Here is a 140,442-nt window from a genome sequence, read left to right as displayed (position 1 = left end):
CCGTCTCTTCCTCGCTCACATACACACCTTTGTTCAACTACGTTTATTGTAAATGTTACACACCAACATGAAAATAACAGAAATTTACAAGTCATTTATACTGTCATTTATACTGTACAAGCTAAAAAAACAAAAATACAATATGAACGAAAAAGCCGCATAATACCGGGCAAAGAGCCCCATGCCACCCGTCCGTCATCGTCCCAGACTGCTAATTGTGGTCGAATTGACGAATGGTGTGCCCATGCGGCTCCAGACCTGGTATATGCGCTGATCAGCTGCGTAGACTTTGCGTTGTGGTGTCTTCTTCAAGTGGCAGCAGCAAGCGAGATGCCACAGTATTTCACGCCTTTCAAAGACCATGGTGACGATTGTTTGGCTGAAGGGAATCCTGGCTAGTCGCGTTTCAAGTACGCCGTAGAGCAGTGGTTCCCAACCTTTTTTGCTGCTCGTACCCCTTTGTCAGGTCAGAGCATTCTTCGTACCCCCAAAAAAATTCTGATGGAATTTTTCATATATATGTTGAAAAGTTTCATCATTTTCATATATATATTGCTCTGTGGCTCAAGGATCTTCGTACCCCTTGATGTTCAATCTCGTACCCCCAGTTGGGAACCGCTGCCGTAGAGCAAAGTGAATTTGGTTTTCACCTAATTCCTGTTTTTGCTCCGTGCCCAGATTGAAAAGTTTGCTAAGTAGGTTGGGGATGAAATTTAACGAAGTGAATATTTCACCGTTTTTAGGTCATGCAGCTTGTTAAAGATACGCGTTTAGGTTAGGAGAAAAGGTATGCAAAAAATATAGCCTATTTAAGGTTTTATTGGTGTTAGCTTTAGGTAAAAAGGTAGATTTAGGTTAGGTTTAGGTTACCATGTTGTAACATTTAAGTTAGGTTACGAAGATATTGTGAAAACTGAAATAGTGGCAGCCAAGAGTTAATTGGGCATATAGGCTAGCGGCTTTTGTTTTATCTGTTTGCGCCGGGGATTTATCACCCAAAAACTGTAAACTTTTCAATATGGCTTCTTGTCACGTCAAAGACAAATCGAATTTACGCTGTTTGACTGTAACCCGCCCCGAATTAACATGGAATGTACCCTGGCTACCGATCCTTGAAAAGGTTTGCCCCTTTTACTGCTGTTATAGGCTACATGCTAGGCCTATGTTAAAATACAGCAAAAAAATTTTGAATTTACTTTGATGAAAGACATATCCTGTCTGAAATTAGTAATTTTTTTGCAGCAAATATATGTTTTAATCTAAGTTTAGTAGTCTACACATGGTGTTTAATCTTTGTTTTTATAATTGCAGCTATGTGTACTTTGAATGATTGCAGGTGCAATAGTTAATGCATCTATGGATACATTCAAACGTTTGATTGTTTGTCATTACAAATGTTTGTTGATTTTTTTTTATTGCCATTTTTTGCAGAAACAGCTGTACTATGTAAAACGTGGGAGTGTAATAACTTACTAATCTTCCTTACATAATGAATATCATATTAAGCACTGTGGGCTATTTCATTCATGCCTTCACTGGACTTAATGTTGCAGAAGATCAGGTGTTTATTTTTTATTTTTTGAACATCTTCAAATTATGAAGGTTTGATTGGATCACAAAAACCGCTGATTTTTTAGACCATGAGAACTAGGGATGTGCTACTATGGACAGAAAGTTGAATGTATTAGCAAATTGGCGGTATTCCTGTTCATACGGATAATGTGCACTATTTGTCTACAAATATGATGTATGAGTACAGTAATTATAACATTGCTTCTCCATCAAAAGAAGGTTTCATGTGAAACTAGTAAGCTTAAATCGCGTTAACGATACATAGTTTTTTTGCTTAACACTAGAAGGACGTGGCGCGTCAAATTGACGCAGTGTTACTTCACAGTACAAAAACCAGTTCTCACAACAGAGAGCATTGTTTTCTCTCTGCTGATAATTACAGGTTTATCGAATTAGGTCACAGCTGCCAGCACAGAGGTGTGAGATAGCATAAAAGATGAAGGAGCAAGGAGCCCCCACGTGAGTGTGCCCACCGACGTTGTACTGAAACTCATGGCTCCGCTTTTTCAAGGAGGTTACAATGTCACTTGCGATAATTTTTTCACCTCACTTGACCTGGCGTTGCGACTTGCGGAAAAGAAGTGCAGCCTCGTAGGGACAATGCGCCAGAACAGGAGAGAAGTTCCGGAATAGTGCAAGAAGAAAAAGGAGTTGCGTGAAACAGAAGTGTTTAGGCATGACGGCCAAACAGCAATTACACTCACATCATACCAGAGCAAAGCAGCAAAAAACGTGGCAATTTTGAGCAGTCTACATCTGGACGTCCAGGTTTCAAGCGACGAAAATCCGAAAAAGAAGCCTGACTCTATACTCCACTATAATGAGACAAAAGTGGGAGTCGACGTTTTCGATCAAATGGCACGGTTGTACTCAGTCAAAGCAGCAAGCAGACGATGGCCGGTGCATGTATTTTACAATGTAGTTGATATGGCTCTTATCAACAGCTGGATTATCTACAAACACGTCTGCCAGAGCAAGATCAGCCGCAGAGAATATATACAAAAGATAGCAGAAGAGCTTACCGGAAGTGTGGAAGCAATTACTCGCAAACGTCCAGCAGAAGGCGGTTGCGTCCCCAGTACCACGATTACCAATCCAGTTGTCAAACAACGCGTTACCTGCGCTACATCAAAGTGCAGAAATCGTACCACCGAAAGTTGCCAAGACTGTAAGAAAGCGGTATGTGGGCGATGTGCTACCAGAAAATGCAAATCGTGTGTTTAGGAAAAGTAATTTTGAGTATGGACTTATAAGTGTTCACTGGTTTCAAGCGTTGTTTCAAACTGAGGCTTGTATTTTCAATGTGATTGCTTTTGTTAATTAAAATGCACAAAGCGGACATGCGATAGAAGTAGTTTTTTCGGAGCAACAGCACAGTTTTCTCAACAAAAAACGTTAGATTTGCGCCGTTTTGACCTTTTGCGTCAATTGACGCACTCCGTCCTTCTAGGTATGCGAAAATTGCCGTCCTTCTAGTGTTAATTATAAAATCGGAGAAAACTTTTCTTCATACCACACACATTCATCGTTGCAACCACATACACTTGCAGTGCAAACAGGTCATGAATTAACAAGTTTTTTGTCACATGAGGGCTAAATTTAATTCTGTTTGGTTGAGTCACAATACTGTTGCTATCGAAGATTTCATTTAGTTGCAACATAAACATTTATAACCTCTGTGGGTCAGGTGCAATTGTTGTTTGGGCTGCAGTAAAAGATAAAAAATTACGTTAAATTATTTCTTGAAACGATACCAAGTAATGTTTGGTCGTTTTAAATTCAACCATTTTTGCATCATTGAATAAACCTACTTCCATTCGCTCTAGTGCTGATACCAGAAAAGTGCCTAGTGTCTAGGCAAGACACACGACTATATTTAACTAAATAAAATGAGATAAAGCTGCTGTGTTACTATGATGTGATGTCGAAATGCTGCCTTGCATACTGTGGTTTTTCATTTCGGCAGTTTAACAATCTGGTCTTTTTTTTATGGACAAACTTCTTCAAAAACAATTGGAGCAGCATTAAGCGAGTTTATTGCTTTACTCATGACAATGTGGAGTATCAGACTTAATAGCCTAACTTTACGTCGGGTCTGACACAATAACTTGCAGTTATTTTTAAATTATTATTTGATCTGGGATGAATTATGAGATGTAATGGAATATTGGTTTAGAATAATGCTTGATATCATTAGCTAGGTTACTGGCAGACAAAAAGGATATCTATCAGAGATAAAAGTTATTACATTAATCTTAACAAATAAAGCTGGTGACGCACCCAGACGAAGAGGAAAAAGAAAATGAAAAATGCTTGCGATACCCAAATGGTTGCAAGATGTCTTATACTTCTTTCAAGAATTAAGTGTAGGTTGATTAAGTTATGAAAACAATGTTTGCAAAGACAAGCAGTAGAAGTAGAGCATATTGGCGTTAATGGCGTGTTCAACTGACATCTAGATTTAAGCCACTGCAAGTGGATACGAATAGATTCAGGTTGATCGGATACCGAAACCAGATGTTTGGATTTGTCGAATACTGAAACAAGTTATTCGGATATGCACAAACCCGAATAATTTTGATTTAGCACATCCCTAATGAGAACCACTTTAGAAAAAAGTTCAAGAGTAAAACAATCGAGATTTTTTGTTTATCTTTCCTAATCTAAATAGTCCAAGCAATACTTGTAATCGTAGAGGTGGTCCAAGTAAACCTGTATATTTTAGAGGGCTGCTTTTTATTTTCCATAGATGGTCAAACTTCCTCAATCGGACGCACACAGATTTGTCCCCAAAAATTGCCCACCGGTCATTATAAAAAACAAACACCTGAGTGTTCTTGAGACGACTCTTTGCGTTAATAAAGTTTTTTCCTTTTCTTCTTTGGTGTCTTTTAAAATGTAAACCTTTGTTTTACATGTTAAATATGTTTCATAAAGCAGTTTATTTCCGCCCATGTTCATTGCAAAAACCTAATAAAGTGAACTCACTAAACAAAATGTAATAGAATAAGTAGAATGGCAAAGCCTTGGATCCATTTAAGACATGAAAAGTGGATCTCTACTTTCGAATTGTAGATAAAAAGCTGCATTGTACTTATTGCTAAAGGAATTCTACTACCTGCCTTTCAAACTTGGGGACCAGTGCGGCTAATTTGATGTTTTTCTCCGCAATAAAATTGCAGTGCAAATTGCTAATTACACGAAAAATAGTTGCTGTTATTTAAAACTTTTATTATTACTAAATGTAGGTAGGTACCATCTTCCACCCAAGTGTGACTTATTGCAAGTTGATGCACAAGCAAACTTGTAATTGGAAAGTTTCCAAAAAAATGCGCCTAATTAGGACGTTTGACCATATTTGCATAACTTTGACTACTTTTAATAGTTTTGAGGTTTTCATTGTGTGTGTGATTATCTTATTACTTATTATGTATATATTTTTCTCAGCTTACTTTCTTGGTTGCATTGTACATTGCTCTTAGCACATCCTATATTTACAAGTGGTATATCCAGTTTTCTCATCTTCAAGTGAAATACAAACTTTCTTTTTTGGGTCTATCAGGAATATGGCTGTTATATTTCATCTGGGGATGGTAAGTTTGTACAGCATAGAATTATTGTATTTTTTTTAGAAAATTTATCGAAATATTTTTATCATAATCATCATAAGACCTACTTGAAATAAATCATTTATGTCGAACTTAGCTCACAGTGATTTTTTCTACAACTTATGATTTCATGCATACGCTTATTGCATAGTGTTACAGGTTTTGAAGGCTTGTATGTATGCAAGTCTACAGCTTAACTTAAAATACATGTTGACTATTGTTTTGAGGACTTGCACTCAATTTTCAGTGATATTAATTTACAACAATTACATTATTTTGTAAACTAACTATTGGACGTAACCAATTAATGCAATCATTGTGTTACAGAATTTGTTTGCCATACCCTTATTTACCACTGTCACGGTCCACTGAAAACCACCAAGCGTTGTTATATAAATCAGCTCGCATGTATTCTATTATAATAAAACTGGTCGATTAAAAGCATATACCAAAAGTCACCCTTGGCTTGTACACTAAAACAAATGGCCGGTGTCTGACTGGAGTAAATTTATAAAGGTTGATTTGAAATGATCGGTTGGTGATATTGTAGTGAAAACGCTATAAAGTTACTCATGGTCAAGGGTGTCGCAATTTGCCGTAAATGTGAAAAAGAGCTTAGAACAATAAAATTCTTGTTACAATTGTAGGGTATTTGATTTGTATGTAGGGATGCACAATACAGAATACCTGGCTATTCTAGAATATTCTAGAATACTTAATTTCGAATCCAGAATTTCGAATCTATTCTGAAATTACGCGGCAATTTTTTCTAGGCACTTTTTTCCAAATAATAACGAACAAAAAGCAAAAATATTTGTACATTATTTTGAATTGTATTAGTATCACATGACAAACAGTATAACATATGCTACATCAAGCATCACACGATTCATATTAAAGCATAGAGCCGTGTAGTTCTTGCCACCTGCACTACCAACAGTCTTAATACCATACTTTTCGGAGGTAACACATCGAATCATAGAATTAATCAAGAAGCTTCTTGTTGCAATGTAGGATATTCAGTGCTTGTAAGTGACTTTCGGTAATTCTTTTTTTTAAGTTCCAATACTCCAACACGTCTGTTTTATTGGAGTTATCTTTTAGGTAGGCTGAAACAATAGTGTCAATGTCAGCTCCCTCATCATCTGCATCTTCTTGGTTGCTTTGTTGCACCTCCATTCCTAAATTAAACTAATTTTCCATCATGGAAACAGAACTGGTGGTGCTGTCGCCAACAGGAATGGGATTACGGGGTGGTGCTACCACTGCTATGGTTGTGTCAGAAATCATTTCTGATTTTAAATGCAGGCGAACCCTTGTAGCATGATGCGGTTTAAAATACTTTTCTTTGTATGCTGGGGGAAGCCATGTTGCCATATCAAATAAAGATGGAAATGGAACATCATCAGATGCAACAGCAAAGTCAAATCCTCATTCTATATCAGATTTAATCTTTTGTCTAAATGCAGAAATATGCACACTAGCACTGCTTGTAGAGAAGGAGCTTGAGTAGTTACTCAACAGCCCTTTAATTAATGGTATAATGGCTGCAGTTGTCACATATTTATCTCCTTCAATAAAGTCACTGGCCACCTTTATAGGTAACAATTCTTCCACGAGTCCTTGGACTGTTGTAATTTCTACTGGTGTTGTTCCTACTTTCTACTGTTGTTATTTGTGCTTGCAGAGAGACTGCCTTCAATTCCGCTGATATTTAAGAACACATGCTTTTTCTTCAAGTGCTTCAACAATCAACAGACTGCCAGTACTGTTGCAATATGATAAAATTGCCTTGCAATGGCGACAAACCACGCTATTCTTTTCATCTGGCTTACAAAAATGTTCCCACACGCTGGAACTTTTTTTTCGCCCACGACCAGTCGACATGACGCAGTGATAATTAATAGATTACCTTGTTCCTCTACACTTACTGCTTACTTGTTTACGAATCTCAAGCGCGTGGTTGGTGAGTGAATCAATGCGCGCGCAACTGCACTGCACAGCACACGTAATGAATCATTCGCCCGCACACACATGCAGCGCGTTGGCGTTTTTCGTTACGGATGATTAAACTAAAATCTAGACAGGACAAATTATTTACTCGTACTGAAACGCACTGCGTGTCTGCAGTTCTGATAACTGCGTGAACCGTATGAAGAAAGACAATAGGCGCTTCGAACAAACAGTCTATGAAGAAAAAAGGCGGCGCGCAAGACGGAAAATATCAACTTTACATTTGTTTAACATCGCACACTGTTCATTTAATTTTAACAGATTTTATTTCGAATCCGCAAATAAGATTCGAATACATTGAGATTCGAATCTCTAAGATTCGATATTCTATATTGTGCATCCCTATTTGTATGCATGCAGTTATAATGATATTATATTTAACATTGGCTACTTGTTTTTTATTTTTACAGGAACTTCTTATTTGCATTAGTTGAAGTTACAGTCTGTTATGTTTTGATGATATACTTACCTTCACAATCATCGAAAAGGTTGGCATAATATATTTTCATGTTGGCTATGTAACTATGTTTTATTTTTCATTGGCCAGGCATTTAGAGAAAATATCTTGAAAAAAATGTGTACCCAGAAGTCCACTTGAACTAAAAAATCACAGATTGATAACATTTGCACTGAACTGCTTGTTGACTGAATAATCTTGGCTGAATCGGCCACATAACCCCAAGTTCTGTTCTAACTAATTGATTAAGTTATTTTCATGTCTCAACTAAATCCAAATCACTTTTTGAAATAAACACATATATATATGTTAGTATTCCCAATCAAATTTGGCACGGCGCCCTACTGTATATAAAGACTTGAAATTACAACAACAACATCTTAAAGAAAATCCTAAAAAAATAACATTAAATCAAAACAAGCCATAAGTAGAACTGAAGTTTTACAATGAATCTGATTGCAGTTTTACCTCTATGTGAAATAGTCACTAAATAACAAAAGCATTGTTACATACAACAATCCTGGCAATTGATTTCACTAAAGCCTGCCGCTAAATTATGTGCTTTTACAAAAAAACTTAAATTTAGGGACAAACTTTGCCATGCCCATGGCAACATGCTGCAGCACCCTAGTGCACATAGACACCTTAAATAGAAGGACTAGTAACTCGCACTCTCGGGTTACGGAACTTGGGTCCCAATCATAGATACTAGTGTGCCGCCACAGATTCTCAGGTGTGCCGCGAATCTTTTGAATTTTGGAAAAGAACTGTATAAATATTTAAAATAAGGCATGCAGACAAGCATATGTGACTTTAAAGCTTTCTAACTGCTTCAATAGCTGATAAATAAGCACATGTGACGATGAAACCAATTATAGGCTATGGCAATGCCGATAGAGTAGGGTAATTTTTTAAAGCAACTTTTCTTTTTTTCTATTGCATAATCGGAACAAAGTTTTTTCAGGGGTTTCTGTTAATAACACACAATGCCTAAGAAATGTAATGTATATGGTTGTCGAGGCAATTACAGGGAGGAACCATACTCCAAAGTGGTATCATTTCCAACTGATGAAGTAGAACGAAACCGCTGGATTGATGCCATGCCAAATGAGCGTTCTAGTTTGCTACAGCTTAAGCAGATCTATGCTTGTGCTAATCATTTTGACTGTGAATGGATTTCAGTTAAAGGTGGAAAAAGACCAAGCCAACCACCGTCCATTTTCCCTGGAGTTTTAAAGTCATGCTTAAAGCAGGTCTCCTCAGCACCCAGAACTAGGCCTAGAACTGCTTCAGCAGAGGCGAGAGCTGAAAAGGAACGATTCCGTACTGAAGGCCTGGATAAGATAGCTGACTTTTCTTCTTTTTGTAATGACATCAAGCAGCATTTCCCAAAGGATCATCTTTTTTTTTGTGATAGTGATGACATTTACATTTCTAAAACTGATGCAAAAGGACGTTCTGTTATTCAATTTCTTCATTTTCAACGCGTGCAATCGTCATTTGGATTTTTGCATCTTAAATGTGTTGAGAAAAATGGAAAGGACATACCTAAAACATATTTTTCCAAAGCTGGTTGTCTGCAAAAGAATAGCCTTCTCAGTAAATGGTCACAGTTAGACAAAATTCTGTCATGCATTACCGAGTATGAGTTCAAAGATACAGACTATCATGATACATGCTTATACATAGATACATACATACATACAGACATCAAAGATACATGCTTTGGTGATTGAAGTTGTCTGCCATTTTGGTGGCCCTAGATATATACTACGCATTTACCCTGTTGCAAAACTTAATTCAGATCAACTCAAGAAAATTCTGTTGGAAGCTCTAGTAGCGGTAAAAAATGCTGGTGGTAGTATAATTTCTTGTGTAGGTGATAATTGCAATACAAATGTTGCAGTTTATGGTAAATTACATGGCCCTGGTAAAGTCTTCATTGACGCTATAAATTCTTATGCTTTCCTTGTTTTTGACTATGTTCATTCTTTTAAAAATATAAGAAATAACTGGATAACGGTGCATGATAAGGAACTTTCTTTCACAAAAGATGGAAACACATATATTGCACGATGGAAGGACATAGAAGCACTGTACAATGAAGACCGGAAAAACAGCATCCGTCTTACCAAGATCACATACACAGCTGTGTACCCAAAATCTTTGCAGAGACAAAGCGTGCCTTTTGTATGCCAGATCTTCAATGACAAGACAGTTGCTGCTCTTTCAACTCTAAAGGATAAACTTGGCATTAACGAGGGCACCATCATTTTTGTCAAACTCATCACCGATTGGTTTCACATGATGAATGTGAAAGATCGATATTCCGGTATTAACATGCGTGATGAGTGTCGTCAACCATGGACCAAGAACTGCACTAGTTTCAAGAAACTTAATGAAACTTGTGACATTATATCCTCTTGTGCATGGTCAGGTGGTCGAGGTCGGACGCAGAAGCTTACTAATCAAATTTCAGAAGCATTTGTAGTGTCTACAAGAGCCAACATCAAAGCCGCAGAGTTGCTACTGACTCAGCACAACTTCATCTACGTTCTACCTGGTGTGTTTGCTGATGAGGCCCTTGAAAAGTTCTTTGGTCAAGCCAGACAACGCAGTGGAGGTAATTTCTATATTGACATTGTAGATATCAAGGCAGCTGCAAAAACCAAAAATCTCCATGCACTTTTAAAATATGAGTCAACTCCGTGCGAGTCTCATGATGTGCCTTGCACCTCTAACATTTGCATTGATGATGATCAATTTGACATCACCATTGCTGACACTGAAGACCTAGTGCAATCTAATGACAGTGTCAAGCATAAATGTATTTTTCTAGCTGGATATTTGGATCACAAATATCCAGCTAATATCTTGCGTATCGAAACTGAAAATGATGACGACCATCGGATTAATTCGGAGTTTCTCACAAACTTAAATAGAGGTGGACTAACTGTACCTCTACTCTCAACAGTACATTTTGTACACTCAGCCTATAAACTGTTTGGTAAGTGCAACTTGCATTGCTGCCGAGCTCATCTCAGCCATGCTTTGCGTCGTATCGATAGTCCAATGGTTGTAATTCAAGGAGCATGTCTTACTTTATCAAACATTCTTTTGAAAGCATTTGTGCTTGACAACAGTGACAAAGAAAGACAACTCGGCTGTTTGAGAAGAAAAGAAAAACTCTCTACTAAAACTGAACAAGTATCTTTAGTATGCCAACAAGTATTTTGATTACTCATTTCTACAAATTTCATTGTTGTTTGTTGTTGTTTTTCATTGTTGTTTCACAAATTTCATTGTTTGTGTTGAAATATTCAGGCTAAACTGTCCATGAATACATTTTAATTCAGTCACAGGGGAACATACTGTGTGTTTCAGTTGTTTAAGTGAGAAAATATGCAATATTTTGAGTGATTTTGGACTATTTTTTCGTGATTTGACCTTTAGATGACCTTGTAAAAGGTTAAAAGTATGAAAAAGTAATTCCTCACCCTTCAAAACCCCCCAAGAGACACCAGAATGAAGGTTTTACCATGTATTTGACACAAATTATGATGGGACCCAAGTTTCAACTTGGGACCCAAGTTCCAGATACCGAGCATAGAAGTTACCAGTCCTTCTATTTAAGGTGTCTATGCTAGTGCATCAAGACTGCTGCTTGGGAACTAGTAAATTTGTGTTTTCAAACAAAGACAGTATTTTCCCCATTTTCACTCCATTATCTTTGTTTTCATTTGTGTGTGAAGTCAATTGTTTGTGCTTGATAACAATAAATTTGCAAGTATAATACATTAACAATACAGACAGTTCCAAAACTGCAGATTTGGGCAAGCATCTGACGAGTCTTAATCAGATAACACTTATTTTTCTTAGTGGGTATTTATGACAGCTTTGATCGTGTAATAATTGATAGTTGCTTGAAGTTGGTGCTTCCTAACACTTTAAGGCGAAACTCAAATTTTAGGAATAGAAGTCTTTCACAATCCAACTTACAATGACAACTATTAATCAGTTGAATTTCACATTTCTAATGAAACTTATTCTTACATTTAAACATAACTACAAATTGCATAAAAATAAAAAAAACGTTTCATTTTCTTGTACAGAAACAAAATTCTTTTTGTGAAATCCAATTTTGAAACACTGTCTAGTGTTTAATCCCAAGCAAATTTCTAACCCCACATACCATCATCCCATCCAAATATGTGTTTGTTTAAAAATACTATGTTTGCCAGCAGGCATAATTTAAATAAAAAAACTGGTGATGGAATTCTTTATTGAAACCAATGTTTCGCAAACACATGCGATGAGCTTCCTCAGGGCACATTACAATAGTAGAGAATAAAAAATATCTTTGAAAACTACAAACATATAAAATAACCTAAATACGAGCAATAACTAAGAAACGATTATGATGTATGGTATTATGACATAAGAAACGCAAATTTACATAACAAAGCAAAGGTAAAAAACAAGCATGTAAAGGAAAACAAACGTATATATCATTTTTAGTTAAGTATTGCGACTATATAGGTGACAATAGTGTGTCGTTTTTATCATTTATTACATCCTGTTTCGAGTTAAAAATAAAAAACTCTTCCATAACTATTCTTTTCCAGTAGTCTGATTCAAAATTAGGTGGACATTCCCCCAATCTATCATGTGTTCTTTTTCCAAGACATGTTTGCTCAAAGAACTCTTTTCGTATCGAATTTTTTCCTAGCCAGATCGTTCTCGTAGCAAAGGATCGTTTTGTTTCACCTATAGAAGTACCATTACAGCTTTTACATGGAATTTCGTAGATGGCACCGTGTCTATTTTCCTCTGGTATAGGATCTTTGGGAGAGGAACGATGTCTCCAATCTTTAAAGCCGGTTTGAAAGCAGTCTTGATTTTGAGATCACCTAAGATTTGTTTTAGCTTTTCAGTGAGGAGGAGGACATACGGAAGAAGAACAAAACCTTGGAATGCTTTGGAATTATCTAAATTTAAGTTGAATTTTTGTTGACTTGTGTTTAGTATCCAATCCGGGTAACCATTTAATCGTAAGGCATCTTTTACTTCCTTTATTTCTTTGCTCGGTGTAAGAGAGTTCACACCACCAAGCGTTTGTTTAGTTCAAGTCAGATTACGTCAGATGTTAACCATTTCTATAATTGGCATTTTGGTATGTTTACCATTCAGTTTATAAACTGCAAGAAGACCTTGTTGATGTGGTATTAAGCTTATTACTATGTTTTGCAAAGGTATATAATTTTCAATTGCCAACCTCTTTGCATTTCATCACAAATATAATTGATTGGCAAGGTTGACAATGTCCCTTATTATGTAATAAGTATGCAATTAGAGAAATAAGATGATGTAAACACCACCGCTTTTTATCTTAACCTTGTATGGATTGTGTTTCAGCTAAATCACAATTGCTAAATATATTTCTAACTCATATAACATGATGTTTATATCTTATTTACTGTAACATATCAAAATCACTGAGTGACCTAGGTGCTTAAAACTATTGCGTATTCTTCGGAATTTTTAAATCTTCTGGTAAGAATTTTATAACATGTGATGTATATGCAGTGTTATCAATGCACTGGATCACAGGTCAAATCTTTATAAAAGACTTGTTGGCAACTCTTAATGTTAGGTGGCAAATCCAAGCACAAGTTGACCTTAAAATAAAACCAAACCTAGATCATGATCTAAGATTGTCCTATCATTTGATATGGTTGTCAAACAATTGATAATAAAACTTTTACCACTTATTCTGTACTTATAGCTGGTAGATTTAACCGCTGTTAACCTTCAATTTATACAATAGGTTATACTAGATCTATCCAGACTTAAAATTCTATTGTAAAAGTTTAATTAATCAATTAAATTTATTTTTAAAGGTATATATTTATGTTTGCTATGGGGACACTCTCCATAGCCCATGCCTATAATGTATATGAAAGGCTCATTTCAAACAATAAAGATATTGCTGCAGATTTTACAGGGTAACTTTTTTTTTAATTGTATGTGCATGTAATTACATTTTTTTAAATGTTTTGAAGCCATATTACATTAAACCATTTTCAATTTATGTATTGATTTTTCATTTTTCAGAAGAAGTCTTCCCAATTAATGGTCTATTTTTTACATGTTTCAGGCCAGTCATGATTATTACCCAAAGGGTTACTTCTTTAAGTTTTAGCTTAAGTGACGGTATGTAGACTTTATGTTTATTTGGTGACATACATATATTAAAATATACTACAGTAGTTTGAAGCAACCTATAAATTTTCAGCACCGTGAAATTTTGTGTACATATGTTGTCAATGTTATAGAAAAAGAGTAGGCCTAAAATGTTGTATTAAAAATGGTTAACTGGTTCAGATTAGGATTGGGTTGCCATTACTTCTAAAATGTTCCGTCTTTGCGATAAGCATTTAGTATGTCCTTGTATTAGTTAGTTATTAGGGGTGCAAACAAATTTTAATTCTTATTAACACTCTATTTCTAGCGTTCCAAGGCTGAGTGCAAATTTTTATTATTTGCAATATTGTTAGTTTTTTGTAAATGTAGCTTACCTTGTTTACAGTTTGTTCCCCTTCATCTTCTACGTTTAGGTGCAGTCAAAGAAGAGTTTCTTACAGAAAATCAGAAAAGATCTGCAATAAAGTAAGACTGCACAGTAGATTGATATACAGTTTATACCAGTGGTTCCCAAACTTTTTTGAAGGCGACCCAAGCCTCAAATGTATTTTAACATGAAAAAAATCATAATGATTGTATGGATGATTTTTTGCTGTAAGTTGCTAAGTTTGTTTTCAATGTCAGCGATCTACTCTTTTCTCAATTACGTATATGCCACATACAGACATGGACAATCAATGGTAGTGTGGTCCACTCACTATGAAACAATGTATTTTATTACAAACATAGGTTTGCATCACCTCAGCACGACCCATTTTTTTACCCTTCCTGACCCATACTTTGGGAAACACTGCTTCATACCATATTATTATTGTTATTATATTTTGCTCTAGCCTGACTGAACAGTTTTGTGTTGGAGAAATTTTTCTCAATTTTCTTAAGCAAAAAAACAACTATTGCAAAGATGTTTACACTATCCATAACAATTTTGTATGTTTCAAGTAATTTTATAGTGTGTAGACTATATAAATATAATTAACATGAATGCAAAGTCCTAAAATAACAATATATACTGTAATTGATCTTTAGCTCTTTTTGAATAAGAGATAGTAATTGATCTTTTTAATTACTGGTAACACGACGAGCACCACTTTTTTATGAAAACTTCTTATATGATTATGAAACTTCATGTGATTTTTAGAGGATGCACACCAAATATGTATCTGTAGCCCTATATGTGTAGGTGTTGAACTGATTTAACTTTTATTAACTACAATTTATGTTTGTTACCTTATAGTTATACAGATATAACCCCATAAAACAGCATTGTATTGCCCACTGTTATCTTATTTTGCTATACTAGGAAAACACCAACTTTTTATGAGTACTTTGCCTACATGTTCAGTGTGTTTGGCATCATGGCTGGTCCACTTGTGTTTTTCAATGATTTTATAAAGTGTACCCAGGAAGAGAGCAAATATTACAATGAAAAGGTTTGTTTGTTCTCTTTAAAGTAGTATTTTCTAGTTTTGTTTCTATGAAATGAATACTAAACTCTTGAAACACCTAATTAAAAGTCAGTTTCTTTTTACAGGATACAAAGAAATCAGCATCTCCGTCACCAAACGTTAGTTTCACAAGTTTATTTTTAAAATTTGTTTCTTCATATTTGCACTGTCTGCAATGATATGTTTTGGTATTAAACCATCAAAAATACACTTTAGAGAGCGGTTTTATCAAAGGTCATAACATCTATGATGATGATCGTAATTTACTGGCTTGGTAGTAAGACATGGCATTATCAAAAAAATGTAGGTGAGTAAATTTACAAACTTTGCATGTTAACAGTACTTTAAACAAGTTTAAGAATAATTGCTCGTCATACTATATCCTAAATTTATATTTTTAGATCCAACTTTCATTGAGTCCACACCAGTATGGCAACGCTTTCTGTATTTGTATGGTTCCCTGTTTGTTTCAAGAGCAAAATACTATGGTGTTTGGTTGTTTGGTAATATATTTGTTTTTTGTGTACTGTATATCCAACTTGTTTGAGTTTACGTTATTTTGTAACTAGTTACTAACCTAAATGTTAATAATTTTGCTCAACACCCTGTTGGCACCCAGTACCCATCATTGCTAACTGATGTACATATAATATATACTATCTTCATCTGTCATACACGAACAGCTGATGCTGTACATAATGTTGCCGGGATTGGATTTAGTGGTTATTGTGAGGATGGAAAACCCCAATGGGAGCTGATTTCAAACATCAATATACTAAATATTGAGGTTTTTTTGTTTATTATTGTTTGCTTTGCTTACTGAATTCTTCTGAATATTATGTTCACTAGATAATTTAATAAAATTTAAAATGATTTTGTTTTAAACACTTTTTCCCTTTTTTATATAGATGGCTACTGGATTGAAAACTTATATTGATAACTGGAACATCACAACTGTGAAGTGGATAAGGCTGTAAGTACAATTTTCTCCAGAAATAAGTTCGGGCTTGAAATATTTTGTGAGCTATTAAAATGTTGTTTTTTTTTCAGGTTTAATACAGTCTAATATTTATTTCAATGTTTATACACTCTTATGTTTCTGTTATGGCTACCGCGAAATGGCTTGGAACCTACCTCACTTTTTTCATAAAAATAATGGTTTGGTATACCAAAAACGGTTTTATTGTTCTAGTATTACACAAGGGAACACAATTTTTGTTGACTTCGATCTAACAATTGTTTTTGACTAACTTTTGGGCGCTGATTCCAAAAATGACATCAGTTTTTCTCTATCACGTCAAGTTTTTGAGCTAGGCACCCACCACTTTGTCTCATAACCCACAAAAAAGTACAAGAATTGAGACGTCTGCATTTATTGTAGAAAACGTTTTAAGAACTACAAGCAACCGAAAGAAACTAAATTGTTACAGTTCATAATTAGTTTAACCCAATACTATGCTGTGGGTTATTAAGGTATCATCTCAGATGCAAAAACAGTTTCTCCAGTAATAGTGGGCCATTTATTTAACCAATTTTAATCAGGGAATACGAAATTTAAAGTTATGTTTTTTGGTGAGCACAGTGTTTAGTGTATATTCTATCGTCTTGTACTCAACTGTGGCGTTTTAAGTTGTCAAAACCCAAGGCGCCAATTATGTGGTCCTAGGCAAATATTCTTTGATCTGATATAATTGATATATGTAGTATTTACTACCACATTTGTCTCATAAACAACTCAACAACAACTTTTCTCAACAATATATGCCTTAATCTGAAGCGTGAAGCAAATACCTGATATGTCTTACTGTCTTAATGATAGATTTTCAGCTTACATAATGATTTATTTATTTACGTAAACAGAAACGACTCAACATAACTTTTCTAAATTCACGTAATACATGGTAATAGAAGACATGTTTGTATCTTAACTAAGCCAATTCTCAAAATAAGCCGTAGACATTGTTTCAAGAACCCAAAGCTTTTGAGAAACGTTCCTAATTTTGGACAAAAATTGTGAACCTATGAAAACAATAATATCATTTGAAGTTTTACACCTCAGTTTTGTGGATTTGGCTTACTGGGTTAGGTCGTCATCTTTAGTTCATTTGTAAAGTACGTTCTAAGCCTTGTGTTATAACTCAACATTTATTTCTTACTTGGAAACTGACTTTTATATGATTAGTTACGGATTTAATTCCTTTAATGTTTGTTTAACAGTGTGGCGTATGATCGTTTGAGCACAAAATATCGCACCTGGGCTTGCTTCATGCTCTCTGCGTTTTGGCACGGATTTTTTCCGGGATATTACATGATGTTTCTAACCTGCCACGTGTATCTGCTGGTGCAACGCAAGGTAAGAATGTACCAATTAATTGCAAACAATAGCCAATATTAAGAATTATTCTTGCTTCCCGCATGTAACGCTTTGCTAGTTTCTAATGTCACTTTGTTCGCAACGTTTAAGAAGTCAAATAGAGGGCGCCCTAAAAGTCGTAACAGTCTTTGTTTTCATTTCATAATTCCTCTTTATCCTCACTGGGTATCAGTTGGGGTGAATTTAAGCCTTTGGTTTTCGAAGAATTGTACCTAAGAATCAACCTTTTTAAGTGATATTACTATGCAACAGTAAAAAGGGTTTTCAATTTCCACACAGCAAGTCATTATCACCAAGCTTTGAGGGCAAAGTCTTTGAATATTTTATCTTTGTGTAAGCTAATCTTTCTCCCTTTATCAATTTCCAACTTATGTAAGGCACAATAACATTCTTTAAAACTCGCGCTGTGCTGGAAAGCATAGTAAATTTTGTGTCGTGCATCATGAGTTACTTGCATAAACATTTCGTCTTTACAAATCACGCAGTGGAATGGCCATTATAAAGCTTTCAACAGCTGTTTTCTTCACATATTCGACAAATATCTATTCTAAAGGAATAGAAAAAGATTTACCCTGATTTTTGGCTCAGTTGATGATGGAAACAGAGCCATGTCTTATTTGTTATTTTTGCCCAAATTTCATAAATTAAGCTAAACTTCTTGTGCGTTGTTCTTTGAAGTAATCGTTGACTTCGTTTGTGCGATCATCATTTAAGTGAGTATATTTACTTGCTTCTGATTGCAATTACACTGTGCTCACTCATATCATCATTATTTCCTTGTTGTATTTATTGCAATTAATGCCAATACAATATCTCTATCTGTCCGACAGATAACTCCTAAAGGGAGGAAAGAAGTCATCGTTTTTTTTATTTATAGGCACGTCGTGTTATACGACCCAACTTTCAAACGTCTCGCAACCTCCGTATTCTCTATGAGGTTGTGACTCTATTTATCACTCAAATCACAATAGCTTATTCAGTCTTGCCTTTTGTTATTTTGGAGTGGACGGCATCAATTCGGTTCTATAAGTGAGTAACTGTTTTTTATAATAACGACGTTCTCTTGATATAATTAACCAATATAATTAACGAGTCATCACAGAACTTTCATTATATCATCTTTGAATTGATGGATGTATATAGGTCGGTTTGGTTTGTTGGACATGTAATTGGCCTAGTTCTACTTTTGGTCCTTCCCAGCGGCAAACCTCCGGTGAAGAGTCAAAATGGCCACAGAGATCACAGATATCAGTTAGTTGGAAAAGAAGTAATTGAATCTAAGACTGCTTTGGCAGCGGGTTTGTCTCAAAATGGTCACAATCACGTCCGACAACGATAAAATATTTGTGCCGAGTTGCGGTATCGTTTTTCATTTTGCAAGTTTGTCTTTTGTTCACTTTCTGTACACCATTAGTTCTCCCATATGCAAATCACCTATTTCGCATTATGTTGTCTTCGCTGAAAGTCATCCAACCAACTTAGTGTTCTTATATCGGTACACAGGTTAATCGTTGGCAGTAATATGTGGTTGCTAACAGACGTTAGCATATCTTAATTTTCTTTTGTTTTATACGTTGTATGCATTAAAACCTTACATGCCTATTTTATATTTGTATGTACAATTAGTATTTTCCTTTGAAAATTGGTGAGCCGGTAGATTTACACTGTACTACTGATCATAAATTTGTATTTTTTTGTATCTGTTTACCCTTTTTTCACCTATGTATTATGAATTACGTACCATGCACCATTAAGTACCATTCAAATGACACAAACATCTTAAGATGCGCAGTAAAGAAACCTAAAAGTCCTATGATATACTGTATTTTGTGTACAAATTATTGAAATCGTTAGGCACCTGTTAAGCAAAATTGTAACTGCAATCTGATCGTAAAATCAAACCTGCAGTGATTTCCTATTTGGCTGGTCGACAATTTTTTGCTCCAATTTTAATTTGGGAAAAGAGAAGGCCTATTTTTTATTGTGGTATTTACCAACCGAGTATTAGCACAACAGTTGAAAATTCAGTCTTTCATGTCTTAATTGTAATCGAGCAAAGGTGCAAGCGTCGTTTTAAGACATATTTTTCTCTAATGTTTTGCGTGCCTTTAAATGTCATATTTTGTTCAGGTTTTTCTACAATCTTGCGCTACGTTTACTGTATTTAAAGTTTTTGCTATCAATAATGTTGCAGTTTTTGCAAATTCTTCAATTGCTAATCATTGAACTGTGGTGAATTTATGATTCTTCCACTGATATTCACATACTGTAAATTGTATGAAAGAAAATTGCTTGACATATGTAAACCAATAATCCTGGTTACTATTAACACACGTCATTAAAAGCAATGTGCTCATTAAGTATCGATGCAAAAGTTTCATTCGTATGAGAGAATTTGTTGCATTTATTTTAAGTATGTACGTTACTTATTTCAATAGAAATTGCCAAGATATGTACTAGATAACAGTGTATTTGCAAGTTTTTTTATAAACCTATGCCTATGGCATGCATAAATTGCATATACGTGTAGTGAATTTTCTGTGCTTTGGTTGTATTTTGGCAAAACTGTTAGCCAATTAGTGCATTTGTTTTGTAACATTTCTATAGAACCAATAATTTTAGAGAGTAGAATTTTAATTGAGAAAGGAAGTTTTTTGTTGTTATTCCGTCCACTGTTTTGTTGACTGTCAACTTTTGTACATGGAAGAATTTTTTATTTCCCTCTTTGGGACTGCCTGCGGACATACAGTTTCTGTACACACCTTTATGTTTTCGTTACTGCTATATTTTCTCTAACAGGGAATCCATTTTCATTTTCACTTTTTTACATGAAATGTTTATTGTAAGAATAAGCTGTATTTTTGTTTAGCTGAGAATGTTGTAACTCATTGTACAATTTACTCCGCATTGCTTTCTATATGACGGCGTATATGCCTGATATTGAAGTATTTATCTTTTATTGTAATAGCTATTTTTATGCACAAGTAGTAATCCCGTAGCAATCGTAGTTAACCAAGTTTCGTGCTGTTTGTGGAGATTATCAATTACTCTCAGAACTTCGTGTGCGAGATTAATTTCACGTCATTGAAAAATTTTTAGTAATTACAAAATCACCTTAAATCGAGACTTTTGGATTCATTTAGGAGTGCATTTATTGCTGTAATGCGGTTGCTCAGTGCAGCAGTATTCCACGTGGATACAAAAACGAAGATATAGATAACAGCATTATCTACTTTCAGGTGGAATCTTATCTTGAGAAATTACAACTTACATTATTTTTCCTTTTCTTGGCTGGTTGTTTTTATGTGAGATTATTAGATTTGATATTATTTTGGCGCATTCGAACGGCGATCGATATTGTGCTCTTTTGAACAATAGGTGTAGTCTATATAGAGTCAGCAAAGAAAGAAATTTTGTGTGTGGCTGATTTTTCAACAGTCGGACTTATTATAACGGTAGCGTCTTCATATATTAGGCAAATATCGAGGGAAGTGTTCGATGAACGAAATTTGCATACTTCAATAGTTAGTGAAAAAAACAGGAAAGTAGGCGATAAACTGTTCTGCTCTTGTTACGTTTTATCTTTTGTATAGTGCAAGTTTGATTATGGATGTTTTAGGTATTAGTTGTGTAAGCGAAACCGGTTTATCGTTGAACAAGTTTCAAGACATGAACCTTAACGGATCCCGTTATGGAGAGCCAAATCTTCCTCCTCCTCCCGAGAAAAATCTTCTCAGTGTTTCAAGAAGAAATGCCCGGGAAAGACGAAGAATCAAGCACGTCAATTCTGCGTTTGATGATCTTCGGAAGCGAGTACCTTGCGGAAACCAGTACAAGAAGATAAGCAAGGCAAGAAGATTACTTCACTTTTTTGTTTAAGTTTTTCCAAAAATTAGAAGTGTGTACTTCTTATTCTGGTCAGCAAAACACAGTTTTTGTTGACTTGTTCCAAAAAAAAAAAGTTTCAAGCTCGTAAATAACTAACCTCATTTTAGCCTAATTACCTTCATAAGCTAATAGCATAGTTTGGAATTTTTAGCGGTAAATAGGTCATTAGCAAGATTTTTGTGTAAGTGTAATCAGACAAAGCAAGTTTATGTAAAACGCTATTCAAACTCACAGGTAGAAACACTGCGCTCAGCCATCGAATACATAAAGGCTCTCGAAGCTTTAGTAGAAACACCGAGAAAAAGCGGCTCCTGCATGAATAATGAGAATGCCTGCCAGATACCATCCTCTCAGGTGATAGCAGAGTCGTGGAATCAAGCTGTCTTAAATGCTGGCGTCAATGGGAACTCTATTTCAGAACTAGTTTTATCTAACACATTAGCTCAGACAGCTCGCTGTGATCTAGCGCGTCACGCAGCGACTTCCTGTGTGGACATTCCTCAAAAAATCGAAATGCATGAAACGGAAATGCAACCGACTAGGTCGGAGCATCAAATTTATACCACTACGTTTTCTGCAGTTTCGAACTTTATTCGATAATTAATTTATTGTTCAAAATGCTTTTGTTTTTACTGGTAATTTTGTTAATTTTTCACGGTTTTGCATGGCTAGAGCTATTGCTAAGTTTTGCCCAGCTCAACTGATTATGAGTGTATACTTTACGAAAGGACAAACCTTGTCGCCACGGAAATGCGGAAACTTGCATAAGCGTCAGTGACGGCCGGCTCTTTTTGACTGAGACAGAAAACATTTTAGCAAGGTCATTATCACCTTTCAACAAAACGCGTAAAAACACAATTTTGCGCAACAGCTACATAGAATTACATTGTCAACCAATAGTATAATTAATATATCGGCGTTTAGGAGATACCATTATTTGACGTTAAATTATATTCTGCTCTACACACTCAGCATGTTCTCAAAGTAAGTGACTTTCGCATCTTGTTGTTTTTCCTGTGAAAAGAGAACTTACAGGGCCAATTGACATTGAAAAAATTATTATCAATCATTTTGGTGTTCAAAGAGTTAGAAAAATAAGTTTTGTTTTTCCACCAATTGTATTTTCTTTCTTAAGGAGTAGATTATATTGGGCCATGCCCCATGTCACAAACCAATTGAGACCATAGGCGCTTTTACGTTTTTATTCCTTTTCGTATATCGCATTTTCTTGTTTGCGAATACTTCACGGCTATAACCCAGAAAATTTGTAATAAGTGGGTTGTACGGCATTTCAAAATTATACGCTATAAATTACTACAGCTATTGTGCGTATAGATACTCTATAAAAATACATTTCATTTCGAGGCGTTTTAATAAAGCATATTTTGGAGGGGGTATTTTTGCTTAAGCATGATGGTAAAACTTAGGCTACGCCACTGATAAGCATCCCTGATAAAATACGAGAAACTCAACGGTTTGACGAGGGAATATTCGTTGTTGTTTGTTAAAATCTTCGGTTCCCCAAGCTGGTGTTATGTTTTTCTTGCTCCTCGTCTGTTTTTATACCAAAGTTTTATTTCCGTTGCATATTAGATTGAGCTGACCGAACATGCACAATTGCACATGGAAACAAACGACACTTTAGCTGTTGGTTATACAATGTACAACATTAAGCCGAGTTTAATAAATAGCTGTTTTCTTAGTATTTTCTACTGTATTTCAAGCATAGCCCGGGACTTACCCTTAAACCCTTTTCTGTTTATTCATTTCCTTTATTCAAGGAGCATTTTTATGCGTAATATCTGAGTACACGCAAGTTATAAATTGCAGACATTAGTACTAATATGCACAGATATGTTTTGAAGCGTTTAATAACATTGGTTTGCGTCACACCTGAAAGTAAATTGCAATTTTCACGTTTTTAAACCATCGTCTTTTTCAATTACAAAAATAATAGAAAGGTTAAACAAGCGCTTGGCACCTGCCGTTCGATATATCATAGATTTTACAAACCACATATATAGGATCGTGGAAATCAGGCAATTGGATTAGTTTATATTGAACCATTGTTGTACCGTTTGCGATAAATTGCCTTTTATAAAAAGTAAAAAATATTGACGGATGAATATTTAAATGGATAACAGAATGAATGAAATGCTATAGCATGTCATGAAAGAATATTATGAACATGGGTTTTTGTACCATTATCGCTTGCCGGCATGGAAGATTGGCCATGACTATAACACGTGGAAAACGGTCCTTATACTGTATAGAATTTTGTAGTGTTCTGTCATAAAAATGACTAGATGTACCTTAACCACCTGATTTTCTCTTCATATATAATAAATGACAAAAAATAATACCGAGAACGATCCATTAATAATCGTAATTTTCGCATGCGATATTTTTCATTTTTGTTAAACTACTTCTGACATTTTGTTAGCGCAAGACTTAGTTTTGATCAGGCATTGTGCTTGCAAGGCCCAAAAGTCATGAAACCGTATTTAGTTGCTCGAAGTGGGCTCAGCAAACTCGGAAAATCATTACATGCCCCTTAAATATGATAACAAAACAAGTACTAAAAAAAAATACATGTGGTAGTCGTGCGGAATTTTGTTAGTCTAAGATCCGGGAGACCGATTCCTACCAATACAAGAAATCACGTGGTCTAAATGTGAAAAATCATGTTCACACATGATTGAAGCGCTCCTGTCATTTGGTAACAGTCCACTCTGCCGAAATAAGACAACAACAGTTGGTATGTCGAGGAATTGTTGGTAATCCACATCGTAGTTCATACATTAGGCCTAGTTTTAAGAAAATAAGCCAGAATTCTCAGAAAAAATATTCAACACCGCCCTGTGAAGCCCCCAGTCTAGCTTCTGATGAAATTTCTATCAACAATGTAAGCTATAATTTCGGAATCTTACCTTGTTTATTTAATACAATGCAAGTTTGATGTGGCAATACATGAAAGATCATTAACTCCGACTTAAATCGCACATTACATCATGAATTAACCCAAGTTCGAATAAACCATAAAATTTGAGTTAATAATCTCTAGTCTTTATTCATTTACTGTATTTGTATGTCGTTGAATGAATTTCATATATCCTTTGCGCAGCAAAACAAAAAGTTTTATACTTGTACTGGGCTTAGTTATACAATACTGCAACGAACCTAACGTTAGTTTGGCATGTCATGTTGTCCGCAAAGTCGGCCAATTAATCAGTAATTTTTTATAACGACCACGTGACTATGACAATGTACGACCGATGAGCCAAGTACACGCAACATTCCCTTTGAATCACAAAATTACTGACAAATGATCAAGGTAAATAAATTGCCAACACCATCGAGTTGGTGTTAGTGGTCCCAGCGAAAACCCACACCACAATCGTACTAAGTAGACTACAACCTTTCAGAAAACATGTAGGCCTAGATATTCGCTAACACTAAATTAAGTGTGGCTCATATCGCACTACAAGATGTTGCTGAAGGCTAAAGTCAATGCATTGATAAATAAAAGATACAGTTGGATAAAGATATATCGGTAATATGGCGCTGAATAGTCACGAACAAACGATAGACTCGTTTTATTGAAATAAATTGCAAATGACTTAAAAAATAAAACAGATTACAATCATTGCATAACTGTATGCGCCACAGACATGCATCAGGTCTACTGAAAGGCGCCTAGGTCTAAAAATAGCTCCTTGGATTTAATTTCAAAACTGCAAACAAATTTCACAGTCAAGTGATCATCACATGGCAACATAACATGTACTTAAATCTCAATAACTGGGTTATTAAAAAAATTAAATCTTACATAAATAATAATCGCTACAGTCAAAACGGTACTTCATTAGAACAATAACACTTGAACATTGCAAGCAACTATTAACTAGCTATTAGTCGAAAATAAAAACGCAACGTTGAAAATGAACGAAGACGCACATCAGTTTGAAATTGAGAAGTTTTTCACAAATAATATAATTTACCAGTTGTATTTCTAGCACTTATTAGTTGTAAATTTTGAGGTAATCGTATAAAGAGATAATTTAAAAAATCTGCAGCCATATTGTGCATTTTTCGTACCAAAAAACACAAAAATTTATAATGAATTATCTTCAGGCACCATATCGAATAGCGGCCAAGAACTGTTTCGCAAGGGAGGCGTGCATTTTACTTATGATTTATTTACTATCCAAAATAACGAAACCATGTAAGATAAGGAGACTGCACAATAATCAGCAATGCATAATTAACTAGAAACGTTATAATTCGTACACCACTCCTGCATATCTACTTTAATGCAAATTGGTTAACACCAAAAATTAGTATTAAGAACAACAGTTTAAACTAGTATACCAGGTCTTCCAAAAAGTATCTGACCTTATCTCAAACCCCCAAAGATAATGCCACGCCAGGGAAACTGTTTTGGTACATTGTGATATCGCTGTTAATATGCAATCATAAAAAGTTTCAAGCCTTGTAAGTGGTGTCGTTCTCGTTGTATGAAGCATTCAGTACAGTTTTATAATGCATGCTTGTTGTTTTTTACTCACAAGCAAAACGACAGAACGTCTCGAACGAAGTTATTGCATCAAGTTTTGCCAAAAGTTTGGTAATAATCAATCTGAAATGATGCAAAAGATTCAACAGACTTTCGGAGAGGAGGCCTTAAGCCAAACTAAAATCAACCAAACCAAACCAAGCTTCAGTCTTCACAATTGAAACATTCGGAATCACCAAGGCCCAAAAAAGCAAGACAATTTCACAGCAAAGTGAGAGTAATACTGATTTGTTTCTTCGATATTTGAGACATCGTGCATCACGAATACACACCAGAAGGCCAAAGAATCAACAAAGAGTATTACTTGAAAGTTATGCGGCACCTTCATGATGCCATAGGAAGAAAGCGACCAGACATGTGGAGAAGGAATAACTGATAGCTTTACCACGACAATGCTTCTGCTCAATCCATCCATGGAATGCAAAGATTTTTGGCAAAAAACAGCATCCTAACTCTCCTGATTTGGCACTATGCGACTTGTGGCTGTTTTCCAAGTTCAAAGCCAAACTAAAAGGAAGGTAATTTCAGATACGAGAAGACATCAAAGAAAAATTGACGTGGAGCTCAGGAGCATTCCAGAGGAGGAGTTCAAGAGGTGTTTTCAAAAGTGGAAGAGGTGTTGGGTGAAACGTGTGCTCTGGTACAGAGAATATTTTGAAAATGATAAAAACTTATTGTGATGTGTTTTTATGTTTTTAAGTTTTTAAGGTTGGATACTTTTTGGACAAACCTCGTATATGTTATACCAAACTTAGGGAAATAAAAAAGCCATAATGACAATAGTTGTAGCTACCACTAGAACAAGCTCACAATTCTTTTAGAAACATAAACAATTAATTATTCAGTGATTGAAGAAATCCCAGAAAGAGAAAATTAGCAACAATATACATATGACTTTACTCGAATAATCCAACAAGTGCAATCACCAGTTTTATTAGTACCACAGTCGAAAAACTTCTGATTTTCTTCACAATAAAATATTATATTGAAGAAGGAGGTGTTTTGTAAGCATAATTACAACAGGCAGTTTAACATCTCAGCACTTATTAAACTCCATAACTTGACTGACTAATTTCACATCCAGCCAAGCACACGTTCAACCTTACTTACAGGTGAAAGCTTAACCAGCTTAATCTTCCATTTCATAACTGTCTTCAGAGCAAGTTGAGATGAAAGACTCATCAGTTTTGTGGATTGAGTCCTCACCAAGAATCTTGCACAATTCATTTAGACGTGTTTGCATTTTCGGCATGCCAGAAAGCTGCACTTCAAGATGCTAGGAGATGTCATATAAAATATGTAAAAAATAACTAAGATAAATAAAATAAAAGTTTATAATAATGTTTTTAATATTATTATATTATAAGTTTATAATTTATATAAAATATATCAAATTTTCAATTTATCATAACCAATCCGTGTTATTGCTTTAGCAAAGAGTTTCCCAAAGTGGGTTCCATAAAAAATTTTAGGGGTTCCACAAAAGACGATTAAAAATCGTAATTTAGTACAGAAATGTCGTGCAATAGCCTACCCAAATTATTAAACAGCACTAATTTCACTCGGCGGAGGGAAGATTTTTGCTGTGGGCAACTGTCCTCACCCCATCCTTGAGTACGTCGTTGTCACTTAAGTTACGATAGCTAGTCATACCTATTGGCTAGACTGCATTTTTGGCCAATATTCCAGCCGCAAACGCACGCAACCAGACTGACATCTCAGCTGCGCAAACTAATGCTCGTTTTGGCTGTGCATATCGTATGTGCTGCCGTGGTTTTGTTTTGTTTAGTTTTTTCTGACGCTACTCAACTGGAACTTGAGGAAATACAGCAAAAAAGTTAGGTTACAAAGAAATATATATCAGAAGTAGACTAAGTCGCATCCGTGCAAATTTTTTCTGAAACTGATAAGGAAATTGGTCAACCGCGCATTACTAAAGTATGAAATTTATTTCTGCCGCCCATTATGAAAAGAATTCAGTCTGGCCTACGGGTTCAGTTTGAGTAAGCAATAGTTACAGTAGGCCTACTGGTTAGCCTAACACTTAGCCATCACAATAAAGTGAACAAATAGATATAGTAGTCCACTGGTAAGGTATTTAGTTGGAGACGAGTGAAAACACTACTGCATAATCTTTATATACTGTGCTTGCGTCAATCAGGCTTGGCTCTCTGTTAATATATACACTTACTTTAATAAGTTTACTTTATAAATATGATGGAACGATGGTTGAAATTAGGAAATTAGCACTTCATTGTGCCTAATTTTCTTCACTTTACGAAACATAAATAATGACAATTTATGTGAAAAAATGTTTATTTGATGTTTTTGGCGTATCAGGGGTTTCTTATCAACTTAAATAACCCTGTACGGTTCCACGAACAAAAAGTTTGGGAGAAGCTGCTCTAGCGCGAAGTATATCTTTCTACGATTAATCCAAGTACCTGTTTTTCTTCATTCAAGGTAAGTCGTGTGCTTGTATCAAGCTCACTGAAGGTCCATCCACCTTCTCCATCAAACTGAAGAATATGTGTGTGGAATTTCCTGAATATTTAATGTAATCCAAGTGTTAGTAGCAATTACTTTATCCGAGGTTTTATTTTTTTATGTTTTGAAGAAAATTTGACAATGATTTCAGTGTTTGATCAAAAACCAATTAACTGCTAACCATAAAGATGGTCTGTGTGATATTGACATCAAAACAATTCCTGCATCCTTTGCAGCTTGAAAAATTTTCCCTTCAACATCAATGCTTACAGCCGACGTACATTCATCAAGTAATGCATAAACTGGCCTAAACGTATTTAAGAAAGCAGTTAACAATGTACACAAAATAGTTATATTGAAATAGAGACTAACAAAACTACACAAAAAAATGGTTGTAAAAAATATACTTGTGATAAAATATTCTTGCCATTCCCATCCTTTGCTTTTCTCCACCAGACAAAACATCTTTCCAGTCAGCTTGTGCATCCCATCCTAGACAACAAGTTGTTTTGGTTTCATTGTGTACTTAATTTGCAATTTAGCGACATATTTTAACACATAATTAATCCAAGTAATTTTTCAATAAGTTATGGAACATAGCAGAATTTACCAAAGAACAATACACCATACCTCCTTCTCTTTTAACTACATGATAGAGATGCACAGTATGTAGAATTTCTTTCAAATTGTCATCAGTGATACCTTTTTGTTGCATGTCGTCTAAGGTGTCGGGATAAATAACCTGTTCTCTCAGTGTGCCAATTGTCATATAAGGCCTGTAAAAATTCACATGATTTAAAACTTGATCAAGAAATATTCTATTGACCTGTATCAGTGCCTTTATTATTGCAACATTTGTTACTGGTAATTCTATTGAAGTGGAAACGAACTAAAGCAGCACAGTATGAATACTATTCCTACAGCAAAGTAACAGAATAAATTTTTTTTCTACGATCGTATTCGTATGAACCACCTTATTTTCATAGATGATAGGTCATATTCCATTTTGATGAGCATTCAACATATGCAAACGTGTTCTTTTAAAAGATGCACTTTTTCAAATGTAACCACACAAATTTAAATCTTATTCTGGCTAAGTTAAGGGAATGCAAGCTTTTATTTATTTAGGTGTTTGGGTTATACCTCTGAGGAATATAAAACAAAGAAGACGGAGAAGGTTTTTTCAGTCGACCAGAATAAACAGGCCACAATCCACTGAAAATTCGAAACAAAGAACTCTTTCCACAACCATTTGGACCAGTAATAAGCAAGTGCATTCCTTCCGTTACCTGGAGGTAAAATAAAAATGAATAATTAGATGTTAACAGCAAACATTGGTCTGTGTTGGTACCATTAATTATTAACACACATGTTTGCACAAATTTTAACCAGGCAATCTCTTCAAATCACTGAAGTTATAAATTTGTGCAACTTCATACTGAAAATAAATTCAGTTTTCATACTTTGTGAAAACTAAAATTAGTACTCATTGATAAAACGGAAATTTTGCACATTTCTTAAATCCATATATGAAACAATTGCAATATTTGATAACCGAATAAGGCAATGTAAGATACTTCAATATGCTTACCTTCAAATCAAGTGTTTTCACAACCACATCCCCATTTGGTGTAATGACAGGAACATCTTCTACGATTATATCACGCTCAGTCTCTTCCACATCACCTGTTGCAAAATTTAAGAGATCAACAGAGCGTTATGCAGTTGTATGAAGCACCAGCAATTAGAGAATACAGGCCAGCAAAAAACGTCGCTTGGACGCAAATTTTAACCTTAACAAGGCTTGCTTAACATAATGGTTACAAATGTTTAACCTAATGCAGTCAAAAATTTAGTATAGTGAAAATAGCAAAAACCCCCAATTATTTAAATATGAATTAAATCTAACATGTCTCACACAAGTACATGCCTTTAATCTCCATGGTAACTCCTGTATATGATGCATCAGCACTATCAGTCCCTTTGACATAGTGTCCTTTGCTGACATCACTAAAAACTTCAAACATGTTCCATACTCGTGATGTGTACCCAGCAAGTTCAGTTATCTTATAATCAAAAAAATGACAACAGTGAACTTTATTACAGTACGAACTTCAAAAAACAAAGGACCTCCATAAAATGAAGTTAGCTATTAATACTTCTTTATATGAACTTATGATACGCTCCAATGCATCTGCTGAAGTCGTTAGCAGATTTCTTGCTGAGGTAAACGCTTCAGTGCGAATACTGATCATTTCATGTTCTGGTTTGTTTTCCCATTCCTCTATTTCTTCTTGGGATGCTAATGATACATTTGGCGGCTTGTTTAAAGCATTGTATTTATTTGTAACTCAATGGTGAATGATATCAACTTTATAACTTCTGAATATTTAATCTGATACTAGAGGTTAGGGTTGAATTTCAACTGAATATTCAAAGTTGTAAAGAAACCTTACAATCTTTTGAGTAGCCTGTTGCAGTCAAAATTGGTATGGCTATCATCATCATCCCTGAACTGCTCCAAACATACTTCATGAAAAATTGTTCCAGCATAATATACCACAAACGTTGTGCATAAATCAAATTGGTTTGTTTTACTAAAGATTTGTAGCATTTGTGAAGATGATTTAATTCCACCTAAGCAGATAACAAGCACAGATTTTGGCTATGTTTAGCAGGGTAGTAAAGTAGCGAAAACATTACCCAAAAACATTTTGCTGATTGTGCAATGTAAGGGTTTAATACTTTAATTGTACCTTTTCTCCACCATAAAACGCTATTTCTTCAGCATTCTGAATGATTCTGGAATGTATGTAACGGAGGTAGCCTTTTCTGGCTGCCCTCTCCGCGATCAACTGACCAAATTTTGGTGATAATTTTCGCAAAACATGTACAGTAACAAATGTTGTACAAAAGGAAATCATACCAGGCAGCCTGGAATCACAAAGCATTACTCATTCAAAAAAGTATACATCATTTTACGTAACCAAAACATATTTCTATTTAACAAAATCAAATTCTTGCCTACTGTTTGCTCCTCTTTCCTTTGATCTTTTTACCAATGTGTGAGTGATTAGCACAACATCCAAAATAGGTTTAGTTAGATGAGAATAAAGATGGGCAAGCAAGGATGTAAAATCGTGGATATCTTCAGTTAAACACTGATCTGCATTAGCTATGCGTCCATCCATGTTGCTCATCCTGATCAAACAACATGTATCATACATGACATAAGTTATGAAATAACACAAACCACATTTGCCCAAAAAGCAAACAACAGCTGTATCCCATGTTTAACATAAAAATGGCTGAAAAAGTTAGTTTTGAAATCTAATAACATAGTTCAAGCATTTTTGTACCTGTAGTAGGTTTGATTCTTGAAGTACATTTCATAGGCTTTTTTAACCAGCTTGGAACGGAAAGATAAGGCAAGCTTGCTTTCACAAAATCTTATGGCACTGTTGGTAAATGTAGCTGGTACTGCTAACCCCAGCCATCTCAGTAGGTCAAGAATAAATTCACGCATATCTTTTCTAACTAAACAGAGAAAGGACACCAATTTAGAAAAAGTGCAACGGACACTGAATTTTAGAAAAATATCAATATTGTGTCAATAATATGCATACCACTATACTAGTTGTTTAAAAGTCTAAAACAGCGTTTCTCAAATGTTTTTAGCCATAAAATACCAAGGCTTGATATTTCGCTTTATGAGACACCAAGAAACAAAGGCTTATTTAGAGGGTGGTCGGAGTAGGGATTCTACCCAAAAATATCTTGGATAAAGCCTTGCTACGATATATAGACGTAAATTTAACATGTATTTTTCAAATAACTAATGTTACTAAAGAAATGCATGTCAAAACAAAACAAAACAAAACAAAAAAAAATGAAATAAGAAGGTAAAATTAACAAAAAATTTAAGTACAGCGGCCGCCGCTTTATAAGCCCACCATAACGTGGTCCCAATTTACTCTATTTGCTCCTGTAGTAAAATATTCCACTTTATAAGCCACAGGCCCCGTTTTATAAGCGGATTTTCGAAAAAAATTAGTTCAAAGACTGGGTAATAAAGGTTTTTAGCACAGCATAATTCAAGTCAAATGAAATCAAACTAAGCATAATTTTTATCTACCCATTTTACATTTTTGTTAATGTCTCATTTCAGCTGTTGCGTTACTAGCTCAGCTACGTACGGGTTGATCCTTTTACAATAATTTTGTGCAGAAAAACAGAAAAATGTATTTCAATCAACGTTGCTCGTTAAAGAAAACAAACTTGCTTGCCATCTATACCAGGGTTGTCCAAACTTTTTTCATTGAGGGCCATGTGCTAAAAAGTTAACCTGTGTCCGGGCCACTCACTATGTGTGAAGATCATTGCTTGCCTACAACGCACTATATTGGCGGCAAAATTAATCTTCTAATTGAAAATGTTAAATAATAGGCCGAGAAAAATATTGTCCAAAGCAATAAAAAGTCACACAACTGTAGCAACTAGCTTGCCCCTACAACTCTAACAGGTACCACAAATGCAACGTTTACGCTGCCCAGCGCTATATAAAATAAAAAGCCATACAAGAATTAATGTAACGAAATGCAAAATAGGCGACTAAAGGATGGCAACATTTCAATGTTCTTCTTGAGAGCAGTAATGCGATGACGTCACATGTCATAAACGCTTGTCAGTCATTCTGGTTCTCATGATATTTTGATTTTGAGTTATATAACAATGAAGATCTTCGTTTTATGTACTTGCATTCGAAAAGTTCCTTTGGTTCTACCATGTTTGATGTAACACATAGTAGCACAGTGAACATGCACTGCAGGGTCTCGTTACAGGTGTGACCATAAGAAATTACAACATTGTAAATTTCTTGTGATACATAATTTTTAAATTTTTACGCAATATCTGCTCACTAATCAACCGCAATTTAGGTCACCTTACAATTAACAAATGAAAGTTAATAATTACCACTAAATGCTTCGAAAATTAATTTGCCCCTGAATAGTTTGAAGTTGAACAGTTTTATGTAACCATATTGAAATAAAGTTTGTTAGATTTAAACTTCCAATAAGTTCTTTTGTATTTCTTTATCTTCGGTACAAAGTTACATGTGAGCTCGTTGATGGCCAATAATAAACAGATGCCGGGCCGTAGTTCGGACACCCCTGATCTATACCCATTGGAGTAATGAAAATTTGCTTCCTGCTTTATGAAACCACTCACATATTAGGCCCAAAATCGCAAGATGGGCTTATAAAGTGGCAACCAAGGCATTTTCCCTAAATAAATTCAGTGAGAAGGATGAACCTGCAGAAAAGCAGAAAGATGTTTAACATCAGGTGCAATAGTTGACAACTGAATGTACATCTCCGCTTCAGTTGCCAACTCACTCCTGTACTTTGTCTTTGTGGACGATAACTAAAAAGCGAAAATACCTTCTAATGCAGAGGCGTGCAATGCACAGTACGTGGTGCCCATATACGTGGCCTACCCACCCTACCGACTTTCAGTATCAGCCAGCCGATTATTATTATCAAAAACACAGCAATTGTTAGATTGTAAGGTGTTGTTGTTTGTAAAATCATTATTGGTATTTTTTACTTTGCATTACGTTACACTGTAATTAGATTAATATAAGCGTGAGGACTCATAATAAGTCAATTTAATTGCTAGTATACATAGTAACTGTTATAATGGATTGCAAAAATGATTGTTTCACGGAACACTTTGAACAAAATTGGAAAACACAGTTTCAGAAACGCTGGTCTAGAATATTGAATTCTACTTTGCAAATATGAAAGTAGGAGTATGTTACCGATAGAGCGCACCATTCTTCCATCCAAGTCTGCGACATAAATGGATAGAAAGGTTCTTGTTACCAAGGCACATGAGTGGAGGATTAACCACAGAAATTCTTTGGACCATAAGTTTGGAATTAAAATTCGAATAAGATAAAATAATCTTTTGAAAAACATCCGGTTTACACGAATCTTCGTTTCCTATGAAATATATTGCAATTTTGCATTTAGTTTTGAAATAGACAATGCAGATAGATTTCTATTTAAGATGCATGCAAGGTGAGGAGAGAACAAAAACAATAAGCAAAAAAACAAGAAAGACTAAAACCTGCAAAAATAAACTTTAATTTTTGAAATAAATCCAGATATATGATATATATACAATATATCCAAACAACAAATTATACAGTATATGTAAATTTAGGGTCTATTGCTGAAGTGCACAACCGAATAATGTCACAGTTTGGGTAGCATGGGTCTACTATGCAAATTCATGTGCGCTTTTGCACTAGGCCCCTAATTTTACCATGCTGCAAATGGAACTTACTGTACGTTTATCTTGAGCTTGTGAAAGAACTTCCTTGATGGTTTTGTTTTCTGTTTCTTCATGTTTCCTTCGATTTTTGATTTTATAACTGTTTCAATTGTAATGTTGTTAATTGAAGCATAATATATCAGTAAAGTTGGAACAAGTGAGTCATCAGTTCAAGCTAGCCTACACTGGTGTACTTACGTGTATATCACTTGGGCACTTATTACCACTGCTGTTGCAGCTGCTGCTTTCTTGAGCGAAGGCTTGTGCTTTTCAATTAGATTTAAAATTTCACCTGCTTTTCGTAACATCAACAAATGTGTCATGTTCCAGTATTCACATTGAACTAACAACATGTATAGCCTATACCGGTACCCTTTTTACCGTCTTATAACTGTTGCCGGCACATACCAGTCGCCTAAACATTTATCTTAACACTGAACAATGTAAGTAAACATAACAAAGCAAAGTGATTATTTCATCACACACAGCTAGTAGAGTTTTTTAGGATGAACATGACTTAAGCAAACAGCGAATTAGCGATATAGCACTCTACACAATCTACTGCACTAACAAAGTGTCCTAATTCAACTCTAATTTCTACTTGACAAGTATAGTGCCAAACATCTGTCCCTACAAGTGACGCCACAAATTCAACTCAAATTACGATATGGTTTTGGCTCAACAGAAAAAGAGCATTACCTTGTAATGTTTGAATTATAATTACAGTAAGCATGGGAGATTATAAGCTCGACCCGCTACTGCTGGCGCGGTTGGGTTATTAACTTATTGTACAGTTCGTCTTTTATTTTTTTAAACTGAGAGGCAAGTCCTGAAACTAGTTGGCCTTAAATCAAAGACAAGTAGTCAGTACATATACTGGTGAAAGGATTTAAACTAATATGCAGTGGTTAAGCAATTATTACCATAAATAAGTGGCAAAAAACGCATATTCATCGCTTAATTATGACGAGATGGCGGCTCGTATTATGTCACAATAAAGATGACTCTCGTATTTCAATCAAGTATGAATGGGTTTGTAGAATGTTTTTCGTGGCAAACAAGTGAAGTGTAATAGGTATAATAATTATAGCGTACTTAACTGTATAACAGGAACATTTTGACACGTTAACAGCAGTTACTACCACACGCCACATACTAATGGGCTAGTGGCACGTGACGTCATAACAATTAATGCATTTGTCGCGTTACTCACAAAATTATAGCACGTGAAAATTATCACCCGATTCGTCTGTTTTCCGCCCATTAAAATGGGTGAAAATGCGGTAATATTTTCCCATTTGAATGGCAAGAAGTATGCCTTTCTTACCCTAGAGTAAGATATATGCATTTGGAATGGGGATATGTTTACTTCGGCAGAAATATGGTTTGTGTTAAACCCCATTGCTGAAAGCAGGTCCATTTTAATGGGCGGAAAAATAGACGAATGGGGTTCACAAACCATACTTGTGCCGAGGTAAAATTCTCCCCATTCCAAAGGCATATATCTTACTCTAGGGTAAGAAAGGCATACTTTCAACCATTGGAATGGGAAAAAATTCCCGTACTCTGGACCATTTTAATGGGCGGAAAGTAGACGAATGGGGTGAAATTATTTACCTTCTATAATGTTATATTTAGCAATGCTAAAGAAATATATGGTTTATTTTTAGCTAGATAAGTTGTATAGGCCTAACTTAACCGTAACTTTGTTGCAGCAAAATGAAACGGAAATATGCTCACATGATGATGACGTTTTAAGATATTGTTCAATATTTGTAATATTTAACCTAACAAGTAAAGCAAAGAAACCTTAAGCCTACGAAAACGTAGTGGGAATTAAAATGTTCATCAAAATCTATACGATATACTATCTAAATAGATTTTGGATATTTCTTGTATTCTAATCGTGAACACGCTAAAGTTGATTAATCCTGCCGAAACAAAATAAGTCAAGCACACATTTTGACGAATCCATAAAATAGTTGTCATGAGCAAAGTTGCCGAAATTTATTGTTCCTTCCCTTATTCATCATAGCATACATGTTCAGGTTATTGATCTCATTTTAACGTGTAGGTTGTTAATATTAGACTACGTGTAACTTGTTTATCACACGTATTGGCCAGACATGTTTTTTTATCAGCATAGCAAGCGTGATCTTGTGGGTATCAGTGCTACACAAATATCCCACACTTAAATTTATTCGTGTGTAGTGTTGAGCCCTGACATCAAGCCTGGATAGCTGAATAACATCTGGCGCACACCATGATGAGTTTTGGGGCTTGTGAGCCCAAGTCTTGCTATCATGCACTTAAGACCAGTAGCCTATGTTGTGCATAACTTCATTTTGGAGCAGGTGCATACCTGCTTCTGATCCTGTCTCTGCAGATTGTTAGGTAAACTATTGAGATGTGGTGGTGAAGGTGTGGATTGTTCTATGTTGGTTTAAAGCCAAAGGCTTCTAGTCTTTCTTTTAGAACTTCTAGTGTCTAGACTATTTTGTCTTTGATTCCGTTGCGTATGCTTTCTCTAATTGTTTCTTTCAGCCAGCACAACATTCATAAAGTCTAAATTGTTATATTCTCTGAAATATAGTCGTAGTCACATTAGAAACAATTTCATCACCATTTCACATCCGAATAGAGCATTCACTTCAATTGAATAATGGTAAGCCAGAAGGGCAAAACAGATAAAAACTGAAGAGAAGAGACTGAAGAAACTAGCCATACGATTTTAACCAAGCATAAGCTTTTGTAGCAATACACATCAACCAGTGAGCGAAAGACATGTTGCTTGCATTGCTACGTATAACATATGTAATATCTAACATTTTTCTATGTAACCGAAGCTTTTGACCATAAGTACCATCAAACTTCATACACACCAAACTGCGATGCTACTTGCAGCACTCCAACTCTAGGTCAGTAGGCCTATGTCGGTTTAGAACTCATTGTTTGAATAACGGATTAACCAAGAATAATTACACCTGTTTAAATATTCAATTGCATCTAACTGGAGAACGCACAATCGCTTATCAAAATGCCAATTGTATAACTTAATACAATTTATAATCACGACCGCCACAGAGAATAGGCCTGACCACTGTCGATTTGCCTAAATCTGTAAGGAATTTGTTTTCACTGTGCCTATAGCCTAAGGTTGTTACAGCATTAGTGGATCGCAAACTGACAAATGATATTAGCCTAGTTGAGCTGCCTAAAACTACGTTCATTCATACCATTTGTGATAGGCAAAGCAGCTAGCGCCTGGCCATTCTTCTACTTAATTTGATTTTCTTTATGGTTATTAGACCACTTACAGGCAGGTCTGTATTGTAGGCCAACCATTCATAATTATTGGCTTGTAATTTCATATAGTCAATAAAATTGTTTTTTTTTAACCTAATTGGCTTTGAATGAACCAGTACCGTTTCCGACTTTTTCTTCTTTGATTAATAACTTTGCATGTTGCATGAACCACGTCTAAACAGCTTTTTTAAAGCCCTATGTAAGACGTCCAACAAAATCATTGAGATCTTAGTTTTAAGTATTGAGTTCTCAGCAGTTTTGCCAGACAATACAAGAGTTGTAACTGGGTTTAAATACGGCTTGACTGCTGAGTGTAAACCCGAGCGCTTACACAGTAATTACAAAGACGTTATCCAAACTTTTTCATAATTCAATTGCCATAAAAAAAAAACAATCCTGTACTGTATAAGGAGTACGTATAGTTACCCTTTTTCTAATCGTGTGAAAAGCGTTTGAAGAGTCTGAGCATGTATTAATATAATTAATTTCCCAGAAATTTATATTGGAGTAAAACAAATAATCTTGCAAAAAAATACTGCGCCGGGCCACTAGAACTGTCATTATAGCGACCATGCGACATTACCACGATTATGATGTTGGATGCTGTTGACTTGTCAAAAGCAACTTATTTATTACACTTATCGCGAAGTGAAAATCTCTCTCACTATTTAAATCGAACCATGCATTATACCGTATGGCATTTTGTTGGTTACCTATAACTTGCAAAATAAGTTTGCATAATGCAAACGAAACATATCAGCTGAATCAAATCGTTATTTATTATGCATTGGAGTTGCAGTTAAATAGCATAACCACACGCGACAAATATACCTTGTCCATGAAATGTGTGTGAAACTCAACAGAAGAAAAACCATAATTTTGAACCACCTTCAGCTATATTGTCATCAAGAAACGGTGCCGATAGGCATTATAGTTGCGTATAGGCGTCTTACACATTCACTTAACATTTCTTGTAGCGACTGATCTTCTGGACAGGTTACAGACTTGATAAAGAAAACGTTTTTAAATAAGCACATAGTCTAAACTAGTGCTTCAAATAACTATAAAACGTTTATCTACTTTCCAATTTATTGCTTGAAATTATTACTTTCACTTAAAAACTCACTCTGGTTTTGCTGTTTATGTGTACTTCAACTCCATCAATATCAAGCAAAATTTCATCTTCAATTTGAGGTTCTCCGGGTATAGGGGGCTTGAAGGACTGCTCTCCAAACATGCTTTCAAGCATTACCTACAAAAATGTCATTGATGCAATAATTAAGTTATGCAGTTGATAATATGTTTAGTTTATTGATAAATAATTAGTTAATTACTAATCAGCCCATATTCTCTATATTAATAACAAAATGTATTTACAATTTTACATGCTTCAGACTGCTCTAATCTATGGCTGATTCCCCTCAGACATAAAAGATAACATGTAGCATTTCAAGTAAGTTATACTGTATTTCTTCAATAAAACTCGCAGCTTCTCTTCATGGGCGGTTTCTATTTTTTAATCAGATCAAAAGACGATTGGACTCTTTTATAGCGCTGCTAATCCTTGTTCATGATATAACAGTCCTATTTAGCTAATCCTGCTTTATTACAACAGCCTTTGTTTCGTTTCATTGTGTATTGATCGCAGAAGCCCATGTGTGTGAGCGACTTTCAATAGAGTAATATTTTAGCATCGTTCGGTCGAGGGTGGCAATTAATCAAGGAAGTACGGTATACAAAATAACTAGAATCAGTGCAATTACTGTACGATTAATTATTATAGTCTAAGCAATGCATTTCCAGAATCGACATAACCTTTGAAATTAAACTACTGTACATTACCTCCAGTCTATCTTTAAATTCCCTGTATAAATCAGGTTTGGTAATACGCTGAACTGGAACCTTTCGAGCTTGTGGATCTGTATCAACTCGCAAAATGATTGCAAGAACAGCATCCGCATACATATCATTTACTGGATTGGCTTGCCACTAAAATTGTTTGGAGAGAAATTATTAATGAATAATATTTCCTTCTTGCTACGTTCGTATTTTCTTTATTACGAAACGCGAGCATTAGAAGCTAAAAATAATGTTTAGCCCATTAAAAACTATACAATGTAAATAGTACGAATAGCTATACCACTTCCCATCACATACTACAGACATTCGATAAGCACGTCGAGCTTCTGAGACCATGTTATATACTGAAACACTGTAGGTATTAGTCAAATCTCCAAATCAATGGTATAGGCACGCTTTTGAGTGGATAAGTGAGACACTGTGATGTGTGATGTCTCACTGTGTTCAAATGTGATTGAACAATTAACAAAACCTAAGCCTTAACTTGTGTGACAGAAGGTGATGATGTAGGTATGTAACGTGACGTCATGCCACAGGTCCCACTCACGAAATTCGTGTAATACAGTCTTACTGACAAACCAATTTCATACTCACTTCAACAATCAGCATGTTAACATCTTTTACAATAGTTATCGAATCAAAGATCTTCAAGCCTTCTCTGTTGCTTGACACTTTAATAGACTCTACATCATCTGACAACTGATGCAAATAATACTTCAACAATGAAAGTGGCGCAGAAAATGAAATAGATTGTCTTTGAGTTAGGACAGACGTTGATAAATTCGTATGAGCTGCAACACACGAACTGAGCATTAATAACTCATAAATATTAAGGCATTAAAGCTACTGTATATGCAAGGAAACTGGTGCTTCTGAAACTTTTTCAGCTGGGAACCAAAATCAAAACAAGTGACGGCCAATGAGCCAAGGCATGTAATTCTAAAGCATTAATTACGTATTATTATCATCGAATGACGGCTCGGTGGCTGAGCGATTAATAGCCTGGCACGAGATTTGCGAGCCAGTTAAGATTCCCATTTGCGCTACCGTTGTCAAACATGGTATGAATCGCACTTGTTTCTGTTTAATGGTCCTAGTGAACAGCTACAAATTCGGGCCATATAACAAAAAACTGTATAACGATGTATATCCATCCGAACTTGCACAAAGGCTAGCTCGGTAACCGGGGCTCGAGCGGTGAGGAATCATCGCCGAGTATAAATCGTGCGACGACTTTCCTCAGTCCGCAGATAAAGATTGTGATATCACCATGTTCTTTACTTATCGATCTCTACTTTTTACAACGTAATGTTATACAATTTACCGCCTACAATTTGCATTGCAACATAAACGAGTTAGCGCAACCTGTTGTCTATGACGGCGTGATGCATCACTTGCTGCATGTTGCAGACGACACACTGGGAAATCATTTTAAGCATTGGATTCCCCGTTATGCTAAAGTGCTAAAAGCAGCTACAGTACAACCACGACCAAAATAAACTTTAAAGACGTGGCGTGACAAAAACAGCAACCCATTAAAACACTTTAGTTCGCAACCCAGGGATTGAAAAGCACTAACTTGTACAACAGTGTATTTCTAGTTACCTGATAAATCACTGGGTGCCAAAATATGATAATTAAAATTGCGTTTCACCAGGAGTCCTGACAGTTTCTCGCCATGCTTAGGTTTGTTAACGGCCAGCTCTGCCATCACTTTTGCCATTTTTTCACCTCTAAACATAATTCCCGCCATAAGATGACGTTCAAATCCTATTGAAACTTTTGAAAGATATTTAGTTACAATATTGGTGTAACCTAAAATGACTTCAAAACTTCATTCCAAGTTCATTCCAAGTTACATTTGTGTAAGTTATTTACTTGAAAAATAATTGAACCGATTCGGTATTTTTTGGATTATGTATGTTTATTGTAGTTTCTGAATCATCTTCATACTCGCGATTTAGAGCTGCTTTGAGCCTGCTCATCTCATTTGCTTCGCCATGAACAAGAACCTGATTTAACATAACTACAATGTAAAGCAGTTAAAGAGCTCTTATTTTGACAAACGTTGATCATAAATGTTACTAGCTAACTATCATCAAAGTTGCTTTAGCATATGAAGCTACAAACATCGGCTTTCTAAAATTTGTAAACGACTCACCACATGGGGAGGTTTCAAGGCTCTGACAAATTCTGAGCATTGGCGGTAATCAACATGGGCTGAAAATGAAATATAATCAACTGACATATTGAGAGGAAGTTTTTGACCGGACATTGATGCTACCTCCTCAGGCTCACTCAGAATATGCTGAATAAATATTTTGCTGTGAACATTTTCTTGTTATGAAACATCAAACTACAATTTATAATTAACAGTATGTACAGTACAGCTCTTGTATCTACATTCATTTGTTGCAAATTGAATTGTATTACTTTCCTAAAAGAACCAAGGAAGTTTAAATTGTTTTAAATGTTTAACCTTAGCCAATGTTCCTTCAACGCAGTAACCGGCAACAATGACACCATTTCTCCGATCGGTACACCAACTTTCAAACAATTCTCTTGATAATCCACTTTGCATCATACCAGGTGATGCCATTACTACAGACGGCCCAACATCATCAAAATGCTCCATCCCCTAAAATGAGAAGCAGAGTTTAAGAAACCTAGCAACAGCAAACAAAACAAAGAAAAATAATGAAAAGGATAAACCTTCAAATTAGATATGTGTTTGAACTGAAAAGGGTTGGAAATGTTTAACTGCTTCTGGATTTTCTGATTCATGGCATTGGAGTATGTTTGATATACCGCCATACACTTCTTTGCCAAACTTGATGCATAGTAAATTGGTATGTCGTGTAGTTCTGGATGGTTGGACCAGTAATCATCTAGAACAAATGTAGTTTTATTTCAGTAGGCATCTGTTGTAAGTGCATTACAAACAGTAATTTAATAACTGAATAGTACCACTACAATTTGTCCCTTATAAGTAGGTTATACACCATTTCGATAGAAAGAGTTTAGTTTTATTTTATTCATCACAAAATATAGTTTAATGTGCAAAGTAACTATACAAGAAAACACTCACATGTTAACGAACAAGAAAGTATGTTAATGACTGCAGTTCTTTCTTACCTAGTATCAGCAAAAGCTCTTGAGCACGACCTAAAGCAAATACTGGAATAAGACAGCGTCCTCCTCGATTGACAATATCTTGTACAGTGTTTGTAAACCTCGCTTCTCTCTCATCGCGCGGTTCATGAATATGTGTCCCATATGTTGCTTCCTACAACAAACCTATGTTCTAAATTTTGTCCCAGAAGTCAAATATTTCTTGAAATTCGAACATAATTAATGTCTAATTACATCAGCTTTGTTCAACTCATGGGCCATTGCCATAATGTGATCCAATGTAAGGTTACTCATGCATGTATTGCATGATATCAATAATACTTTTTAGTGATATTATACAGTGCAGTATATGGCAGGAGCTCATTAACTTGATTTCAGTTTAGTTTTGGTTAATTCAAAGCAACTTCCCTAGTCCTGATGAATCGCCTATAAAAATGCATGTAAAATACTATGGATAACTCAAACTGGAGTGTTTTTGTGGTCCCAAGACAAAAAATAGTCTATTGCCTCAAAATCTATCAAAACATCATTCATCTAACATAAACAACATGGTGATTTGTTTGTTAATGGGCTGTTATAAGCTAGAAACGGTAATTTTTAATTGTGTAACTCCAAGCCTCTTCACCTTAGAACTCTCAGTTGGTGCTCAAAATTTATTAACGGAAGTTGAGCATTCCACAAACCTCATTGAAAGGTTGAGGTTCAGGTAACAGTACAAAAATCAAGGGTAACATGAAACATTGAAGCAATTATTACTAAACGATATTAAAAAAAGCAATAAGATAAGTAAGGTAAACTGGAAAGGTTACTGTATTTTATGTAAACCTAGTAGACTAATTTCGGTGAGATTACTGGGTTTAAATGACTATAACAGTTGGACATTTTTGGCCCTATGTTTAATGCCATTACAGTATCACAACTTGTATTGTGGACCTTTCGATTTAACAAATTTTAACAATAATAAACAATATAAAGCACAATTTGGGGTTGCAAAAAATGTCTATTATCTCTCAGTTAAGTTTTCATGGTTATTTGTTGCCAAATAACTAACTTTAGATAATTCAAAGTAATCAAGCCAGTTTCTTCAACTTCGAGTTAACAAGCTTTCATTGGAAATACATATCGTCATTGAGACTATCCCTTGAACTGTTTACGGTATAACTGCATAACTAATAACTATACATACATACATAGTAGGGATGTGCCGCGAGGAAGATTATTCGGGTTTGTGCGAACCCGAATATCATGAAGGTCGACACGAACGAATCCCGAATCTATTCGTATTAGAACCAAACAATAAAATTTCATCCAAAAGTTGTCAAGTCTTGCTTGTAACATGACGTAATCGATAAACAAATCACTTTCTTTCAAAAAATAGTGTTTAAAAAACGATTGAAAACGCAAAATCGTTAGGAAAACAACCTTCATTGTAAGTACTGCTGACTCTAGTTTAGCTTTGTCGGGAAACTAGATCATGATTTTTAAGAAAAGTCAGTAAATTTATAAGTAATATTGTATTCGGATTCGCCATTGTTGGTACAGTATTCGTGTTCGCCTGAATCTACCATAAAAGCGATATTCGGCGAATCTATTCGGGTTTGGGTTCGTATCGGCACATCCCTGATACATAGATATATATATGTATATATATATACGTATGTAGAATAGCATAATGACAATTGGTATTAATTTTGATAACCAGGAAACAGTTGTCAGTAATTCACCTTACACTGGTACTTCAAAAGGTTATGGTAAACACTGCTGTAGAAGTCTAATTTTCCAGAACACAAATGACCTCCAGCAACAAACTTAAGTTACAGTGCTGTGCCAAGGTATAATATAATTCCCATTATTGCAACTTGGCTAAAGAGATGATGAAAGTTGTATGCACAAAAAGTTTTATAAAAAATTTGCCTTATTATCTGTAATCTGTTTAACAAAAAGTAAAAACAGTACAAAGATTGCATTGAGTAATCATGAGTTCTTACTGTAATCAATACATCCGGCCGCACAGCTGGAATTTCTGCAGCCATCAAATGCCGATCTTCCTCTCTAGAGTAGTCTCCAGTGTACAAAACACGCACACCTGCTATCTCAATCATGAACATAGCTGCACCTAATACATGGCCTGAAAAAATAAGACAATAATGAATATAAAATAATAGGTAATTTGTTATTTTAAAAAAATTTTGTAATCTAATTTTCTACAATTTTATACTTGATGACTGTTTAGTTTTAAAAAATAGTTGACGTGAGCTAGAAAAATACACCTAGTACATCATGCTCTGGTAACAGTTTTACCTGCGTGATAGCACCAAAACTTTATTCCACTTATGACCTTTTCCTCGTGGAAATTAATTGTTTCAATGCGAGACATAGACTCCTCCAGATCACTTTCAGTGTACAGTTGATCTTCAGTTGATATATTACTACATATTAAAATATGTATCCAAACTAATGGGAAATGAAAATTACATTAACAAATATTAAGTGCAACTGTCACAAAACAAATATATACTAATGAAGTTTGTCTGTCATTTTTCTGCATCAAGACAAATTTATCTGTGCATTATGTCCTCTGTTGGGAGGAGGGTTCAGATGGTGACTGATACTGACCTAACTTTTATGTAATCTGACAACAACCATCTGTAGATAGCTTTCGTGGCATGTGTCATAAAAACTCTACCCTGGAAAGGTGTTTTCTGCAAAAACCATGGTAATCCGCCAGCGTGATCTAAGTGAAAGCTGAAAGCAAAATTTACTCTATTTAGGCAAAACTAATTTTCGAAATTTCTAAAATAGACGAATTACAAAATTCTAAATTTTTTAAAGGTATTGATATAATGCATGTTAACCATGATATTCAACAGAACTTCAGAAATTATTTAACAACTAAAAATGCACTGTAATGAATAAAAGTATGTACACTATAAATTTTGGGATACAGCAAATTGCAACACAGTCATCCAAAAATTTAAAAATATTATGAAAAAACATATACATCAGTTTGTACAAGTATATATATTATATTTGTAATAATTTGTGGTAACTGGTAAATATTGATGGGAAAGTATAAAATAAACCTTCACAAAAATATTGCACACCAAAATAACTGTCAAATGTGTTTGTTGATAGTTAACCAACCAACAAAAACTTTCATTGGGCATTTCACTAAATGTGCCTTTTGATATTTAGATAAATTGTTTTTGTACCATCCTTTAACTTATTATTTCATGTGTTTCTAATGATTAGGATAATGATTTCAAATTTTGTTTTCTGTTCGCAATTATTTTCATGCAAATAACGAAACACATGACATCACTGTATCGCAACTGATTCAAATACAAATCACTTTTGTATGAAAACAAGAAAAAACGACTTACTGTGTAACCAAAAGCAAATCGATCTTTTCTGGGTCAGAAAAATCCAAGTATGGTAAACCTGCTAAACCACTTATGCCAGGGTGAATGCCACAATCCAACTGTCAATTACATATAATTTTGTTTCAAGACTGGCCAGAAACTATGCAAACATGCTAACACCTGACCTAAAAACTGACTAATATTCTAATTCACAATGTTTAGGATAATTATTTATTTAGGTCCTAAAGGATGAATTTTATGGTAATTCTATATTTCAAACATGAGCAATGAAAATTGTTTTCAAAAAAGTATCATTTCTTAGTAAATTAATTAACCTACATCACCCTAGCAATACAACAAAAATATATATATATATATATACCGGTACTCTAGATTGTCAATTCTCATTATTAATGACGCTATACCATAATTTTCTTTTCTTTGAATTCCAGAAGATGACATGATCTTCCTACTTCTTGACCTGCACCTCTGTAATTAAACAAAAAACATGCAGTTATGAATTGTATATATTACAAGATTACAAATTACAATATAAATGTATAGTATGATTGTATATATTAATGTGCAAAATATGATATTCATATTTGAATATTATAATTTCAAAAAATGTTTGCCCTAAATATGTTTTATAGTGAAAAAATTGATATTCTCAGACACAAGGCTTGCCAATGTGTCTGGTATAGATTTTTATGGTATGCTTTGAGAAAAACAAAAAAAATTTTTAATGTTAATATTTGTAAGAACCCGAGCTGAAGCCTAGGTAGAATATATTAAAATAAAATAAAAACAAAAAATTTTACAATTAAGAAAAAAGCCTTAAAAGGAATATAGTGAAGATGTGTATAACAGCATCCAGACCAAAATATACGATCTGTTTAAGTGGATGTATCAATTACTCCTCCATATCCATCATCAAACAGCATCCATACTAATCATTTACTCCTCCATAGACAACCCTAAGCTCATTTGGATAAGTGGAGTGTTGGAGCATAGGGTTAGCAGCCTAAACTTTTTGTTGCTACACAATCCAAAAGAAACTCAAATTCTTTCAAGCAAAGAAAAAGAAGTTCACCACTGGTATATACGACAAGGCCAACCTCAAGTCAGAAGGAAGCCTGTTCTCTGAATATACGTTCAAGTTTCAAAGTTAAAACTACTGCAAGGATAGGAACTTATAATGTATAAACAGATGGTTCAGCTGAATCTACAAATGAGTATGGAGGGACACTATTGGCACTCCGTGGTGTATGCAACCTCAGTGTCGGAAACACCTTTAAGCTAAAGAATATTGACAAAATAACATGGACATTATCAAATGGTTGTATCAAAAATGAACTTGACTACCGGTATATCTATATTAGTGGTAAATGGCGCTGATCATTTCAAGATGTATGCAGAAGTACAGATTTTAATTCTGATCATGATCTATTCACAGAAAATAACTTTAAAAGTCTGCACTTATAAGCACTGTGAACCATGCACATATTACTACCAGTAGTTTACTTTGATAATAATATATAATATGAACCTGAAAAAACAGTGATTTATAACCAATGAACAAAAAACATATGAGCTGTAAATGCCAGCAGTAAAACAACAAAGTTTTTTTCACTGCATTCATAATTTTTCATTGAAAACTGTCATATTTGAAAATTAAGTAATCGATTAAAAGTCACTTACTAAAAACTAAAAACTAAACTAAAAACTCTTACCACATCACCAAAACTTAATTTACATTCCATCTAACCACATTTTCATTTCAGTTGTTTTGCATATTATCTGTAGCAAAATTTAAACAGTGAAGAATAAACTTACAAAGGTGTTATCTTTAGCAAATCACTGTCAGAATGAGATACATTATCATCCAATTTATCCATACTATGATATTAAAACAATCTCTTCCTTAAAGCAGCAAACCTGAAAGAACCTACAAAGTTAACCAGTGTTAGGCACATCAACTTAGCATACTAGGAAATACGGACATCTGAAGACTCGGTGGATTGTGGAGATGCTTATAAAATGATTGCTTCTACATCGCTCACATATGGTTGGATTATACATAAGGTGTCAGGAGTTGTTGACATCTATTGGTATTGTGGTTCTGTGAAGACTGTGATCTTGTTCAAATACACATTACTGTTATTGTAACCATTAGGATATTATGATGAAAATGGTTTGGTACCAAGGTGGTCATTAAGCAGAGTCTATTGTATTAACAGTTGTTCCAGTCAAGGAAAATCCTCATAGTGAAATTAACATTATATCTATGGAGTTTGGACGTATAAACAACAAAATCGTGGCCTTGCTAATTATTCAATAAAAACCTTCACTTCCCCTCTGAAAAATTAGCAAATTTTAAACAGCACTATCAAAATGAAAAACTTACACAGCTTACAACAAAGTAGCCTACTTTGATGTTTTGTGTTTGAATTCAGTTATGGACTAAGACTCACTTCTCCTTAAAATTATAATTTTTTACAACTTCTATGTCTGTAATTATGCTTCCAGAATGAGATGAAACATGTGAATCGCGTTTAAGAAGTTGAGCAAATGCTTTCCTAAGATTTGAAATAAATATTTTAACGCAATGCCATGCTGTGTTTTCCACACAAGCCCAACGTTGTGGAGTCACTTTCCTTTTTCCATGCACTTTCGTTTTGTAATTCGTAATGTGGCGGTAATTTACCGCCACATTAGGTAGACGTCTTCCAAGTTAGTTTTCGTTTTGTCGCATAATAATTAAACATTCTTTTTCACAAGTTGGCTACCTTTTTATTACCGGTAAGCCTTGCGTTTGTTACAAATATTCATTATCATTACGTTTGCTCGATTTGTTTTCGGCTCTTACCACATTTGTTAATAAAGTTTATCAACTTCTACTATTCTGCCGGTCTGCCAGTTGAGTATGTAGAGATATTAAAAATCTACTTGCTCCTAAATAGCACGTTCGCTTATCAGGCGCTGTTTTCTTCATAAAAAAGTTAACTGGGAAATCATCAGTTGAGTAATTATTTGCAATAACATTTTTGGTGAAGTGTGGCGTCACGATGGTACATTTTGTGGCATTTTGGATTCTATACAGCTGACGTCTTGCATGACTGATTTTCTGGCTTGTAGCCATCATTCATTTCAAAACAACAACAAACGCTCTAGTCATGATTACCACTTCCAGGCTTTGTTCACAAGGAAGCTATGCGCCTAAACAAAGGGTAGAAGTAAATTTGTAGGTACCGTATCGTAGCTTAGTGTTGCATTTGCCAGGTAGACCTCATTTTTGTATATATGAATTGATTTTTTTTATCACTGATGTACAGCATTGAAGTAATTTTTAATCATCAGTTGCTTGAACACACCACCTGCTCGTCTGTTTAATTTTTCAACTTATGTTTTATGGATTTGTGACCGAGGTAGTCATTACCAGCGTTATTTTTCTTGAGCTCGTTTTATGCCTTTTCGGCTTTGTCACTTTTTCCTTGGCGCGAGTTAGTAACAACTGATTTAATTTTTCGTCCCCACCGCTTTTGACGAAAAAGAAATGAATAAATGAAATCACTGAATCCTTGCTTAGGCTATATACTGACCGCGACCGCCTGCTGCTATCATGCAAACATAGGGTAGGCTGGTCATATGGAATAGCATAGGTTATTGAAGCAATACAATATTTTCCTTGAAACATAATTTTTAAAGCTTTTAAGCTTTGTTTTGATTTGTTTTTGCTTTAATAACTGGGTATTCTTCTTTAATCAGTGATGTATAGCCTAGCCGGGTACATTTGATTTTGATCAGTTAGCAAATAGTATTTAACTTTTTATTTCAGCTTTAAAATTAAAAAAGTTGACAGGGAGTGGACCAGATATTCATGTTGTTATTGCATAAATACCCAGGCATTAGTATTTTTTTCGTTTCTGACACAATATTTAAAATTTAAGATGTTACTAACTAAGTATTGGATGCTATTTTGTGGTGAAAGCCTTGTTTTATTTGTAATAGGCCATTCAAATTTAAAATGATAAAGAGATTTATGAAAATCTTCGAATGGAGTGTGTTTGTAGCAATATTTTGTTTACGTAATACAACAGCAAGTTTAATGAATCAATTTGAGTTTGAATAAACCTGTTTGATATGATGTGTATTGCATTTATTTAAAGGCATTTCATATACTTTTGGAATGAAAACTGCTAAATCAGCTTTAATTTTACAATATATTGTCATAGTTAACATGTAAAGATGGCAAGTACAACAGAAAACCCAAATGAAGAGACAATTAAATGTGTGGTAGTAGGAGATAACAATGTCGGAAAAACAAGACTGATCTGTGCCAGGGCGTACAATGATTACGTTAGGTATGACAATTTGTCATTTTTCGGAAAATTTTTATACCATCAAGATAACAATTAATCCTCATGAAAAGTCAGGATTTACAGTCAACACCATTTTATTTGGACTAAAGTTCTGAGGTTGGAACAAAAGTTAACGTCAAACACATAGTCCTTTTGTTTATTCAGAAAACATTATTTTATGCAGACTATGATAAGCATGCATTTTTGGTGATTGTGGTATAACAACGAAATGATAATACTTTTGTATCATCGAAAACAAGACCAATTTCAAAAAAAAAAAAAAAAAAAAAAAAAAAACAATTCCTGCCCCGGTTTTGTTCTAACTTCTAAGCAAAGTTTTTTACCCATCATTCAGAAAGCGAATGAGAAAGTGCCTATGTCATGCCATGCTTGAATGATTATGAACTTCAGCAAGCAAAGCATTTCAGTGCTGTTACGTAACATTGAGAAGGAAACACTTTCTGCTTTGCGTTTAGAACAATAGGTTTTATTGTTTAATTAGGTTACTTTTTGTCGTTTCAGTCAGCGATGGCCGAAACATTTTTTACTGATAAAAGCTTGTTTTATTTAAATGTTTTTATTGCAAATAAATTATCCTTTGCTGAGCACCAAGGTTGCTATTGTGAACATTTTCATTGCCTTCTACAGCAATACACTTTTAATGTATAATAGTATTGATTTAAGCATATTATCCCCTTGAATCATATTTGTCTTTAATTTGAAAAAAATTAACCTCAACCAAAGTGGCTGGATAAAATGGAGTTGACTTTGAGTAGAATTATTCTAGATATTTAAAGAAATATTTCCTGCATTCAAGTAAAACACACCAGTACTAACAACATTGATGTGCTTTTTAGCCGGATTCTTGGTTGAAAAGGTTTTGATAACTTCTTATAATTAATTTTATTCAGAGGCTTTGCGTTTGGAACAAGTCATGTACCAACTGTATGGGCTATTGATCAATACAGGAACAACATGGAGGTACATTACAGTTATATTCGGATTATTTGTTTAATATTATAGCTAGATAGGTAATAGAGTAAAAACGTTTTAACTCTTTGTGATTATGTGAAAATGTTCACTTGAATAGGATGAATATTTCAGCAGTGACTGTTGAATTTTGGACATGAATGAACTGTTCAGTATATAAATACATCAATAAATCACTTCTCTCTGCAAACATGAACAAATGATACAACATGTTATATACTGTCATGTTTGTGTGTTAGTCTTAATCTAAATAAAAGCAGTAATTTATATACAACAGAAAGCACACATTATAGAAATACAGTAGAAGGAATGTCAAAATTACTTCATTAAACACAAACTTGTATGATCAGTTTTTGAATGAGAACGTCTTGTGTCGCAGATGTTAAGTCGTTCATTAGAGTAAGATATTTGCTTTAGGTTCTCAAGAATTCACGTTGCGTTATTGACGGAACAGCGGTGTCACTACGCTTGTGGGATACATTTGGAGACCATCATAAAAACAGGAAATTTGCATATGGAAAGTATGGCTAATACTTTTTACCATACCTTGTTCAGTTAAAGTTACAAAACATCTGTCATTTCCTAATATTATATACATGGAACGTCACAATGATTGAACACTGAACACAACACAAACAGTAATCAAAAACATCTTGTTTCAATACATACTGCTGATATTACTTCATCAGGATGTATTGCTGCTAAATCAGGTTTTACATTTTATGGCCATGGAAAGAAATTGATCTATTTATCTTTCTTGTAGTAACATACGTTTCTGTTTACCCGACAAACTATTAAATTACCAATTGTTTGTCTGTTTCTGCAAAATTGGTTTACAAATGTAGTTAATGTTTATTAACAGTCCAATATCAATGTTGTTAGTTGTTACATACACCTTTTAATTTTGTTTGATACAACTTTCATTGTCGGCAGTTACAATGAAATGCACATTTTTTTGAGGGTAACATTACTTCATTTAGCCTTAGTTTACAATATAATTACTTTTAATTTTTTGGATTGGATGTGAATAAAATCTGGAAAAATTATTTAGCTCAGTCCTAATCATGCCAAGTTGAAACCTAAACCTGTGTTATCTGTTACCACTAAGTTTCGATACATCTACTGCACCATGTCAAAGACAGGCTGAAAAGTGACATTATTTAACTTAGCTATCTAACCCAAAACACGGCCGAGAGGAAGGAACTGGCCAAACAGCTGTCATTACTACCAATTTCTTGTGGCAATGAGAACCTTAACTTCTCATCTCCCAAAGCTTGGAATCAAGAATGGGACCCACCTTTACCTTTTTTGTCTTACCCAACCCTTGGGCTGCATGGGTTTTCACTGTTAGGTATTCACAGTATAAGCTATTCAGGGGTGGCCAAACTGTGGCTCTCGAGCCGCATGCGGCTCTTTAAAGAATTAGCATTGTTGAATTAGACATGCATTTTCCCGGTCTAGACGAGTTGTTTCATCAGATTATGAAACAATGCGTTCTATCACACGTAGTAACCATGGACTCATTGTTAGTAATAATCAAATTACACTCCAAAACGTAGGCCTACATTATTGTACAGAAGTGTGCTAACTGGTACACTGTAGTTAAGTAAACTGTCAGATTGAAGCTGTACGTCAGGGCTGACCTAGTTTTAAGTCTTGGTTAAGGTTATACTAATATTTGCAAAAAGAGTTGGAGAAGCCCAGGCGGAGACTCATAGTATCACCACGCAGCACTAATGTTTATCAATAGCTACACTTCGTTGTGAGTGAATAAATTCGTGTTTTTTATTGTGTTTTTGTTGTGGCTCTTTTAAAACTGGAATTTGTTATATGCGGCTCGAGCATGAAGCAGGTCTGGCCACCCCTGAGCTATATTGACAAACTAGCGGTAATTTTGATAAGCATCTTATAGTTGTCAGGGAAAACTCAAACTTACTGAAGCAAACCAATTTCACCCTAAAAGGTGATGCTGACAAGCTTTGACTATCTTTTTACTGGTGACCACAAAGTACTATACAGTCAAAAAAGCTTGGATTTATTGATGCTTTTATGCATGAAAATTGCATTAAACTGAATTTTGTGTACTAATATATTTAATATCCGGCACTCAGTAAACTTTTGACATCAGTTTTGGCCCAGTTAGGCATTTGGGTTTCACATGGCTGATTTAAATGTGTAATTTTTGTTTTTATGTTGCAGAACGGACGTAGTGGTTATATGCTTTTCAGTATGTGATAAAAATTCTTTGCAACAAGTGGTCAAATTTTGGAGGCCAGAAGTGCAGAGTCATTGCAAAAATATCCCTGTTATTCTTGTTTCATGTAAAGTGGACTTACGATATACAGATCTTGGAAAGCTAAGCAGGCCAAGAGGCTATCTTTCAAGGTAAATAAAATTATAATTCCTATCTACTCTTCTACAGTACAATAAAATCGTCATGTCATGTAACTATTTTATTTGTAGACCAATAAAAGAAAACGATATCATATTTCCTGATCAGTGTCGAGCTGTTGCTGAGGAGCTAAACTGCCCCTATTATGAAACAAGTGTTCTAGCTGGTTATGGTGTAAATGAAGTGTTTCAAAATGCTTGTAGAGCAGCATTACTTCATAGGTAACTGTGGTATTATTAGAAGTGAAAGCACTTTTTTGTATAAAAATTGTCGTACTAAATACATTTATGCTTTGTCAATGAGTTAGGTAGAAACAAACATTGCAGTAATTATCCACAAACTTATGCTGTCTTTAAATAACATGTGATTCTTGTTACCAGTATAAAACGATCAACTTTGGAATAAATGCCTATTACTATTAATTATGTTAAAAGATTGTTTAATGATACAATTTGTCAAAGGAAAAGCTTATACTTTTGGGCATCGAGCCTTAAACACATTTCGAAGCCAAAACTTCAAGTTCCACTTAAACCACCTCAACCGCCACCACCTGTATTGGATTTCAGAGGAACATTTCCCCTGTTACACAACTTAATTGCTATACGTCAGCATAACAAGTTGTCAGATGTTGTAATCAAATGTGAGGTAATATAATCCAAAAAACTTAGAACAAATATTATTTCAGAATACCATGATATCGTATTATTTATTAATTTTACAGGAAAAAAGATTTTTGGCTCACAAAGTTATACTAGCAGCTGCTTCCAAGGTATTTTACGCACTATTTTGTGCAGAAATGGACCATAAAGCAGCTAAAAAGTGCAATATGCAATCGATCCCATTCATTGAACATCAACAATCAACCAGTGAAAATGTGGTTTCGGCATTAGCCACGGTCAATGATAATGAAGTAAATAGATCTACAGGGCTTGCTGCAGTTCTGAAAATCATGACATCATGTGGAAAGAGTGATGTTGGCATGGAATACTCGTTCAAAATTTCTGCCCTTGTTTTTCAAATTTTCGTAGATTTTTGTTACACTGGCACCATAGACCTGAAAACATATGGATTTAATAACACCATACCAATTTCCATTTTAACACAGTTGGTTGTGGTTAGTCGATTGTTTGTGGTGCCACAACTGATGTCGCTGCTTTCTTTTTTTCGTAATGATGAAGCTCCTGACCTAAGTGAAATACAGCAACAGTTTCTGTTGAAACGCTCAGATAGTTTTAAGACATTTTTAGCCAACGGAGAATTTGTTGATGTTGGATTTGAAATAGGCGATGAAATAATGTGTGCCCATAAATTATTATTAGCAAGTGGATGTGACATGATGAAGGCGATGTTTGTGGGATCATTTATTGAAAGTGAAAGAAAGGAGGTGAGACAAAATATTGTACCACCACTACCCCAATCAATGCAAACAGCATGGGAAAATGCACATAATTTTTCTGCAGGTTAAGTTTCCTGGCACAACAATAAGCAGCCTTAAAACTGTATTTGAGTATATTTACTGTAATCAGGCTTGCATTCTTGAGGATTACAATGATGTGGGAGATTTGATAAGTCTTGCCAATCGCTTATGCCTTCCAAACTTGGTTTCATGTATTGGTAAGTTAATATTTTCATCATGAAGTAAAATTAGAATTTGTTTATTTTTGAAAATGTGTCTGTGGTAGAACATGAGGTTGCCCGGATTTTTTCGCTAAGGGAAGCAAAGTATATAAGATCAGAAGAACTCCGAATCATTGCCGCGCTGTGTGAAGACTGCATTGCGATGCTTTTGATGTCACAAATGCACAATGCATCTAGGCTCACTGAGTGGTGCCTTCACTTCCTTTCTGTACACTACAATGAAGCTTGTCGATTTGCTTCCAAACACATCAAGGTATTGAAAATATGTTAACCATTAATTATAAAATGTAATCCCGATCATATTTAAGTGCAAAATTTACAGTTGATGAATTTTAAAGCTGTTGTTTGCATTTAAAATTTTCATCTGCTGCATTACACTAACTATATTTTCTTGTGATCATTTCAAAACTTAGAAATTTTTCTGTGAACTTGAATTCGATATGAATTGTTCCCAAATAAGGTTATTCTTATTTGTCAATGGTAAATATTTTGAAATGCTGACTGAAGTCTATGTTTTAGTGTGAATTGTATCTACATGACATAAAATAATTTTAGAATTTACCATCACAACTGCGTCACCACCTGGAAAAACGTAGATGGCCCCCGGTATGGTATATCAAGCAGAAAGATATTTATGATAAGGCCTGTGAACAGCGCAAAAAGCTTGATTGTTTAAAAAAAGCAAGATGAGGATTTTGTTCTTTTAAAGTTACTTGTGTATGCTGATAACTCTCATCACATTGCCTACTGTGCACTACCTTACTGCGTTTTATTTTTATGCGCAGGTGTGTAAAAAAGTTTCATGAAACACACTGCAGTTTTCCAATGCATGTATAATGTATACAAAAGTATTACTCTGTAGCGAATGTAATTCTGTACAGCTTTCTCTAACTCTTTAAATGCCTTAATTTATGTATGTTAAAATCGCCATGTTCTGTACAATTCTGTTTTTTTCAACATGAAATGAATGTGGTCAACTTGGCTATGGTAAATTAACAAATAGTAAGAATATACACTTCACATAATCTTCGGAGTTGTCAGGCAAAAAGCATCTTGCACTCTTCAGTCTAATAAATATAAGTTCAGAAATTTATATGTTTACTGTGCATCTTGGAGACCAAAATGGCACCAACACTTAAGTATTGTTTTGCTGCTGTATGCTTCACTTGTGCAATCTTTGTTATTGTTTTTCTTTTGTATTATATTTGCACCTCAATACCTCACGACAGTGTGTATTCACTCACTAGAGGAATGAAAAACAGACAGTATTGCTAATAAACCAATAGACATTCGCTCCTGTTGTACGATGTTTCATAAACTTTTTTGTCCCATGGCCAACTCTGATTTTCAAAAACATGTAGGTGCAGAATTTAGAATGGTGTATTTATTTTGCTTCATTTTCTTTTGAAGAAGACAAGCTTGTACGAAATACCTTTAGCTGAAGAGCATTTTGTACCAAGGCTTTCTTAAGAAGCAGTATACCGGATGACTTGCAGTTCCTAATTTTTCAGGAATAGCTACCAAATTGGTAACATTTTTACACTCCACAGAATCACAAAATCAAATGGGATCTGTGGGTACTGTATTTGTTTTTTCTGTAAATAATTTCATTTGAAGAGCCTATGACTTATCTCAACTTATGAGGGTGTCTTCACTTTAATATTGAGAAATTTGCTGTACACTTTCACAATATTACAAATAACCAAGACCATAAGTAATACTACTGCTTATAAGATGTCTAATGCATGAGTTGCAATCATCATGACTAGCCGAGACAGCTCGTCAGTTGATTTCGGTTATTCACGCAGTTAACGTTTTCAATCTCGATGATTCACTCGACTATCTCTCTGTTCTTGCTCGCTGGTAGAAGTGCGAGCTTATAAAACATGAAAGCGATGGAAGTTAAAGTGTTCAACAAGAAAAAACACCGAGTCGTAACAGGTTCAACGGGTAAAACAATATTTTACAATGTGAGATATATATATATAGCTAAAGCTCACACATTGAGACATAGAGAAATGATAACCAGTGTTAAAGTTAAGAAGCGGGCATTTCCAATAAAGACTTCTTCGCACGGATGCTGGAAAACAACCTGGGAACGTACTAAAAGGGGTGTTCACACGACTTTAATTAGAGCAAGTTTCCAAATATCAAACGACAGTTGCAGTGTTTGCCAAAAAACAAATTCATAAACTTCAATCAATAACTAGAAAAAAATTTCACAAGAAATGATGTAATGGTATTAGAAAATACCACCGAGGCCACTACAGATTCATCCATGTGTTATTTTGTATAGGGTAATTAATCGGTAATGTGAATATTTCAAAAAGAAAATTGTAGAAAACATTTGCTGAATTGATTATTGCATGGCGATGTAGGATGGGGGGCCCGGGGCATGCTCCCTCTGGAAAATTTTGAATATTACTTTCAACATGGCAAAAAATGCATTTAATCGTGATTTTTATTCGAAGATCAATTTGCCAGAGAACTAGAAACTGCTGAAATCTGCAACCTTTTCACACCAGTATCCAACATTTTTATTTTTTATTGGACTACAGTGTTACCCATTTAAGATATATAAGAAACAGCTAGAAGTTTTTGTTGTGCTATCATATTTTAGAGATGTTTTATGGTTTAAAAAGAGTGTTATAGAACGCTTTACTTATGATACTGCCATTTATATTCCTTGAGAATACATTGTATAAATCGTTGGCTATTTCTACCAAATTTCAAAATGAAAAGTTTTGATAAAGGTTACATTACCATCAAATCTTAATATACATGCCCCACCAACTTATGGAAACTCTGTCTTAGGACATTTCATAACTTAAGATTTAAAAAAATCTCCATCCCCAGACAACAGCAGGAAGCTTACTTGTTTCGTTATAGCTACTCCACCACAAAAATAGAATAGAAGTTAAAGTGAGACATTTAGAAGCAGACAACCAACAAGTGTAGGAAGTTTCAAAATTTGTATTAACATGTAATACATGTGCTTTCTAGTCCTTGCACTGCTAAATAAAATTACATTTAATATTAAAAATAAAATACCCAGTCTACTAGTTAACATAAAAACATAATAAAACAGCGACAAACAAAATATAAATACACAAATAACATTATTATCTAAAAACAGGGCTGATTGTGTAACTATTGTTCATATCATGATCTGATAGAACTTGAAATGTTGCAGATATAAGTAATGGAAATTCCAACTTTCTTGAGGAGTCTGAAATTTAAAGAAAAACATAATTCTTCAGTTTGTCAAAACTGCAAATATACAACTGTACACACATGCAAAAAATAAAAAGTATTGTATACATGAACAGTGAATACACAGCAAATATGTAGATTTATTATACTGTATAACTAACAGTTACAATACTGTAAGACGAACAGTGTGATACCAGTACCTTCATTATGTATGGTTAGTGCAACTCTTTCTTCATCTTTTTCCAGTGATAGAGATGAACACCCAGTTGAAAACATATTTAAAATTTGACCTTTACTGTTCAAGGAAAAAACCTTTATTTGAAAGTTTATCTTCCTTTGTGCTCCGAGGCCAACAGATCCAGCCTTTCGCTGGGACTGGAAATTTCGCTTTAACAGTAAAGCTTTGGGTTCCTAAGAAACACCATTACAATGAATAAAGATTTTAAGGAATTATAAATTCCAGTAGTATTTAATTTGTTTTTAAAGTAATTAGAGTTTTAGCGGAGTTGGTTTTTAGACGTGGAGGCATTTCAGATTCAACTTTTTGAGCTTGTTGTGGATCAGAGCAGTCCAATTCAAGGCCTGCGAGCCACTTTTGACTGACTAAGATATTGTAATGGCCTGTGATCATTTGCACGAGTTGCAGCAAAACTTAACATTAATAAATGTGTGTATAAAAATAAAGTATATATAAACAATATCTAATTTTGAAATGTTGTTTAGCATACTGAAATTCAAGTCACATAAAATAACACAGACATGCAGACCATTCAAAGTAATTACATGAGGTAACCTGAGGTAATTACAAGCTCCACAATATACGTTCTGTAAAAAAAACAACTGTTGTATTTGTTTTCTATTGCCAATGGCAGTCTAAGTGGCACCTGAATTTCACACGTACCTCAGCACTACAACTCTATATTCTATGCGAGTAGCTTTTGTCAGGTGTTGTTATTGGTAAAAGTAACCGCTATTTGTGTTAATAGGTAAATTGCTTCATGTTATTGTAGTTCCATTACTATTAGTTAAATAAAAATTGATGTTACCTCAACCACCAAAATAACAATTATATTACAAAGAAGTTATTAAAGTTACCTGAAGCACACGTAGCAACTATAACAACACTAATAGAGAATAACATATCCTATGTTTACCATGGCATCTAAGAGTATTAATATTGAGTACCATCAATAAATACCTGGGAACTATAAGTAACAAGAAGATCCAAACCAAAATTGTATCCATTCCACCTCCAACAATAATCCATATCTCTGTGTAAAATTCTTCCACATCTTAAACTTCTGTCATCAATTCCACTTGACTTATTTGGTCCACGATCAATACCTTGTTCAACCCTTAACATTGCCAACCAACACTCACGGAATAAGGGCAATATCCAAAAATCTGGAACTATTCCATCCTTTTCCAACTGCAAATTAGTTTCATTACATTAACAAGAATGCAAATTGTACACAATAATATGTAACAGAGTAATCTACAATGTGCAAAAAGGTTGATATTATTATAAACACTAGAACATGGTGTCTAATTTATTTCTTTGTCCAGAGCGAAATGCAATATAATTACTCAAGTAATTACCTCTAAACAGCATCCAAAATCTCTCATAATGTTACAAATATGTACACCTTGAAAAGCTTCCTTGAATGGTTCACCTTCTGATGAAATCAAAAAAATTTCACCTGTGTCTTTCTGTCTTTCCCGGAAATATTTTGTTGCAATGGTGTTAGCATTTTGGTCAGGCTTGGAAAGTTCATCAATATTTGAGGTTAGTTTCAAGTAAAGCCATTTCTTCAGCATAATATAAAGATCCATTTCAACTTGAAGTACAAAAATGTCTTTGGAGCTAACTATCCTAGACATGAGAACAGGATCAATTTCTTCCAGCAATTTGTAATTGTTGCTTTGAAGCATGAGGTTGTTCTCTAACCAACTAATGCAGGCCTTTTCAACATCCACTTGCCCATATAATCTGGCTTCATTATAAAAGTGGTAAACATTGTCACAGCAAATGGCACTAACCATTACCTGAGTACATATAAAAGACATTATGTAGTTCATTAACTTTTAATGTATAGGCCTATATATCATAAAACTGTAAATCGGGGCAAACATAATTCGTGATGGTTACTCAGCTTTTAGTATTAGTGTCTGCTTAAGTTTTATTAGTACAATGAGCATTTCTAAACTAGATGCATCCTTTCAACCACGGTCTAAAATTAAAAAACATTTTACCTCAGAACATTGTTGCATTAAACTTTCTAACTGAAGAAGAGATGCTGCAGCTAAGACTGATATTACTTGTCCTGGCAAAATGATCACTTCATCTGTGTACAACGAACCAAGTGTGATATGCAAAGCTTCTTTATCTATCTTTTCATCGGGAATTTGAAGATGAACTTCCTATTAATGCCACAATAAAAAATTAGGCTTATTAAATGAACTAAACAGAACTAAATAAACTCAGATCTATGCAACAAATTATCACCAAAATTGACAAACTTCTTACATTCATTGTAGATTCCTTCCAATCACCATTAAACATTCCACTGAAGTAGCCAGCTTGGCGTAAATAGACTTTATGTAAATTCCATTCATGATCAAATGCTTTTATCATCACGTCACTGCTTTCTCCATTCAGAAATAAAGCATTATAAATAAACTGAGATGTGGTTTTCAGCTTCTTCCTTTTAATATCAACAAAATGAGAAGATTCACTCTCTTCATCATCAACCTCCCATCCTCTTTTCTTATTTTTCTTGTTATGGAGATCTACGTAGAAATTTTGTTCAAAACCAAACTCATCATTGCTGGCTGAATTTGTATTGGTTCCACTTATCCAATTTCCCATTTCATAATCCTCAGTAATGGTTTAATCTATAACATATTTATACATAACAAGTTTACTTAAAAATATTCTATAAGTTTATGCATAAATTACGGCAACAGCAAGGCCACACAGTTTAAGCAAAATTTAAGTTCAAAAGTTTCCTTCACCGAAAAGAGCTCATGTCAAATTCCTGCACATATCACAAAACTTTTTTGTTTTCAACAAACCTTTCTTCTTGCTAGGTCAAATGATATCTGAGGTATGAAGAGGAATGCACATAATAGAATAACAAATTCTTAAAAATCGAATCCCACCAGATCCAAACCCAATTTTTCGGAATACTTGGAACTGGTTTTATTTTGTAGGCAAATGCTTTGTGGCAAAAGCAGCAAATTTTGTTGTTTTTACTATGGGTGATATGCAAAATTAAGCAGATATCAAGTAACTAAGCACTATCATGCAATTTTCGTTGTGAACCTAACCATATACATCATACCTGTAGACATAAAAGTTAAGCACTTTAGAGTTCCTTAAGGCATATTCAAGTATTTGACTTCACGCTAGAATTCTTTGGTATTAAAACTAGCCTATTTTCGAAAATGGTTTAAAATTGTGGATTCAAAAAACTTCTTAAAACCTTGCGGAGCAGGAAAGTAGGTTATAATGTACATATTTAAGTGCATCTATGAACAGCCCAGTAGTGGAAAGTGTGGCACCTGCACATGCAAGATTCATCAACATGCACGCCAAATTTTTTATCTTCACGCCTAATAATCATAAACAAATCAAGAAATGCTGGTTGTTTGAATGCCAATTTATAATAAATAAACAAAAAATTGAGGTTTCAGTGCAACCCGTCATGCCAAAATTTGCATTTATGAATGCCTGATTTCTCACAAGTTCATTAATGTAAAAATGACATCAGTAATGGTTTTAGTTCAAGTGCTTGGGTTTTATCAGTAAAACATCATAGTACCAGTGAATTCATTAAAAGTTGTAGATTTCACAATAAAAAGTCACAAAAACACAGGGATAGTGGGCCACTGACATTTTTACATTGCTTTATGGTCTCATGAAGCTGCTTATATTCACTGCGCTGTTTTCCACTGCTTCATTTTCCTAAAAATAGTTTGTATTGTTTTGTTTATTTGTGTATCGTAAATGCTTACATATATTCCTCATAGTTTTCTCTATCAAAGAAGATATCAAAATAAGGAATGTATTATATCACATGGTATTTGTAAAGAATAATTGATCTGAAGTAGTGGCAGTAGCAGTAGCGTACCCAAACTGATCTTATGCTTAAATTAGGATTGAGTGTTTAAGAACAGTGGTTCTCCACCTGAGTCAAGCTAGCGAAAAGTGTCTGGCGAAAACTCTATGCTAGCTTTACAAAACTAAAGTGGGCGAACAAAGATTGGCAAACACGAAAATTAGTGTTTGCCAGACATGGCTTGCTAGCTTGACTCAGGTGTTTTCAACCTGGGGTCTGTAAAGCGCTTCTTGGAGGTCAGCAGAAATTTTTTATTATAAGATCTTTTTACATATCATAAAAGGCTTTGTTTATATCTGACTTTAACAAAAAAGTAAGCAATAATATCAATAAGTGAAATTTATAGTTTGAAAGACAAAACAAAAATTTAGTCTTACCATTTCTACTAGGCTAAGCCTTACCGCACAGGACCGTACTGCACACAACTGACTCGCAAATTCCTTGCCAGAAAACAAGCAAAATTTGATCACAAACGTCATGATTCCGTGATCAATTCATTACAGCGAACAAATATCACGAATTTCTTAAAGTCAATCTCTGATCAACTGATCAGTGTTTCTGCAAGGCAATCAAATTTGATCTGCAATCGTGGATCAGCTGATTCGTAATCCAAGATCAAATTTGATCCGACTTTCTGCATATCACCCATAGTATTTAACAGTCACTGGCAATCAGGAAATATGCTTGGGATTTTTAGTTGTTACAGTACGTAAAAATGGCAGTAATGTACACTGATGTACAGCATTGAAGCAATTTTCAATCATCAGTGGCTTGAACACACCACCTGATTGTCTGTTTAACTTTTCGCTTTTTCAACTTATGTTTTATGGTTTTAACTAAGTATAGGTTTAGTGGCCGTGCTAGCCTAGTTGTTACCAGCAATTATTAACGTTATTTTTTTTGAACACGCTTTAAGTCTTTTCGGCTTTGTCACTTTTTTCTGTTCATTGGAGCGTGTTAGTAACAACTGGCTTGATTTTTCATACCCACCGACCTTTTGACGAAAAATAAATGAATGAAATAATAATAGCAATATCAATTAAACGTTGCTTTCAGTTCAGTTTCACTACTTCAACCTGAACTATTCAGATTTCAGCTAATTGGAATTGAAGGTATTGAGACATAAAAACTTTAAGCACCACTAGACCACTGCTTGGGCCCACACTTTCACAGGTTGGGAAGTACTAGACAAGTGTATCCCAACCGCTGGTAACCGTTATCTTTTTGTTCAGTGCGGTGCAGAATTTGTATTCTGATCCACCAGAAAAAGTTTGTCTGTTTGTTTATTCCTTGGCTATGGAGTTAATACATAGAGTCGTCAGAATAGTAAATCGCTGAAATGCAAAGTCAATTGTTATGTCATTTTTGTCATGCATGAATAATTCTTTCATAAGCATGTTTCTTGGGGTGCAAGATGGTAGGCTATTTTCTGCTACTATAGGCCTAGTCGGTTCGTCTTGGTAATATGCAGGATCTAAATCAAACATTCCAATACTTAGTGCTAATTGCCGCATAATTAGCCTTTATTCCTACGGAATTCTTGTGCAAATATGATCATATTATGATGTTATTATTGTTCTAGTTCGTTTGATTGCCAACAAACGCTGAGCTATATTTTGGTTTTGCTTTTCAGTACGCGTCCTATTTTCTATTATTTCCTGATTTTACCGGTACGTAAACCAATAAAACGGTACCACAGCGCGCAATGCGTTCTCTAGATGTTCAGTCTAGTTTTGTAATGATATTCAAAGCATCTCGTTCAATGAGTTCTGAAAACAGTAGTCGTTTCGCTGTGAATCAATAAATAATACAACTACACTTAGGAACACACTGTCAGTTTGGTAAACATGCTGTGATGCTCAACTAGTCTATCAGAAGTTAACTTCCGGTAGGCTAACACACATATCATCAGAGTCAGATTAAAGATTTATCAAACCACTAGTTGGCACACTGTCATGCCAGATCACAAAGTTTATTAGAGAGACAGAGTATTCAAGCACTAAAATAAATAACAGAGCAACAAAGTTTCGATAAGTTAATCCATGGATTACCCAAAATTTGTTCCAGATTCTCTCCAACATATACATTTTCGACTAATGGCTAATATCATAACTAGTCGCTAAGAGCTTTTAGGTTAGCCGCTAGTGGCTATTCAACCCTCATCGACTCACTTTCACATAACGTTGCTGTCGCTACAGTCTGGACAAAATGAAGAAGGTACTGTCGTCACGTGCGTATACTGTGTACATTAAAAACGGATGAAAAGTATGGTTCGTGAACGTATCACAGAAACACATAAATATGCGTATCCGTTTTCCGTACGTGAACGGATGACGGACACTGTGTACACTACAGCCACTTTTAGCCGGCCAAATTTTACCACTGTCATTCTAGCAGGATCCTTCCAAGATCATTGGCTAGAACACAAAATAATAAAAGAGCGGATGCGGCACAGCCGTGTACGAAGACGAAACAAACCAACATCCGTGATTAAAGTATCCAAACCAAACGGTCAAGCATGAACTATGGCTATGTAAGTAGGCTAATCTAAAATGTAAAGCAAATAATGTTAAACAAAGCAAAAAATTATAGTTTGTCCTTTGTTGGTATTGAAACAAATTTTGCAAACAAAGCAACTAGCGCAAGAAACGTAATTATTTACTTGCAATATTCGAGTATTAGCATATGTTTCGGAGGGTTGTAGGTCGATTCAACCCACGGACGATTCAACCCCGGACGATTAAACTCGCGGACGATTCAACCCAGTACCATTCAACCCACAAACGATTCAACCCACGGACGATTCAACCCGTTTACGAAAACGTCTACGCAGTTCGTTAACGTTGATTAAAAGTCAAACCTAAGAAACAACTGTTCGTTGATGAGTATGAAGACTGCCCGCAAAAACGTTTGAAGCTGGAGATCGAACGTTTTGAGAATAGTAGAAGCCGTCTGTCTCCAGTCAATTGATTATTTTGGAAATAAACGAATAACTTGTCCTACAGAATATAGAGGGATTCTGTGGGCTATAATTCTGCTTATTTCGTTATGGTTAGTTTGTACAAGCTAAGTTATGCTTTACTATGATCAACTCTGTAGCTTCGGCAAAACTTTTTAAAGAAAGTATTTTGAAGTTGGAAAAAATTGCCCGAAAAAAACTATAAAAACTAGCAGATAATTTTTGTAGTAATAGGCCTAAATGCAAAACGAGAGCTGTTTATAACTTACGGATCACAAAAACACTGTAAGCTATACGACTGCTATTGAAATTACGATTGCAAAGGTAATCGTATGTCTAAGAATTTTATTTTATTTTACTATATACTGGGTTAACACGGTTCAGACACCATCATATTTTTACGAAATAATTAAGCGTAGCAATATCTGGTCAATATGATCTGCAGTCGCTTTATTACCAAACATCCATATTCAAAACAACAAGCACTACAAAAATAAACATTTAAAACAAAATTGATACGAGTAAAATAGAAAATAATATAGGAAGTCCACTAAATAATTTATAATCGTAAACAAAAAGATTGTTCTTAAAGGGAAATGTTCCTTATGGGGCCCTTCACAGAAAAGCTGCCTAAAGATATCGACCCATGAGTAGGCCTACCTTGTTACGCCCCTGTCTTCACATACCCATATACCTAAAGCTTTTAAGATCCTTTGACGTGATTCGAACTTGACTTGTCGTCTACGAAATTTCTTTGGCGCAAATGTGATTTTGAAAGCGCGAGGAATCATGGAATACTCCACATCTAAGAGTGGAGACACAGTTCTGCTCTAAAAAGGCCATGAATATTTACAAAAACGGATGACACCAGACGGTGTAAGTGATTGGAGATGCCGACAATACTTCAAAAATTAGGCCTAATGTCCATCTACTGAACCGTCCATGGGTTGAACCGTCCATGGGTTGAATCGTCCGGGGTTGGATCGTCGGTGGGTTGAAAGATCCGTGAGTTGAACCGCCCATGGGTTGAATCGTCCGTGGGTTGAATTGTCATGGGTTGAATCGTCCTGGGTTGAATCGTCCGCGGGTTGAGTCGTGCAGGTTTGGATCATCCGTGGGTTAATTCGTCTCACCACCATTTCGGACATTAACGTATCAGAGTAGGAAAACGATGTAGCCTAAATGAATCAGTGTTGTGCAAATATGTTTAACGACTACTTACGAAAGTAACTGCAAAGAAAAAGGACACGAAATTCAGAGCTTAAAAACAAGACGATAATAGGATAACAAACGAACATAAATGATAATTAATAGATGCGAAGGCATTGTTCAAAATAACGGCCGGTGGTGATAGCAGACGTTACGTATGGCAAGGCGCGAAAAACCGCTTTGACTGTACCGGATAACAGAGGAAATAGTAAAGCACAAATATTTACAGGTATGGGATAGGCAGATTAATTATAAACTTCTAGGAATAAAGGATTTCCGTAGGCTTGTTTATGAAGGGTAGGATTCAATTGTTTAATAAAAAGTGCTTCGTGAACCTTGCATTCATAACAATCTGTTCTGCATTTGATTTGCGTAAAATTTTTGAAGTTTTTCTTATGATTTAAGTCTTTTATACTTACCCCCATTGCTTCTTCCACTGGAAGAATTTACGGTGTAATTAAAGTTCACAAACTAGACAACTCCTTGCGCCCTATAGTTAGTAAGGCAAATACTCCCGAATACAAATTAACCAAATACTCAGACTCCTACAATAAACCCAACACTTCGAACCTCGCCGAACCTTTCCGGAATAATTCTCCCAAGTGGTAATTGTGAGTATCAACTGTTCACTATAAAATAAGAACATTGAAGAGCCAGAAGCAAAAGGTCGACGAGCCAAAGTTTGCCCATCGTTGGCATAGGTGTTGATTTTAGCATCAAATACTCAGTTTTCAGCGTTAACGTTTATTCGACACTCTTGCCTGCATACGGTACTCCCTTATTAGGACTGAAATTGTTTTTGTAAGTGACATTTTTATTTACCATTTTATTTACAAGGAAATTTTTTAAAGAACAAAACACACTATTCAAGACACCAAAAAATGTTGAAAATACCATAAAGGTAGTAAAATAATTGCAATACAAAGTTGCAAGGTAGGCAGTTATTAAGTAAAAGTACATTTCAAATATGAAAGGCAGTGGTAAAAGTTCTCTGATAACTACCAAGAATGTTTTTGAAAGTACTGCAGCTGGTTTTAGTAAAACATATAATTCATCATGCAGACGACCTGTCAGTATCCACAGCTCGACGATCGGTTATTTTAAAATTTTGCAAACCAGTACGGCCAATTGAAGTTAAAAATTTGGGCAGAGGGCCATGCGTTAACCCAAGAAGTGTCAATTTTCGTAAACCTTCCAAAACATCGTTTCCGCTCAAACAAGTACAGCATTCAAGGTTAAAATCATCAGCAGTAGGAATAAAGCGTTTACCTCGAAATCTGGTGGTAGTCTGAAAAGCAATACAGTCAGTTTTTAAGCACATCATTAGTTGTTAGTTAAACTTCTAAATTACAGAAACAAATTTTGTGGAGACACAAACCATAACATTGACAAATGGAATTTTAGGTTGAAGTTTTTCAGTAAACTGTTGCTTGACAATTTTCTGTGTTTTGACCATGCGATTCATATGACATATTTCCAATCGAGTATCATCAAATCTGTGCAGTGCTGTATCTTCTGCAACAAAAGTGACAAAAATTGGCTAAACACACACTGATTGCAAACACATCATATTTAAGTATTCCCACCATGTCTCGGTAATGGTTTGTATGTTCCTTTATCATACGTATATGCTTCATTTGGGTTCTGAGTGTGTAGCAGAATCTGGGCAAGTGATTCAGGATGATTTGACACCAGCTCAATCGGCTCAAAATCACTATAGCCAACCACAAAACACAACGCCTAAAATAATATCAATAAAACTGATTATGGAATGTTAGAGATTAACAACAGAATTAACTACAAACTGGTAAACTCTACTAATATAGTGTGAGTGGTACTTACCTTCATAAACAACGATGTCAATTCAAGTGAACTGTTTGTAACCAAAACATATGGAGAATAAGGAAAATGCACAAAAAACAAACCATAAACAGAGTTTAAACGACTGATTCTGCCCCAAAGTGCACTTTTTTGTTCTTCAACCTGAACGTCCTGCAAAACAAAAAAGTCGGAGGTACTGCCAATATGATTTCAACACCATTGGAAGTGAATACAACTTTACTACAAAAGGATTAAAAAACTTACGCATGAAGTGGGAAATAACTTCTGTTTCAGGCATTTTTTGAATGCTGAAGCTTCAAAATTTTCATCATCTAAACTTAGACCAAGCGGTTTATTCATTTTAATAGCTCTCCAATTTTTCTTATTAGTATTTTCAATGACATCTAGAAATACAATCATTCATTAATTATAATAAAAGACTGCAATGGACTGTCTTGTATGACTGACTTACACACAGACAATCGAAAGTATGAACATAAAATAAAATAAAATAAAATTAAAAGCTAGTGGAATTTTTGTCATTTACAGCAACAACACCTAGTTATCAAGAAAACTGACATGACCACGTCAACTTTGACAAATTAGATGTGTTTAAAGAAAAATCTACGTAAATGTAAGGTAATTTTAACTTTCATAAATAAATTTCTGAACCCAAGTCAACCACCCATGTTTGCGAAAAAATGAAACTCTTATATTATACACTAAAATACTATACTATATAACAAACACTATACTACCATACAATAAAATACCAAGAATATAATGCAAAGTGTGGAACTATGTCTATGTGTTAGGGTATGCTACCACTATTCTTTCATCAAGCAATTTGGTGAAAATGGCAGGTAAATGTTCCTATTCAATGTGCAAGGCCCAATGCGATAACGGTGCTCTTGCAAAATATAGTTATGTAACTTATGTGGCAATTTTTTATAAAACACAGAACCTGTTCTTTATCTATGCATGAAACTTCCTTGAAAAACATGGATAACTAGCTTTTTTGTCTGACTGCACTTACTATGTAAACGCAATTGAAATGTGTGATATTCTCCACTCAGCTCTGGGCCACATTGTTGTTTTTCGAAATTGGGCACTAGAAGAAAACTGCGTATGTAGTGTGACGTAATAACCGATTTTACTAACTATTGCTACAACCAGAAATTGAGTATAGAAAGTATGTCAGTGACACTGCTGAACTGTAAAAATGAAATCATACTGTATGAAGCCCATGAAAAATCTCGCTTTCGCATTTCGTAAAAAACTAGGTCACGTACTATGTCGATAAAGGTACGATACGCAATTACATGGGAATATGTTTGTCAGAAAATAAATCCGAATCTGATTAATAATAACTATCCTTTACTTACATTTCAACTTGCCTTTTATATAAAACAAAAATAAATGGAAAAATGCCCTATCGGAACAGGTGATTTTTTGTGACTGTCGCCGAAAAGAAATACAAATTTTGCAAAATTGGAAATCAATATTAAGTCATTACTTAAGATGAAAACCTGATTTGACAGATAGAGTATTACCTGTACCATAAAGCAACGCATGCGGTAGTTAGGAAAAATTCTGTACTTAAATTTTGAGCTACAAGCAACACTAGTCCATCATATGGTAATCAATGCCTAATCGTTCAAGGCCAAGTATCCTTAGTCTTGCCTGCTATTTTATCATTAAGTTCAGTAACCATTCTGAGATATCATTAACCACCTTTATTTTGCTTAGTTTAGTTGCCACTGTATAGGTAGACTATACTACTGAGTACTGCGTATCAGAAACTATGTGCATCTCTATAATCTTTTGACAACGTCAGGACAGTTTAAACTTTTGTTCTCAAACATTATACACCGGAGTCCACAGGAAAGTTTTAGTGTTAAACGGCATAATGAAACAAAAATTAACAGTTGATATTTCTGGCCTATAACAACCCATTTAAGTAAGTAAACTAATCACTACAGAGTTTACACCACATTGAATAATTTTAAATTAATTTTGAAACAACAGGTATGATACTAGTTATGCTCTGGGGACTAACAAAAGCATAGTGGAGTTACGAAAATGTCAATGTACAGTATTTTAATACAAGATGCATCATTGCTCTGTTATTACTTAGCAACAAACCTAAAGAACAACACTGTACTCTGCCAAAAAATGAGGGACCACAAAAAAAGAGAGAAGGTGGAACAAAACCAAAGTATATGCAGATAATAATTGTATAACAATGCAATATGAGTATTTGCGCTAAGTTCGCAAAAGAATTTTTTAAGACAAACAAGACTACATATATATGGGCATACCGTGGAACCTCGATAAAAAAAACATCTCTGAGACTGACAAAAGTTTTGCTCAACCTATTCTAACCTTTAAATCGGCATATTATCAAAGGAGTATGATAACAAAACTTACATAACAGTTCCAGGTAAAAGACATCCTCCATTTTAAGATGACACTCCTGCAACAAAATTTAACTGTAAAAAGTTGATGGCTAGGCTACAACTGAATGAAATACGACAAATATTCAAAAAAATTATAACAAAAATTTTGACAGTGCTTACTTGAGCTGTTACACAAATTTGTTGAATTATTTCATATTTTGTCCTTGTGTAATCAATTTTCCAAACTGGCATCTTTCCCCATTTTGACAACAAATATTTGAATTCAATTTTGGAAAATCGTTTTAAAATACGCGTTAATCCTCTTTCCATAATGTAGTCTACAATACTTTGGAATGGAAAGGAGTTATAAGATAAAAGTAAAGAAATTTGACGTAATAATTTCTCAGAAAACGAGATCCTGACATAAGAGTGCAAACGTAAAGGAGAACCCAGCCTTCAAACCTCGTATATGCTGGTTAGTGTATTCCACAATTATCTACTATATTGTAATTTGACTTAAGAACAATTAGAACGTCGCAAATTCTGTCTAGAAATTTCTAAACTTCAGTTGAATAGATTATAAAATATCAAATACTTAGAATCTGATTAATCTCACTTTTAATGTTCTTCATTATTACTTCGGACAAACACGAGAAATGACAACAATATTGAGTCATTCCATGTATAATCAACCAGGCCCTGTAACCACTACTCTTCGATTTTGATAATTTCAATATATGTTATAGACCTTGGAAAAGGCCGAAGATTAAAAAAAAAAATTTGAAAATATCTTCAGGCGTTTTCGAGTTATTCAAATTTGAAATTTTCGCCACACGATGGCCTTTGGCTAGTGAGCACTGGTCACGCTTTATGATTTTCTTTAATATCTTTATTTCTGAGGGTAGAATAATGAAACAAATGTTGAATTTACCATTTTTGGGGTCAAGGAATTCATTTAAGCACATAAAAAAATCTATATCACACCTCCTTCATGGAGTAAATTAAGTTTTTTCATTGATGTCAAAGTTCAAGTTTACGATGCAATTACAAAAATAGCAATCGCATTGGAAACATAATTTTTGCACTTTTGTGTAGCATGGTTCATGTATTTTCATGTATCCAAAATTTGGAAACTTGTTTTTTGTTCTTTTGGAATAAAGTTGGTTTTAACAGCAAGCACGATTTTTAAGATTCTTATAAGATATAAAATGCAGATTTGAGCAGTATCGTATAACTGGTCATGCATATATGCAAGGTTGAAATTCCAAGGCACCAACTGCTAGTGTTTAAAGATTATTCACCAAAAACATTAATTACTGCCTGCTAAAGGTGCACTCTGAGAGAGGTTACAGTAAATTTGACTTCCTTTTTGAACTTTAATTTTGCCTACTCCTATTTTGATTCTTATTATTTTATTATTATTATTGTTATTATTATTTTGATTTCACCTATGTATGAAAATGATGAATTTACCCGTTTAATTCCTGGAATTAAAGATTATGTAAGTGTTTTTAAAAATGTTCATAAGCAAAAGAGGCTCATTTTGTGTAATTTGAAGGAATTATATGCCACATTTTGTGAAAAATATCCCGAGCTGAAGATTGGATTCTCAAAGTTTTGTTCCCTCCGTCCCAAATGGTGTGTCCCCGTATCGTCCAAAGGCAGTCATTCTGTCTGTGTGTGCATCCAACATCAAAATTCAATCCTTCTGGTTAATGCTACCAACAACAATGAAACATACAAAACATTGATTGACAAACTAGTGTGCAGCACGGAGAACAAAATGTGCATGTTGCATCGTTGTGAACAATGTCCTGGGTTTCAAGCACTAGAAGGCTTTTTGCTTGCACAGTATGAGGAACTTGATGATGAAGTCCAATGCCAACAATGGAAGTCTACAGACACGATGGATCTTATCACGGTGTTAATGATGAGATATGAATGGATTCAAGAAATTGTAAGAGTTTTGGATGATCTTACAAAGCATTTATTCATAACTAAATGCCAATCTAGATACTTAAACTCCAGAACGAGTTCTTTAATAGATGATACTTGTGTGATTTTGCTGGATTTCGCTGAGAATTACACTTTAACAATTCAAGATGAAGTACAAAGTGGAACCAGCAGCAATGTACAATCCACCCCGCTGTTGTGCAGCAGTCATTTTGCTTTGTTTCAGATGACTTAACACATGACACAGCTTTTGTGCATGGGCTTTTGTACAAACTCACTGCATTGATTCCAAGCTTGTCCAGCACCATTACTAAAGTTGAATATTTCTCGGACGGTTGCGCTGGACAGTATAAAAATATGCTGAATTTGTGCCATCACAAGTGTGATTTCAACCTGGAAGCGTGTTGGTCCTTTTTTCCGAGCAGTCACGGGAAATCTCCATGTGATGGTGTTGGAAGTACTGTTAAATGACTGGTTAAGAGTTAAGACAGCTAGCTTACAAAGACCTACATCTGACCAGATATGATCATGCATGTAATACACAACAGCGGGGTGGATTGTACATTGCTGCTGGTTCCAGTGATAGCTTTTTACTTCATCTTGAATTGTAAAAGTGTAATTCTCAGCGAAATCCAGCAAAATCACACAATTATCATCTGTTAAAGAACTCTTTCTGGAGTTTAAGTATCTAGATTGGCATTTAGTTATGAATGAATGCTTTGTAAGATCATCCAAAACTCTTACAATTTCTTGAATCCATTCATATCTCGTCATTAACACCGTGATAAGATCCATCGTGTCTGTAGACTTCCATTGTTGGCATTGGACTTCATCATCAAACTCCTCATCATACTGTGCAAGCAAAAAGCCTTCTAGTGCTTGAAACCCAGGACATTGTTCACAACGATGCAACATGCACATTTTGTTCTCCGTGCTGCACACTATTTTGTCAATCAATGTTTTGTATGTTTCATTGTTGTTGGTAGCATTAACCAGAAGGATTGAATTTTGATGTTGGATGCACACACAGACAGAATGACTGCCTTTGGACGATACGGGGACACACCATTTGGGACGGAGGGAACAAAACTTTGAGAATCCAATCTTCAGCTCGGGATATTTTTCACAAAATGTGGCATATAATTCCTTCAAATTACACAAAATGAGCCTCTTTTGCTTATGAACATTTTTAAAAACACTTACATAATCTTTAATTCCAGGAATTAAACGGGTAAATTCATCATTTTCATACATAGGTGAAATCAAAATAATAATAACAATAATAATAATAAAATAATAAGAATCAAAATAGGAGTAGGCAAAATTAAAGTTCAAAAAGGAAGTCAAATTTACTGTAACCTCTCTCAGAGTGCACCTTTAGCAGGCAGTAATTAATGTTTTTGGTGAATAATCTTTAAACACTAGCAGTTGGTGCCTTGGAATTTCAACCTTGCATATATGCATGACCAGTTATACGATACTGCTCAAATCTGCATTTTATATCTTATAAGAATCTTAAAAATCGTGCTTGCTGTTAAAACCAACTTTATTCCAAAAGAACAAAAAACAAGTTTCCAAATTTTGGATACATGAAAATACATGAACCATGCTACACAAAAGTGCAAAAATTATGTTTCCAATGCGATTGCTATTTTTGTAATTGCATCGTAAACTTGAACTTTGACATCAATGAAAAAACTTAATTTACTCCATGAAGGAGGTGTGATATAGATTTTTTTATGTGCTTAAATGAATTCCTTGACCCCAAAAATGGTAAATTCAACATTTGTTTCATTATTCTACCCTCAGAAATAAAGATATTAAAGAAAATCATAAAGCGTGACCAGTGCTCACTAGCCAAAGGCCATCGTGTGGCGAAAATTTCAAATTTGAATAACTCGAAAACGCCTGGAGATATTTTCAAAATTTTTTTTTAATCTTCGGTTTTTCCAAGGTCTATAACATATATTGAAATTATCAAAATCCAAGAGTAGTGGTTACAAATTATTAAAAAATTGGTTGATTATACATGGAATGACTCTATTACTGTTCATAGCAAACAGTATTTTAAGAACCCAATTGCAATCAAAGCGCATCTCTCTACGTTACACAATCTCTTAAGGAGATGGTACTCAGAGCTGTGACGATCTATCTCTTTCTCATTCATTGAAACTCTATCTCTACCCTAAAACTAAAATCAAAGCATGCAACGGTACATACATACACTGAAGGAAAGCATTAAAGAAACAGGATTCCAACTTGAAGCAGCATTGCGCTTCACAAAATAATTTTGTGAAAAGGAAATATTCTGGACTGGAATATTTATAGGTTAGGTTTTAATTTTAACAAGGGAATCTTTAACGAAAGAAAACAAAAGCGTAAATTAACACTGTCTGACAATGTGGTTATTACGGGATCAATTGTGCAGATAAACATGTTTAATAACAAAGTTGTCAATCACACAGGGACCATTTTGAATTCGGCGAGTTGATAATGTAATGAAGATAACATGTTTACAAAATAGGATGACAATTATATGCTTATCTTAGCGCAAGGTAGAAAACATAATGTATCATTAGCATTTTAAATACTTTGCTAATGCGGAGTCATTGTAACAAAAACTCTGTAAATAATAAGATTACAGTGCCTTAAATTGAACGTCTCAACATAATTCGGCATAAACAGTCTAAAGCTAACGTAAATTATGCTTATCGACTGGCAGCTGACCGGTATTTTATCACTAAACCTGTTATATGACTAAAAATTTGTTTTGCAAGTAGGGCACGACTTGCACTTCTTGAATAGCTTAACAGACCTATACTGTAAAGTTGTAAGTAAAAAATGACTTCCATATTACCTGAGTTTATCATTAGCAGCACAAAACGAAACACAAAACCGAATCTATGAAAGTTACCACTTGCCTTTATCTGCCATGATTACTAGGCCATTACGTTTTAGCAGTGGTTCTCAACCGCCGGTCCGCGGGTGCCAGCCCGCGTCAACTTTCCTGCCGGTCCGCCAAATATAGGCCTATTACAATTTTGGTGGTCGGACGATTCAACCCATGGACGATTCAACCTACGGACGATTCAACCTACGGACCTTTCAACCCACGGACGATTCAACCCCCGGACGATTCAACCCGGGGACGATTCAACCCGCGGACGATTCAACCCACGGACCTTTCAACCCACGGACCTTTCAACCCACGGACGATTCAAACCACGGACCTTTCACGTACTTATGGCTTAGTTATTAAACTTATTACCAAGTTACTTTGTAGCCAATTGTAAGCTTAATATTGGACAGAGCTAGATTAGACTCTAGAGCAGCGGTTCCCAAACTTTTCTAAAAATTTTGCCTGGTGGACCCTTTGCAATTATTTTGATATTTCGCGGCCCTATAAAAATCATAAAATACTATAGGAAAAATGCAAAATCCACACCAATGAAATAAAAAGCAAAAACTAACAAATACGGTAAGCATTTAATGGGATGGTTGCGCTTGTTTTGCTGCAACTAACTCACCAATGTTTGGTTTGGTTTTAGATAGCGCAACTCTCATGTCGTGTACCCTCTGAAACTGCTTTTAAGCTTTAAAGACTAATTCTCGTTGCGGACTCTCTGAAACTGCTTTACGGACCCCAGTTGGTCCGCGGACTCCAGTTTGGGAACCGCTGCTCTAGAGTTAGGCCTTCCTGAATAGGCCTGTACGTCGTGGTTAACGGTTAACGGTCCATAACATGTGACGAAGCAGAGGCATTACTTGACGCGGAAAGATGTCCAAAAGAGCGACCGTGTCCCACTTCGATTGAACGGTGAAATAGAGAAAAACACAATTACTTTTTCGGCAAATAAAAGCGGTGTCCTGGTGTTACCTAGCGGACAGGATGGCGAAAGCTATCCACGTCACCAACAGCACCCTGTCAGTCACTGAACTGCAAGCAAAAGCAGGGTGCGATCGGAAAACCGCAGGCTGCAACACTCGCTCTTTTGGTTACGACCCAACCTGCCATACCAAAATGTGTAAGTCTCTGGAACTCCGTCTCCTACCTATTTTATGGAATCGGGAAAAGACCGTAGGGATTCCGCCTTTTACCTGCCCAAGCTACAGTAACGCACTTTAGGAGAGTAATTTTTCACTTCGTGACTTTGAGACTTGAAAAGAACTTTTACGCACTCAACTTTTATTGATTTAGCTATTGAATTAGCCAATTTGTGTACATTACTACGTATTTGTGCACCTAAGAGCGCAATTATCTTTAAGTGCATCCAAACATTTTTGCGCACTCGATCGCATCGCTTACGCACGATCTTGGCTTCTTGTTGAAAATGGCCAAACGGTACTCTGCAGTCTGCAGAACGGGCTATACGTAGCCTTCATTTTTAGGCAACTTAGCTCGGTTGGGAAACGGTACAATATTATCGTACCATTACAATTACCATATCAGAAGAATACAATATATGCTAATTAAGATTTAAAGAGACTTAAAGGAGAATTTAAAGACTTTTGGCATAGGCTATGAGGGTATCTTTAAATAATTTACCTATTGAATTATCTTATTTTTGCGTGCGGTAAGAATACTCTAAGCCAGGGGTTCCCAATCGGTGGTACGCGTACCACTAGTGGTGCGCGGGAGCTTTTCAGGTGGTACGCGAGCAGCTCTTCGTTGCATGCGATATATAGTAGTATGCGTAGTATAGTAGTAGTATAGTTTTGATGCGTTCTGTGCTGTGTGGTTTGATGGACTCTGTGATGTTTTGTTGGTAATTTTGCTACTTTCGCTGACTTTACATCCAGATTCATCATCTTGCAAATAATTTAATATTGGATCAAATTAGTTGTTTTGAAAATAGTGGTACGTGTTGACAATCCGTGGTGGCTAAGTGGTACGAGAACATAAAAAGGTTGGGAACCCCTGCTCTAAGCAGTTAATAACACAATGGGCTGGGTTGCTGGTTACGAATGTCCAGATAATAATCCAACCATTACAATGGATATTAGTAGGGTAAGTAAATGAACTGGCTAAATGATGAGTTTCGAATTTTCCAGTCGTTAATGTCTTTTCACAGCCAGGTTCATCTACTGATGCAGAAATTAGCATATCAATTCAAATGATATTGAAATGTCAGCATCAACTTTCAATTGAGGCCTGGGTGCGTCTTATGATAAGATTCCTGACAGATCTCAGAAGCACTCTGATACTTTCCTTTCAATGGTTTTATTGATAGGCCTAAGTATTGCTTACAGAAGTCTTGATAACTAAGTTATAAACTTGATTACACTGCAAATAAGTAGACTGTTGGTGGATGAACACAGAAATTTATCGTAGAAGAATCTGAATGAATGAATTAGAAGAATGAACATACTGACAACATGTACCAGTATATATACACGTATTATAGCAATATATAATCGGTAAGCATTTCTCACACAGCGGAAGCTGGTCATAACAAATGGTCGATATATTTGGTACAAATTTTCCGAGAATAATCTGAGAAAATATACTAGAACCTGAGTAACCGGGTACTGAAACTTAGCAAAATTGTTCAAGTATGTCATTTTAATGCTATGTAAAGTATATATGATCTATAAATAAGACGTAAAACTGCAGAGGAAAGGGACCCTGGAAATAATTATATCGCACATAACTACACTGCTAGAGCTAACTTTAGATATAATACCGAACAGTAGCATGGCTGATGATCAAACTGCAAGCACATTGAACTGATGCGAAGAACAAAAATAGCCTATAAGTTACAGGAAAAATAAATTGATGATTGTCACATACATATGGTTGAGAACTACTGATATATAGACTTTGTTTGTCAAGATAATAACATAGAGAGTTAACAAAAATTGGATTTTAACACACTGAGAAACGTAATCTTATATATGCACTCAAACAAAAAGAATTATTCATGCTCTCACATTCATAAACGCCTATCGCCCACCGCTATCTCCTTTTTAAATAAGGGTGGCAGGGGTGTGGCTCACGTAACATATTTTCGCAGTTGTTAACCTTCATTTTTAAAGGTTGTATGTTTTCCTTGCAGGCTAATCCGATTAGGAAAGAACTCTGCCCACTCTGCTTAGGCTGCAGTTTTGCAGCCAATACCCGTTTTGTATTATGGTCTATATAATTATATATTATAGATTTTAAATGCACATCATAATTATTACATTTATGCATATAGTAATACCAAGAATACATGAATTTTAGCTTCAAATGAACACACTTTGAGGTATTATTAAACCTGACAAATTTGAGTTATTGCCACACAGAAAATTAGAGATTTTCTAATCTTCGGTTTGCAAATTAATCGCGGGAGCAAATTAGCACACACAAAACAGTTGTTTGTCACCCAAAAATAAAATAGGCTTTCTGGTCTTCAACCAAAGAAAAAAGTGATGACAATTAAGTTGAAGCAAGCTCAAGCAGAAATTAATGTGGTGTCAAAACACCAGTCCATGATGCTTATTTAACTTAGCTACAACTGGCACCGATTTTAGTGATCTTTGTTGCTTTTACAATGAGTAACTTGCTTTCTATAGCGCTCTATTAGAAGGTATATGGTGTAAAAAAGTTTCACCTAAAGGTACTATCTGAATAAAATACCTTCTTCTGCTGCCAGGAGATTCACCAAAAAATCCTGATGTTGTTTCATCACAGATTGACTAGCTCATCTAAAATCGATAGTTAATTATATTCTGGTAGCTTGGTACACATATGACAACTATAGTATATATAATATATGGTAGAAAAATAGAAATATAGGTAACTCACGACGAAGAAGACAAATCTGAATCGATGTCACGTAAATGTCGATGATGACATTTTGATTTTTCTGACTAAAAATGATATAGGGAAAGATAAATATCTATTAGTTTTGGTTTTAATATAGTTGGTATGTTCAAAGTTAATAAACATTTCATATTTCAATTTAATTCAAAAACTGGTATATCAATAAAACAAACCATATGGCAATATCACAACAAAAAGACTGTAAATTGACAACAACACAAATACCATAGGTAAATATGTTATTTAACTTTATGCAAATCAATTGTAGAACAAATTATTATTCTAAACTCACTGTTTACGAGATTTTTCTGAATCTGCATAACTGGAAATATCTCGTCGATGATGTCTTGATCTTTCCCAACTAAACATACACCAAATAATACAAGAAAAACAATTATATATAGAAAATAGGGAAATGTGTGAAACATGTAAACTCAACCTTGCTTAAATTGAAATTTTTAAACTCTAAACAACTTTATCAGTCTTGGCAAGTCAACTTCCAATGACATGCAAACAGTTCACTATAACTCAAAACTTTTTAACTCCAAATTTCAGTGGTATATACTAGAGCAAAATATGACAACTACAAATTTAAAGCTTTCTCAGTTCAATCATGGGCATTTTTTCGGAGGCAGGGCCACCGCCACAAAACTTTTTAGAAAATCTTTATAGTATGATTGTTTAGACTTAAAAAACGAGGATGATATGGCTTGACCCAATTTTACCTAAAACGCAATTTTTAAAAGCATAAAAAGGTAATTCCATTCATGCCATACAAGATTTTTTTAAATCTATACAACCATTTATCATACTTAAGTCCTTCTGTCCTATACTATGAAAATGAGATAGTATGATATAACTTATAATTTTCCTTTCTACCCCCAAACAAGCACTGTGTCTGAAGTTGACGATTATGGTAACATATGCAATAAAAACTTGGAAAACTAGTAGACATCATTGCTGTTAACTAATTAAAATAACTCACGGTTGGTTCCACGTATCAGACTTGAGGTGAATAAATTGCTTCGATTTTTGCTTTCCATTTCAAGCACACACCTGATGAGACTTGAAATAAAATTCAAGCATATAGGTTTATTTCTTTGCATTACGACAGTTCTCTATCCAAAACATTTTTCATTAAAAACTTAAATACTTATCATGGTTAAGTTTTAATTTTTTCTGTTGTAAAATTTACAATTTTTAGAAATACTTTCCAATCTATTCTCTGCTATAAGTTAATACGAAAGGAAGCTTCTATTCAAAATAACAGATATACACCAAGCATAAGTGGCGAAGAAATCTTACGAACTTGTGTTCGTTTATGCGACCTTTTATACAAACTTCTTATTAAATTCATTTTGTTACATCACAGAAGATTATTGGAATTTTTAGGCGTTTGTATTTCGAACAAAAGTATTCTTGAGAAAATCAAATTTTTACAATGGGGATTGCCTCCCACGAAAACCAGACTGACAAAATTTTTAAACTCCAAGCAAAAATTTTAATGATATCTTGATTCCTTGATATAAATACTGCTTAATAATATTCTCCAAGTTCCTTCTGTATTATATGGAAAAACTAATTGCTTTCATAATTTGTGTTTTCAGGCTTTCATTTTATAATTTTACGAAACTTAGAATACCACGAAACTTCAATCCTAGACATGACCATCATGTGGCCAATGAACTATAATGAGGAGACTATAAAGCAAGTGATAGTATTAAAATATTTTTCAAGGATAGCCCAAATACATTGAGAGATTTTTGTCTTGTGGGGTGTGAAAATGTAGCCTACATTTACCTGGAAATAAACAGAACGCATCCAGTCCCTTTCAATTTGCCTTACTATTTGTTATGGAACGTTTAAGAAGTGTTATTTTTAACAAAACTTTTCGCTGAAATTTATTTTTACATCGGGACTTGCCCTTCTTAAAAATTTGCCTTGTTAAATTTTTTATATAATCCTATAACAAGGGTGTAAAAATATCTTTTAAAACTATGTAAGTTATGCCTTGTACGCGCAGAATCCAATATTGTAAGGTCGTCGATACCTTTTGTAGCGGAACTATGTTTTCATATTATAAAAAAGGAAAGTTTTCACAATTGTTTTTGAAAAGTGTTCACTGTTGTTCATTTGTAGGTACAACCATGCATTGAATGTTGATTTAAAACGCGTCCGGTAAAAATATGTCCTGTCCATTACCGGTTTTATACATACATGTGTCTAACTCCAATGTTCGAAACTTTAGAAACGATTAAATAAGCAACTCTTAAAATTGTAATCGTTTCATGAATTTAAATCAGTTTAATATTGCCTTGAAACCACATAACTTGTTTGCCCAGTTGGTAAAGGTTACAAAGTAAGTCTATATGATAATCCAACTCTTTTTTGTCAAGATTCGATCTGTTTGAGTTTGGAAACGTGATCAACACCACTGAAGCCCACTTTTAGAATTGGAATCTATTTTCCTGGAATTCTGAACTAAACTGGATTAAAACAAAGATTCCTTTTCTAAAATCAAAGTATAACGAGATTTAAAAAGATGATATTTTATTAAAATTTTAAAAAACATTAAAACATTTATTAACAAAGTCAGATTATTATATAACTTATATGTTTATACATAAACAACATCAATAGATTCGCCAAACATTAAATAAAAGCAATAAGTAGGTTGTATATGATAAAATCAGAATTGTACAATCTGAAAATTTATTTTAAAAATCTATAAAATTTTAAATCTTATGTTTCTCTTGATAATTGTTCGTAGCTGACTAACGCAGATGGAAATAGATGTCTTCATACAAGGTCTGGGCATCTTTCCCCATGCTCTTTAGGCTTATGTTAGAGCCACGTTGAATGGCGTTGTACACCTTTTCCATTCGATCTTCATCAAACAACGTTCCAAGCACTGGAACCGTTATGGGTAGGTGAAGAAGCTCACTTAGGCTCATAGTCCTGTAGAATTTGGTCTAAAAATGGGTCAACCTAGAAAAAATTCTTATAAAGACGTATTATATACTGTTGGAAAGATAATTTTATCAGCTTTTCAATGATAGGTTTTGTCATTTTTTTTACCTTGGGGAAAAAAAGTTATGACCAAAAACGTGCCAAGGGGTAAAAATTGAAATTAGGGAAAAAAATTTAACATAAAAATATGAACAAAAGGCTAGAAACTAATGAATTATATCAACAGAAAAGCAGGATATAGATGCAAAAGGTATAAATGAAAATAAAAATAGAATTATATATCTGTTTCAGTAGAGTGAGCAAGACGGGGTGGGCACCAGTAGAGCTGTCGTTGTTCGTTATAACTTCATTATGTTATTGTTTACTTACTATGGTCAGTTTTATTTACCTTGCTTGTTTTTTTAGATAATCCTTAGTCAAAAAGAAACAGCAATTTGTGTTAAGTGTAGAAAAGGCTATCGGACTGGGGATTCACTGTGTCATGTTGGAGCTTATTTCTGCGAGAGTGATAGTACCACACACCCTTTGGACACTATAATTGGTCATGCTTTGAAACTGGATTGTGAAACGCTGGTCGCAACTTTGCAGAAAAATCAAGAAAATGGCCATATTACGTACATCCACACATCATGCCGTAATTTCTTGAGAAACCATGCGAGATCCAAGAAACGTCCAGCCTCAAGCACTAAACAATCCAGTAGCAAGAGAGTATCGTCCCGGTCAGATCAACAGTCATTCGACTTTAAAAAGCAGTGTTTTTACTGTGGATATAGTTGTATGTTTGATGAACGGCACCCTGATCGAAATAAATTTGAAGAGGTGCGGACAAAATCGTCAGGAATATATTACGTAACACTTGCTTTATGCCAAAGTAGAGACGATGAACTTGCTAAAACTGTTCAAGCACGACTGCTTAGTGCACACGACCTGGTGGCTGCTGAAGCCAGATACCATGTACCATGCAGAACAAGGTTTGAAAATCCTGCACAGTATTCAACACCTGGTCGTCCAACATCCACTGAAAAAATGACATTGTTTAATGCTGCGTGTAAAAAAATGGAAGATGATATGGACTTGTACACCGTTGCAGAGTTTCATTCCATGATGCAGGAACTTGGGGATGATGTATATTCATTGAAGATGACCCAAATAAAAATAAAAGAAAAGTATGGAAATTCATTGCGCTTCGTCGAAAGAAATGGCAAGAGTAAAATTATTCTCCTTGACAGAGTGAGTGGAATTATAGGTGAAAAATGGTATGAGGAAAGAGACAGCAATGTATCTCAGGAGACTGAGCGCATTGTTAAAACAGCAGCAAAACTCATAAAGGATGCCATAAAAAATCATGAACACGAAAGCAGTACGTATCCTTCAGTTGAAGATATTCTTGGCACAGAAAACCCCCATGTACCTGAATTGCTAAAAGTATTCATGAACGAATTGGTTATGGCCCCAGTTAAACAGGTAACATTATCACAAGCCTTATTTGCTGCAACCCGTACACGATCTTTAATGCCACTGCAATTTGGACTTGCTATAGCGACTGACAATCACCTCTCTTTAAAATGGTTGAACACTTTGCTGTCAAGGTTGGGATTTGCTGTGAGTTACGACGAGGTAAGTGTAGTTGACTTTCTTTCCCATGTCCATGTCAGGGTTCTCTAAACATGTATAATTCTCTTTTGTACAATGCTTTTACTTCATTTAGTATATTAGGTTACAATTTACTGTTTTTCCATTAGGTGATTCGATACAAGCAGAACGTTGTTAAGCATGATTCTGTGGAAGAGGTCATATGCCCAGATGGAACAGCATTTTTGCAGTTTGTTGCAGACAACACAGACCATGATATTTGTACTATAGATGGCAAGAATACTCATCATGGACTTGGGTCTATCGCAATTGCTAATGGTAATTTCACCATGCAACAAGTTGGAAGGAATAGGATTCCTCGGGAAAAGAAAGACAAGTAGTCTGAGGTCCAAGGTAATGTTGGGATCAATATTGTACAGTACTTCGCACCAAACGTACCTGCTTTAGCGAGAACAAGCCTTCGACCAATTGTGCGGGTAAAACCTTTTTTATTGTGTTCTTTTTCAAAAGGACCTAGCTGTTTGTTTTTTTGACCAGGTTTTTGTTGTGTTACTAGTCTTTTTGTTTGTCTCTGTTTAGAAGTAGGGTTAAGATACTGGTCAGTATAGGATTGGAATCATGATTTGATTACAAAATACCACACAAACCATATTGTTTTTCATATTTACTTTCAGGAGGACCTTCACAATCGCTTTATTGATCTTCTCTGGAGCGCATCCTACATCTTCAAGAAGTCACCCCCCAGTTGGTCTGGATACATGAGTGCTAAAACAACATCGCAATCTAATCCAAAATCTGTTGTTACCATGTTGCCGGTGATCGACTTACACGCCACAGATCTGCATATCACCACGGCCTCACCAGCTGAAAGTTTGGAGAACTTTAAGCAACTCAGATTTGAAACCCTTGTCATGGGGTTGGCAAAAGAAAGATGACATGTTTTCTCCAGTGATGACGGATGTAGCTGCTGCACCAGAAGATGTCTTGAAAATCATTCGATGTAGCTGCAAGGGATCATGTAACAGACGCTGCTCTTGTCGGAAAGCGGGCTTAACATGCACATCGTCATGCAAGGAATGTTGCGGAATGACATGCACAAATACTACAGTCGTGTTTGATGACGAATTGGGAGAAGAGAGACATTTTATGGATGCGTTTGCATGATTTTGATTGAAATGTGTTTATATTTTATTAGAACTTAAAACTGTAAATATCGTTTTTACATCTTTACAGTTGGTTTAACCCTAGCAAGACCGGGCTTTTTTGGCACTAACTGGACTGGGGGTGTACAGATTTTTGGTGTATTTTTGTAACAAAATACCCTATGAAATAGCATTTTAACTAAATACATCTTCAGTTCTTCACTATATTAGTTATCACTAGGGCAACCAGTTTTTTGACCTAAAAATTTTAAATTTTGACCTCATTTTGACCTAAAAAGTTTACATTTTGACCTTATTTTGATCTAAAAAGTTTACATTTTGACCTTATTTTGACCTAAAACGTTTAAATTTTGACCTCATTTTGAAAAACGCTATACTGATAGTCTCTACACTGTCTACAGCAACTTTCTAATCTAAAGCTGCATTTAAAAATGACAAAATGCTTTTCTAGTTTTGACTTTTTTTTCGTTTCTGCGTATTAAGATTGACAACTTGCAGTTTCAAATGCAATGCCGTCACATCGTGACGTCACCAAACGCGCTGAAAAGCCTTCCCTCTCTTTGTGTCTTTGGTTCTAAGTAAAATTTGCGGGACTGGAATTGTTTGCGGTACAAGAAAAGAGAAAAACGGAAGAATAATATTACAAAATGGTTACAAAATTACAAGTTTAATAGATTTTGACCTAAAAAAAAGACCTAACGAAACAATTTGACCGTATTTTGACCTAACGTAACATTTTGACTTTATCTGACCTAATAACTTCTATACCACACGTCGTACAAAGCTGAAATTTGTTTTGTGCTTGTTTCATAGCATTCTGAGCAGGTAAAAAAAATTGACCATATTGACTTTTGGTTGCCCTAGTTATCACTAGATAACTTTTATGTGTTGCTTACATGACCCTGCTTATAAAATTTTATTTCGGTGAAATCTCTCCTATTATCTCCGTCTCGGTCAACTTTTACCCCCTTGTGATAAATTCTTTACCCGTGTGATAAATACCTCTTAATAAAGTCATGTTTTATTTTTTTGCTGTCCTATTGTTAGTTTGCTTTGCTGATAGTAATATTCCAATTTATGGTGTTGTATTCTGTTACGAAGGTATCGTATTTTAGCTTATAATTGTATTATAATGTTAGGCAAAATAGTGTTTTAACCCCCTGGCACGTTTTTGGTCATAACTTTTTTCCCCCAAGGTAAAAAAAATGACAAAACCTATCTGGAAGCCGCCTTCGAATAGAAGCCTCACAAAACGCAATTTCCACTTTGGTCACCAAGTACACTAAATTTCAAAGCTTGGTTTGTTATGTAATAATACGTCATACGTCAAAATCAACAAAATGATCAATCACAATTTTTAGTATTGATGTACTTGGAAGTAGTTGGGAGCGAGACGCAGAATAGCAACGGCAACACACACAAGAACTTGACAATGCGCCAGCAAATTCCAGTCGGCATTGAATTGCAATCATGTTCATATTTGAAAGACGCAACAGCATCCTGTATCATTTGAGAGAGTTAATTCATTCTGGTTTATAATGAACGACTTCCGAAGAAGGGCAATCAAAATTAATAATAGCACTGCAGGATGAAAGATAGATTAGCGACACAAAAAAGTCCTTACACTACAAACCATGAGTAGAGGTTATATTAATCAGCTGTAGAACATGCTTTGTACCTCCATTCTGTTAATGTCTTTTTAATTGAAATTAGATGATAAATTTTTTGTGGCATCTTTCCCAGTACCAAATGTAGGTCAAGGTCTACTGGATGCCTTTTGCTTTCATCATATTTGCACAGTTTAGCAGACTTGCTTTCATCACAATCAACATCTGAAAGTTATCATCAATCAAGCAGTGCAAAAACGTGCATGCATAAGCAGGTCAGGTGCTAAGTTAAGTCCTTCCTCAGATAGGATTACTCGACCACTTCCATTAAGTTCTCCAACTATATCTAATTGACATCGCTCTCTTGCACAAATAGATCGGAGATCTGGGAGACTTTTACTGTCCATTAATATTGCATCAGACTCTTGATATTCAGCAGTCCACAGTTCTAATGCATCCAGAGTCTTATCACCAAGGGTAAAAGCTTTGGAATGAATCACTGCCCCAGAAGGTTTAATTATCTCTTTTAACACATTTCCTAAAAAACAAACAAAGCTACATCAATGCAAATAATAAATGGATAGCTAATTAAAACACTTCCTAAGAGCAAAATCAATTTAAACTAATTAAGATATGCTTGTACGTGAAGTAAACTAAAATATCTCTACCTGTCAGGAAAAAGCAAAAAGCAAAAAGCATTTACCGCTTCCACTTGCGCCTTGATCATGAACAGAGAGAATACAATTATCCTCCCCCAGCTCTGTGCATGCGCGTATCACACGATTCAACTTTTGTTGCATTTCAGCATCACCGCGTTGGACGGCATTCAAATCACGACTGGCATCATTCTCCCCATGCATGAGGGAAGAAGCACATCCACCTCCAACTCCTATTCTATACGCCGGGCCACCAATATTACCAACCAACAATCCACAGGTATCTTTGTCCAACATTATTTTTTTGACGTGTGAGTCTTCAATTGTACCAATTCCAGCACTAAACATTATTGGCTTCAACCATTTTCTTCTTTCACCACCTGGCAATTGCATCCCAAAAGATCGAAAGAAACCTGTAGCAAGATATTTTTATAACAGGAGTTCAATAACACAACTTCATTCCATCAAAAATTTTTGGTAACTTACAAAGTAACACCACCAGGCTTGCGAAAGAACTATGAAAACGTAACTAAAGTTAATTTGAAGCTTATTAAGTAACAATTTTGATTTAGTCAAAGTATTTCATCCACCTACGGGCAAAAATAGCACTTTTTATCCGGAAATTAGTCAAAAAGGCCTTACCGTTCTACCATGGCGTTTTGTTCTATTAACGAGTTGCAATAATCACCTAATACACCTAACTCCTATACACCTAATTTCAAATATTCAACTAGGGTTGTGTTGTAAGGTGGATAATGTTAGTACACGTGAATACAAATGTCACAAAGTCATGAATTGTTGTTTTTTTAAAGCACCTTTAAGTCATAATGATTGAATATTTTATGTGCAACACAATCTAAGTACGTAAAAGCATAGATATGATTAGCAGAATAGCAGTTGTTATAAGAATTTCTTCAATAGTCAATTATTTTGATGTGCCGTCACAAAATTAGCTTGCAAGCTTAAAAAGTTACGGCACCCCTGTCTGATCCGGTATTGTGCTATTTCTAGAGCAAATTTTTACCTTTCTATTAAAAAGAATCAACATCAAAACTGCTGGTTAAGTAACTGCTAAAATGCCAGGTAACAATAACATTTTCAATACTATTTGCAGCCAATTTTACCAATTTGGATGAATTAAACTTAGGATTAATTTTTGTTTGTATCTCTACTTTAAGTTGACATGCTTCCACCACAAATGCAGGAAATAGTTGTATATTTTACTGATAACACCACCTTGAAACGGAAAAATAAAAAACAAAACAAATACCAACCTGCAATGACAGGTTCTCCGAATTTGTTGCCATAGTCACTGGCACCATTGCTTGCATCAATGATGATTTTTGAAGCAGATGCTAAATTTTGAGTGAGCGGCCACTCTCCATTGTCCTCCCAAGGTAATTTATAAAAAGGAAGGTTAAGGTTACCAACACGATATCCTGCTGTTCCTGCCACTATTGCGGCTCCCCTTCCAATAGCATGTTGATCTCTCTGTCTGCCCCCGGTACCTGTAGCTGCCCAGGAAAAGGAGCTACACCAGTGGGAAAATTATGAGTTTCAGCAGTTAAGGTTAAATGTCTGAAAAACATAATAATTCAGTGTACACACAAAATATACACAACTGTTTATACAGTAGACAGCATTTGTTTGACTTGTTTATCAATAACATAAACTTATGAAAATAATATTTAAGCATAAAATATCTGTATAACTTGAAAATGTTTGCATACTTACGTTTAGTTAATAAACAAGCTTCTGATGCCTGTCCAGGATGTAAAATATTTATATCTTCCACTTTTTCTCCACGTATAGCACTGCCATTATCACTGAAAGCAATAACGTTGTTCCTGTTGCTGTTTTCAAGTGTGTCTGAAACCATTTCAAACAACGATTTTGGCTTTTCTATTCCATCCACAAACATTTTTGCTTTGAAGAACCAGCGCCGACTGTGTTCACTGAAACAAAATTGGGTCACAATTGGTCTGTTTTCAAATTCTGATGTATTAACCTATTTACACCAGAGGTGGGCAACTCACAGCCCACTTTAGGGTATTGTTTAGCTAACATGCATTTTCTGAAAGATTGACTTCATGCTAAACTTATTTTTGGAGACAAGTCAAAATTTTTACTCATTGGCTCAATTAAGAAAACACCGCTAAAATATCAACTAGAGTGAGACCTCGTTAATACGAACCCCGAACAACAGGAATCCCCGTTATCTGACACAAAACTGCCGGGAACGGAACGGATCTGAAAGTTATCATCAATCAAGCAGTGCAAAAACGTGCATGCATATATGGTCATGTGCTAAGTTAATACCTTCTTCAGATAGGATTACTCGACCACTTCCATTAAGTTCTCCAACTATATCTAATTGACATCGCTCTCTTGCACAAATAGATTGGAGATCTGGAGACTTTTACTGTCCATTAATATTGCATCAGACTCTTGATACTCAGCAGTCCACAGTTCAAATGCATCCAGAGTCTTATCACCAAGGGTAAAAGCTTTGGAATGAATCACTGTCCCAGAAGGCTCAATTATCTCTTTTAACACATTTCCTAAAAAACAAACAAAGCTACATCAATGCAAATAATAAATGTTGTTACAAGTCATTTACGCTGGTTGATAATAAACGACCTAAGTGGGTTACACTATTTTTTCGATTTGACCAAATCGGTCAAATGCCGTGATTGGTCGTCAGTTAGACCGCAATGGTTGAGGGTGACCTTGTGCAAGTTCATCAACGATTTGTCCAATAAGGAAAGGAAACTTACCACACGTTCAAGTCATTAGCAAGGCAAGTTTCGTAAGAAAGCGTCAGTTCTCTCAAAAATATTTTGGTTGGGTTTGATTGACAGATTTCTTGGCAGCAAGTGGACAACCAATCAAGGAAATCTGCTGTGACACTTCCATCAGCTAATTCCAGTGAAAGCAACGACTTTGGGAAACGAACAAGATTGTTTGCGGAGCAACTGTCAGCGTTAAGTTTGTTCAAAACTCATTTGTACCCCGCTCAGCTCGATGGATTGTAAGTGCGGCCATTTGAAGAATAAATCATTCCATAGGATGGCGGTCTAAATACATCCACATAGATCAGGGTGATGTGAACTTGGCTGCATTGATATTACAACTTATAGGCTACTTTCATTGTAAAAATATATAAAACGTGAAAGTTGTATATACTTACCTCGAAAATTGAAAACTTTACTTTCTACCAGTACGAAATCTCAAGAGAAATCTTTTTCAATCGAGATAGCTGAAGCAATAAATCTTTTCGTTCGAAAATTTCCCTTGGGTTAGATACATTGATAAGAAGTTGAAGAACATTAGTGGGAAAAGATAAGCGTTGTAGAATTGTTTCTATCACATCACAGAAATGATCGAAACTGTTTATAAAAAAATGTCATCAAATTAATGTTACCAAAGAAAGCAATAAAAATAAACTTGATTTTTAACATATTGACCATTTCATTATATTGTGTTATTTCTACTTGCACTTTAGAATATAGATGCTAAAAAGAAACTTCCTAAAAAATTTGTAAATGAAAATTACCTGATAGAAATGGTGTTAACTGTACGTAAAACCAAACCTTATAGAATAGATTGTTGTAAAACTAAAAAAAAAAAAATAATTGCATGGCTCCCACGAACACATTTCCAGATGTATGGATGGGGCAGTGGTTGAAAAGTTAGCTGAAAAATAATTTTGATTTTTTCGGAATATCAGAGATAAAGTTCGCATTTCAAATATATTTTAAAGCCAGAAAATATAAAATTAATTTACCAGTTTGAGAATCCTGTGATTTTGCATATTCGGGAGAAAAACCACAAAGTGTGTCCAACAGAATATTTAAAGTTTGTGCTGTACTCAACGCGCTTGCATGGTGCCGCTTTAAGTCCAAATCTAACCTCTCTCTTCTTTCCTTTATTATGTTTTTTAGTCTTGGAAATATATACCATGACCGGAAGTGACGTGGTGGTAAATATTCTTTTTCGCCGGAACGGCGCTTAACTCGTATCGACCAAATGTTATCTTTCCAAATGTTGTTTGAAACCAGAAAGCCTTCGAAAACATATTTGTACACCAATTCTCTTGGTGTGTATAAAAAGCCGAAAGTGATAGGCGAATCGTCTATGATGGACAAAGGTGAAAACTTTCTTCCAGTCCATGTGAGCATTAAAATATGGATGCAAGTTCTCAATATTTCTTATGACCACTTCTGAAATTTCATGTTACAGGTTGTCCTTTTACAGATCTTTAAATAGCTCGATGCTTGCGTGGTGTCTTTTCCGTTTCTGTTTGTCTTACATTCTTTTAAACAACAGCATGGCGTATCTGGAATGTCAATACGTCCATGTACGACCAGTATAAAGACCTTTACCAGATCTGTTATAACTGGTTCGGGCAAATGTTTGCTGGTGAAGAACTCATAAAAGAATTTGTTGACAGAGGAAATACTTTTCTTTCGCAATACACTTTCATATAAACGAATTGCAATAATTAATTTTCTTCCCTAGTCATACAGAGTTAATGGATTTTTACTATTCATTATGTGAAATGTATATAAAGTCTGTAAAAAAGTAATTTTTTTTTATTTACAAATTTTTAATGTAACTTTAACTTAACTAAAACATTTTTTTTCATAAATTGCTTCCATAAACTCAATTTTGTCAAATTGCAAAGTTGATTTACATCAACGTTTATTTAGTCGACACAAGCATTAGCTTGCTTCACCAGGTGTGCTATGAGATGGTAAATAAATATATTAATGCATTGATTCATAAGTCCAACAACTTCATCTTTCTAAGTGTTTTCTAAGTAAGTCTAAGTTTAATAGTAGTAGTAGTAGTAGTTTAGCAGTCTAAGTTTCTAAGCGATCGGAAGAAATTCAGGGCCAGCATAAAAAATTTGCTGTTCAAAAGTGACATAAAATGAACAAGTTAGACCACTCAGTCTGTTCTTTTACACCAAATCGATATTGTTTATTGGAAGATTAAACTAGCACCATCTTTGATATCACTTTATTCTGGCTACGCCCAAACTTAAAATCTAGCTACAAAACATATTGACAGTATGCCCGGATAAGTTGGACGAACTGAGCGTTAGTTAAGCTTTAACAGTCAACTTTCAAAGTTACGACGGTGCGAAACCAAGTTTGGTGGTAAAGCTGAAACAACAGGATTCCCACTGCAAGCCATCCCTGAATTTTTATTAATTCTTGAAGCAGAGAAACCGAAACAAAAAATTGCACGAAACAAGCTGTAATGTTTCTCAACAGTTCCACTGCTTGTGCTCAGATTATTTCAGTGAAAAAACAAAGGTGCGAACAAGCTTATTAGCAATCGAGTCCGTATAAGCAGGTCAGCGTCAGATTAACAATTTGGTCACGCACAACGGCAAGAAAAAACGTCATAAATCGCTTCCATTCTAATGAGTTTCCCTCGAGCAAAATATAAGATTATAATAAACTTTTAACTTTCATTTACTTCGTATAATTGTTTCAGTTAAAACCACAGTTGGGTCAATCAGATTAAGAAAAGGAAAATATGGAAGACAACTCAATGCGTCAATGAATCGGTAAATGGAAGCATATTAAAATTTAATGATTCAGCGCTTAATAAATCATTTAAATTTACACTTTTTATTACGTCACAAACCTTTTACACTTTTACTGCAGCAAAAACACAACTGACCAACAATGAGACTTGACTTGAAATTGAAACGTTCACTTGTCATTCATAAATGTAGAATTGTTTTAAAAATACCTTTCATCACCGTCATGTTCTTCTGCGCATGACAAATAAAAGCATTTTCAATCGTTTATTGCTACAAGATCTTACTGCATCTCTGCTCTATTACTATTGTTTCTGCACCAAACTGAAAAGGCTAAAATACTCATCATAAAATACTGGTCAGTTTCGTGGGAAGTGGAATCTCCAAATGACGTTCATTTCCTGACAGTTTTCGACCCCACACACTGGCAGCAACATCTTGGCACAAAGACTGATCGTGCAGACATTCTCAGGTCAATTAACTTTGTGTTGGAATAATGGCCGGTGTTAAGTCAAACAGAGGATAAACTAGGTCACACATGTCAAGAGAGAGAGTCGAGAATCGAAACTAAAAACTCAATCCGACGCTAATGACGTGAAATAATGAGTTGGCTGCGTGAACCAATTAAACGTCAATTCATCGTTTTTCTTGTCTTTGTGGCTGACCAAATTCTTTTGTTCTCTTTTTAGGTTAATCCGAGGCCGACCTGTAAATACGTCCTCAATTAACAATGGGTTGATGTCGCTCGTTTGAGCACGAGAAATCGAAAGCTGGAAACACCGCATCTTCCCTCGCGCAGCCTGTAAATTGGAAAGAGCACGATCAAGATGAAGTTGTTAGAATTATAAATCAATGTATTAATATATTTATTTGCCATTTCGCTGCTTCGCTTGCTCGCGTAGCTTCTTGGCAAAAAATGTACCGAAGGTTCCGGTATTCGATGCTATTTTTAAAAAGTAGTTCGGTGTTTTGTCGGTGTTCGGTACTTTTTGTGTAAAAGATGCTGCTGCAAATGCAATGTTTGTTCGCTATTATGCCCCCGGTAAAGGTGACTAAAGGTCAAAACATATGTAACATTAACCGCTTGTAATTTTATTTGACATTTCTATATTAATGAAGATCAACAGATACTAAATTTGGCTTTAAGGATTAATTAACATGTATTTTGAAAACATATGAATACTTGTTAAAATGTTGAAATAATCACGTGGAAAGTACTGAGTACTGGGACCGACTGAAAATTCTTGAAGAACCATCAAAAACGAACCAGCATTTTTGACAAAAAGAAATTTAGATTAGATTAGAGCAGAGTCGGAGCAAACAAGGTTTTGCAAGCTAGATTAGGATTTCCGCCATTTTGCCAAGTAACAGAAACATAATCATAAAATCACAACTTGGAAGACAATGGAAACAGAAAACTCTTAAAAAATAAAATCGCCCTCCAAGGTTAGAATTTCCGCCATTTTGCTTCTTTCAGGCGTTCCCTCACCTGGTAAGCGACAGTTAAAATGTGTTTTTTAATCGTTAATTTTTATTATTATGAAATTATCGAACTTTTCTTTGTGTTCTGTGGCCGCCATTCATCGATCGCTTTGGTTTTGTGGCCACGACTCTCGCTCTAAATATTGTCTTGATTGGGTCGCCCACAATTTTGGTTCCAATTCAAACATTTACGTCAAAGGACATTCGCACGTGTGAGAGAGCAGAGGAAATAAAATGAGGTTTGTTTTTCATAAGAAGCGCGGTCGTGGTGCAAAGTTTGATTTACTTTAAAGTTATTTTAAGCAATACAACGTCTTGTTAATTTTAGAACGATTGCTTCGATATAAAGTCAGCCGGCAGAAACGTCACAATAATTCTTTCTAAAGGGCGTGATGCAGAAATAGTCGAACGAATCGCATTAAGTTCGAGTTTGAAGTCGCATTAAACTTCTTCATAAGAGCAGATTGTCAAGATTTTACGTTCAATATATGCCGAGTTTATCATAATCTGCTAACTGAAGCGAAAATCTTGAAAGTGTGCGGCCTTGTCCACGTGACAGCTGTTTGCAATGATTGATAAAAACAGCTGCTGCTTGCGACAAGATCTTTTGTTCGTCACGATCAATACAAGCTGGATGAAGCAAGTGAAGTAGGTCAGGTCACTAAACTTACAGCGATTGTACAGAGATGAGCTGCAAGTCCTTAATTATAATCGTTAAAGCGAACAACAGAAAGCTAGTGCAGTTAGAGCTGCTATAAATTTATTGAATATTCTGTTGTTTGTTTTTAACATTATAATTGCAATGTAATGTAGAATTGTAGCCATAAGCTAGACCCGCTGTTTAATAGGTTGTTATGAATCTGTGGCCTAATCACCTTTAAGGACGTCGCGTGAGAAACGCTTTTCGTTCAATCGTGACAATCTTAATTGCTCAGCATCGTTTCGTTGTCGCTGACTTCATATCAGTTGGCGCATTACCGGTTGTGGTGTAGCCACCGATTGCAATCGTTGTTTTGTGTTGGACTTGTGCTTTAGTGTTTGAAATCGTATTTACCACCTGAAAGAGACTCACGCTAGCCGCGGGCGGTTCTTACATGTTTACAACCCTTGCAAATTCGTTTGCGTCCTACAGAGTGCATTATACGGTTGTTTGCCTTGTTCGAGGTTAACAGTATTTTCTTTTGACGAGAATTCCTGTTTTTTTCCAGTTCCGCTGCTGTTGCATTGCTCGGTTTTAAATCCTGCCGTGGCGGCAATCGACTCTTGGTTCCTCTTTCAGTTAAGCCTTGTTGGCAAAGTTATTGGCTCGCTCCAAATCGTGCCGAGAGAGCCATTTGACAATAGTTAGGTCTTGCAGAGAGTGAACTCCTGTCACCACTCCACAGACCTGTTTGGCCAAGCCAGAGTTTCAAAATCTATTGTGTTGGTACGATTTTGTCTTGGTCCGCCCAGCTATATCCCAAATCTTACTGCGAAGGCAGAAGATTGCAATTTCCACTTTGGTCTCGAACCTTGCCGTGAAAGCGGCGAGTTCAGTTCCCGGTTGCATCTTGCTTGCAGTGATGTATTTGGTTCCGCTGTGATGCCGAAGTCGATTTTCGCTCCGTCACTAGTTTTAAGGACAATCCTCACGCCCAGTTCGTGAAACCTAAAGCAAGGTTTGAATGACACAAGGAACGTTTAAAAGCAAACCATGAAAGGTGAAGGTGGGTCAAGTGCGCGAAATAATATTTTTATGTTCACTCATTATGTCGAGTGCATCAGTTGCCAACACAGCCGTGGTGATTGATTGTTACAGAAAAGTTGTCTTAAGTCTTTCTTGGAGGAAGCAATTTCCAGTACCGTATTTTCTTAAATAGAAACCGCACGATTTGATTAAAACTAAACAATAGAAGCCGCCCTCGCATAGAAGCCACATAATACAATGATGAAATCGTTTCAGTGTAACATAAAGGCTGTCATTGAGAGCTTGCACATGCAAAAAACAGCAGTTGTCACATTACAGTAGTGATCGGATAGTAATAAAATAAAACCTTTTTGTCAAAAGTAAGCGCAGAATTTTATTGTCACCTAATCAACACTACCGGTACTTCATGTAATAAAAATAGAAGCCGCCTTCGAATAGAAGCCTCACAAAACGCAATTTCCACTTTGGTCACCAAGTACACTAAATTTCAAAGCTTGGTTTGTTATGTAATAATACGTCATACGTCAAAATCAACAAAACGATCAATCACAATTTTTAGTACTGATGTACTTGGAAGTAGTTGGGAGCGAGACGCAGAATAGCAACGGCAACACACACAAGAACTTGACAATGCGCCAGCAAATTCCAGTCGGCATTGAATTGCAATCATGTTCATATTTCAAAGAAGCAACAGCATCCCTGTATCATTTGAGAGAGTTAATTCATTCTGGTTTATAATTATGAACGACTTCCGAAGAAGGGCAATCGAAATTAATAGCACTGCAGGATGAAAGATAGATAGATTAGCGACACAAAAAAGTCCTTACACTACAAACCATGATTAGAGGTTATATTAATCAGCTGTAGAACATGCTTAGTACCTCCATTCTGTTAATGTCTGTTTAATTGAAATTAGATGATACATTTTTTGTGGCATCTTTCCCAGTACCAAATGTAGGTCAAGGTCTACTGGATGCCTTTTGCTTTCATCATATTTGCACAGTTTAGCAGGCTTGCTTTCATCACAATCAACATCATTGGCACTGGCTGTCACTGGCACCATTGCTTGCATCAATGATGATTTTTGAAGCAGATGCTAAATTTTGAGTGAGCGGCCACTCTCCATTGTCCTCCCAAGGTAATTTATAAAAAGGAAGGTTAAGGTTACCAACACGATATCCTGCTGTTCCTGCCACTATTGCGGCTCCCCTTCCAATAGCATGTTGATCTCTCTGTCTGCCCCCGGTACCTGTAGCTGCCCAGGAAAAGGAGCTACACCAGTGGGAAAATTATGAGTTTCAGCAGTTAAGGTTAAATGTCTGAAAAACATAATAATTCAGTGTACACACAAAATATACACAACTGTTTATACAGTAGACAGCATTTGTTTGACTTGTTTATCAATAACATAAACTTATGAAAATAATATTTAAGCATAAAATATCTGTATAACTTGAAAATGTTTGCATACTTACGTTTAGTTAATAAACAAGCTTCTGATGCCTGTCCAGGATGTAAAATATTTATATCTTCCACTTTTTCTCCACGTATAGCACTGCCATTATCACTGAAAGCAATAACGTTGTTCCTGTTGCTGTTTTCAAGTGTGTCTGAAACCATTTCAAACAACGATTTTGGCTTTTCTATTCCATCCACAAACATTTTTGCTTTGAAGAACCAGCGCCGACTGTGTTCACTGAAACAAAATTGGGTCACAATTGGTCTGTTTTCAAATTCTGATGTATTAACCTATTTACACCAGAGGTGGGCAACTCACAGCCCACTTTAGGGTATTGTTTAGCTAACATGCATTTTCTGAAAGATTGACTTCATGCTAAACTTATTTTTGGAGACAAGTCAAAATTTTTACTCATTGGCTCAATTAAGAAAACACCGCTAAAATATCAACTAGAGTGAGACCTCGTTAATACGAACCCCGAACAACAGGAATCCCCGTTATCTGACACAAAACTGCCGGGAACGGAACGGATCTGAAAGTTATCATCAATCAAGCAGTGCAAAAACGTGCATGCATATATGGTCATGTGCTAAGTTAATACCTTCTTCAGATAGGATTACTCGACCACTTCCATTAAGTTCTCCAACTATATCTAATTGACATCGCTCTCTTGCACAAATAGATTGGAGATCTGGAGACTTTTACTGTCCATTAATATTGCATCAGACTCTTGATACTCAGCAGTCCACAGTTCAAATGCATCCAGAGTCTTATCACCAAGGGTAAAAGCTTTGGAATGAATCACTGTCCCAGAAGGCTCAATTATCTCTTTTAACACATTTCCTAAAAAACAAACAAAGCTACATCAATGCAAATAATAAATGTTGTTACAAGTCATTTACGCTGGTTGATAATAAACGACCTAAGTGGGTTACACTATTTTTTCGATTTGACCAAATCGGTCAAATGCCGTGATTGGTCGTCAGTTAGACCGCAATGGTTGAGGGTGACCTTGTGCAAGTTCATCAACGATTTGTCCAATAAGGAAAGGAAACTTACCACACGTTCAAGTCATTAGCAAGGCAAGTTTCGTAAGAAAGCGTCAGTTCTCTCAAAAATATTTTGGTTGGGTTTGATTGACAGATTTCTTGGCAGCAAGTGGACAACCAATCAAGGAAATCTGCTGTGACACTTCCATCAGCTAATTCCAGTGAAAGCAACGACTTTGGGAAACGAACAAGATTGTTTGCGGAGCAACTGTCAGCGTTAAGTTTGTTCAAAACTCATTTGTACCCCGCTCAGCTCGATGGATTGTAAGTGCGGCCATTTGAAGAATAAATCATTCCATAGGATGGCGGTCTAAATACATCCACATAGATCAGGGTGATGTGAACTTGGCTGCATTGATATTACAACTTATAGGCTACTTTCATTGTAAAAATATATAAAACGTGAAAGTTGTATATACTTACCTCGAAAATTGAAAACTTTACTTTCTACCAGTACGAAATCTCAAGAGAAATCTTTTTCAATCGAGATAGCTGAAGCAATAAATCTTTTCGTTCGAAAATTTCCCTTGGGTTAGATACATTGATAAGAAGTTGAAGAACATTAGTGGGAAAAGATAAGCGTTGTAGAATTGTTTCTATCACATCACAGAAATGATCGAAACTGTTTATAAAAAATGTCATCAAATTAATGTTACCAAAGAAAGCAATAAAAATAAACTTGATTTTTAACATATTGACCATTTCATTATATTGTGTTATTTCTACTTGCACTTTAGAATATAGATGCTAAAAAGAAACTTCCTAAAAAATTGGTAAATGAAAATTACCTGATAGAAATGGCGTTAACTGTACGTAAAACCAAACCTTATAGAATAGATTGTTGTAAAACTAAAAAAAAAATATAATTGCATGGCTCCCACGAACACATTTCCAGATGTATGGATGGGGCAGTGGTTGAAAAGTTAGCTGAAAAATAATTTTGATTTTTTCGGAATATCAGAGATAAAGTTCGCATTTCAAATATATTTTAAAGCCAGAAAATATAAAATTAATTTACCAGTTTGAGAATCCTGTGATTTTGCATATTCGGGAGAAAAACCACAAAGTGTGTCCAACAGAATATTTAAAGTTTGTGCTGTACTCAACGCGCTTGCATGGTGCCGCTCTAAGTCCAAATCTAACCTCTCTCTTCTTTCCTTTATTATGTTTTTTAGTCTTGGAAATATATACCATGACCGGAAGTGACGTGGTGGTAAATATTCTTTTTCGCCGGAACGGCGCTTAACTCGCATCGACCGAATGTTATCTTTCCAAATGTTGTTTGAAACCAGAAAGCCTTCGAAAACATATTTGTACACCAATTCTCTTGGTGTGTATAAAAAGCCGAAAGTGATAGGCGAATCTTCTATGATGGACAAAGGTGAAAACTTTCTTCCAGTCCATGTGAGCATTAAAATATGGATGCAAGTTCTCAATATTTCTTATGACCACTTCTGAAATTTCATGTTACAGGTTGTCCTTTTACAGATCTTTAAATAGCTCGATGCTTGCGTGGTGTCTTTTCCGTTTCTGTTTGTCTTACATTCTTTTAAACAACAGCATGGCGTATCTGGAATGTCAATACGTCCATGTACGACCAGTATAAAGACCTTTACCAGATCTGTTATAACTGGTTCGGGCAAATGTTTGCTGGTGAAGAACTCATAAAAGAATTTGTTGACAGAGGAAATACTTTTCTTTCGCAATACACTTTCATATAAACGAATTGCAAAAATTAATTTTCTTCCCTAGTCATACAGATTTGTATATAAAGTCTGTAAAAAAGTAATTTTTTTTTATTTACAAATTTTTAATGTAACTTTAACTTAACTAAAACATTTTTTTTCATAAATTGCTTCCATAAACTCAATTTTGTCAAATTGCAAAGTTGATTTACATCAACGTTTATTTAGTCGACACAAGCATTAGCTTGCTTCACCAGGTGTGTTATGAGATGGTAAATAAATATATTAATGCATTGATTCATAAGTCCAACAACTTCATCTTTCTAAGTGTTTTCTAAGTAAGTCTAAGTTTAGTAGTAGTAGTAGTAGTAGTTTAGCAGTCTAAGTTTCTAAGCGATCGGAAGAAATTCAGGGCCAGCATAAAAAATTTGCTGTTCAAAAGTGACACAAAATGAACAAGTTAGACCACTCAGTCTGTTCTTTTACACCAAATCGATATTGTTTATTGGAAGATTAAACTAGCACCATCTTTGATATCACTTTATTCTGGCTACGCCCAAACTTAAAATCTAGCTACAAAACATATTGACAGTATGCCCGGATAAGTTGGACGAACTGAGCGTTAGTTAAGCTTTAACAGTCAACTTTCAAAGTTACGACGGTGCGAAACCAAGTTTGGTGGTAAAGCTGAAACAACAGGATTCCCACTGCAAGCCATCCCTGAATTTTTATTAATTCTTGAAGCAGAGAAACCGAAACAAAAAATTGCACGAAACAAGCTGTAATGTTTCTCAACAGTTCCACTGCTTGTGCTCAGATTATTTCAGTGAAAAAACAAAGGTGCGAACAAGCTTATTAGCAATCGAGTCCGTATAAGCAGGTCAGCGTCAGATTAACAATTTGGTCACGCACAACGGCAAGAAAAAACGTCATAAATCGCTTCCATTCTAATGAGTTTCCCTCGAGCAAAATATAAGATTATAATAAACTTTTAACTTTCATTTACTTCGTATAATTGTTTCAGTTAAAACCACAGTTGGGTCAATCAGATTAAGAAAAGGAAAATATGGAAGACAACTCAATGCGTCAATGAATCGGTAAATGGAAGCATATTAAAATTTAATGATTCAGCGCTTAATAAATCATTTAAATTTACACTTTTTATTACGTCACAAACCTTTTACACTTTTACTGCAGCAAAAACACAACTGACCAACAATGAGACTTGATTTGAAATTGAAACGTTCACTTGTCATTCATAAATGTAGAATTGTTTTAAAAATACCTTTCATCACCGTCATGTTCTTCTGCGCATGACAAATAAAAGCATTTTCAATCGTTTATTGCTACAAGATCTTACTGCATCTCTGCTCTATTACTATTGTTTCTGCACCAAACTGAAAAGGCTAAAATACTCATCATAAAATACTGGTCAGTTTCGTGGGAAGTGGAATCTCCAAATGACGTTCATTTCCTGACAGTTTTCGACCCCACACACTGGCAGCAACATCTTGGCACAAAGACTGATCGTGCAGACATTCTCAGGTCAATTAACTTTGTGTTGGAATAATGGCCGGTGTTAAGTCAAACAGAGGATAAACTAGGTCACACATGTCAAGAGAGAGAGTCGAGAATCGAAACTAAAAACTCAATCCGACGCTAATGACGTGAAATAATGAGTTGGCTGCGTGAACCAATTAAACGTCAATTCATCGTTTTTCTTGTCTTTGTGGCTGACCAAATTCTTTTGTTCTCTTTTTAGGTTAATCCGAGGCCGACCTGTAAATACGTCCTCAATTAACAATGGGTTGATGTCGCTCGTTTGAGCACGAGAAATCGAAAGCTGGAAACACCGCATCTTCCCTCGCGCAGCCTGTAAATTGGGAAGAGCACGATCAAGATGAAGTTGTTAGAATTATAAATCAATGTATTAATATATTTATTTGCCATTTCGCTGCTTCGCTTGCTCGCGTAGCTTCTTGGCAAAAAATGTACCGAAGGTTCCGGTATTCGATGCTATTTTTAAAAAGTAGTTCGGTGTTTTGTCGGTGTTCGGTACTTTTTGTGTAAAAGATGCTGCTGCAAATGCAATGTTTGTTCGCTATTATGCCCCCGGTAAAGGTGACTAAAGGTCAAAACATATGTAACATTAATCGCTTGCAATTTTATTTGACATTTCTATATTAATGAAGATCAACGGATACTAAATTTGGCTTTAAGGATTAATTAACATGTATTTTGAAAACATATGAATACTTGTTAAAATGTTGAAATAATCACGTGGAAAGTACTGAGTACTGGGACCGACTGAAAATTCTTGAAGAACCAGCAAAAACGAACCAGCATTTTTGACAAAAAGAAATTTAGATTAGATTAGAGCAGAGTCGGAGCAAACAAGGTTTTGCAAGCTAGATTAGGATTTCCGCCATTTTTCCAAGTAACAGAATCATAATCATAAAATCACAACTTGGAAGACAATGGAAACAGAAAACTCTTAAAAAATAAAATCGCCCTCCAAGGTTAGAATTTTCGCCATTTTGCTTCTTTCAGGCGTTCCCTCACCTGGTAAGCGACAGTTAAAATGTGTTTTTTAATCGTTAATTTTTATTATTATGAAATTATCGAACTTTTCTTTGTGTTCTGTGGCCGCCATTCATCGATCGCTTTGGTTTTGTGGCCACGACTCTCGCTCTAAATATTGTCTTGATTGGGTCGCCCACAATTTTGGTTCCAATTCAAACATTTACGTCAAAGGACATTCGCACGTGTGAGAGAGCAGAGGAAATAAAATGAGGTTTGTTTTTCATAAGAAGCGCGGTCGTGGTGCAAAGTTTGATTTACTTTAAAGTTATTTTAAGCAATACAACGTCTTGTTAATTTTAGAACGATTGCTTCGACATAAAGTCAGCCGGCAGAAACGTCACAATAATTCTTTCTAAAGGGCGTGATGCAGAAATAGTTGAACGAATCGCATTAAGTTCGAGTTTGAAGTCGCATTAAACTTCTTCATAAGAGCAGATTGTCAAGATTTTACGTTCAATATATGCCGAGTTTATCATAATCTGCTAACTGAAGCGAAAATCTTGAAAGTGTGCGGCCTTGTCCACGTGACAGTTGTTTGCAATGATTGATAAAAACAGCTGCTGCTTGCGACAAGATCTTTTGTTCGTCACGATCAATACAAGCTGGATGAAGCAAGTGAAGTAGGTCAGGTCACTAAACTTACAGCGATTGTACAGAGATGAGCTGCAAGTCCTTAATTATAATCGTTAAAGCGAACAACACAAAGCTAGTGCAGTTAGAGCTGCTATAAATTTATTGAATATTCTGTTGTTTGTTTTTAACATTATAATTGCAATGTAATGTAGAATTGTAGCCATAAGCTAGACCCGCTGTTTAATAGGTTGTTATGAATCTGTGGCCTAATCACCTTTAAGGACGTCGCGTGAGAAACGCTTTTCGTTCAATCGTGACAATCTTAATTGCTCAGCATCGTTTCGTTGTCGCTGACTTCATATCAGTTGGCGCATTACCGGTTGTGGTGTAGCCACCGATTGCAATCGTTGTTTTGTGTTGGACTTGTGCTTTAGTGTTTGAAATCGTATTTACCACCTGAAAGAGACTGCTCACGCTAGCCGCGGGCGGTTCTTACATGTTTACAACCCTTGCAAATTCGTTTGCGTCCTACAGAGTGCATTATACGGCTGTTTGCCTTGTTCGAGGTTAACAGTATTTTCTTTTGACGAGAATTCCTGTTTTTTTCCAGTTCCGCTGCTGTTGCATTGCTCGGTTTTAAATCCTGCCGCGGCGGCAATCGACTCTTGGTTCCTCTTTCAGTTAAGCCTTGTTGGCAAAGTTATTGGCTCGCTCCAAATCGTGCCGAGAAAGCCATTTGACAATGGTTAGGTCTTGCAGAGAGTGAACTCCTGTCACCACTCCACAGACCTGTTTGGCCAAGCCAGATTTTCAAAATCTATTGTGTTGGTACGATTTTGTCTTGGTCCGCCCAGTTATATCCCAAATCTTACTGCGAAGGCAGAAGATTGCAATTTCCACTTTGGTCTCGAACCTTGCCGTGAAAGCGGCGAGTTCAGTTCCCGGTTGCATCTTGCTTGCAGTGATGTATTTGGTTCCGCTGTGATGCCGAAGTCGATTTTCGCTCCGTCACTAGTTTTAAGGACAATCCTCACGCCCAGTTCGTGAAACCTAAAGCAAGGTTTGAATGACACAAGGAACGTTTAAAAGCAAACCATGAAAGGTGAAGGTGGGTCAAGTGCGCGAAATAATATTTTTATGTTCACTCATTATGTCGAGTGCATCAGTTGCCAACACAGCCGTGGTGATTGATTGTTACAGAAAAGTTGTCTTAAGTCTTTCTTGGAGGAAGCAATTTCCAGTACCGTATTTTCTTAAATAGAAACCGCACGATTTGATTAAAACTAAACAATAGAAGCCGCCCTCGCATAGAAGCCACATAATACAAGGATGAAATCGTTTCAGTGTAACATAAAGGCTGTCATTGAGAGCTTGCACATGCAAAAAACAGCAGTTGTCACATTGCAGTAGTGATCGGATAGTAATAAAATAAAACCTTTTTGTCAAAAGTAAGCGCAGAATTTTATTGTCACCTAATCAACACTACCGGTACTTCATGTAATAAAAATAGAAGCCGCCTTCGAATAGAAGCCTCACAAAACGCAATTTCCACTTTGGTCACCAAGTACACTAAATTTCAAAGCTTGGTTTGTTATGTAATAATACGTCATACGTCAAAATCAACAAAACGATCAATCACAATTTTTAGTACTGATGTACTTGGAAGTAGTTGGGAGCGAGACGCAGAATAGCAACGGCAACACACACAAGAACTTGACAATGCACCAGCAAATTCCAGTCGGCATTGAATTGCAATCATGTTCATATTTCAAAGAAGCAACAGCATCCCTGTATCATTTGAGAGAGTTAATTCATTCTGGTTTATAATTATGAACAACTTCCGAAGAAGGGCAATCGAAATTAATAGCACTGCAGGATGAAAGATAGATAGATTAGCGACACAAAAAAGTCCTTACACTACAAACCATGATTAGAGGTTATATTAATCAGCTGTAGAACATGCTTAGTACCTCCATTCTGTTAATGTCTGTTTAATTGAAATTAGATGATACATTTTTTGTGGCATCTTTCCCAGTACCAAATGTAGGTCAAGGTCTACTGGATGCCTTTTGCTTTCATCATATTTGCACAGTTTAGCAGGCTTGCTTGCATCAATGATGATTTTTGAAGCAGATGCTAAATTTTGAGTGAGCGGCCACTCTCCATTGTCCTCCCAAGGTAATTTATAAAAAGGAAGGTTAAGGTTACCAACACAATATCCTGCTGTTCCTGCCACTATTGCGGCTCCCCTTCCAATAGCATGTTGATCTCTCTGTCTGCCCCCGGTACCTGTAGCTGCCCAGGAAAAGGAGCTACACCAGTGGGAAAATTATGAGTTTCAGCAGTTAAGGTTAAATGTCTGAAAAACATAATAATTCAGTGTACACACAAAATATACACAACTGTTTATACAGTAGACAGCATTTGTTTGACTTGTTTATCAATAACATAAACTTATGAAAATAATATTTAAGCATAAAATATCTGTATAACTTGAAAATGTTTGCATACTTACGTTTAGTTAATAAACAAGCTTCTGATGCCTGTCCAGGATGTAAAATATTTATATCTTCCACTTTTTCTCCACGTATAGCACTGCCATTATCACTGAAAGCAATAACGTTGTTCCTGTTGCTGTTTTCAAGTGTGTCTGAAACCATTTCAAACAACGATTTTGGCTTTTCTATTCCATCCACAAACATTTTTGCTTTGAAGAACCAGTGCCGAGTGTGATCACTGAAACAAAATTGGGTCACAATTGGTCTGTTTTCAAATTCTGATGTATTAACCTATTTACACCAGAGGTGGGCAACTCACAGCCCACTTTAGGGTATTGTTTAGCTAACATGCATTTTCTGAAAGATTGACTTCATGCTAAACTTATTTTTGGAGACAAGTCAAAATTTTTACTCATTGGCTCAATTAAGAAAACACCGCTAAAATATCAACTAGAGTGAGACCTCGTTAATACGAACCCCGAACAACAGGAATCCCCGTTATCTGACACAAAACTGCCGGGAACGGAACGGATCTGAAAGTTATCATCAATCAAGCAGTGCAAAAACGTGCATGCATATATGGTCATGTGCTAAGTTAATACCTTCTTCAGATAGGATTACTCGACCACTTCCATTAAGTTCTCCAACTATATCTAATTGACATCGCTCTCTTGCACAAATAGATTGGAGATCTGGAGACTTTTACTGTCCATTAATATTGCATCAGACTCTTGATACTCAGCAGTCCACAGTTCAAATGCATCCAGAGTCTTATCACCAAGGGTAAAAGCTTTGGAATGAATCACTGTCCCAGAAGGCTCAATTATCTCTTTTAACACATTTCCTAAAAAACAAACAAAGCTACATCAATGCAAATAATAAATGTTGTTACAAGTCATTTACGCTGGTTGATAATAAACGACCTAAGTGGGTTACACTATTTTTTCGATTTGACCAAATCGGTCAAATGCCGTGATTGGTCGTCAGTTAGACCGCAATGGTTGAGGGTGACCTTGTGCAAGTTCATCAACGATTTGTCCAATAAGGAAAGGAAACTTACCACACGTTCAAGTCATTAGCAAGGCAAGTTTCGTAAGAAAGCGTCAGTTCTCTCAAAAATATTTTGGTTGGGTTTGATTGACAGATTTCTTGGCAGCAAGTGGACAACCAATCAAGGAAATCTGCTGTGACACTTCCATCAGCTAATTCCAGTGAAAGCAACGACTTTGGGAAACGAACAAGATTGTTTGCGGAGCAACTGTCAGCGTTAAGTTTGTTCAAAACTCATTTGTACCCCGCTCAGCTCGATGGATTGTAAGTGCGGCCATTTGAAGAATAAATCATTCCATAGGATGGCGGTCTAAATACATCCACATAGATCAGGGTGATGTGAACTTGGCTGCATTGATATTACAACTTATAGGCTACTTTCATTGTAAAAATATATAAAACGTGAAAGTTGTATATACTTACCTCGAAAATTGAAAACTTTACTTTCTACCAGTACGAAATCTCAAGAGAAATCTTTTTCAATCGAGATAGCTGAAGCAATAAATCTTTTCGTTCGAAAATTTCCCTTGGGTTAGATACATTGATAAGAAGTTGAAGAACATTAGTGGGAAAAGATAAGCGTTGTAGAATTGTTTCTATCACATCACAGAAATGATCGAAACTGTTTATAAAAAATGTCATCAAATTAATGTTACCAAAGAAAGCAATAAAAATAAACTTGATTTTTAACATATTGACCATTTCATTATATTGTGTTATTTCTACTTGCACTTTAGAATATAGATGCTAAAAAGAAACTTCCTAAAAAATTTGTAAATGAAAATTACCTGATAGAAATGGTGTTAACTGTACGTAAAACCAAACCTTATAGAATAGATTGTTGTAAAACTAAAAAAAAAAAAATAATTGCATGGCTCCCACGAACACATTTCCAGATGTATGGATGGGGCAGTGGTTGAAAAGTTAGCTGAAAAATAATTTTGATTTTTTCGGAATATCAGAGATAAAGTTCGCATTTCAAATATATTTTAAAGCCAGAAAATATAAAATTAATTTACCAGTTTGAGAATCCTGTGATTTTGCATATTCGGGAGAAAAACCACAAAGTGTGTCCAACAGAATATTTAAAGTTTGTGCTGTACTCAACGCGCTTGCATGGTGCCGCTCTAAGTCCAAATCTAACCTCTCTCTTCTTTCCTTTATTATGTTTTTTAGTCTTGGAAATATATACCATGACCGGAAGTGACGTGGTGGTAAATATTCTTTTTCGCCGGAACGGCGCTTAACTCGTATCGACCAAATGTTATCTTTCCAAATGTTGTTTGAAACCAGAAAGCCTTCGAAAACATATTTGTACACCAATTCTCTTGGTGTGTATAAAAAGCCGAAAGTGATAGGCGAATCGTCTATGATGGACAAAGGTGAAAACTTTCTTCCAGTCCATGTGAGCATTAAAATATGGATGCAAGTTCTCAATATTTCTTATGACCACTTCTGAAATTTCATGTTACAGGTTGTCCTTTTACAGATCTTTAAATAGCTCGATGCTTGCGTGGTGTCTTTTCCGTTTCTGTTTGTCTTACATTCTTTTAAACAACAGCATGGCGTATCTGGAATGTCAATACGTCCATGTACGACCAGTATAAAGACCTTTACCAGATCTGTTATAACTGGTTCGGGCAAATGTTTGCTGGTGAAGAACTCATAAAAGAATTTGTTGACAGAGGAAATACTTTTCTTTCGCAATACACTTTCATATAAACGAATTGCAATAATTAATTTTCTTCCCTAGTCATACAGAGTTAATGGATTTTTACTATTCATTATGTGAAATGTATATAAAGTCTGTAAAAAAGTAATTTTTTTTTATTTACAAATTTTTAATGTAACTTTAACTTAACTAAAACATTTTTTTTCATAAATTGCTTCCATAAACTCAATTTTGTCAAATTGCAAAGTTGATTTACATCAACGTTTATTTAGTCGACACAAGCATTAGCTTGCTTCACCAGGTGTGCTATGAGATGGTAAATAAATATATTAATGCATTGATTCATAAGTCCAACAACTTCATCTTTCTAAGTGTTTTCTAAGTAAGTCTAAGTTTAGTAGTAGTAGTAGTAGTAGTTTAGCAGTCTAAGTTTCTAAGCGATCGGAAGAAATTCAGGGCCAGCATAAAAAATTTGCTGTTCAAAAGTGACATAAAATGAACAAGTTAGACCACTCAGTCTGTTCTTTTACACCAAATCGATATTGTTTATTGGAAGATTAAACTAGCACCATCTTTGATATCACTTTATTCTGGCTACGCCCAAACTTAAAATCTAGCTACAAAACATATTGATAGTATGCCCGGATAAGTTGGACGAACTGAGCGTTAGTTAAGCTTTAACAGTCAACTTTCAAAGTTACGACGGTGCGAAACCAAGTTTGGTGGTAAAGCTGAAACAACAGGATTCCCACTGCAAGCCATCCCTGAATTTTTATTAATTCTTGAAGCAGAGAAACCGAAACAAAAAATTGCACGAAACAAGCTGTAATGTTTCTCAACAGTTCCACTGCTTGTGCTCAGATTATTTCAGTGAAAAAACAAAGGTGCGAACAAGCTTATTAGCAATCGAGTCCGTATAAGCAGGTCAGCGTCAGATTAACAATTTGGTCACGCACAACGGCAAGAAAAAACGTCATAAATCGCTTCCATTCTAATGAGTTTCCCTCGAGCAAAATATAAGATTATAATAAACTTTTAACTTTCATTTACTTCGTATAATTGTTTCAGTTAAAACCACAGTTGGGTCAATCAGATTAAGAAAAGGAAAATATGGAAGACAACTCAATGCGTCAATGAATCGGTAAATGGAAGCATATTAAAATTTAATGATTCAGCGCTTAATAAATCATTTAAATTTACACTTTTTATTACGTCACAAACCTTTTACACTTTTACTGCAGCAAAAACACAACTGACCAACAATGAGACTTGACTTGAAATTGAAACGTTCACTTGTCATTCATAAATGTAGAATTGTTTTAAAAATACCTTTCATCACCGTCATGTTCTTCTGCGCATGACAAATAAAAGCATTTTCAATCGTTTATTGCTACAAGATCTTACTGCATCTCTGCTCTATTACTATTGTTTCTGCACCAAACTGAAAAGGCTAAAATACTCATCATAAAATACTGGTCAGTTTCGTGGGAAGTGGAATCTCCAAATGACGTTCATTTCCTGACAGTTTTCGACCCCACACACTGGCAGCAACATCTTGGCACAAAGACTGATCGTGCAGACATTCTCAGGTCAATTAACTTTGTGTTGGAATAATGGCCGGTGTTAAGTCAAACAGAGGATAAACTAGGTCACACATGTCAAGAGAGAGAGTCGAGAATCGAAACTAAAAACTCAATCCGACGCTAATGACGTGAAATAATGAGTTGGCTGCGTGAACCAATTAAACGTCAATTCATCGTTTTTCTTGTCTTTGTGGCTGACCAAATTCTTTTGTTCTCTTTTTAGGTTAATCCGAGGCCGACCTGTAAATACGTCCTCAATTAACAATGGGTTGATGTCGCTCGTTTGAGCACGAGAAATCGAAAGCTGGAAACACCGCATCTTCCCTCGCGCAGCCTGTAAATTGGAAAGAGCACGATCAAGATGAAGTTGTTAGAATTATAAATCAATGTATTAATATATTTATTTGCCATTTCGCTGCTTCGCTTGCTCGCGTAGCTTCTTGGCAAAAAATGTACCGAAGGTTCCGGTATTCGATGCTATTTTTAAAAAGTAGTTCGGTGTTTTGTCGGTGTTCGGTACTTTTTGTGTAAAAGATGCTGCTGCAAATGCAATGTTTGTTCGCTATTATGCCCCCGGTAAAGGTGACTAAAGGTCAAAACATATGTAACATTAACCGCTTGTAATTTTATTTGACATTTCTATATTAATGAAGATCAACAGATACTAAATTTGGCTTTAAGGATTAATTAACATGTATTTTGAAAACATATGAATACTTGTTAAAATGTTGAAATAATCACGTGGAAAGTACTGAGTACTGGGACCGACTGAAAATTCTTGAAGAACCATCAAAAACGAACCAGCATTTTTGACAAAAAGAAATTTAGATTAGATTAGAGCAGAGTCGGAGCAAACAAGGTTTTGCAAGCTAGATTAGGATTTCCGCCATTTTGCCAAGTAACAGAAACATAATCATAAAATCACAACTTGGAAGACAATGGAAACAGAAAACTCTTAAAAAATAAAATCGCCCTCCAAGGTTAGAATTTCCGCCATTTTGCTTCTTTCAGGCGTTCCCTCACCTGGTAAGCGACAGTTAAAATGTGTTTTTTAATCGTTAATTTTTATTATTATGAAATTATCGAACTTTTCTTTGTGTTCTGTGGCCGCCATTCATCGATCGCTTTGGTTTTGTGGCCACGACTCTCGCTCTAAATATTGTCTTGATTGGGTCGCCCACAATTTTGGTTCCAATTCAAACATTTACGTCAAAGGACATTCGCACGTGTGAGAGAGCAGAGGAAATAAAATGAGGTTTGTTTTTCATAAGAAGCGCGGTCGTGGTGCAAAGTTTGATTTACTTTAAAGTTATTTTAAGCAATACAACGTCTTGTTAATTTTAGAACGATTGCTTCGATATAAAGTCAGCCGGCAGAAACGTCACAATAATTCTTTCTAAAGGGCGTGATGCAGAAATAGTCGAACGAATCGCATTAAGTTCGAGTTTGAAGTCGCATTAAACTTCTTCATAAGAGCAGATTGTCAAGATTTTACGTTCAATATATGCCGAGTTTATCATAATCTGCTAACTGAAGCGAAAATCTTGAAAGTGTGCGGCCTTGTCCACGTGACAGCTGTTTGCAATGATTGATAAAAACAGCTGCTGCTTGCGACAAGATCTTTTGTTCGTCACGATCAATACAAGCTGGATGAAGCAAGTGAAGTAGGTCAGGTCACTAAACTTACAGCGATTGTACAGAGATGAGCTGCAAGTCCTTAATTATAATCGTTAAAGCGAACAACAGAAAGCTAGTGCAGTTAGAGCTGCTATAAATTTATTGAATATTCTGTTGTTTGTTTTTAACATTATAATTGCAATGTAATGTAGAATTGTAGCCATAAGCTAGACCCGCTGTTTAATAGGTTGTTATGAATCTGTGGCCTAATCACCTTTAAGGACGTAGCGTGAGAAACGCTTTTCGTTCAATCGTGACAATCTTAATTGCTCAGCATCGTTTCGTTGTCGCTGACTTCATATCAGTTGGCGCATTACCGGTTGTGGTGTAGCCACCGATTGCAATCGTTGTTTTGTGTTGGACTTGTGCTTTAGTGTTTGAAATCGTATTTACCACCTGAAAGAGACTCACGCTAGCCGCGGGCGGTTCTTACATGTTTACAACCCTTGCAAATTCGTTTGCGTCCTACAGAGTGCATTATACGGTTGTTTGCCTTGTTCGAGGTTAACAGTATTTTCTTTTGACGAGAATTCCTGTTTTTTTCCAGTTCCGCTGCTGTTGCATTGCTCGGTTTTAAATCCTGCCGTGGCGGCAATCGACTCTTGGTTCCTCTTTCAGTTAAGCCTTGTTGGCAAAGTTATTGGCTCGCTCCAAATCGTGCCGAGAGAGCCATTTGACAATAGTTAGGTCTTGCAGAGAGTGAACTCCTGTCACCACTCCACAGACCTGTTTGGCCAAGCCAGAGTTTCAAAATCTATTGTGTTGGTACGATTTTGTCTTGGTCCGCCCAGCTATATCCCAAATCTTACTGCGAAGGCAGAAGATTGCAATTTCCACTTTGGTCTCGAACCTTGCCGTGAAAGCGGCGAGTTCAGTTCCCGGTTGCATCTTGCTTGCAGTGATGTATTTGGTTCCGCTGTGATGCCGAAGTCGATTTTCGCTCCGTCACTAGTTTTAAGGACAATCCTCACGCCCAGTTCGTGAAACCTAAAGCAAGGTTTGAATGACACAAGGAACGTTTAAAAGCAAACCATGAAAGGTGAAGGTGGGTCAAGTGCGCGAAATAATATTTTTATGTTCACTCATTATGTCGAGTGCATCAGTTGCCAACACAGCCGTGGTGATTGATTGTTACAGAAAAGTTGTCTTAAGTCTTTCTTGGAGGAAGCAATTTCCAGTACCGTATTTTCTTAAATAGAAACCGCACGATTTGATTAAAACTAAACAATAGAAGCCGCCCTCGCATAGAAGCCACATAATACAATGATGAAATCGTTTCAGTGTAACATAAAGGCTGTCATTGAGAGCTTGCACATGCAAAAAACAGCAGTTGTCACATTACAGTAGTGATCGGATAGTAATAAAATAAAACCTTTTTGTCAAAAGTAAGCGCAGAATTTTATTGTCACCTAATCAACACTACCGGTACTTCATGTAATAAAAATAGAAGCCGCCTTCGAATAGAAGCCTCACAAAACGCAATTTCCACTTTGGTCACCAAGTACACTAAATTTCAAAGCTTGGTTTGTTATGTAATAATACGTCATACGTCAAAATCAACAAAACGATCAATCACAATTTTTAGTACTGATGTACTTGGAAGTAGTTGGGAGCGAGACGCAGAATAGCAACGGCAACACACACAAGAACTTGACAATGCGCCAGCAAATTCCAGTCGGCATTGAATTGCAATCATGTTCATATTTCAAAGAAGCAACAGCATCCCTGTATCATTTGAGAGAGTTAATTCATTCTGGTTTATAATTATGAACGACTTCCGAAGAAGGGCAATCGAAATTAATAGCACTGCAGGATGAAAGATAGATAGATTAGCGACACAAAAAAGTCCTTACACTACAAACCATGATTAGAGGTTATATTAATCAGCTGTAGAACATGCTTAGTACCTCCATTCTGTTAATGTCTGTTTAATTGAAATTAGATGATACATTTTTTGTGGCATCTTTCCCAGTACCAAATGTAGGTCAAGGTCTACTGGATGCCTTTTGCTTTCATCATATTTGCACAGTTTAGCAGGCTTGCTTTCATCACAATCAACATCATTGGCACTGGCTGTCACTGGCACCATTGCTTGCATCAATGATGATTTTTGAAGCAGATGCTAAATTTTGAGTGAGCGGCCACTCTCCATTGTCCTCCCAAGGTAATTTATAAAAAGGAAGGTTAAGGTTACCAACACGATATCCTGCTGTTCCTGCCACTATTGCGGCTCCCCTTCCAATAGCATGTTGATCTCTCTGTCTGCCCCCGGTACCTGTAGCTGCCCAGGAAAAGGAGCTACACCAGTGGGAAAATTATGAGTTTCAGCAGTTAAGGTTAAATGTCTGAAAAACATAATAATTCAGTGTACACACAAAATATACACAACTGTTTATACAGTAGACAGCATTTGTTTGACTTGTTTATCAATAACATAAACTTATGAAAATAATATTTAAGCATAAAATATCTGTATAACTTGAAAATGTTTGCATACTTACGTTTAGTTAATAAACAAGCTTCTGATGCCTGTCCAGGATGTAAAATATTTATATCTTCCACTTTTTCTCCACGTATAGCACTGCCATTATCACTGAAAGCAATAACGTTGTTCCTGTTGCTGTTTTCAAGTGTGTCTGAAACCATTTCAAACAACGATTTTGGCTTTTCTATTCCATCCACAAACATTTTTGCTTTGAAGAACCAGCGCCGACTGTGATCACTGAAACAAAATTGGGTCACAATTGGTCTGTTTTCAAATTCTGATGTATTAACCTATTTACACCAGAGGTGGGCAACTCACAGCCCACTTTAGGGTATTGTTTAGCTAACATGCATTTTCTGAAAGATTGACTTCATGCTAAACTTATTTTTGGAGACAAGTCAAAATTTTTACTCATTGGCTCAATTAAGAAAACACCGCTAAAATATCAACTAGAGTGAGACCTCGTTAATACGAACCCCGAACAACAGGAATCCCCGTTATCTGACACAAAACTGCCGGGAACGGAACGGATCTGAAAGTTATCATCAATCAAGCAGTGCAAAAACGTGCATGCATATATGGTCATGTGCTAAGTTAATACCTTCTTCAGATAGGATTACTCGACCACTTCCATTAAGTTCTCCAACTATATCTAATTGACATCGCTCTCTTGCACAAATAGATTGGAGATCTGGAGACTTTTACTGTCCATTAATATTGCATCAGACTCTTGATACTCAGCAGTCCACAGTTCAAATGCATCCAGAGTCTTATCACCAAGGGTAAAAGCTTTGGAATGAATCACTGTCCCAGAAGGCTCAATTATCTCTTTTAACACATTTCCTAAAAAACAAACAAAGCTACATCAATGCAAATAATAAATGTTGTTACAAGTCATTTACGCTGGTTGATAATAAACGACCTAAGTGGGTTACACTATTTTTTCGATTTGACCAAATCGGTCAAATGCCGTGATTGGTCGTCAGTTAGACCGCAATGGTTGAGGGTGACCTTGTGCAAGTTCATCAACGATTTGTCCAATAAGGAAAGGAAACTTACCACACGTTCAAGTCATTAGCAAGGCAAGTTTCGTAAGAAAGCGTCAGTTCTCTCAAAAATATTTTGGTTGGGTTTGATTGACAGATTTCTTGGCAGCAAGTGGACAACCAATCAAGGAAATCTGCTGTGACACTTCCATCAGCTAATTCCAGTGAAAGCAACGACTTTGGGAAACGAACAAGATTGTTTGCGGAGCAACTGTCAGCGTTAAGTTTGTTCAAAACTCATTTGTACCCCGCTCAGCTCGATGGATTGTAAGTGCGGCCATTTGAAGAATAAATCATTCCATAGGATGGCGGTCTAAATACATCCACATAGATCAGGGTGATGTGAACTTGGCTGCATTGATATTACAACTTATAGGCTACTTTCATTGTAAAAATATATAAAACGTGAAAGTTGTATATACTTACCTCGAAAATTGAAAACTTTACTTTCTACCAGTACGAAATCTCAAGAGAAATCTTTTTCAATCGAGATAGCTGAAGCAATAAATCTTTTCGTTCGAAAATTTCCCTTGGGTTAGATACATTGATAAGAAGTTGAAGAACATTAGTGGGAAAAGATAAGCGTTGTAGAATTGTTTCTATCACATCACAGAAATGATCGAAACTGTTTATAAAAAAATGTCATCAAATTAATGTTACCAAAGAAAGCAATAAAAATAAACTTGATTTTTAACATATTGACCATTTCATTATATTGTGTTATTTCTACTTGCACTTTAGAATATAGATGCTAAAAAGAAACTTCCTAAAAAATTGGTAAATGAAAATTACCTGATAGAAATGATGTTAGCTGTACGTAAAACCAAACCTTATAGAATAGATTGTTGTAAAACTAAAAAAAAATATAATTGCATGGCTCCCACGAACACATTTCCAGATGTATGGATGGGGCAGTGGTTGAAAAGTTAGCTGAAAAATAATTTTGATTTTTTCGGAATATCAGAGATAAAGTTCGCATTTCAAATATATTTTAAAGCCAGAAAATATAAAATTAATTTACCAGTTTGAGAATCCTGTGATTTTGCATATTCGGGAGAAAAACCACAAAGTGTGTCCAACAGAATATTTAAAGTTTGTGCTGTACTCAACGCGCTTGCATGGTGCCGCTCTAAGTCCAAATCTAACCTCTCTCTTCTTTCCTTTATTATGTTTTTTAGTCTTGGAAATATATACCATGACCGGAAGTGACGTGGTGGTAAATATTCTTTTTCGCCGGAACGGCGCTTAACTCGCATCGACCGAATGTTATCTTTCCAAATGTTGTTTGAAACCAGAAAGCCTTCGAAAACATATTTGTACACCAATTCTCTTGGTGTGTATAAAAAGCCGAAAGTGATAGGCGAATCTTCTATGATGGACAAAGGTGAAAACTTTCTTCCAGTCCATGTGAGCATTAAAATATGGATGCAAGTTCTCAATATTTCTTATGACCACTTCTGAAATTTCATGTTACAGGTTGTCCTTTTACAGATCTTTAAATAGCTCGATGCTTGCGTGGTGTCTTTTCCGTTTCTGTTTGTCTTACATTCTTTTAAACAACAGCATGGCGTATCTGGAATGTCAATACGTCCATGTACGACCAGTATAAAGACCTTTACCAGATCTGTTATAACTGGTTCGGGCAAATGTTTGCTGGTGAAGAACTCATAAAAGAATTTGTTGACAGAGGAAATACTTTTCTTTCGCAATACACTTTCATATAAACGAATTGCAATAATTAATTTTCTTCCCTAGTCATACAGAGTTAATGGATTTTTACTATTCATTATGTGAAATGTATATAAAGTCTGTAAAAAAGTAATTTTTTTTTATTTACAAATTTTTAATGTAACTTTAACTTAACTAAAACATTTTTTTTCATAAATTGCTTCCATAAACTCAAATTTGTCAAATTGCAAAGTTGATTTTAGTCGACACAAGCATTAGCTTGCTTCACCAGGTGTGCTATGAGATGGTAAATAAATATATTAATGCATTGATTCATAAGTCCAACAACTTCATCTTTCTAAGTGTTTTCTAAGTAAGTCTAAGTTTAGTAGTAGTAGTAGTAGTTTAGCAGTCTAAGTTTCTAAGCGATCGGAAGAAATTCAGGGCCAGCATAAAAAATTTGCTCTTCAAAAGTGACACAAAATGAACAAGTTAGACCACTCAGTCTGTTCTTTTACACCAAATCGATATTGTTTATTGGAAGATTAAACTAGCACCATCTTTGATATCACTTTATTCTGGCTACGCCCAAACTTAAAATTTAGCTACAAAACATATTGATAGTATGCCCGGATAAGTTGGACGAACTGAGCGTTAGTTAAGCTTTAACAGTCAACTTTCAAAGTTACGACGGTGCGAAACCAAGTTTGGTGGTAAAGCTGAAACAACAGGATTCCCACTGCAAGCCATCCCTGAATTTTTATTAATTCTTGAAGCAGAGAAACCGAAACAAAAAATTGCACGAAACAAGCTGTAATGTTTCTCAACAGTTCCACTGCTTGTGCTCAGATTATTTCAGTGAAAAAACAAAGGTGCGAACAAGCTTATTAGCAATCGAGTCCGTATAAGCAGGTCAGCGTCAGATTAACAATTTGGTCACGCACAACGGCAAGAAAAAACGTCATAAATCGCTTCCATTCTAATGAGTTTCCCTCGAGCAAAATATAAGATTATAATAAACTTTTAACTTTCATTTACTTCGTATAATTGTTTCAGTTAAAACCACAGTTGGGTCAATCAGATTAAGAAAAGGAAAATATGGAAGACAACTCAATGCGTCAATGAATCGGTAAATGGAAGCATATTAAAATTTAATGATTCAGCGCTTAATAAATCATTTAAATTTACACTTTTTATTACGTCACAAACCTTTTACACTTTTACTGCAGCAAAAACACAACTGACCAACAATGAGACTTGATTTGAAATTGAAACGTTCACTTGTCATTCATAAATGTAGAATTGTTTTAAAAATACCTTTCATCACCGTCATGTTCTTCTGCGCATGACAAATAAAAGCATTTTCAATCGTTTATTGCTACAAGATCTTACTGCATCTCTGCTCTATTACTATTGTTTCTGCACCAAACTGAAAAGGCTAAAATACTCATCATAAAATACTGGTCAGTTTCGTGGGAAGTGGAATCTCCAAATGACGTTCATTTCCTGACAGTTTTCGACCCCACACACTGGCAGCAACATCTTGGCACAAAGACTGATCGTGCAGACATTCTCAGGTCAATTAACTTTGTGTTGGAATAATGGCCGGTGTTAAGTCAAACAGAGGATAAACTAGGTCACACATGTCAAGAGAGAGAGTCGAGAATCGAAACTAAAAACTCAATCCGACGCTAATGACGTGAAATAATGAGTTGGCTGCGTGAACCAATTAAACGTCAATTCATCGTTTTTCTTGTCTTTGTGGCTGACCAAATTCTTTTGTTCTCTTTTTAGGTTAATCCGAGGCCGACCTATAAATACGTCCTCAATTAACAATGGGTTGATGTCGCTCGTTTGAGCACGAGAAATCGAAAGCTGGAAACACCGCATCTTCCCTCGCGCAGCCTGTAAATTGGGAAGAGCACGATCAAGATGAAGTTGTTAGAATTATAAATCAATGTATTAATATATTTATTTGCCATTTCGCTGCTTCGCTTGCTCGCGTAGCTTCTTGGCAAAAAATGTACCGAAGGTTCCGGTATTCGATGCTATTTTTAAAAAGTAGTTCGGTGTTTTGTCGGTGTTCGGTACTTTTTGTGTAAAAGATGCTGCTGCAAATGCAATGTTTGTTCGCTATTATGCCCCCGGTAAAGGTGACTAAAGGTCAAAACATATGTAACATTAACCGCTTGCAATTTTATTTGACATTTCTATATTAATGAAGATCAACGGATACTAAATTTGGCTTTAAGGATTAATTAACATGTATTTTGAAAACATATGAATACTTGTTAAAATGTTGAAATAATCACGTGGAAAGTACTGAGTACTGGGACCGACTGAAAATTCTTGAAGAACCATCAAAAACGAACCAGCATTTTTGACAAAAAGAAATTTAGATTAGATTAGAGCAGAGTCGGAGCAAACAAGGTTTTGCAAGCTAGATTAGGATTTCCGCCATTTTGCCAAGTAACAGAATCATAATCATAAAATCACAACTTGGAAGACAATGGAAACAGAAAACTCTTAAAAAATAAAATCGCCCTCCAAGGTTAGAATTTTCGCCATTTTGCTTCTTTCAGGCGTTCCCTCACCTGGTAAGCGACAGTTAAAATGTGTTTTTTAATCGTTAATTTTTATTATTATGAAATTATCGAACTTTTCTTTGTGTTCTGTGGCCGCCATTCATCGATCGCTTTGGTTTTGTGGCCACGACTCTCGCTCTAAATATTGTCTTGATTGGGTCGCCCACAATTTTGGTTCCAATTCAAACATTTACGTCAAAGGACATTCGCACGTGTGAGAGAGCAGAGGAAATAAAATGAGGTTTGTTTTTCATAAGAAGCGCGGTCGTGGTGCAAAGTTTGATTTACTTTAAAGTTATTTTAAGCAATACAACGTCTTGTTAATTTTAGAACGATTGCTTCGACATAAAGTCAGCCGGCAGAAACGTCACAATAATTCTTTCTAAAGGGCGTGATGCAGAAATAGTTGAACGAATCGCATTAAGTTCGAGTTTGAAGTCGCATTAAACTTCTTCATAAGAGCAGATTGTCAAGATTTTACGTTCAATATATGCCGAGTTTATCATAATCTGCTAACTGAAACGAAAATCTTGAAAGTGTGCGGCCTTGTCCAAGTGACAGCTGTTTGCAATGATTGATAAAAACAGCTGCTGCTAGCGACAAGATCTTTTGTTCGTCACGATCAATACAAGCTGGATGAAGCAAGTGAAGTAGGTCAGGTCACTAAACTTACAGCGATTGTACAGAGATGAGCTGCAAGTCCTTAATTATAATCGTTAAAGCGAACAACACAAAGCTAGTGCAGTTAGAGCTGCTATAAATTTATTGAATATTCTGTTGTTTGTTTTTAACATTATAATTGCAATGTAATGTAGAATTGTAGCCATAAGCTAGACCCGCTGTTTAATAGGTTGTTATGAATCTGTGGCCTAATCACCTTTAAGGACGTCGCGTGAGAAACGCTTTTCGTTCAATCGTGACAATCTTAATTGCTCAGCATCGTTTCGTTGTCGCTGACTTCATATCAGTTGGCGCATTACCGGTTGTGGTGTAGCCACCGATTGCAATCGTTGTTTTGTGTTGGACTTGTGCTTTAGTGTTTGAAATCGTATTTACCACCTGAAAGAGACTCACGCTAGCCGCGGGCGGTTCTTACATGTTTACAACCCTTGCAAATTCGTTTGCGTCCTACAGAGTGCATTATACAGCTGTTTGCCTTGTTCGAGGTTAACAGTATTTTCTTTTGACGAGAATTCCTGTTTTTTTCCAGTTCCGCTGCTGTTGCATTGCTCGGTTTTAAATCCTGCCGTGGCGGCAATCGACTCTTGGTTCCTCTTTCAGTTAAGCCTTGTTGGCAAAGTTATTGGCTCGCTCCAAATCGTGCCGAGAAAGCCATTTGACAATAGTTAGGTCTTGCAGAGAGTGAACTCCTGTCACCACTCCACAGACCTGTTTGGCCAAGCCAGAGTTTCAAAATCTATTGTGTTGGTACGATTTTGTCTTGGTCCGCCCAGTTATATCCCAAATCTTACTGCGAAGGCAGAAGATTGCAATTTCCACTTTGGTCTCGAACCTTGCCGTGAAAGCGGCGAGTTCAGTTCCCGGTTGCAACTTGCTTGCAGTGATGTATTTGGTTCCGCTGTGATGCCGAAGTCGATTTTCGCTCCGTCACTAGTTTTAAGGACAATCCTCACGCCCAGTTCGTGAAACCTAAAGCAAGGTTTGAATGACACAAGGAACGTTTAAAAGCAAACCATGAAAGGTGAAGGTGGGTCAAGTGCGCGAAATAATATTTTTATGTTCACTCATTATGTCGAGTGCATCAGTTGCCAACACAGCCGTGGTGATTGATTGTTACAGAAAAGTTGTCTTAAGTCTTTCTTGGAGGAAGCAATTTCCACTACCGTATTTTCTTAAATAGAAACCGCACGATTTGATTAAAACTAAACAATAGAAGCCGCCCTCGCATAGAAGCCACAGAATACAATGATGAAATCGTTTCAGTGTAACATAAAGGCTGTCATTGAGAGCTTGCACATGCAAAAAACAGCAGTTGTCACATTACAGTAGTGATCGGATAGTAATAAAATAAAACCTTTTTGTCAAAAGTAAGCGCAGAATTTTATTGTCACCTAATCAACACTACCGGTACTTCATGTAATAAAAATAGAAGCCGCCTTCGAATAGAAGCCTCACAAAACGCAATTTCCACTTTGGTCACCAAGTACACTAAATTTCAAAGCTTGGTTTGTTATGTAATAATACGTCATACGTCAAAATCAACAAAACGATCAATCACAATTTTTAGTACTGATGTACTTGGAAGTAGTTGGGAGCGAGACGCAGAATAGCAACGGCAACACACACAAGAACTTGACAATGCGCCAGCAAATGCCAGTCGGCATTGAATTGCAATCATGTTCATATTTCAAAGAAGCAACAGCATCCCTGTATCATTTGAGAGAGTTAATTCATTCTGGTTTATAATTATGAACGACTTCCGAAGAAGGGCAATCGAAATTAATAGCACTGCAGGATGAAAGATAGATAGATTAGCGACACAAAAAAGTCCTTACACTACAAACCATGATTAGAGGTTATATTAATCAGCTGTAGAACATGCTTAGTACCTCCATTCTGTTAATGTCTGTTTAATTGAAATTAGATGATACATTTTTTGTGGCATCTTTCCCAGTACCAAATGTAGGTCAAGGTCTACTGGATGCCTTTTGCTTTCATCATATTTGCACAGTTTAGCAGGCTTGCTTTCATCACAATCAACATCATTGGCACTGGCTGTCACTGGCACCATTGCTTGCATCAATGATGATTTTTGAAGCAGATGCTAAATTTTGAGTGAGCGGCCACTCTCCATTGTCCTCCCAAGGTAATTTATAAAAAGGAAGGTTAAGGTTAAGGTTACCAACACAATATCCTGCTGTTCCTGCCACTATTGCGGCTCCCCTTCCAATAGCATGTTGATCTCTCTGTCTGCCCCCGGTACCTGTAGCTGCCCAGGAAAAGGAGCTACACCAGTGGGAAAATTATGAGTTTCAGCAGTTAAGGTTAAATGTCTGAAAAACATAATAATTCAGTGTACACACAAAATATACACAACTGTTTATACAGTAGACAGCATTTGTTTGACTTGTTTATCAATAACATAAACTTATGAAAATAATATTTAAGCATAAAATATCTGTATAACTTGAAAATGTTTGCATACTTACGTTTAGTTAATAAACAAGCTTCTGATGCCTGTCCAGGATGTAAAATGTTTATATCTTCCACTTTTTGTCCACGTATAGCACTGCCATTATCACTGAAAGCAATAACGTTGTTCCTGTTGCTGTTTTCAAGTGTGTCTGAAACCATTTCAAACAACGATTTTGGCTTTTCTATTCCATCCACAAACATTTTTGCTTTGAAGAACCAGTGACGACTGTGTTCACTGAAACAAAATTGGGTCACAATTGGTCTGTTTTCAAATTCTGATGTATTAACCTATTTACACCAGAGGTGGGCAACTCACAGCCCACTTTAAGGGTATTGTTTAGCTAACATGCATTTTCTGAAAGATTGACTTCATGCTAAACTTATTTTTGGAGACAAGTCAAAATTTTTACTCATTGGCTCAATTAAGAAAACACCGCTAAAATATCAACTACAGTGAGACCTCGTTAATACGAACCCCGAACAACAGGAATCCCCGTTATCTGACACAAAACTGCCGGGAACGGAACGGATCTGAAAGTTATCATCAATCAAGCAGTGCAAAAACGTGCATGCATATATGGTCATGTGCTAAGTTAATACCTTCTTCAGATAGGATTACTCGACCACTTCCATTAAGTTCTCCAACTATATCTAATTGACATCGCTCTCTTGCACAAATAGATTGGAGATCTGGAGACTTTTACTGTCCATTAATATTGCATCAGACTCTTGATACTCAGCAGTCCACAGTTCTAATGCATCCAGAGTCTTATCACCAAGGGTAAAAGCTTTGGAATTAATCACTGTCCCAGAAGGCTCAATTATCTCTTTTAACACATTTCCTAAAAAACAAACAAAGCTACATCAATGCAAATAATAAATGTTGTTACAAGTCATTTACGCTGGTTGATAATAAACGACCTAAGTGGGTTACACTATTTTTTCGATTTGACCAAATCGGTCAAATGCCGTGATTGGTCGTCAGTTAGACCGCAATGGTTGAGGGTGACCTTGTGCAAGTTCATCAACGATTTGTCCAATAAAGAAAGGAAACTTACCACACGTTCAAGTCATTAGCAAGGCAAGTTTCGTAAGAAAGCGTCAGTTCTCTCAAAAATATTTTGGTTGGGTTTGATTGACAGATTTCTTGGCAGCAAGTGGACAACCAATCAAGGAAATCTGCTGTGACACTTCCATCAGCTAATTCCAGTGAAAGCAACGACTTTGGGAAACGAACAAGATTGTTTGCGGAGCAACTGTCAGCGTTAAGTTTGTTCAAAACTCATTTGTACCCCGCTCAGCTCGATGGATTGTAAGTGCGGCCATTTGAAGAATAAATCATTCCATAGGATGGCGGTCTAAATACATCCACATAGATCAGGGTGATGTGAACTTGGCTGCATTGATATTACAACTTATAGGCTACTTTCATTGTAAAAATATATAAAACGTGAAAGTTGTATATACTTACCTCGAAAATTGAAAACTTTACTTTCTACCAGTACGAAATCTCAAGAGAAATCTTTTTCAATCGAGATAGCTGAAGCAATAAATCTTTTCGTTCGAAAATTTCCCTTGGGTTAGATACATTGATAAGAAGTTGAAGAACATTAGTGGGAAAAGATAAGCGTTGTAGAATTGTTTCTATCACATCACAGAAATGATCGAAACTGTTTATAAAAAATGTCATCAAATTAATGTTACCAAAGAAAGCAATAAAAATAAACTTGATTTTTAACATATTGACCATTTCATTATATTGTGTTATTTCTACTTGCACTTTAGAATATAGATGCTAAAAAGAAACTTCCTAAAAAATTTGTAAATGAAAATTACCTGATAGAAATGGTGTTAACTGTACGTAAAACCAAACCTTATAGAATAGATTGTTGTAAAACTAAAAAAAAATATAATTGCATGGCTCCCACGAACACATTTCCAGATGTATGGATGGGGCAGTGGTTGAAAAGTTAGCTGAAAAATAATTTTGATTTTTTCGGAATATCAGAGATAAAGTTCGCATTTCAAATATATTTTAAAGCCAGAAAATATAAAATTAATTTACCAGTTTGAGAATCCTGTGATTTTGCATATTCGGGAGAAAAACCACAAAGTGTGTCCAACAGAATATTTAAAGTTTGTGCTGTACTCAACGCGCTTGCATGGTGCCGCTCTAAGTCCAAATCTAACCTCTCTCTTCTTTCCTTTATTATGTTTTTTAGTCTTGGAAATATATACCATGACCGGAAGTGACGTGGTGGTAAATATTCTTTTTCGCCGGAACGGCGCTTAACTCGCATCGACCAAATGTTATCTTTCCAAATGTTGTTTGAAACCAGAAAGCCTTCGAAAACATATTTGTACACCAATTCTCTTGGTGTGTATAAAAAGCCGAAAGTGATAGGCGAATCTTCTATGATGGACAAAGGTGAAAACTTTCTTCCAGTCCATGTGAGCATTAAAATATGGATGCAAGTTCTCAATATTTCTTATGACCACTTCTGAAATTTCATGTTACAGGTTGTCCTTTTACAGATCTTTAAATAGCTCGATGCTTGCGTGGTGTCTTTTCCGTTTCTGTTTGTCTTACATTCTTTTAAACAACAGCATGGCGTATCTGGAATGTCATTACGTCCATGTACGACCAGTATAAAGACCTTTACCAGATCTGTTATAACTGGTTCGGGCAAATGTTTGCTGGTGAAGAACTCATAAAAGAATTTGTTGACAGAGGAAATACTTTTCTTTCGCAATACACTTTCATATAAACGAATTGCAATAATTAATTTTCTTCCCTAGTCATACAGAGTTAATGGATTTTTACTATTCATTATGTGAAATGTATATAAAGTCTGTAAAAAAGTAATTTTTTTTTTATTTACAAATTTTTAATGTAACTTTAACTTAACTAAAACATTTTTTTTCATAAATTAATTCCATAAACTCAATTTTGTCAAATTGCAAAGTTGATTTACATCAACGTTTATTTAGTCGACACAAGCATTAGCTTGCTTCACCAGGTGTGCTATGAGATGGTAAATAAATATATTAATGCATTGATTCATAAGTCCAACAACTTCATCTTTCTAAGTGTTTTCTAAGTAAGTCTAAGTTTAGTAGTAGTAGTAGTAGTTTAGCAGTCTAAGTTTCTAAGCGATCGGAAGAAATTCAGGGCCAGCATAAAAAATTTGCTGTTCAAAAGTGACACAAAATGAACAAGTTAGACCACTCAGTCTGTTCTTTTACACCAAATCGATATTGTTTATTGGAAGATTAAACTAGCACCATCTTTGATATCACTTTATTCTGGCTACGCCCAAACTTAAAATCTAGCTACAAAACATATTGACAGTATGCCCGGATAAGTTGGACGAACTGAGCGTTAGTTAAGCTTTAACAGTCAACTTTCAAAGTTACGACGGTGCGAAACCAAGTTTGGTGGTAAAGCTGAAACAACAGGATTCCCACTGCAAGCCATCCCTGAATTTTTATTAATTCTTGAAGCAGAGAAACCGAAACAAAAAATTGCACGAAACAAGCTGTAATGTTTCTCAACAGTTCCACTGCTTGTGCTCAGATTATTTCAGTGAAAAAACAAAGGTGCGAACAAGCTTATTAGCAATCGAGTCCGTATAAGCAGGTCAGCGTCAGATTAACAATTTGGTCACGCACAACCGCAAGAAAAAACGTCATAAATCGCTTCCATTCTAATGAGTTTCCCTCGAGCAAAATATAAGATTATAATAAACTTTTAACTTTCATTTACTTCGTATAATTGTTTCAGTTAAAACCACAGTTGGGTCACAATCAGATTAAGAGAACGAATTAAGAGAAAAAGCATGTTAAAATGAGTTAAGTCAGTTAATGATTCAGCGCTTAATAAATCATTTAAATTTACACTTTTTATTACGTCACAAACCTTTTCCACTTTTGCTGCAGTAAAAACACAACTGACCAACAATGAGACTTGATTTGAAATTGAAACGTTCACTTGTCATTCATAAATGTAGAATTGTTTTAAAAATACCTTTCATCACCGTCATGTTCTTCTGCGCATGACAAATAACTTTCAGCATTTTTAATGGTTTATTGCTACAAGATCTTACTTCATCTCTGCTCTATTACTATTGTTTCTGCACCAAACTGGAAAAGCTAAAATACTCATCATAAAATACTGGTCAGTTTTGTCTTTTGTGGGAAGCTGAATCTAAATGACGTTCATTTCCTGACAGTTTTCGACCCCACACACTGGCAGCTACATCTCGGCACAAAGACTGATCGTGCAGACATTCTCAGGTCAATTAACTTTGTGTTGGAATAATGGCCGGTGTTAAGTCAAACAGAGGATAAACTAGGTCACACATGTCGTGAAAGAGTCGATTAATTAATTAATTTCGATTAAATATACTTTAACATTCTACTTGACACTAACTCGCAATACAATATCAAGTGACTATTACGTTGTATCAAACGTTTAATCATTTCCAAGATTCTATACAACGTTCAGGTTTAATACATTTCAGTTTCTGCTGCCTTTATCAAGAAACCTAACCGACTATTTCTGAAATATTTGTGGGGTTCTATGTGGGAAAGATTTAAAAGCAAACATTCTTTTTTTCTTTCAAAAATGTGTTATTTCAAGGCTGGAAAATGCTTTATTTCAATTCGTACAACTATCGAAGCCTGGCGAAAATTTACCAAACTACTGCCCGAAGAATGAACCATATTTGATTTGCAAATACATAATCATCATTGCGTTACTTGGCAGCACTTATGCTGAATGATAATTTCAAGGCGTGCTGTCGATAGCTTAACCTTTGTCCGTGATAGCGATTTAGATATTACAAATATTGTCAAATCATCCGGATTTTACTGATCAATTAGACGTAGGCTACATCTTCGTTTGCGCCTGAAATGAGAAAAGGTTTTTGTTGAATCGAAATTCACATCGTTTGATCATTTATGACAACTGCAATAGTTTGAAACAAACTTAAAAGTTTTCGTCTGAATTTAAACATGAAAATATTGGTTAGCGTGGATAAATGTCACACTTTATTACAATCAAGTGGCTTAATGCTATAAAAGAAACAATGTCGGAATTAAAGTTAACCGGTCAGATGCTTTTTAATTCTTCCAAAACGTACACACAGAGACATAAATTTAGTTTAATATATATAAGTTTAACTGCACAATATTGCAGCCATTCTTTTGTAAAGCAAAGTGTATAAGGAACAAATGAAACTGATCTACAGTACTGTAGGCTATTATATTCAACTTGGGACGAGTTCAATAAATTTGTGAACGCTTTTCTTACAAATGCTGCCGCTGTATTCAACTTAATGCTTTGTCAGCAGCACATATACTGCTCTAAATGCTTGTTTGTCGCGAATCGGATTTAAAATGTATCTGTGCATCCAGTTTCATCTTCACAAAATTTCCAAATCATCCAGTTTGAAGAGTCGCTCCAAAAGTGAGAAACAATTTTATACTGCTCCGTAAAATAAAATTTATGCCAAATATTTTTGATCTTTGAAATTATCCTTTAACATTATTTCAAAATTTTCATCAAAAGTACAACATTCAACGATTGATAGTGATAAACCATATATAAACACAGATTGGCCAATATCTTGCTACAATCAAGTAAAAAATTGCGTGTTAAAATACGTGTGTAGCTGTATACTGGCATGAAACATCAGTGAATAAAACACTTAACGCAGCAGAATATTCCATTGCTCTACTTCTATGTTAGTTGCGAAAATCCTTTTTTATTAATTTTATGTTTAAATAATTAATATCTAGGTATGATGTTTCAAATTTATGATGTTTCATGAGACTGAAATGTTAAGATTAATTTTTGTCACATGAAAACGTGTAATCTAGTTCGGTAACTCAAAATATATAATCATTGTTCGTTGCTAATCAGTGTAAACATCGAACTCACAAGTGGACGATTTAGAATACAGACGAGGATAAAAATTTATTTGAGGTGCAATTTTTCACCTTTCGCCGATGCTACATAAAAGATAGGATAAATTTAGAAGTGCCATAGATAGATAGTAGGTGTAAAGTATAACATTTACTAACTCCAGGAAGCGCGTTCTTATCAGACACAGTTTTCCTTTAAATACCCTGAAAACTGGATTCGACCTCAGACACAATTATAGAACCACTTTCGTGATACACTTGTTGAATTTTACTGGAGAAAGATGGAAAGTCGTCGATCAGAATTTCAAGGTAAGTTGTGGTTTTCCTCAATAAATTAGTCGTCATGTTTGTCAATGTGATTTAATAACTGGATTGATTTGAACCAAGGTATTAATAGATATTGCAGCTCAGTAAATTTCAAGAACAACCTACAAATGTAGAAATTATTTGATGATGTGTGTGATGAAACGTTGAAGTTTTTCCTCAAATTATTATTCAATCAAAAATAAAGTTGCTAGCTCTTGGCTCATATAAACATTGCAATATAACAGACCGCAAAAGAGTTGTTTTAAAACGTCATATAACACACTTATTACGTTAGAGTGTTAGCATAGATTGTTAAATGACAAAGTCTAACAAAATTGGTCGCAGGTTCTGGTCAATTTTAATGACGTTTTTGTTATAGATTTTCCAGTCACGTCGTTTGAGAGGACGCGTACATATTCCTCTGGTTGTAAAGTCAAAAAAGTAAACTATGTCCAAAGTAAGTGACCATGACTTCATAGTTGCATAAAACTGTCACTAGAGTTACAATAGATCAGGCACAAGTCATGAATGAGGTAATCGACATCACGAAACGACGTAAATTTGCTTATATTCATCACTCAATCATCAGGTATCACGACGAAGGTCTATGTGAACTCGGACCGAACTGCAACCTAATCCATGAGGAAAAACATAATTATTAATTACGTCAGTGCTTTAGATCCTATACTGTCCCCGAGTTTTTACCTCGCACAGCACAAAAGTCTTTTATGCTGTCAGACAATTTTAATCATTGGGACGACACTTTTTCATGTCACGAAACTGATCTCGCATTACCAACAGGTCTTAGTAAAAGTTGGATTTTAATTGGAAGCTGCAATTTTGGCTCGAAGTGGTACTTCGTCTATGGTAAGTTTTTTGGTAGTGGGCCGTGATATTTTTTGGATAAAATATTTGTTTCAAACTAGCTCTAATTTATAACTTTGAGGTTGGTATGTTTCCGGTATTTATTGCTTCATCTATAATGATGTTAAAATGTGCATGTTTAGGTAATAATAGAAGACGTCCTCCTGCAAGCGTCCTTAGTTTTAAAACAAAACCGTGCACTAATATGTATGCACTTGGCAAATGTCCTTATGGGGACGAATGTACTTTTTATCACAACAAAGAAGAAAAGAATTTTCCTTTCTACAAGAATCGTCTTTGTAAAAAATTGACTTCAAATGAAAACTGCAATTTGAGATACAAATGTGTATTTGCACATTGTACGTTCTTAAATTTTGTATTCTAGCAGAGCGTAGGGCCGATTTTTGTGAGTAAATATTTACTTTAATGAAGCTTAACAAATAATGGGTGTCATTCATTTGTTCTATCGCAACACATTTCAATGCATTTTTTGCATTTTTAGGCGCAGATGAACTTAGCGTAAAATTCAAAACAAAATTCTGCAAAGATTTACTTATAACAGGAAAATGTTCTTATGGACCACAGTGCAACTTTGCCCATAACCTGTTTGAAAAACGGAAAGATTATTCGACAGTGTTCAAGTTTAAAACCCAAATTTGTGAAGGGTAAGTTACCGCTTGGTTTAAAATTAAAATAGATACAAGTTAACTGTATATGCTTATGTTTTAATTGAAGTTATCAAACTAATTGAAACATTATGCGGAATTTAGTTGGATCAACGGAAATTGTCCCAGAGGATCGATTTATACTTTAGCTCACGGACCAAGCGAACTTCAAGCGCCCAAATATCTGTCTCAAACATAAAAAGACATTTTGTTCAATGTATTGCTGTGAAACTGTTTGTTATTTCTGCGTTTCTCGAGTGAGTTCGTTGCATATTTCAAGCAGATGAAAATATCTCATTCTTTTAAAAGTCGTCACTCCTATCCTTTAACAGTGGGTGATATTCCATATTTCATTTGGTCTGTTACGTCAAGAAATGCTGTAATCGCTTCTGTCCTTGTTTCAACGATTTTTCAGTTTTGAATTTACTAATTTACATATATATATCCATGCTGGTCGTATTGATGGTAACTGCTCATGGTTAACTGTAAACAAATATCGGTATAGCATTGAATAATCCCATAAATATATGTTAGTATTGCATAACTGGTGCCGTTGTTATCCGTGTACAATGTTCCCTCATCACGATTTTAACATTGTGCAAATTTTCCATTTGTGATTTTTATACTCGTCGTAAATAAAAAAGTTGTTTCTGTGACGTGATACTTCATAAATTAATTATTAGTTAGTTGCAGGATTTTGCTTGTATTGCAGGTTCAACGCCACGCCTAGTCCGTTAATGCAGTTGTGGTGGTCTGGGCAACTGCACCTTAGCTCGTCATGTTATATGCTACTTGGCCAGTGCTGGTTGGTGTACGATAACCCGAATATTTACTTTGTCACGGACGTTTTGTTGTTGCCTAGACTGCCAGGTACTTTCCTTGAATAACGACTGGACTGCCTAGCCGAGTTCTCTCATTTACTTATCGAACATGGTTGTTTTGAAAACGGTTAAAACAACTCAATATTGGAAGCACATATTTATCAAATCTTAAGGCCAGGATGTAGAGATAATGTTAACCGCACTGTATATCGCCCAAATCTCTAATCAACCTAGAAACACAAATCATTCACAAAGAACACAATCAACGTTTAAGTAATCGTTCGTGCACGCAATGCGGGATAATAGCCCAAGAGAGGAGTAAACTTATTCGTAAAAATTTGATGAGGACACTTGAAAAATTATAAGCACTTGGCAGAAAAAAAACATTGCAAAAAAAGTGTATGTATTTGTGCAAATCTCTAAATCAACCCTTACGAAAAAAAAATTTACTTTACATAAATGGATATACTGATAAAAATCGGACAAATGTCGATTAATAGACAATGCAAAATCGGAAAATTCCATTAATGAGGACCCACATTATTAAATCCTAACTAAAGTAGTTTTGTATTGTTATTATTGCTGTTGTTGTTTAACATATATAAGTTAAAGCAATTTCAGTAATTGTCTAATTAATTAATTATTCAACCTTCTTATCGGCCAAACCAAATCGATCAATACAGATTTATCGGTATAAAAAAAAACTTTGCCGATAAGAAAAAGCTACCGATTAATGGAGATTTCAAACCAGCTTGGCGTGAAAATCTTGTGATTTTCTAGCATGTTATTAGTAGGGCAACCAAAAGTCAATATGGTCAATTTTTTTTTACCTGCTCAGAATGCTATGAAACAAGCACAAAACAAATTTCAGCTTTGTACGACGTGTGGTATAGAAGTTATTAGGTCAGATAAAGTCAAAATGTTACGTTAGGTCAAAATACGGTCAAATTGTTTCGTTAGGTCTTTTTTTTAGGTCAAAATCTATTAAACTTGTAATTTTGTAACCATTTTGTAATTGTATTCTTCCGTTTTTCTCTTTTCTTGTACCGCAAACAATTCCAGTGCCGCCAATTTTACTTAGAACCAAAGCCACAAAGAGAGGGAAGGCTTTTCAGCGCGTTTGGTGACGTCACGATGTGACGGCATTGCATTTGAAACTGCAAGTTGTCAATCTTAATACGCAGAAACGAAAAAAAAGTCAACACTAGAAAAGCATTTTGTCATTTTTAAATGCAGCTTTAGATTAGAAAGTTGCTGTAGACAGTGTAGAGACTATCAGTATAGCGTTTTTCAAATGGAGGTCAAAATTTAAACGTTTTAGGTCAAAATAAGGTCAAAATTTAAACTTTTTAGATCAAAATGAGGTCAAAATTTGCAAATTTTAAGGTCAAAATTTAGCATTTTTAGGTCAAAAAACTGGTTGCCCTAGTTATTAGTTATTACATTATACGATTAATTATCGAAACAATATGTTGGAAACCTAAGTTACCGAAATTTAATTATATTTTTTGTGTACTTACTGCTTTTAAATTGATGTCAAACAGTGTAAACTTTATTTTATATCGTATATATAGAGTTGGTTACGCTGAAATCAGTTTTCAAAAATTAAAGAAAGAGACGGTCCAAGAGGTGTTCCTTGTATTAACAGCGAAGATGCTGCATAAACAGGTATGAAGAGTACTTATTGGAACAAACTGAACTTTTCTTCATTTTCAAATATTTTAATTTTATATTTATATATAAATTAGTTGGAATTGATTTAAATTTACATAAATTTTTATTAATTATTTTAAATTAGTTGATTATTAATAATTAATTATTAATCAAAATTTATTTGAATTAAAATTACTTAAATTATATATATTTACACCAATTTTAATGAATTTATTTACAATGAATCCTGATTTGCAACGAATGGCAATGATTTAATAATTAATCCATAATTGAACTTGAAAGAAATATTTGAAAACCTAACCAGGTAATCCATAACTATAAGTTCTTGTTTTGATGAAAAAAAAAACTAAACAAGGAACCGGTTATGCAAAAGTATATTTCGTACGGCTATAAATATATAATGGCATAGACATATAGGCCTATTTATAGGACGAGCGGAGTCACAATCGGTTTTGTGCTTGTAATTAAATTAAACGCATCAAACAATAAAGAGTGAGGAATTTGCAAGGAACAAAACTTTTGCTACATTATTCGATAGCCATTATAAATTACTGCATTTTATTGCAGAATGAAATCGAATTGAGCATTAAACATTCTAAATAGCGTTAAACAATGTTCTAATATACAAATGGTTTGAAATCAAAAGTACAGTATTTCAAATAAAGATCGACATGATGTCGAATTTCTGGACGTCACTAAAGAGTTTTACTTGACAACGGACCAACCAAACAGACTGTAAGGTTCACAAATCTCATTTTAGAAACAGGGTTGCGGCCGTTTTGGCTAACTAAAAGCATCATGCAGTTTCTGAAGGGTATAATAACATAGATCACAAGTATATTTGTCACAATTTTGTATCTTTTACATTTATACAGTTACATATTGGGATTTTTATATAAAAATGGTAGCGACTGATTTTTCACAGTCAAAAGTGCAGTTGACAATGTTTAGCTTTACATTCAGCCAGTCATGGGTTTCATAGTCTTTACATTTACTTTCTATCATCACAAACTCTAAGTTCTATGTTCGCCTTCTTTGAAGGTTTATCTGCTCGATGAACTTTCCGCACAATTCTCTCAATGAACGCTTTTATTTGGGGTGAGTACAAAAGCGGATTCAAGGCGCTATTTATGGTGAGAAGTCCACCCGCGGTAAGTATTTCGATTCCAGATGGAAGCTCAATTCCAGCCAAACTCAGAAACGCCATGATGCAAATTGGCAACCAGCAGAGTAAATCGGATATTATAATCCGGAAAACTCTATTGCGCATTTTTAACTTTTCCTTTTTGGCTTTTGCGCTTTGAGTAGGCCTTTTTGATGATTTTTTTGTAGATTGAGATGAAACCAAAACCCACAAACAGAAAAGACAACAAATTAATTGAAATCACCGTGGTCGAAAATACTTTGAAACCTTCGCTGGGTGTAGCGAATAACCTGGGCATGCACACGCCTATAGTTCCGTAGTAACCCATTTCACCTCGAATAGGATATTGCCTGAACTCTGCTCTTAGAATAGCTTGTGATTCTTTCCACGTATCACTGCTTTGATTCATCGTTGTATTGGTGATACTGGCCACGCGACAAGCAAACGATATGACGTCATCATGTTTTACGGTATCAGATGTTGAGAAAGGATTAGGAAATATAACAGCATGTCTGAAGTAGTGAATGGTATTCGACATAACAGCAATTACAAGAGAAACAACCCAGGCTGCAAATGCTGCTGAAACCCAAACTTTCACTGATGGGTGACGAGCTTTAAAAGGATAAAATATGCTGTACATGTGGAGAGCAGTGAGAATTACCATGATGAAGCAAGATGTTTGGCTTGATACCAAACACAGGCTACCTGCTATAGAACAAAGCATACTCACACACCATTAAACGTCATATTTTGCATAAACTCCGCTAAACTCCCAAGCCTTTATCATTACTATAAGCAAATAAATTCCCATAAGCAAGTCAGATATTGAAAGGTTAAGAATAAGCATTTTATTGCATTTGGCTCCATCGCCCATTTCCTTTGACTGCAAGTCTTTGACAGAAAAAATTATGACGTATGTATTTCCGACCAATATCACTACAAGAAAGATCCAAAACCAAACACAAAGCCCAACACTGTCGATCAAATTTGTACTTGATGAAAACACACCCAACTTGAATTCGTCCGTTCCATCTATGCAGTCTCGTTTACCGTCCAACTTGTAGTTATTAGGAACAGAAATGAGTCCCTGCGTAGTTAGACAGTAATGTCTATCATCACACCCAGTTTCACCAGATCCGTCATTGCAGTCTTCTATGCCATTGCATTTTTGCATTATGTCTATACTGATCTTTCTTCCTCCTTGGCATTTAAATCTCTTTGAACAATTTCGTTCATCAAAACCTAGAGGACAGTTTGAATTGTTCAAGTGACGCCATGCCTCATCTATGAACCCATCGCGATAACGATCTTCCATGGGAAAGAACGAACGACAGGTGTCGTTACAGAATGCTGGAAGATTTGAGCATGACAAACATTCGTCGATAAAATCGATGCATTCTGGTCTTCCGTCTTTTAGCATATGAAGTCCCCCATTTTGTACGGCATACTATCAGTTCTGTTTCGTTCACTTTTGGTTTTTTAATGGTACATGAGGCCTTGGAGAATAATGTATTTGAAATACCTTGGATCAAAATATTTTTCTTACTCAAACCGCATGATTGCCCAGACTGATCAGATTTTTGAAACATATCAAAGCACTCTGTCAAAGTTGGAGTCTCACAAAGACATTCATCGGAGAGATCGTAGCAATTAATTACACCATCACATAGTTGTTTAGGTGATATAATCAAGCGATTGTCGAGACATTTGAAGCAATTAAAAGAGTCATCTGCACTGAAGCATAAGTCGGACTTATCAAAGCATTGAGGAATGTAATCATAAAGATTCCATTGAGGAATGTAATCATAAAGATTCCATTGCGGAATAACGCAAGAAACTGGTGAAACTTTTGAGGTGCATTTAAAATCAAATCCACTAATGACATTGTCACTGCCATCCATGCAGTCAATACTTCCGCCGCAAAAGTTGTAATTCAAAATCTCTGTTTGATCGGAACATTGTAGGATATTGTTACAGTCCAAGCTATTGTCTGGGCAAAACGATGTGCATAGGACATCTGTTGAGTTGCATTGTTCAATAGTTTCAAGTGAGCATTCTAGGCTGGGAACTTCGTTACATGTTGTTTTGTCACACCATGGTGAGCGACAATTAGATGATTCATCCAATCGAATTATTGTCATATCGCAGGGACCGCATTGCACTTGTTTGTAAGTTTTTACATAAAATTCATCACTAGCATCCTTGCAATCAAGCTTTCCATCGTTGACATTTTCCATCCCAATACATCCTTCCTGCACATTACAAGTGAGCCCAACACAAGAACATTTGAAAGTGTTTTCAGTAGGGGAGACCGGGGTTAGTTGGAAAACGGGGTTAGTTGAAAAATCGCTGTTTTAGTACTCCCCGAACATCTTTGTAAATCTTTACTGCCGCTTAGTGATTTACGACGATGTTATCTATTCGCCATGTAATTTTATTGGTCTCAGAGCAGAAGCATAAGAGTGGTACACGTTTTTCTGTTTTTTTACACTTTGAACTAAAATTCGAGTTGTTGGTAAATATAGTGTAACATAGTGCTCTAAAGAGATAAGTGAAAGTTCATTAGTCTATATTGACCGTAGATGCCATGGTACCAGATAAGGCAGAGGCAATTAAATTACCTGGTTTAGTGGCTACACAAAAAGTAAGTTTTCTCTCCCATGTGTATACGGGGTTAGTTGGAAAATTTTGAATGGGGTTAGTTGGAATATGTAAAATCATATGTGTAAAAATTTATTTTATTAATGCTTGATGGAATTCATATCTTTTACTTATACAGCCTCGTACAGTTAAGTTGGAACTTGTTATTTGATACAGATCGATAAATATCTACACTTTTTAATTGAAAGTATGCGCGAGTATAAATGCAAAACTCAACGTGGATCTACTCCAAAGTATGAATGGAAAAGGCAGTGAAACAGGTGTTAATATGAACGCTGTCAGCAGAAATTTGTCTTCCCTGTTGACTTGTCGGGCTACAATCCACAATAGATTGATTGACATTCAAAGAACAGACACTTTTGAATACTGTATATACAGGGTTGCCATCAGTCTCAACTCAAAAATAAGGACGACTAGAAAATGAAAGACGAATACCACCTTAAACAGTGTACAACAGGAGAAAGCAACCAATGTTCCTAAAAAAAAAAAAACAAGACACTATCTGCATGTTCATAATTTTGGTAACTCTTTGGTACAAAATGGTATCGTAAAGGTGACAAAATGTCCAAAATACGAACCTCCGCCCTAAAAATAAGGACGAAAGTGAAAATAAGGACATTTCTTAGAAAAAAAGGACAAACATATTTTCTAAGACACGGACCTTTGAAAATAAGGACAAATCTTAGAAATAAGGACGGTATGGCAACCCTGTGTATATAACAAATCGATATATTTTCCCACTAACCCCGTGTGGTTTTCCAACAAACCCCGGCTTCGGGGTTAGTTGAAAAATGTGACTGATGTTTGAAAAATTAAAGTTTGTGCGTAAACCTGTAATAATTTCTGGTCAATCTTTTGTAATAAGTTGTAGATCAGCGTAGTCATTATGCCAGACTAGATAAAGGTTTCGAAGATCATTCTGAATTTTGGTAGTTTAAATTTTCCTAAAATGTTTTCCAACTAACCCCGGTCTCCCCTACAAGTACAATTTATTTCGTCGGAACTTATGATATCGTAAAAAATCTGAAGGGTTCCACGAAGTATTATCTAGTTGCAAAAACTGCTGAATTTGTTAAAAACTGCTAAATATGAATAATATGATAGCCAATCACATTGAAAGGCTTCTCTGCAGCTTGACTGAATATTTAACTGAGTAGCCCACTTTTTAAATTTGCTGAACGAAAATAATTACTCGGTACAGAATTACTTCAAGATTATGGAAATGCCAATAGAGTTAAGAGAAACAGATTATGAAAGTTTAATAGAAAATACAGTTGATAGTCTCTTGAAGGCTAAGTTTGAAGAAGTTCCCATAGCTATTTCTGAGTAAATTTAATTGAACAATATGAGAAATTATCGAATCAAGCTATGCGAGGGCTATTTCCGTTTGAATCGACGTGCTTATGCAGATAAGGTTTTTTCCGATATACTCAAACGAAAGCGAAGTATCGCGCCAGATTTGACGCTACATGAGATATGAAATTTCAACTATCAAATATTAAGCCAAATTTTTCAGATTTGTTGCGCTGTAGAAAACAGATGCATTCCTCTGATTAAGACGACGTGTTGGTTATTGAATTCTGTATGGTTACTTTTATTGTGCTTAATTTTGTTCATTATATGAAACTTAAAAAGCGACAATTTAAGTGAAAAAAGCTTTTGTTCACTTGACGGTTCTTGCGTATGGGAGGTTTCTTGTCAACTTAATAAGGCTTGCAGTGCTCCGCGCACAAAACAATTTGGGAAACACGCCACATGATGCTGCTAGAGCGCAAATGAGATGGGTGCAACTTTCAGTAGGCTATGCAAACTGCAAAGAACAAAGTTTGGATGAGTACGGTAGCGGTCATGGAGTTACAACACAGTAACATACCGCTTACTTTATATTCGTATTGTATTGTATTCTAAAATTCGCTTACTTTGGTTCCGTAGGCGAGTGGTTCAAGCGTTGGCCTCACAATAAATGGGGCGTATGTTCGATATCCAGTGGCGCTATACCGCTGTAATGCCCTTGGCCTTATCAGTTGTCATACCATATCACTTGGTCCCGATCCCCGCAAATGAAATCCTATTGTTTTTTTGCATTAGCAAATTCTGCTAAGCTATCTCTCTAATTTAAGAACTCGCAGCTGCTTATTTTGAACGAAATACTTCGACTAAGTTAGTCAGGCCTTTCCTTTTTTGCTTCCCAATGCACTGCACTGCAGTTGTTTTACCTTTAGGTAATACAAAATACTACTGACAAATAGTTCTAACTAAAAGTTTAAAAAAGTTAGAACTATTTGTCAGTAGAAACACTAGATCAAAACTTAAAAAACTTCCTTTTGAGGCAGTATCTTTCCAAAAAGGAAGCCAAAATTTTTACATAAAACATTTGATAGCACGACTAACGTTTCCATTATTTTCAG

The 140,442-nt window shown here is 35.4% G+C and overlaps 13 protein-coding genes, 1 long non-coding RNA gene and 1 pseudogene across 56 annotated transcripts; 4 read left to right on the top strand and 11 right to left on the bottom strand.

The window, feature by feature from the left end:
• The first annotated feature begins 1,431 nt into the window (after positions 1–1,431).
• On the top strand, positions 1,432–20,802 carry LOC143444310 (membrane-bound glycerophospholipid O-acyltransferase 2-like). Its single transcript, XM_076943500.1, has 15 exons — positions 1,432–1,561; positions 5,020–5,165; positions 7,604–7,681; positions 13,551–13,655; positions 13,808–13,863; positions 14,268–14,319; positions 15,158–15,287; positions 15,389–15,421; positions 15,519–15,609; positions 15,704–15,805; positions 15,986–16,089; positions 16,211–16,275; positions 17,520–17,655; positions 18,554–18,705; positions 18,820–20,802. The coding sequence occupies exons 1-15, from the start codon at positions 1,490–1,492 to the stop codon at positions 19,013–19,015; spliced, it is 1,518 nt and encodes a 505-aa protein (XP_076799615.1). The 5' UTR covers positions 1,432–1,489; the 3' UTR covers positions 19,016–20,802.
• A 4,343-nt stretch (positions 20,803–25,145) lies between these two features.
• LOC143454087 (ATP-binding cassette sub-family D member 2-like) lies at positions 25,146–35,426 on the bottom strand. 2 transcript variants are annotated; one of them, XM_076954982.1, is made up of 16 exons: positions 35,165–35,426; positions 34,979–35,066; positions 34,462–34,632; positions 31,987–32,164; positions 31,652–31,828; positions 31,384–31,561; positions 31,084–31,264; positions 30,787–30,929; positions 30,558–30,693; positions 30,219–30,313; positions 29,771–29,916; positions 29,258–29,403; positions 29,035–29,119; positions 28,809–28,934; positions 28,585–28,684; positions 25,146–27,416 (listed from the first exon to the last, which is right to left on the bottom strand). In XM_076954982.1, exons 3-16 carry the CDS (start codon positions 34,556–34,558, stop codon positions 27,270–27,272), a joined length of 1,935 nt encoding a protein of 644 aa, XP_076811097.1. In that variant the 5' UTR covers positions 34,559–34,632; positions 34,979–35,066; positions 35,165–35,426; the 3' UTR covers positions 25,146–27,269. The 2 variants fall into 2 exon arrangements, with proteins under 2 accessions (XP_076811097.1, XP_076811096.1); XM_076954981.1 differs by having other exon boundaries at positions 34,449–34,632; positions 35,165–35,425.
• A 3,607-nt stretch (positions 35,427–39,033) lies between these two features.
• LOC143461016 (cleavage and polyadenylation specificity factor subunit 3-like) lies at positions 39,034–48,599 on the bottom strand. The gene is made up of 16 exons (XM_076958755.1): positions 48,463–48,599; positions 47,052–47,115; positions 46,648–46,745; positions 45,881–46,009; positions 45,566–45,693; positions 45,253–45,392; positions 43,268–43,418; positions 42,845–43,020; positions 42,612–42,770; positions 42,294–42,440; positions 42,011–42,144; positions 41,738–41,865; positions 40,727–40,923; positions 40,115–40,261; positions 39,399–39,524; positions 39,034–39,276 (listed from the first exon to the last, which is right to left on the bottom strand). Exons 1-16 carry the CDS (start codon positions 48,522–48,524, stop codon positions 39,178–39,180), a joined length of 2,085 nt encoding a protein of 694 aa, XP_076814870.1. The 5' UTR covers positions 48,525–48,599; the 3' UTR covers positions 39,034–39,177.
• A 1,195-nt stretch (positions 48,600–49,794) lies between these two features.
• Positions 49,795–57,301, top strand: LOC143460998 (rho-related BTB domain-containing protein 2-like). 2 transcript variants are annotated; one of them, XM_076958726.1, is made up of 10 exons: positions 49,795–50,990; positions 51,899–51,968; positions 52,395–52,498; positions 54,177–54,362; positions 54,441–54,590; positions 54,831–55,014; positions 55,091–55,753; positions 55,830–55,983; positions 56,052–56,260; positions 56,563–57,301. In XM_076958726.1, the coding sequence occupies exons 1-10, from the start codon at positions 50,875–50,877 to the stop codon at positions 56,695–56,697; spliced, it is 1,971 nt and encodes a 656-aa protein (XP_076814841.1). In that variant the 5' UTR covers positions 49,795–50,874; the 3' UTR covers positions 56,698–57,301. The 2 variants fall into 2 exon arrangements, with proteins under 2 accessions (XP_076814841.1, XP_076814850.1); XM_076958735.1 differs by lacking the exon at positions 52,395–52,498.
• A 1,664-nt stretch (positions 57,302–58,965) lies between these two features.
• On the bottom strand, positions 58,966–65,185 carry LOC143460242 (germ cell-less protein-like 1). The gene is made up of 7 exons (XM_076957683.1): positions 62,296–65,185; positions 61,748–62,115; positions 61,474–61,641; positions 60,820–61,266; positions 60,419–60,649; positions 59,421–59,631; positions 58,966–59,236 (listed from the first exon to the last, which is right to left on the bottom strand). Exons 2-7 carry the CDS (start codon positions 62,087–62,089, stop codon positions 59,130–59,132), a joined length of 1,506 nt encoding a protein of 501 aa, XP_076813798.1. The 5' UTR covers positions 62,090–62,115; positions 62,296–65,185; the 3' UTR covers positions 58,966–59,129.
• Positions 65,186–68,315: 3,130 nt separating this feature from the next.
• On the bottom strand, positions 68,316–76,772 carry LOC143463241 (centromere protein N-A-like). 2 transcript variants are annotated; one of them, XM_076961683.1, is made up of 7 exons: positions 76,604–76,772; positions 71,761–71,806; positions 69,595–69,734; positions 69,352–69,501; positions 69,096–69,249; positions 68,888–69,024; positions 68,316–68,797 (listed from the first exon to the last, which is right to left on the bottom strand). In XM_076961683.1, exons 2-7 carry the CDS (start codon positions 71,789–71,791, stop codon positions 68,564–68,566), a joined length of 846 nt encoding a protein of 281 aa, XP_076817798.1. In that variant the 5' UTR covers positions 71,792–71,806; positions 76,604–76,772; the 3' UTR covers positions 68,316–68,563. The 2 variants fall into 2 exon arrangements, with proteins under 2 accessions (XP_076817798.1, XP_076817789.1); XM_076961674.1 differs by lacking the exon at positions 76,604–76,772 and adding an exon at positions 71,910–72,413.
• LOC143449468 (uncharacterized) lies at positions 73,583–75,849 on the bottom strand. The gene is made up of 4 exons (XM_076949688.1): positions 75,758–75,849; positions 75,036–75,057; positions 73,862–74,828; positions 73,583–73,673 (listed from the first exon to the last, which is right to left on the bottom strand). The coding sequence occupies exons 1-3, from the start codon at positions 75,847–75,849 to the stop codon at positions 73,914–73,916; spliced, it is 1,029 nt and encodes a 342-aa protein (XP_076805803.1). The 3' UTR covers positions 73,583–73,673; positions 73,862–73,913.
• Positions 76,773–83,261: 6,489 nt separating the features above from the next.
• LOC143445633 (uncharacterized) lies at positions 83,262–87,715 on the bottom strand. The gene is made up of 2 exons (XR_013113844.1): positions 87,586–87,715; positions 83,262–83,475 (listed from the first exon to the last, which is right to left on the bottom strand). It is a non-coding gene; the product is annotated as an uncharacterized LOC143445633 (long non-coding RNA).
• On the bottom strand, positions 83,773–93,046 carry LOC143445641 (uncharacterized; annotated as a pseudogene). The gene is made up of 11 exons (XR_013113845.1): positions 92,264–93,046; positions 92,033–92,172; positions 91,667–91,865; positions 91,254–91,553; positions 90,796–91,037; positions 90,189–90,431; positions 89,751–90,054; positions 88,524–88,889; positions 88,094–88,358; positions 87,892–88,026; positions 83,773–87,713 (listed from the first exon to the last, which is right to left on the bottom strand). The product of XR_013113845.1 is annotated as an uncharacterized LOC143445641 (transcript).
• On the top strand, positions 84,235–85,430 carry LOC143445626 (uncharacterized). The gene is made up of 2 exons (XM_076944867.1): positions 84,235–85,074; positions 85,200–85,430. Exons 1-2 carry the CDS (start codon positions 84,235–84,237, stop codon positions 85,428–85,430), a joined length of 1,071 nt encoding a protein of 356 aa, XP_076800982.1.
• A 540-nt stretch (positions 93,047–93,586) lies between the features above and the next one.
• Positions 93,587–101,504, bottom strand: LOC143462033 (phosphoribosylformylglycinamidine synthase-like). 16 transcript variants are annotated; one of them, XM_076960117.1, is made up of 8 exons: positions 100,729–101,503; positions 100,134–100,637; positions 99,721–100,020; positions 99,263–99,504; positions 98,678–98,898; positions 98,084–98,521; positions 97,773–97,982; positions 93,587–94,833 (listed from the first exon to the last, which is right to left on the bottom strand). In XM_076960117.1, exons 7-8 carry the CDS (start codon positions 97,876–97,878, stop codon positions 94,754–94,756), a joined length of 186 nt encoding a protein of 61 aa, XP_076816232.1. In that variant the 5' UTR covers positions 97,879–97,982; positions 98,084–98,521; positions 98,678–98,898; positions 99,263–99,504; positions 99,721–100,020; positions 100,134–100,637; positions 100,729–101,503; the 3' UTR covers positions 93,587–94,753. The 16 variants fall into 16 exon arrangements, 6 of the variants coding, with proteins under 6 accessions (XP_076816232.1, XP_076816201.1, XP_076816192.1 ...); XM_076960077.1 differs by having other exon boundaries at positions 93,605–94,833; positions 97,773–97,901; positions 100,729–101,502; XM_076960086.1 differs by lacking the exon at positions 97,773–97,982 and having other exon boundaries at positions 100,729–101,502.
• A 1,372-nt stretch (positions 101,505–102,876) lies between these two features.
• On the bottom strand, positions 102,877–109,901 carry LOC143461996 (phosphoribosylformylglycinamidine synthase-like). Of its 7 annotated transcripts, none has more exons than XM_076959993.1 (10): positions 109,119–109,901; positions 108,888–109,027; positions 108,523–108,721; positions 108,110–108,409; positions 107,652–107,893; positions 107,527–107,582; positions 107,067–107,287; positions 106,522–106,910; positions 106,211–106,339; positions 102,877–103,268 (listed from the first exon to the last, which is right to left on the bottom strand). In XM_076959993.1, the coding sequence occupies exons 1-2, from the start codon at positions 109,510–109,512 to the stop codon at positions 108,903–108,905; spliced, it is 519 nt and encodes a 172-aa protein (XP_076816108.1). In that variant the 5' UTR covers positions 109,513–109,901; the 3' UTR covers positions 102,877–103,268; positions 106,211–106,339; positions 106,522–106,910; positions 107,067–107,287; positions 107,527–107,582; positions 107,652–107,893; positions 108,110–108,409; positions 108,523–108,721; positions 108,888–108,902. The 7 variants fall into 5 exon arrangements, with proteins under 7 accessions (XP_076816108.1, XP_076816133.1, XP_076816091.1 ...); XM_076959976.1 differs by lacking the exon at positions 102,877–103,268 and having other exon boundaries at positions 106,001–106,339; XM_076960011.1 differs by lacking the exon at positions 102,877–103,268 and having other exon boundaries at positions 106,001–106,339; positions 107,067–107,201.
• A 540-nt stretch (positions 109,902–110,441) lies between these two features.
• On the bottom strand, positions 110,442–118,366 carry LOC143470582 (phosphoribosylformylglycinamidine synthase-like). Of its 11 annotated transcripts, none has more exons than XM_076968867.1 (9): positions 117,584–118,366; positions 117,355–117,492; positions 116,989–117,187; positions 116,576–116,875; positions 116,118–116,359; positions 115,533–115,753; positions 114,939–115,376; positions 114,628–114,837; positions 110,442–111,688 (listed from the first exon to the last, which is right to left on the bottom strand). In XM_076968867.1, the coding sequence occupies exons 8-9, from the start codon at positions 114,731–114,733 to the stop codon at positions 111,609–111,611; spliced, it is 186 nt and encodes a 61-aa protein (XP_076824982.1). In that variant the 5' UTR covers positions 114,734–114,837; positions 114,939–115,376; positions 115,533–115,753; positions 116,118–116,359; positions 116,576–116,875; positions 116,989–117,187; positions 117,355–117,492; positions 117,584–118,366; the 3' UTR covers positions 110,442–111,608. The 11 variants fall into 9 exon arrangements, 5 of the variants coding, with proteins under 5 accessions (XP_076824982.1, XP_076824947.1, XP_076824956.1 ...); XM_076968832.1 differs by having other exon boundaries at positions 110,460–111,688; positions 114,628–114,756; XR_013119384.1 differs by lacking the exon at positions 110,442–111,688 and adding an exon at positions 115,993–116,048 and having other exon boundaries at positions 114,418–115,376; positions 115,533–115,667.
• Positions 118,367–119,743: 1,377 nt separating this feature from the next.
• LOC143468838 (uncharacterized) lies at positions 119,744–126,819 on the bottom strand. 8 transcript variants are annotated; one of them, XM_076966301.1, is made up of 9 exons: positions 126,037–126,819; positions 125,808–125,945; positions 125,443–125,641; positions 125,030–125,329; positions 124,572–124,813; positions 123,986–124,206; positions 123,386–123,829; positions 123,075–123,203; positions 119,744–120,135 (listed from the first exon to the last, which is right to left on the bottom strand). In XM_076966301.1, exons 7-9 carry the CDS (start codon positions 123,574–123,576, stop codon positions 120,060–120,062), a joined length of 396 nt encoding a protein of 131 aa, XP_076822416.1. In that variant the 5' UTR covers positions 123,577–123,829; positions 123,986–124,206; positions 124,572–124,813; positions 125,030–125,329; positions 125,443–125,641; positions 125,808–125,945; positions 126,037–126,819; the 3' UTR covers positions 119,744–120,059. The 8 variants fall into 8 exon arrangements, 1 of the variants encoding a protein (XP_076822416.1); XR_013119025.1 differs by having other exon boundaries at positions 123,075–123,829; XR_013119028.1 differs by lacking the exon at positions 119,744–120,135 and adding an exon at positions 124,447–124,502 and having other exon boundaries at positions 122,865–123,829.
• Positions 126,820–130,078: 3,259 nt separating this feature from the next.
• On the top strand, positions 130,079–132,390 carry LOC143465745 (uncharacterized). The gene is made up of 6 exons (XM_076964209.1): positions 130,079–130,208; positions 130,585–130,662; positions 130,795–131,072; positions 131,213–131,428; positions 131,572–131,734; positions 131,840–132,390. The coding sequence occupies exons 3-6, from the start codon at positions 130,934–130,936 to the stop codon at positions 131,931–131,933; spliced, it is 612 nt and encodes a 203-aa protein (XP_076820324.1). The 5' UTR covers positions 130,079–130,208; positions 130,585–130,662; positions 130,795–130,933; the 3' UTR covers positions 131,934–132,390.
• The last annotated feature ends 8,052 nt before the right edge of the window (positions 132,391–140,442 follow it).

The sequence above is a fragment of the Clavelina lepadiformis genome, chromosome 1, assembly GCF_947623445.1.
Source record: "Clavelina lepadiformis chromosome 1, kaClaLepa1.1, whole genome shotgun sequence".
In the NCBI taxonomy this organism is placed as follows: domain Eukaryota; kingdom Metazoa; phylum Chordata; class Ascidiacea; order Aplousobranchia; family Clavelinidae; genus Clavelina; species Clavelina lepadiformis.
This window is presented reverse-complemented; position numbering and strand designations above follow the sequence as displayed.

Excerpts from the sequence above, each read along its gene's own strand:
- LOC143460998 (XM_076958726.1), top strand. The coding sequence starts at position 50,875 with ATGGCAAGTACAACAGAAAACCCAAATGAAGAGACAATTAAATGTGTG. Across the intron at positions 52,499-54,176 it reads AGGAAATTTGCATATGGAAA|AACGGACGTAGTGGTTATAT; the intron begins GTATGGCTAATA and ends TTTATGTTGCAG. Across the intron at positions 55,754-55,829 it reads TTGAAAGTGAAAGAAAGGAG|GTTAAGTTTCCTGGCACAAC; the intron begins GTGAGACAAAAT and ends ATTTTTCTGCAG.
- LOC143461996 (XM_076959993.1), bottom strand. The coding sequence starts at position 109,512 with ATGCTCACATGGACTGGAAGAAAGTTTTCACCTTTGTCCATCATAGAC. Across the intron at positions 109,028-109,118 it reads ATCACAGGATTCTCAAACTG|CTAACTTTTCAACCACTGCC; the intron begins GTAAATTAATTT and ends ATTATTTTTCAG.
- LOC143463241 (XM_076961674.1), bottom strand. The coding sequence starts at position 72,059 with ATGGAAAGAGGATTAACGCGTATTTTAAAACGATTTTCCAAAATTGAA. Across the intron at positions 69,502-69,594 it reads AGTTATTTCCCACTTCATGC|GACGTTCAGGTTGAAGAACA; the intron begins GTAAGTTTTTTA and ends TTTGTTTTGCAG. Across the intron at positions 69,025-69,095 it reads CAAACCATTACCGAGACATG|AAGATACAGCACTGCACAGA; the intron begins GTGGGAATACTT and ends CTTTTGTTGCAG.
- LOC143462033 (XM_076960077.1), bottom strand. The coding sequence starts at position 98,274 with ATGCAAGCAATGGTGCCAGTGACAGCCAGTGCCAATGATGTTGATTGT. Across the intron at positions 97,902-98,083 it reads CAGACATTAACAGAATGGAG|GGATGCTGTTGCTTCTTTGA; the intron begins GTACTAAGCATG and ends CAAATGATACAG. Across the intron at positions 94,834-97,772 it reads TCGCTCCCAACTACTTCCAA|GCTGCGCGAGGGAAGATGCG; the intron begins GTACATCAGTAC and ends TCCAATTTACAG.
- LOC143468838 (XM_076966301.1), bottom strand. The coding sequence starts at position 123,576 with ATGCAAGCAATGGTGCCAGTGACAGCCAGTGCCAATGATGTTGATTGT. Across the intron at positions 123,204-123,385 it reads CAGACATTAACAGAATGGAG|GGATGCTGTTGCTTCTTTGA; the intron begins GTACTAAGCATG and ends CAAATGATACAG. Across the intron at positions 120,136-123,074 it reads TCGCTCCCAACTACTTCCAA|GCTGCGCGAGGGAAGATGCG; the intron begins GTACATCAGTAC and ends CCCAATTTACAG.
- LOC143465745 (XM_076964209.1), top strand. The coding sequence starts at position 130,934 with ATGCTGTCAGACAATTTTAATCATTGGGACGACACTTTTTCATGTCAC. Across the intron at positions 131,073-131,212 it reads GAAGTGGTACTTCGTCTATG|GTAATAATAGAAGACGTCCT; the intron begins GTAAGTTTTTTG and ends GTGCATGTTTAG. Across the intron at positions 131,429-131,571 it reads CAAATGTGTATTTGCACATT|GCGCAGATGAACTTAGCGTA; the intron begins GTACGTTCTTAA and ends TTGCATTTTTAG.
- LOC143460242 (XM_076957683.1), bottom strand. The coding sequence starts at position 62,089 with ATGGGAAATTGGATAAGTGGAACCAATACAAATTCAGCCAGCAATGAT. Across the intron at positions 61,642-61,747 it reads GGAAGGAATCTACAATGAAT|GAAGTTCATCTTCAAATTCC; the intron begins GTAAGAAGTTTG and ends TGGCATTAATAG. Across the intron at positions 59,632-60,418 it reads TTGTTACTTATAGTTCCCAG|GAACCCAAAGCTTTACTGTT; the intron begins GTATTTATTGAT and ends GGTGTTTCTTAG.
- LOC143444310 (XM_076943500.1), top strand. The coding sequence starts at position 1,490 with ATGAATATCATATTAAGCACTGTGGGCTATTTCATTCATGCCTTCACT. Across the intron at positions 7,682-13,550 it reads CCTTCACAATCATCGAAAAG|GTATATATTTATGTTTGCTA; the intron begins GTTGGCATAATA and ends TTATTTTTAAAG. Across the intron at positions 13,656-13,807 it reads ATTGCTGCAGATTTTACAGG|GCCAGTCATGATTATTACCC; the intron begins GTAACTTTTTTT and ends TACATGTTTCAG.
- LOC143449468 (XM_076949688.1), bottom strand. The coding sequence starts at position 75,849 with ATGAATGAGAAAGAGATAGATCGTCACAGCTCTGAGTACCATCTCCTT. Across the intron at positions 75,058-75,757 it reads TGCGCTTTGATTGCAATTGG|GTGCACTCTGAGAGAGGTTA; the intron begins GTTCTTAAAATA and ends TGCCTGCTAAAG. Across the intron at positions 74,829-75,035 it reads GCACTCTGAGAGAGGTTACA|GAATTATATGCCACATTTTG; the intron begins GTAAATTTGACT and ends TGTAATTTGAAG.
- LOC143445626 (XM_076944867.1), top strand. The coding sequence starts at position 84,235 with ATGTTTGATGAACGGCACCCTGATCGAAATAAATTTGAAGAGGTGCGG. Across the intron at positions 85,075-85,199 it reads TTGCTGTGAGTTACGACGAG|GTGATTCGATACAAGCAGAA; the intron begins GTAAGTGTAGTT and ends TTTTTCCATTAG.
- LOC143461016 (XM_076958755.1), bottom strand. The coding sequence starts at position 48,524 with ATGGATAAATTGGATGATAATGTATCTCATTCTGACAGTGATTTGCTA. Across the intron at positions 43,419-45,252 it reads GGCCGGATGTATTGATTACA|GAAGCAACATATGGGACACA; the intron begins GTAAGAACTCAT and ends GGTTTGTTGTAG. Across the intron at positions 43,021-43,267 it reads AGAGCTTTTGCTGATACTAG|ATGATTACTGGTCCAACCAT; the intron begins GTAAGAAAGAAC and ends CATTTGTTCTAG.
- LOC143454087 (XM_076954981.1), bottom strand. The coding sequence starts at position 35,319 with ATGTTGTTAGTTCAATGTGAATACTGGAACATGACACATTTGTTGATG. Across the intron at positions 29,917-30,218 it reads TGAAAACACTTGATTTGAAG|GTAACGGAAGGAATGCACTT; the intron begins GTAAGCATATTG and ends TTTTACCTCCAG. Across the intron at positions 27,417-28,584 it reads CCTTGAATGAAGAAAAACAG|CATCTTGAAGTGCAGCTTTC; the intron begins GTACTTGGATTA and ends GACATCTCCTAG.
- LOC143470582 (XM_076968832.1), bottom strand. The coding sequence starts at position 115,129 with ATGCAAGCAATGGTGCCAGTGACAGCCAGTGCCAATGATGTTGATTGT. Across the intron at positions 114,757-114,938 it reads CAGACATTAACAGAATGGAG|GGATGCTGTTGCTTCTTTGA; the intron begins GTACTAAGCATG and ends CAAATGATACAG. Across the intron at positions 111,689-114,627 it reads TCGCTCCCAACTACTTCCAA|GCTGCGCGAGGGAAGATGCG; the intron begins GTACATCAGTAC and ends TCCAATTTACAG.